We start from the raw sequence: 144,179 nt of genomic DNA, 5'->3' as shown, positions 1-144,179 counted from the left end.
TTTTAACAATTTCCAACATGTATTTTATTTTTTAACTGTGCATATATGATATCTATGTTTGTGTGTGTCTATGTGAATGTGGGGTGTGTGTGTGTGTGTGTGTGTGTGTGTGTGTGTGTGTGTGTGTGTGTGTGTGTGTGTGATGCCTGTGTGCCATGGAGGCCAGAAGACAAATTCTGGTGGGAGTCTTTGTCTTCTGCTGCTGCAGGCTGGACCTCTTCTGTTGCTGCAGGCTGGACCTCTTCTGTTGCTCGCTGCTGTATACGTCAGATTAACTAGCTCATGAGCTTCCAGAGTCCCTGGTCTCTGCTTCCCATCTCCCTGGAGGGGCACTGGGGTTACAGACGTTTGCTCCTGTGACTGGCTTTCTAAGTGCCTTCTGAAGATTTGAACTCAGGCGTGTGCAGCAAGTCCTTTACCCCGTGAGTCGGTCACCCTGCCAGTTCCCAGCATGCATTTTAAACTTAGGTATACTCGATCTTCAGACACAGAGAAAGGTCTGCATTTGGACTGCGGGGTTAAAAATCTTCTCATTTCCTGGGGGACACTGAACACACCTACAGTAACTGGTGGAAACACTGAGGCTATGTGTCATCAGCAGTGCCTCACGGCTCTTATTAACTGACCTCTGTTATTACTGAAAGTCAGAACCTGAATCCATGCCAAGACCCCAGGCTGACTTGGCTGAGAACGTGAAAAACACTAAAACCCGCAGAACTCGATTCTATCTAAACAATATTGCCTAGAGGAGGCAAGGCAAAGAGAAGGCATGGGAGCGCCATGTGGATGCTTTCTTTCGTGGACAGTTTCCCCTAATGAGCCTTTGAGATAAATCTGTGTGTGTGTGTGGGGGTGTGAGTGTGTGCGCGAGCGTGCGTGCGAGACTGTGTGCACATGTGTGTTCATGTCTGTGCACACCACTATGTGCGGAGGTCAGGACAACTCAGGGTGTTGGTCTTCCACCTTGTTTAAGGCGGGGTCTCTTGTTGCTAACTGCTGCAGAGCACGGGCAGGCAGCCTGTGAACTTCCGGGGGTTCTTTCTCCTGTCCTGTCTCACTTCTTGTCCCAGAGCACTGGGGTTACAGACATACAACTGTCCTTGGCTTTGATGTGCGTTCTGGGGATTCAAACTCAGGTCCTAACATTTGGGTGGCTGGTGCTTTACCCACAAAACCATCCCCCCCACATCCCGTCCCTTAATGCACTTTTTTTTTTTTTTTTTTTTTGGCTTTACACTCAGCTCTCAATTTCAAAAGAGACTTGAAGTGTTTACAAAGCTATTTTTTGTTGTCATTACGGATTCCCAAAAAGGCAAAAAGCAAATAATTTAGCAAATAACGAAAGCAATTCTAAGCAGAATTCTAAGCCTGACAGGGCAGGCACAAGAGTACCACCGGGCAGGAGATCTGAGCGCTCAACTTCAACAATTCACCAACACTGTGATGGCTGACCCTGTTCCCTCGAAGGAAAATGCACACTCACACCCTTGGCGTTGTCTCTGCATTTTCACCTAAGCGGTCAGGCTCACCCCCCTGTGTCTAGCTGTGCCATGGGAAAACATGGAACTAACCAATCACTTTTCTATTGTGGACTTCGATGGTCCTCAGAAACGCTGTAGATTTGGGTGGCCTTTTAAGGCAGTTTTTGCAAAACAGCAACGAGGCCGGTGAAGGCCCCCTGTTAAGATGGAATGCAGCTTGGAGGGACTGCACATACCTTCGAAGTTATGCACCATGTACGTCACCTTCTGAGATCCATCTTTTGGTGTGTAGGTTATCTCTACTTTTCCAGGCCCGGGGACAACAAAATCAGTTGCTCTGTACTGTGTGAAGAGGGAAAAACACATATTAGGAAAAGCGCCCCATCAGGAATTGTTAAGGAGTTGGAAAAATAGATTAGATAGCCCAACACAGCAGTGTAACTCGACGCTCTTTGGTTTCAAGAGATAGGGTTACCAGGGGTCCAGGGAGTCCCACTAGTTAGTGATAGTGCATGTCGAAGGGCAGCGAATCTTCACCGGAGCCCACCACATACACGGTGATTTTACAAGCATCAATTCAGAGAGGCCAGAGACTAATGTAAAGTTCTGTCTTAGCTTTGCGCCTGTTGCTGTGATCAAATACCCCGATAAAAGCAATTTAGGGAGAAAGGGTTTATTTCAGCTCAGTCCCAGGGTCTAGTCCCCCACAGTAGGGAAGTCACACAACAGAAGCTGGCCATATCACACATAATCTGGAAGGGAGGGTAATGAATGCATGCATGCTTATACTTAGCCTGCTCTCTCATTCAGTTCAAGGCCCAGTGTGGGAAAATGGTGCCACCCACATTCAGGGAGGACCTTCCCACTTAAACTAACTGGGTTAAGCCAGGCGGTGGTGGCACATGCCTTTAATCCCAGCACTCAGGAGGCAGGCGGATTTCTGTGAGTTCGAGGCCAGTCTGGGCTACCAAGTGAGTTCCAGGAAGGGCGCAAAGCTACACAGAGAAACCCTGTCTCAAAAAAACAAAAAAACAAAAAAACAAAAAAAACAGAAAACAAAAAAAAACCTATCTGGGTTAAAAAAAAAAATCCCTCACTGACAAGCTCAATGGAATCTAGACATTTCCTTATTGCAACTCCTTTCTCAGGCGATTCTAGACTGTGTTAAACTGACTATTACACTATCCCTCACAGACATTTTCGTTCACGGAGCTCACAGCCACGTAAAGACAAATACAGGAGAGAGCTACTGAAGACGTTTTGAGCGTCAGAAGTGGGGGAAAATGAGACCATGGAGAAAGATGATCTTGGCCATGGTCTGGAGGGAAGGCTGGAGGGGGGAGACACCAACACCACCAGCTCTGGTGCTGGTGATGTCAGCAGAGTCTGTGCTGTGTCCTGATTCTAAGCTAGAAGTCCAGTGCTGAGCAAATCTCATTCTGACAACGGTTTTTCAAGAAGGGACTGGGGAAAGAGAACACCAGGTCAAATGGCCCGGCAGGTGACCCGCTGTCAGATTTTCAGGGCTTTGTCGCTCTCTGCGGTGATCATTATTACTAACAGAGCTACAGCCACAAAAAGTATTCATTCTGGAAGCAGCCATGGCAGAATGATGGCCCCAGGTTAAGGCTGTTCAAAGGCCAGGTACTTCCCAGACGGGTACCCAGCATATACCAGGCACCCACAAGTCATTGCTGCGTGGGGTCTTTTTCAGTGATCTGTTTTATCCGGTGACTACCATCCGGCACCAGCGGGTGCCAGCCACACCTGTTGCTTTACAGTAATCTTAGTCACAGTGTGTAAAGAGCAGTCAGATAACAGAAAAGATTAAACACTTCTGTCGTAGAAAGTACTTTACTACGGTAATTGAGGCATTGATGTGCCCTAAAATACTTTGTTCAGATCTATAAACATTTAACAGTGAGTCAGCACGCTGTTTCCAAAAAGAAAAAAAGATAATCTATTCTTCAAAATAACCGGATACCACAAATATTAAGCAAACAAAAGACCAAACAAAAGAAAAATACTGACTAGGCAGTATGCTAAACAAGGGAATCTGTACTTCTGCCATTTAGATTCCCTCGCTCAGGCCTCTGGGAGACATCTGTGAAGGGCTGGCCAGAATGAAGAAATATCAGGAGCCACAGTGTGAAACAAAAGCCACATGACTCGTCAAGGACCAAGCTGGTGACCCTGTCCCAGGAGCACAGGGACAGCTGTGGCCACACTATTTTCAGGATTGACTCCATGGAAACCTCTAGATGCCGGCATTACAGATTTCCATTTGTTAAGGTACATTTCGATAAATATTTCTATTCAAACCCAAAACTTCAATTTCAGCAGACTTTGGAATTGGTGTCATTGCCAACTTTTCTGCTTAATTCCCCAATAAAACTATTTATACAAGTACAGAAATGACATCTGTTTTCCAAGCAGTCCAGAACACCCTGACAAGACTGATTTCAACTATTGGGTGATTTTCCCTTTATCCACAAGTGATCAGTTTTAATGTTTGGTAGTTCTTTTTTTTTTTTTTTTTTTTTTTAAACCTTTGGTTTTCCAAGACAGGGTTTCTCTGTGGTAGCCCTGGCTATCCTGGAACTCACTATGTAGACCAGGCTGGCCTCGAACATGGAGCTCTGCCTGCCTCTGCCTCCCAAATGCTGTATTAGAGGTGCTGGACATCACTACCCAGCACTGTTTGGTAGTTCTTAATGTGGCTGCTCATTAGGGTCAGCTGGGTTTTTTTTTTTAAAAAAACCCTGATCTTCACAAAATCCAGATTTCAACTGCTCTAGGATGGGACTCAGATACTGGAAGTGAAATAAAACAAAAAAACCCAAAAAAACAAAACAAAGAAGCAATGAAATAAAACCATCGGCGCCACCACCATCAACAGCAAAATCTCATGGAGGGATCCCACTGTGCAGCCAGCATTGAAAAGCACTGGTCTGAGCGCATGGTATTACCAATGCAAAAAACAAAAAAACAAAAAACAAAAAAACAAAACCAAAAAACCAATAGTGTCATATGGAATAACATAACAAAAGGATAAAGATATGTTTGGGGAAAAAAAGTGTTAAGATGAGTGCTTATTTGAAAGTTTATCTGTATTTTTACCCTTTCCTAAGCATATGTAAATATACAGCTTATGCATAATGTATATTCGACCCCTCCTCAGGGCAGAGAAACCCAAAGAACAAAGCAAGAGAAATCGGAGCTCCAGATCCACAAAAAATAAACATGAAAAGAAAAAACATCCGGGGCTGGAGAGATGGCTCAGAGGTTAAGAGCACTGATTGCTCTTCCAGAGGTCCTGAGTTCAATTCCCAGCAACCACATGGTGGCTCACAACCATCTATAACGAGATCTGGTGCCCTCTTCTGGCCTGCAGTCATACATGCTGTATACATAATAAATAAATAAATCTTTAAAAAAAAAAAGAAAGAAAGAAAGAAAAAGAAAAAACATCCAACTGTGCTCAAACGACTTACTTGGTCTCCATAAGCATGACGACCGATGATGATGGGTTTTACCCAGCCTGTCACCAGCCGGGGGATGTTTTTGCAGATAATGGCTTCCCTGAAGACAGTGCCTCCAAGAATGTTCCGGATAGTGCCGTTCGGCGATTTCCACATTTGTTTCAACTTGAACTCCTCAACCCTCTTCTCATCAGGGGTGATGGTGGCACACTTGACACCAACATTGTACTTCTTGATGGCTTCTGCAGCATCCTTGGTGACCTGGTCATTGGTGGCGTCACGATTCTCTATGCCTAGGTCATAGCTTGGAGAAGGAGAGATGTCAGCTTAGCTTCGGAGGCAAACTGATAGGCTGTAACCTGCCCGCAGAGCTCGCTGGGCCAAAGTGAAGACACACCCCCCTGCCCCCAAACACATCTACATAGGTCAAGTTTTAGCATCAATACAGCCTAAACAAAAGATGGGTGCCTGTATAAAAAAAAGGGGGTGAAGACACACGAAGAGGCTGGGCCCTGCTTCCCGGAACTGCAGTGGGAAGTTGTCTGTCAGGAAAGCAACAAACTCTGCCTCCTGCTTTTCACCATATAAGGGCAGCAACAGCACACAGGCAACCCTTGGCCTGGTTTCTCTCCATACAATTATTATACAAGCTAAACCCAAGTACAACCTTATTTTCCCATAGTAAGCTTTATACTTTATCAATAAAGAGGTGGCGAGGTAAAAGGATTTTTGTTGTTGTTGTATTTTTGGCATCAAAGTGGTGGGAAGGTTAGCTCTGTCGATCAGTGCCAAAAGAGCTGAGAACTCTTTTTGTTGAAGCCAGTTAATCATAGGTGAACCTTCCCCTACTTCTTGAGAAAGTCTCTTTGTTCTGGAAACAAGCCTGTGGTTTATTGGATAAGCAATGGAATCCACCAACCAGCTTGTCTACACTGTATTTAGTACTAGCTCCCACAGTGCAGACCATTCACAGAGGAATGAATGCTGCCTGTCCACGGGGCACAGAAAATAATCATAAAGCTTAAGTATGTAATGGTTTGTTGGAAGTAACACAAGCTGGGTAGTGGTGGCGCATGTCTTTAATCCCAGCACTCGGGAAGCAGAGTTGGGGGATCTCTGGGTTTGAGGACAGCCTGGTCTACAAAATCAGCTCCAGAATCAGCTCCAGGCTGTTACATGGAGAAAGCCTGTCTTGAAAAAGCCAAAAAACAAAACAAAACAAAACAAAACAAAACAAAACAAAACAAAAGTAAATAAACAAAATCATTAAGTGATTTATTTTGTTCTCTATGGCCTTACAGAAAAAGTTTCATTTCTGAAAACCAGCTAGTAAGCAAGCTGCTTTTCTCTTATCCATGCTTGTATTTTCCTTTCTCGAGCTAGTCCAACTGCTGGTGCAAACACAGATAGTTACTTGATATGCTTCCAAACAAAAATATTTTCTGCTTAGGCCTTAGCCAGTTCATATACACATAACCCAACCATGCACTTTCTTATCTTTTTTTTTTTTTTTCCCTAGGAAATGCTGAATATCGACAAATACCCAACCCCAAATCACAGAAAATGTGGACAATATTTTTCACATTATAGGAGCCATTTCTCAGGAGAATCTATCCACAAAGGGGTAGGTTTTTTTCCTTTTTCTGCCTTGTTTTAATATTTCCAGGAGAAAAGAAATAAATGATCTAGACCACTGTGTTGTCTCTATTAAAAAATGAAAAACAACAATAAAGCCCTAATTACCCCATACCCCTTACCCACCATCATTACCAGTTGATCATAATAACTGGGGAACTATTTAAAATCTGTTGGAGTCTTTAAGAGCCTGTAGTCATGGACTCCTTTCTTTCTAGGCACAAGTGCCCTGCTCCCCCACTACTTTTCTTGAGACAAGCTCTCACACTGTAGTCTAGGCTACCTTGGAACTCACAGCAGCCCTTTGGCGTCAGCCTTCCAGGAGCTGGGATTACAGGCATGCGCCACAAGGACTCCTCTTGAACATGCCGGATGCAGGCTGGGGAGAGTTCAGTCACTAAAGTGCTTGTCTTGCAAGCATGAGGACCCAGGTTCAATCCCTGGAACCCACCTTCAAAGACAAAAAAGGGATAGGCATGAAAAAAGCCAAGACTCGAGCATGCATGTGTAATCTCAGAGCAAGGGGTATCCCTGGGGCTTGCTGGCTGCTCAGCCCAGTTTACATGGTGGGTTCCAAGCCAGTAAAAGGCTTGCCTCAAAAAAAAAAAAAAAAAAAAAATATATATATATATATATATATATATATATATATATATATACACACACACACACACACACACACACATACACACACACACACACACACCCAAGGTTATCCTTTGGCCTATATGCACAGCTATGTGCATATGTGTGTGCATGTATACACACACACACACAGAAAGAGAGACAGAGACAGAGATGTATAAGTAAATTTTGCCCCAGACTAAGTTTCTAAGCATTTAGCTGGGTGTGTTGACTCATGGGCTCCAGGTCAGCTTGGTCTACATAGTAATTTCTAGGCTAACCAGGGTTACATAGTGAGACTCTGTCTCAAAACAACAATAACTAGCAAAACAAAACAAAAACAAACAGAGGGTCTGGGGAGATGGCTCAACAGTTAAGAGTACTTGCTGCTCTTCCAGAGGACCTGAGTGGGTTTGGTGTCAGAACCCAGGACTCCAGTTCAGGCGAGCTGATGCCTTCTGGCCTCTGCAGGCACCAGGCATGCACATGGTACACATACACACATGCAGGCCAAATAGTCATATACCTAAAATTTGAAAACAACAACAACAACCCCCCACTCACACAAACAAACAAACAAAAAGCCCATAAGTTTACCTATTGCCATGCAAAGTTCTGAATGGGAAAGTTTCTAAATTTTTCTTTTAAATTATTTGGAAGCTCTCTCTCTCTCTCTCTGTGTGTGTGTGTGTGTGTGTGTGTGTGTGTGCGCGCACACGCGCGCGCGCATCCTTTTCTATACATTTGGGGACCTTCAACAACTGCAATGCTGATCTTATTTTGGTTGCAATATAGACAGTACCAGCAGCTTTGGCTTACACAATCAAAAGGTAGCTAATGACATAATGTGAACTAAACATCTGCACCCAACTAAGCAACAGGACATGTACTGAGTAATTCTGGGTCAAGGCAAAGACAGACACCAATGGTTTGCTTTGGATGTATTGCTCAATATTATACCACGCCAGCCTTTGACCATTTCACCCTTTTAAAAAATTGTCTCTATGTAGTTCAAATGTACAAAAGGGCAAAGAGCAAGTGGAGCAGGAGTTGGTAGAGCACGCCTTTAATCCCAGTGCTCTGAGGCAGAGGCAGGTGGATCTCTGAGATTGAAGCCAGCCTGGTCTACAGAGCGAGATCCAGGACAGCCAGGGCTACATGGAGAAACCCTGTCTCAACAAAAACAAACACCAACCAACCAACAAGTGGGAGAGAGAAAACACCAGGAAAAAAGAAGAGAATAAATAACATGCCTCCTAATTTCCAAATCTATCTGTCTCTCAACACAACACACACAGGGCGGACGGTCACCGAGACTTAGGGACGCTCTGGAAGCGGGGTGGGCACTATGGTGAGTACCTGCATGGAGAAGACAGAAGAAGCAAACGGGAAGAAAGTCCCAGCCACTGACTCAGTAGACTCAGTAGACTGACGGAAGACCCAGCTGGAAAGGACAAAAGTGAGTTCTCTACATTTAGCTCACTCTTTCTTATTGTCCTCTTTTTTTTTTCTTTCCACAAATAATATTTGTGCTACTCTAAACTGCCGATTTAATAAGACGTTCAACAGGGAAAAGAGTTAGAAATGCCTCAAAACTCACCACTTTTCCTTTACCATTCTTAACTGTGAACTCATGGCAAGCCCACTTTTTCTAATGGCATGTTGAAACAGAGGATTCCCTGAGGGCTGGCGAGAGCCGGCTCATTGGTAAAGGTTCTCGCTTCTAAGTCTGACAATCTGAGTTTGATACTTGGGAGTGCACAAGGTAGTAGAGAATCCACTCTGTCCTGGCCTCCACATGCACGCTGTGTGCACATGCATGCTGTAACACATGCATGCTGTGACACGCACACACGCACACACAAAATTGTAAACAAAGATCCCTCAAAGTAAGATTCACTTGTATATATTTAAGCTAAAATGTAAGCATGGGCGAGGTATTGTGGTATATGACTTTTTCCTTAGCATTTGGCAAACAGAGGCAGGAGGACTGCTGTGGAGTTCAATCTGGGCTCTGTAGCAAGTCTCTATGTCTTAAAGAAAACCAAAACATCCAAACCAACAACAACAACAAAAATCTTAAAAGCTTTAATCACGAAGCACAGCTATTATGCATGTAAAAAAAAATGTCAGGTACACTCTCAAAGAATTGTGTTTCTGAGTTTGCTAGCTACACAGATGAGCAATTCATTTACCTGTGCAGGTCCAGTTCCACGTAGGGAAGAATGAGTTTCTCTTTAATCAACTCCCAAATGATCCGCGTCATTTCATCTCCTTGCATCTCCACCACAGAACCGCCATGGATTTTTTTGGACATTTTTATTTCAATAACTCTTTAAAAAAAAGATATGTGCCTTGTCACGTCATAAAGTAGAAATGAAGTATCAATGATTTGGTGACTATTTAAAAAGAACAATTTATAATAGCACCATTCTACAGCTAAGTTACATTTAGCAGTGGTAGAACTGAGAGCTTCTCTGTGTAGGACACCACGCTACAATGCTTATGTGTGGCTTCTGACTCCGCACTGTAAGACAACACCGTTAAGAAATTATTTTCTAACTTGAGGGACAAATAGCTTTGCCAAGGCCATCTGGCTAGAGTGTGGGAGAACCTGACCCTGAAATATGCTCTTAATAATGTAATCATTATTCTCAACCATTGGTTGTCCCACAAGAGCAGATCTGTTATTGTACAGATGATCCAACTGGTTCTTAGGGCCCATATTCAGGAGGAACTCCAATAGTGAATAATGAAGAATTCTTTGTAGAACTAGGCTTTCCTATAGATACTGCAGATATTGGCAATGTGGGGCTATATTACAAAAGTGATTTCTCATATAGAAACATCAGGATACAGAAAGGTCCCTGCCTAGAACTCAGGCTTATCTGAGTCATGTTCCTTGGTATCTCAAATCCTGTACTGCTCCTCAGGGACAAGAGCAGCTGTCTGTAGGATGGGACACCATATTGCTCTTAGAAGACATATCACTTCAAAAAGTATCTGATTCCAATAAAGGGCAAAAGTAGACTGTTTGGAAAAAAGAGAAACTTCGAGGCTTTCGAGAACACTGCTCTTGCTGCTCAGGAGGCAAAGGGGTCCAGAGCCCTCTGAAAGTATCTGTTCCTTCTAAAGACACTGTTGTGTAACAGTTTCCTCTCAGATTGAAACATTCCATCCTACACCAAGCTCTTTAAACAGGCAGGTAAACAACTCAAACTAGCTCCGAGATGTCCCTGAAACTGACAAGACTCACTACGGCCCTCTCCATCAGGGTAAACAGTAAAAGATGAGACTCTCAAACAAGGGAAGCCAGGCTTTAAAGAAGACTCTCGACCAGAACAGTTTCCTGGGAAGAGGTTTAGATCAACTGAGCCACTTGGAAAGGGTATTCTCCAACCAGTTGAGCTGCCTGCAGGCTGTGCAGTGTGCTCCAGGTTCCCAGCTTTTGTGACCTGTCACCAATGCTGAGGTGGGCTTTGGTGATACAGCTGTCCTTGGGTCATTTCTGGTCCTGTATGTAACCCCTCAGACATATTCCTATAACCCCACTGGTTCACCAAGCTGGGCTTTGGGGTATCCCTGCTCGGTCTGTCGTGGGGTCTCTATCTGAGGTATGTGGACATGTGTCGCACCTCCCCGGGAAAAAGTTTTGTCACACAACAGACACTATAATGGGGTCTTTCTATCCAGAAATACAATTGTAGATTTCTCTCATTTATAGCTAAGAACCAGGAAAGTCAGAAGACTTTAAAGCAATTGCTAGATAACAACCTAAAACTGTCTTTAAAAGTATAGCTAAACTAATTGGACCCTTAAGATTTAAAAAAAAAAAAAAAGTAATGATTACTAGACAGTGGGTCTCAGCTCCTCACAAGAAGCCAGGAATATTTTCCCAATTCTCCAGTCCCATTTTTACTTCTTAGGTCTGCAATTCTGGAATCTTATTTCTAGTATTGAGATGGCATGCTTAGTCCATTACCAGAGAAGTTTCTGGAAGGCAATTAGAAGCAATCAACAAACTAGTGTGGGAGAACCAATACTACCCATCAGATATAACGTAAAGATTAACTTACAGTAGAGCGCAAAGCCCATAATTAACTCCATTTTCTCCACGATCGTGCTTTAAAGCCAAAGTCAAGATGAGATAGCACACTTATCTCAGTTTTGATACCACCTTTTCATGGCCATGTTCCTAGCACAGCATTACACAACAGTTATGACTGGGCTCTTTTCCCGTGATGGCAAATACAGCTAATAAAAGATCACAATGCCTGGAATGTCTGTAATTTTTGTTTTGGTTTGTTATTTCCTTCTTGGTGAATATGCACTCTGCCATAATCTTCTTGTATCTCAGAAGACACTAATGATATATTTCAGATTTCCCTCGCTTTGTTCATTTTTTGTTGTTGTTGTTGTTGCACCTGTTAACTAAAAAGTGAAGCTGTACCATGCACTTTGGGATTTGCTTTCCATGGGACATGGGCTTGAGGTATCCCTGGATTCCCTGCATCCTTGGGTCTCACATTTTCTGAATCCACACAACCCCAACTTTCGGAGAAGAGTGTGATCCAAAGCCCATCAGCCACCAGCTCATTTACATAGTCTGAAGATAGATGAATTCCAATCTCTTGACATGCTCGTGCAGTCCCCCCCAAAATAAACACAACAACAACAGACTAGTTGAAGCAACAGGAGCCCTTTGCCATACCTAATTTTATTTCCATAAATCTCAAGCGTCTATCTTGAGCCAATTTTTTTTTTCCAGCTGAGTTCAAGTTGCAAAACACGCGAGGACACTCAGGAAGCAGTGGCAGTATACTGTTGGAAAATTCCTGCTTCCCTCTTTCGCAGAACCTACACTTGTACCCACGCCCAGTGAACTGTACAGTGTGGCCACACGGAAGAGAGCGGGATGAACGGCCAAGTTGCTAATTCTCACCTTGATGGTGAATGGACTTCCAGTTTTAACAAGGCCTCTCAATTTTGCTGACTCAAAAGACTGTAGTTTCAATTTATCTCCTAAAACAAAACAAAGTCGGGAATAGAAAGTCTTAACATACAAACACCCCTGCCAGGAGGATTTAGTTGGTTTTAATACCAGCCTGACAGCCCAGTTTATCTGGTTTAAAGTACAGTGCTGAGTGTATCTGGAGGGGCAAAGGGCAGTTTATTTGCACAGGAGCCTTCCAAATAAAGGTCGAAAGACTACAAATATCCGTGCGTGCACACGAAGGAGGGTGAGGCCCAGGGCGAGTGCCTTGCTCTTGGCTTTTTGCGGATCTCTGGTTTGCTGGACCGACCGAGATCTCGGGTGACACTGTGAGCCAGCAGATATCCTTGGGGGCATTGTGCAAGAGGTCTAAAACTGAAATTGACTCTGTTCCTCCTTCCAGATCCCCACGCCTGTCCCATCTCTCAGCGGTGCCAGGACCTTTAATACCAGGTCCACCCAGCTGGCTGCAGAATAACTCCTCCAGAACTCGAATCTAGAAGGAGCAGGCAAGAAGGTGGGAAGGGTCCCTCTCCCAAACCTCACGGCGCCCCCAAGTGGCTCCAGATTGAAGCTGGAGGCCCGCCCACCCCCCTTCACCCCCTCCCTCACCTACCCTCTCGAACTCTCACGACTCCAGCCTCAAGGCAGGTCCCACCCCTCGAACCTTGAAGGAGTGCTCAGTACACGCCTATAGTTCCCGGCTCACACCCTTTCTGCAACCGGTTCCCTGCGGTCGCATATTTTCTTCCTCTTACAACCCAAGGCTCAAGAGTTCTGTGCGTCCTCCCCTCAGCTAGATTTTCCTCCGCGGCTGCAGATCTGCTTTGGCACTTGTCACTGCATGTAACGTCCTCCTCGCCCGCCCAGATCTTACGATCCCACCCTCGGGAGCGCCCCTCTACACTGAACTCCGCTACCCCCACTTCCCTCCCCTAAACCCAAACTCTGGAAGTGCCCCTCGGTGCACCAGGGCCTTTCCACCTGAGTTCATCTCTGCACAGCCAAGATCTGAGTTTTCTTCCTTTTCTTCCCACTCCAAGGCTACTACGGAATAGCCTAACAGTGAGGGGCGGCGGCTGCCGCTCCTAGCCTGGGATCACCAAGCAGGGAGGGGAAGGAGCGCCCGCTGGCAGCCCGGGGCGCCCCAGCTACTCACCGGCTCACACCCCGTGCACACACAGACTGTCCCAACCCAGCCGCTGCTGGCTCAGCATCCGCCACCAATCTTCGGCACCGACGACCGGGAGGGCAGGGTCAAGGCTTTTTAACTCTTCCCGGCTTTGTCTCCTCCCAGGCCCCACCCCCTCAGCCCACCTCCCGCCGCCCCGCCCCCTCTGCCACTCCATTGGCCCCGCGCGCTGCCTTTCTGGGGTGGGCGGGGCCGCAGGGTGAGAGCCCCTGCTAGGATGCAAGCAAGCCTCCCGGGTGTTCCAGGAGAGGGGGGGGATGGGGCTGCCACGCCGCCGGGGTTCCTCGGGAACACCCTGCCGCCGAGGAACGAGAATGCCACCTACTGGCCGCCTCCCCGAGTAGTCCTAGTTCTCACCCCGGGAGGGATCCTTAGACTGGATTTTGGCAGGTTCCCTTCCTGGCGTTTCCGGATGCCTCTTAAAGCTGGAAAAGGACCTTCTGAAGACGATGCGTTTGGGGGTCTCAAAGGTGGGGGGCGACTATAGACGCTGCTAGAATGCAAAGGCTGAACAGGCCGCCATACCACGTCAGCAATTCCCTCCACTACCAAAGATCTGTATTCCCAACTGTTACTACTTACGAATAAGCCCCACTCACCAATTGCCATGGAAGACAATAAAGTTTATTTTCTAGCTGCACCGGAGATACAGGATACAGGATCTTAGAATTCTAAGAGTGGATTAAAAATATTCCTATCTCTTCAGATATTTCTTTTCTGTCTGTGTTCCTTAGTCTTGAAAACAAGAATATTTGTAGACTTGTAGAACAAAAGATCTTTGATTGCTCAAGGTCAACGTTCCCAAATTCACCTTTAAAACGTCCAGCATTGTAAAGTTATGAATACAAGACAGTGAGCAAGATGCATTTTGGACGCTAGAGGGCGCTAGTATCTCTTCAGGTGGAAAAAGAATAAAGTACATGGATTATTTTAATATTCTGTTTGAATGGATTAACCGGATACTAGTGGCCACTTCCATTTATTTTTATGAAATGATTAGAAGGTGTGTTTATTTATACTTTAACCTCTAATCTCATATCCTAAATCACATGAGATTGTAAATGTTACTTCCTACCGCATCAGGATCATATTGGTTATTCTTTTGTTTATTACTAGAAATAAGTATTCATATCCATTATTGTTCTAGAAAGCATTCTAGAATAAATTCAGGAAACATAGAATATAACACAATAAGAAGTATTGATTATATGTGATGGAAAAGGTAAAAAGAATGCATAGGATATCAGAGCGAAGGTGAATTTAAACATAAACATCTTCCATCAAGTTCTAAATATTTGCTAGGCATGGGCTGAGCGTCAGTCTCTAAGACACTGAGATAGGAAATATGACACTTATGAACATGTCACCATCTGAAAGCATGTTTCCAAGGGCTACAGTGCATGAACTGATATATCACTGAAGGAGAATATTTGTAGATGCCTAGAATGGACTTCCAGTAAAGTATTACAAAATAACTAGATTCAGTGGTGCATATTTGTATTCCCTAACTCAGGAAACAGAAACAGGATTGCCACAAGGTCCAGGAAAGTCTTGTCTACCTAATGAGGTCCAAGTCAGTTAGACCCCGTTTCAAAATCAAGAACAAACAATACCGTATCCACAAATAAATATATGGGTAAAACCATATGTTTTCTCATGCTGAAGCTCTTACAGAATCAGAAAATAATAAGCTTATAGGCAAAAATGACTGGAAGAAAATTACAAAACATTTTTAACGATAATTATTTGTGTGTAATTTGTGAGTGTGGGAATGTCCATGCCACGACAGGAATGTGGAAGTCAGAGGACAATGTTTTTGAAAGCTGTAGGTTCTGGAGATGGAACAGTTCAAAAGGCTCACAGGACAAGTGCTCTGACCCTACTGCCTTGCTCTGACATCACAAAACAGGACCTCCCCATTATCAGTAACAATTAGATTTAACAACTGATGTTTGGCTGAAATTACATTACCGCTCAAAATGTGAATATGAAGTTCACTGCTTATATTCACTTAGCTCACTGCATTTCCATTAGCGTGACTTGCTATCATTTATTTTCATTTACTCAATAAAAAAAACTAAATATTTAAATAGTGTCTGGTGCAAAAACACTGCTGTAAACATTAATAGAAACCTGGGTCAACAATGTCTCTTAGCACCTGTTTGGCTATGAGACACTCATCCAGATGATGGGATTCCCATACAATTCCAAGGCTACTGTATTTTCATTTTGGTCATCTGAAAACAAACAAACAAAAACAAGGTAATGGGCTGGCAAGATGCTTCAGAAGGCCTTTCCTTCCAAAGTAGATATTCATACATACATATGCAAAATAAGCAAGTGCAAATAAACAAAATGAAGGGAAGTAAGGTTTGGTTAAGCGGTGTGTCGCTCGTGGCTGGCCTCTGCCCACGGTGGCCATGCCGATGGAGGAGAGTGGTGGATGTATTGGTGACGGAAGAGTCATGAGCCATAGTTACCTTTCTAGAGCTTTATTGGGAGAGAGAGAGAGAGAGAGAGAGAGAGAGGGAGGGAGGGAGGGAGGGAGGGAGGGAGGGAGGGAGGGAGGAGAGAGAGAGAGAGAGAGAGAGAGAGAGAGAGAGAGAGAGAGAGAGAGAGAGACACCACGCGGAGGGGGGAATACGGAAGGAGAGAGTGTGAAAAAGGAGAGACCGACCACACAGAGGGCACGCCAGCTTTTTAGGCTGGGACGCCGTTGCAGGCTGGTGATGTAATTAAGGACATAATCCTTACATCCCAGACTTGCACTTATTATAAAAGAAAGCTGGTAGATGGGAATAGGGGTGTTGTTCCTCTCAAAAACTGCTTCCAGCTGACTTTTGGATGTCGGTTGGCTCTTGGGGGAATGGAGAAGGGGAGTCTTCCGAGGTAGACAGACGTTGTGGAATGCTGTCTGTCATCTGTTTGCTCTGGAGACATGTATCCCTCTTGGCTGTGGCTGGGAACCTTCTGTCTGACAAGATGCTGGTGACACAGAAAAAAGCTTAAAGAGAAAAGAATCATTATTATTTTATGTTGGCATTTATCTCAGGTAGATCTGGCCTGTCCAGATGGATTTTGAAACATGTTAAGTTTTATCAGAGACAGATTATTTTAAAGCACCTGTTTCCTTTACTAGTTCGGCATCCAGGAGACCAGTGATCAATTGTTAAAAGCATCTCACAGTAAAAAAGCATCTCACAGTAATAGATGTTTACATTAAAGTCTTTTTGTAGCACCCAGATGCTTTTGGGTCTGGGGGTGTAAATAACTTTAGCTGTTACAGTTTCTTACTTGATGATCTCTCGACTCTGCTTCTGTGGTGGTCCTGCACCATTAGCTGAACAGTGAGTTAGAACAGGGAACTAGGAAGAGAAAAGCTTGTGGTGCATGAGAACTTATTTATTTTTTTGGAATTAGGGACAAAGCAAAGATCAGGGCCCTGTCTATATGCATGTGAGAAACACAGGCAGTGGATCTGGAGTGAGACAATGAGCTCTTATCTTAGCTAGAAATCTTTTTCATTAAGTAACTCTGAAAGTGCAATTAAATCTGGTGAGGTGGGTAAGGCTGTCCTCTGTACCCTACGATAGAGAAAGGAGAGGTGACACCCCAAAACTCCCAGGACTGAGTCAGTGGTTTTGGTGTTCAGAAAGAAAGAAATGGATCACTTCCCTGCTGTGTTCTGGGTTCCCTGCCATGTCTGTAGCCAAGCCTAGGTCTGTTGGAGGTCTTAGCTTGATGTACCCATGCATCTTGGTGACTGGGGGCAGTCAGTTGACTGGTTGTCTTTGTAGGCGGCACTTTGAACAAGGCTGTTGATGGCCTGGCAGGGCATTCGCTAGCCTGTGGCCTTTTCCTCGCTTAAAACAGGGACCCAACGGCTTTCGGGAGTCAGCGAGTGCCAGCACTTGACAATTTTGTTTTCGGGCTTTTATCTCCTCCCTGGCACACCTTAAATGCCACAGATGACTCTTTTGCCTGTGGGGTCAGGAGCCTTGCTCTCCAGATGCTTAAGTTTTAGTCGGGGAGGTGTGGGGAACAAGAAACAGATTTTACTCCGTGTCCTGAATTTTTTTTTTTTTCCTGATGATTGGTGGCTTAAGGACAGCTTTTGGAAGATCTGCCAGGAGGCAGACTATAAACGGATCCTTTTGGAAGATTGTCTGAGGCTATAAGCTGATTTTTGGCTTAAGAGCCATCCTGACTACTGTAAACGTATTTGTATGGATCTTAGCCGCTACCAGACCTGTCTGTGTCTCTCAAGGCAGTTTGAGAATGAGTGGGTGGAGTTAAGGTGAGTTAGGAAGAGGGGCAGTAGAAGCCGCCCAATCCTGCCCATTTGAGCCCGCCCACTGCGGGTGGAAGTCAGACAGAAAAGGTTGCACGTGGCAGATGCAGAAGTGGGGAGGGAGAAGGGTTTAGAGCTTTAGCAGAAAACTTGGGGATAAAGTAATTCTTTTATTTGCCCGTTAGCTGGCAGAAGTTCCCGAGACGCTGTTATGCGCCCAGATTTATCAGTACCGCGAAGCTGTTATGCGGTCAGATTTACCGGTACCCGCCCCTTTGTTCTATGGCTTTTGCCCATTTGTTGGCAGAAGTTCCCGGGACACTGTTATGTGGCCAGATTTATGGGTACCCGCCTCTATCCGCCAATGTAGGTGGTAAATATATCCGCCCCTTTGTCCCATGGCTGTAGCCGAGAGAAAAATAAAAAATTAAAATAACAAACCAGGATCAGACTCCAATCTCGGGCATCCCCGAGAGTGAAGAAGGATCTATGAATCAGCTCAAGTCACCGATCCTCTTCGTCAAGGGATGGGAAGGGCTGCGGCTGTGCTGCAGTTGGTCCACGGTGGACCTGAGACGGCATTGACCCCCTCGTCAGGAGCGAAAATGTGCCTGCCGTTGCCAGCACAGCCCGAGGACAACCTCTGGGGTGTCTGTCGCAAAGAATGCAGCTCAGACTACAGCCGCGAGAACGACGGACTCACTGTGGGGAAGAATCATGGCGGTAGCAGTAGTGGTAGCTGTGTGGGGGTCCAGCGGAGGTGGAGGCGAGGGATGTGCATGCACAGTCTCACAGTCTCACTGGATGGGGGAGGAGGCGGCAGGCAGCTGCGGTCACAGCAGGTCCTCGGTGGTCTATCGGAGTCTGAACGGCACCTTGGGTTAAGCTGTGGTGCTCATGGCTGGCCACAGCGGTAATGCTGATGGAAGAGAGTGCTGGATGTATCAGTGAGGAAAAGAGTCACGAGCCATAGTTACCTTTCTAGAGCTTTATTGGGGGGGAGAGAGAGACAGAGAGAGAGAAAGAGAGAGAGAGAGAGGGAGAGAGAGATGTGCAGAGGGGGGAATGTAGAAGGAGAGAGTGCAGAAAGAGAACACAGAGAGGGTTTGCCCGCTTTTTAGGCTGGGACACCGTCACAGCCTGGTGACATAATTAAGGACATAATCCTTACAGTAACAGGACTTGATCACTTCTGTCTTAGGGTTTTTACATCTGTGACGAGACCACGGCAACTCTTATAAGGAAAACATTTAATTGGGGTGACTTGCTTAAAGTTTCTGGGGTTCAGTCCATTATCATCATGGCAGGGAGCTTAGCGGTGTGCTGGCTACAACTTAGCTTGCAGGGAACAGGAAACTGATTGACACACTGGGCAGTATCCCCAGCATAGGACATCTCAAAGCCTGCCCCCACCATGACACACTTCCTCCAACAAGGCCACACCCACTCCAACAAAGCCACACCTCCTAATAGTGCCACTCCATATGAGATTATGGGGGACAATGACATCCAAATGACCACAACTACTTATCCATGAAGGTTATGGGCAAGAGAACAGCAAAGGTGACTGTTGCACTTGGGGTTTGGGTGACAGAACACTTCAACAAGGAAGGGATATGGTCATGGATTGGATAGCCAAGAGAATGAGTGAAGCTCCAGGATTATTTAATGTGAAAGGCTGTGGGAGAGGAAAATGGGGATGTGCAGGAGGCAGCTAGCCACATGCCATCTGGAGCTCAGAAGAGACAGCCGGCTGGGCAGGGGATCTGAACCTGTGTTACCAGCACAGAAGACAGTGTATGAGCTCATCCAGCAGTTCAGTCAGAAGGAAAGCCTCCAAAGAACCCTGAGGCATACTTAAATCTTTAAGGGTCAGGTGGAAGATAAGAGCCTCCCACCACAAAGAGGAAGAGGAACTAAGGTAGGAGAATCTCAGAGTCTAATATGATGGTAGCCAATAGCCCAGAAAGTTTTCAAAAAAGGAGAAGTACTAAGAAAGATAAGAAAAAGATAGAGCCTGGAAATAACTTGACAACTAGGAGGACCTCATGGATACAGTTTTAGTAGGATGACTCCAAATTGATTATGTTAGGAGCCATGATGCAGGAGACTGAATTATGAACGAGAGATATTGGAAGGGAGACAAGAAAGATGATTGTGAAGAAAACACTTTTAATAAAGATCGTCTCATGTAGTCCAGGCTAACATTGAATTTGCTATGTAGCTGAGGCTGGCCTAGAACTCCTGACCTTCTTGTCTCCACACCCCAAGTGTTGGGGTACAGGTGTGACCTACTATACCTGGCTAGAACACACTTTTCGTGACTCCACACTTTTCCATCATTTGGCACACTTGCAGGTCATTTGTCCCAAGCAGAGTGGATGATTCTGTTACTTTGGAGTCATTCATGTGGGTTGTTTCTGTTTAATTTCCTTATTGTATCAATAACAGTGTAAAGCACATCTTTATCTTGCTTGTTAAAAATGCTTGTATCATTTCTTTATGCTAGATTAGTGGAACTGGAAGTATTGGATCAAGGGATATAAACATTTTTAAGGTGTTTATTAGATCCATCAAAGCATTTTGTTGGAAGCATATACCTATTTATATTTTCACATACAGTATCAAAGAGTGGTAATTTCATTATATTCTATCTAGAAGTGAGTCTTACAATAAGACAAAAACAAAAACAAACAAACAAAACCAAAAGTCCAAATAGTCTTTGCATTATCTACCAAAGGGAAGTAGAACTTCTTAGATAATTGATTGGTTATAGGTGTTATGATTTATTACGTAGGGGGTGGAGGGGGGGGGCCCTGGGGGTATCCTGAGTGTGCCGGGAAACCAGGCTAGCATGCTGGGCAGATGCAGCGACGGGCTGGTGGGCGACGCACTTTCATGTGGGCATGGTGCCAGGGCAGCGGGTGGACATTCACAACCCAGACACCACATCCACGTGGAGAGTTTATTATAATAGTGAAAGATAGGAAAAGACAGGAGAGGGAGAGAGAGAAAGAGAGAGAGGGGGTTCGAGGGTTCACACCTCGTGGGAGGGAAACGGAAGAGGAGAGAGAGAGAGAGAGAGAGAGAGAGAGAGAGAGAGAGAGAGAGAGAGAGAGAGAGAAAGGGAGAGAGAGAGGGCAGAATTTTTCCTTTTGTCAGGACACAGGGTGGCGCCAAGGGGTGGGATCAGAATATTAACATAGGCACTGGACAGGTAATGTTGGAAATGAGTCCGCTGAACTAGAAAATAAATGTGTGTCTTCAACATGTCAAGAAGGACTGTACCCCACAGGTCAGTGGCTAACATCACAGTTAACTGTGGAAATTGAAAGCCTTGTGCACAATCAGACAAGGATGGCTACTCTTGTCCCTTCTCAACACACTTAGAGTACAGCAATCAGGAAAGGCATAAGCAAGCATAAGCTGAGGGAGGGAGAAATCAAAATGTCCTGTTGGTAGGTGATATTATTTTAGATATGGAAAATCTTAAAGATGGAATCAAAAGCTTGTTAGAAGCAGTGAAATTCAGTAGCCTTGGATGCCTACAAACAACCACAAAAGTCAATAGCATTTTTATTCACCAATGATAAACTCCTCAAAAGAGATCAAGAGAACAATCTTATTTGTAATAGCTAAGTTAACATGCTAGCCGGGTGTGGTGGCACACACCTTTAGCTCAGCATTTAGAGGCAAAGGCAGGAGGATCTATCTACATGAGTTCAAGTCCAGCCTGGTCTACAAATCAAGTTCCAGGACAGCGAAGACTACACAGAGAAACCCTGTCTCAAAAAAACAAAATGAAAAAAAAATTTAAATGCTTAGATACAAATTAACTTTACAAAGGTGATACTGTAAATTATAAAACAGATTTAAAAAAACTGAAGAAATAAACAGAGACAGTGTTTGACTTCATCTAGAAGGGCATTCTCTGTGTGTGCATTGGAAAAGGTGATGCAGTAAATATATATTATGTAAAACAACCAGCAGATCCAACGCTGTCTCTTGAAAAATTCTTGCTGGGTGGTGGTGGCACACACCTTTAATCCCAATGCTCCGGAAGCAGAGTCAGGAGGATCTCTGTCAGTTCCAGGGCAACCTGGGCTACAGAGTGAGTTCCAGAACAGGCAAGGCTACACAGTGAAACTCTGTCTCAAAACAACAACAACAACAACAAACCCCCAAAACTAAAAACAAACAAACAAACAAACAAACAATAAATAAAATACAAAACCCATAAGACCTTAAATTGCCAAAGTAATCTTGAATAAAAAGAAGCTGTACACATCACACACCACTGACTTCAAAACATAGTACAAAGCTATGGTAATCAAAACAGCATGGTCTCGGCATTTAAAACAGACATGTAGACCAATGGAACAAGGAGAGTAGAAATAAATCCACTTGTGATAAACTTATTATTTGGAAAACCCTAGGGAAAGGATAGTCTGTTCTATGAATCTTATGGGAAAAACTGAATGCCCACTTGCACAAGAATGAATCCATATTTCACACTGTATTAAAAATCAACTGCATTAAATATTTGTGGTAGTTTTAAAGAAAATGGCCCCCAAAGAGAGTGGCACTATTGGAGGTGTGGCTTTGTTGAAGTAGGGATGGCCTTTTTGGAGGAAGTGTGTTACTGTGGAGGCAGGCTTTGAAGTATTTTGCTTAAGCTTGGCTCAGTGTTGCCTGCAAGACATAGGATTCTCAGCTACTACTCCATCACCACCTCCTCCTGCATGTTGCCATGCTCCCCATCATGATGATAATGGACTGAACCTCTGAAACTGCAAGTGAGCCACCCCAACTAGATGTTTTCTTTATAAGAGTTGCTGTGGTTAAGTTTTCCTCACAGCAATAAAAAACAAAACCAAAACCAAAAAAAACCAAACCAAACCAACCAACCAACCAAAAAAAACCCCTAAGACAATATCTAAATGTAAGACCTGAAAATGCAAATTCGTAGAAGAAAACCCAAGCAGAAAGCCTCATGACATTGGTCTGGGCAGTGGTTTTTATTTTTATTGTGTATAACCCAGAAATTTAGGCAAGAAAAGCAAAACAGACAAATAGGATTATATAAAAATAAAATGCTCTCAAAAGCTAGAAAAACAACCCTGAAGGGACATCTATGGAATGGTAGAGAATATTTACAAACCATACATCTGGTAAGCTGCCATTATCCAATGTGTTCAAGAAACTCATAGTGAAAAACCCTAACAAAGTTATAAACTGTAAAAAAGGTAGGAAAAAGCAAGCACTCCCGAGACATTGTGGTGGTTTGAAATAAAATGGCCCCCAAAGGCAGTGGCACTATGAGGAGGCGTGGCCTTGTTGGAGGAAGTGTGTCACTGTGGGGGTGGGCTTTGAGGTCTCCTATGCTTGGAATACTGCTCAGTGAGCCAGTCAACTTCCTGTTGCCTCTGAGTCAAGATTGTCAGACTCTCAGCTCCAGCACCACATCTGCCTGCATGCTGCCATGCTCCCCATCCTGATGATAATAAACTGAACCTCTGAAATGGTAAGCAAGCCACCTCAATTAAATGCTTTTATTTATGAGTTATCGTAGGCATCGTGTCTCTTCACAGCAATAAGAACTGTAACTAAGACAGACATATAAAAAAAGATAAAAATCGCTAGCAATCAGAAAAAAATGTAAATTAAAACCACACAGAGATGTCATAGCCTAACATCTATCTGAGCGGCTATTATCATAACAAGTTTTGACAAGGGAATGGAGAAAAGGCCATTCATGCATATTGTTGGTGAGAATAGACATTGGGGCAGCCATTATGGAAAACAATATTCAAGTTCCTCAAAAAATAGAAACGCCACATGATTCAGTGATTTCACTTTAGTGTATACATACAAAAGAAATGAGATGAGTGTGTTGGAGAGACAGGTACATGTACCCCTATTTTCATTTTAAAATGACCCATGGCAGTCAGGAGGCATAACTAACCCAAGTACTCATCACTGAAAGAATGGGTAAAGAAAAATGTGGCATATTTGCATAACATACTACTATTCATCGAGAGAGAGAGAGAGAGAGAGAGAGAGAGAGAGAGAGAGAGAGAGAGAGAGAGAGAATAGGTTGGAGTGATAGTTTAGGCCCTGAGTTGATTCCCAGAACACACATAAAGAATACAGGTGTGTAGCTGGGCGGTAGTGGCACATGCCTTTAATCTCAGCACTTGGAAGGCAGAGGCAGGTGGATCTCTGTGAGTTTGAGGCCAGCCTGGTCTACAGAGCTAGTTCCAGGACAGGTACCAAAACTACACAGAGAAACCCTGTCTCAAAAAAACCAAACCAAAACCAACCAACCAACCAACCAAACAAACAAACAAACAAACAAACAAAAAGAAACCCCCAAACACAGGTGTGGTAGTGCATGCTCACAGTCCCAGTGCTGGGACATGAAGACAGGCAGGTCCCTGGGGATTTCTAGCCAGCTATCATCATTAACTTGGGGAGCTCCAGGCCACTGGGAGACCCTGTCTCAAAAACAAAGCATATGGGAACTGAGAAACAACATCTGAGACTGAGCTGTGGCTGTGGCCTCCATGAGTACTGGCATACATGTGTGCACCCTGCCCACACGACTTTGAACATACAATAAATATAAATTAAAAAAGAAGGAAATGTCATTTGTGGCAGCATACCTAACCGGGAGGACACTATATTAAGTGAAACACATCAGAAAGAACACCCTCCCCCCCTCCCGCAAGATCTCATGTGTAGAGTTTTAAAAAGGTTAGTCTTAGAAAGAAAAAGAGAGCGGAAAGGTGGTGGCTGGGGGTGGGCAGCCGAGGTAAGAGGGAAAATACAAAATGGAAAGCAAATACTCAGAGTCATGTCAAATACACCCAGGAGTTTTCATGAGGGGCTCCTGCTGTGAGATGGTCTGTATGTCAAATAAAACACTGATTGGCCAGTGGCCAGGCAGGAAGTAGGTGGGACAAGGAGAGAGGAGAATTCTGGGAAACAGAAGGCTGAGGCAGAGAGACACTGCCAGCTGCCGCCATGACCAGCAGCATGTGAAGTCACCGGTAAGCCACCAGCCACATGGCAAGGTATAGATTTATGGAAATGGATTAATTTAAGATAAAAGAACAGTTAGCAAGAAGCCTGCCACGGCCATACAGTTTGTAAGCAAAATAAATCTCTGTGTTTACTTGGTTGGGTCTGAGCGGCTGTGGGACTGGCGGGTGACAAAGATTTGTCCTGACTGTGGGCAAGGCCGGAAAACTCTAGCAACAAATGGCGCCCAACGTGGGGCAAGAGTTTCCACCTAAAACCTGAGAAAAAAGATTCTAAAATGGAGCTAAAAACAGTTCCTAATTGTCTCTCTCAAATGAGCAGCAGCTGCCGGTTTGAGCTACTGGCGGGTTCCTAGCGTGCGAGCTCGACCTGCAGTATGGCGGGAATGAGGCCTCTACAAGTGGCACATTAAGCTGCGTGGTGGATTTAGCCTTTGCTAGTACAAAACAAAAGAAAAGAGGTTTCTGGGCTACATGCTACATTGGTAGAAACATAGACCCACTATTTCTGAGAATTAATGGCTCCCAGAGCTGGCAGAAAACGTACCACCGCCATGTTGGGAAGCTGAAGTGGGCGGAGTCAGCAGGCTTAAAAGGCTGCAGTTTAAAGCAATAGGCTCAAGGTAATATAAAAAATAAGCCATGTAAAGATGGCTACCACACAGAGAATCTGGATTATGTTCTCTTTGATATTCGTAACTGAAGAAAAACATTTGATTACAAAAGCTGTTGAGTTATGCCAAAATGTGTATTTTAAAGGTATCTTGACTTCAAAATTTGGCTATAAGGATATGTTGCTTTGGAAAAGAGGCTCTGCTTTTGTTTCTACAGAAAGCCAGAGCCTATGGATTTGTTCCGGATTAAGATACATCAGGTTTGACCAACCAAGACCACCTAAAGGTCTCTGATGACACCATGGCCCAGATAATCCAACATCCAGAACAGTTTCAAGGCAACTGGCTCAGATGATACAGCCTCATGGACTACTCCATGATCCTAAAATTTTCTTTGTGTCTCCTTAAGATACAGCGCCCCCCTCCAGCAGGAAGTAGTAAGAGAAGCTACGCCCAAATTCCCAAATATACCAAGCTGGCTTTGGAGATGTATAAAAGTTAAAACCTTCCTTTTTAAAAAAAAGAAAAGGGGAAGTGCTGTGGGATGGTCTGTATGTCAAATAAAACACTGATTGGCCAGTGGCCAGGCAGGAAGTAGGTGGGACAAGGAGAGAGGAGAATTCTGGGAAACAGAAGGCTGAGGCAGAGAGACACTACCAGCTGCCGCCATGACCAGCAGCATGTGAAGTCTCCGGTAAGCCACCAGCCATGTGGCAAGGTATAGATTTATGGAAATGGATTAATTTAAGATAAAAGAACAGTTAGCAAGAAGCCTGCCACGGCCATACAGGTTGTAAGCAAAATAAGTCTCTGTGTTTACTTGGTTGGGTCTGAGCGGCTGTGGGACTGGCGGGTGACAAAGATTTGTCCTGACTGTGGGCAAGGCCGGAAAACTCTAGCAACAGGCTCCCACTGGCCAAATCAGGGGCAACTTGATTAAACTGAACAGTGACAGGGCTGAATTAGGGCACTACTGGAAGAAAAAGAAAAGTCAATATCGATAATAATTGATATAAAGATAAGGAAAAGCTAGGAATTTTCAGTAAAGTGTAAGTAATTACAACATATAGAAGCATGTGGATATATATTCCAGCTCAGCAAAAAAAAATTTTTTTATGTCTAGTATGAGGCAAGAACCCAAACTGGTTTCTTTCCCAAAAGAGAAATCAAAATTTCCACAGAAATGAAAGTCCATGCTAATGTAGATAGGGGAGTATAAACTTCTGGGGAACATAGACTGTATTATGGTCACAGCTTTATTCTTGGTGGAGTATCTACCCAGCATATGAATTGCTGGTCCAGTTAATGACTCAGAAAATGTTAGTTTGATGAGCTGGAGAGATGGCTTGATGTTATATCTTGCTATCCTGCCAGCTGGATTATCTATGGTGTTCTCTTGGTCTATTTTATAATTTATTGTAGGTTTGTGAGATATAAGCGTCTGGTGGACTCATTTAAAAAAGTTAAAAAAAATTTTTTTTATTAAAGGAAAATGTGTGAGCATGTTCACGGGCCAAGGAAGAAGTTATTGGAAAAGATTTGGTTGATGAGACACTACAAGGCTGGACAGATTAAGCTGAGAAAGAAAAAGACATGATCTATGAAGCGGGGAGGCAGGCCCAGACAGGTGTGGTTGCAGGTAGATGTGTGGTGGAGTTGATTAGGTTAAGGGATGCACCCATGGTAGCTCATGGTATAGATGAAACTCTCAGGGGAAAACGACAGCCAGGGAGTGGCTAGGCAAAGCTGTAACGAATGTCAAACGCGGCGAGAGGGCGCTGAGGACACGAATCTGGGGCCCAGTGAAGGATAGGGACCCGGAGCTGCAGCAGCCCCTAGCTTCAGGTTTTGGTAGTACTTTCCAGCGCTGAAAAGAACAGCTGGGAAAAGCTGGGTGGGATGTGCCACAATTCTTGAGGAACAGGATCCACAGAATCCAAGTCAAAGGACACCACCCTCCAGAGTCCTTTCAAAGCTCCCCTGCTAATCCCTCACTGAAAACATGAGCAGGTTTTAGCTTGTTTTCTACTTTTAATTGCACAGCCCTTTGGGGGCAGGACAAAAATAACGGGTCATGCTCATACCAAGCTGAGCAAGTCGGGGCTTGATAACTTTATCTGCCACACAAACCCGAATTAACAAAAAACTATAGCGTCAACATGACTTGGGTCAGGCTTTGTGCCGACTGCTTTACATGCACTGTTTTTAACCTAACCTTCAAAAGAACAACAACAACACACAAACAAACAAAAACCATGGAGTGAATGCTGCCTTTAATTTAACCGGCCTTTACCCACCAGAGGTCTGAGGCCTGGAGAAATAAGCAATTTGTCCGAAGTCACAGGGTTGCTTTTAGCGGAGTCCTGAAAAAGCATCCTGAAAGCCATGCATCCATCCCGCTCTTCGCTCTGGGCTGCTGCTCAGATGAGCGCTGGTCCAAGGGAACTCGGGGGAGCGGTCCCTCATTGCGAGTGCTCACAGTGTTGAACACTTACGGTAACGGCGGTCCGGCTGACGTCGGGTGCCCCGCGCGTCACCCTGTGACCCGCACGCGTGATGCTCACGTGCACCGCCGTCCTCGCGCTTCCTTCGGGAAGGCTGAAGCAGCCTTAAGTCCACCGGGGCTGGGGAGGGCGTCTAGGACGATACTCTCCGGGTTGGATTCCTTCTGCCTGAACATCTGATCGGAAGGTCCGGAGGGCGGGGAGGAGTGGGCGGAGCCGGACCTCCGAGCAGGTTTCTGATTGGCTGGGAGGGGGGAATCGGGCGGAGCCTGGCGGCGGTGGGCGGAAGCGAGAAGCCGCAGCTACCGCGTAAAGCCCTTGGCGTCTTGGAGCAACCGCCCGCCGCCCGGGAACGCGGGCGCTGCTCCTGGCGGCGGCTTCGGGCTGAGCGGGGTGAAGCGGAGGCCGGGGTGGCGGGAGGCCGGCGGGGGCCCGGGCGGGAGGCGAAGGTAAGGGAGGCAGCGTGGCGTGGGCCGGCGGGGCCCCCGCAGTGGGAGGAAGGCCGGCGTGGGTCGCCGAGCAGGGCGGGAGGGATGGCGAGGGCCCTAGCGAGGCTCCGCGGCCGAGGCTCGCCCAGGGAGCGCGGGAGACCTGACCGGGAACCGGCTGGCTCCTGAATGCCTGCTGGCCCTGGGTGGTGGGGCAGGGTGGGAGCTGGCCGGGCCACCTCCTGCAGAGGCTTCCTTGGCACACCGGGAGTTCTCTTGCTCCTCTGTTTCCCTAGTGCCCGAACTTGTTTCGGAGGTGGACCGTCATCTTCTTTTCCTTCTGAGCCGGTGAGCTCTCAGTCTCGGGGGGTGCAGCCCCAGGCTGGGAAAAGAAAGTTCTGACCCACAGAAACCATTCCAAACTTGGCGTGTGTCCATCAGCTTGAACGCTCGTTTCTGACCTTTGAGGTTCTTTCGCTTCAACTTTGTGTTTTTTTTGAGGAAGAGACTTGGTTTCCCAGCCCCAGCAGTCGATCCCCCTTTCCCAAGGAAGGATGGAAATGAAACTTTTGATGGATGCACTTAGGAATTTAGGGTCGTCTGTCCTATTCAGGTTCTTAAGACATCCAGGGAAGGTGCAGATTCTGTACAAAGCAGGTTATTGCTGTGTCTCTCGTGTGTTATGTGATGAATGATAAAGGTCGATTCATTCGGTGCATCTTGTGTTGGTACGATATTGACAGAAGAGGTCGGCGCCTAGCAAATCACCCCGTCTTGTTTCCCATTTATTTGAATCTTTCTGCCTCTCCTGTACTTCTACTTTTCCTCTCCTCAGGAAGAGGGAGGGAGGGAAGGAGGGAGGGGCTCAGTTTTTTTTTTTTCCTCTTAGGTTCAGACTTGTGACAAAGACAAAGTTCAGGCCTTTTTTGAAAAACAATTTCCTGGGTCTTTTTTTTTCTCCTCTCTCTCCCTCTTTCTTCCTTTTCTGGAAAAGTTACGGGGATCACGCAGTGGTTTTCCTTTAGTGTTTCTGTTGTGCACGGGTCAAAAATGAACAAAAACCTTTTCTGGATGGGAGCGACCATCATTCGTATTCAGCCGTCCTGCGTTAATGGATAACGTTTGACTAGGCTGACACTTGGATTTTCACCTGAAGCTTTCGTATGAGCTGATGCATCAAGTTATCTCCCACACTTCAATAGTGGATGCGTTTACTGATTTGCTTCGCCAAGATACTGTGTAGCAAGTCTGCATATTCCATGCTCTCCTTGCAGTAAAAAAAAAAGAGGCGAGTAGTGGGTGACACTGAAGAAGTCGTTGGATAAGTAGGTTAATATTTCTAATTATGTATGCTGAAAGAGCCATGCTCTACAGCATATAAAACAGTTATTATGCTGCTAAAAATCAGAGTTGTAATTTTTTTTGGATGCTGGTGGCATGTAATTATTAAGATTAATCCTACGTGATTGTATTTATGTTTTAGAGACGGCACTTGGCCCTGTGCTTTCAGGCTAATTTTTACCTTCATATTTCCAAGGCTTAATGAAAGTCGTGGCTACAGACAACTTTTAGAAGTAATTCTGAGACTCCTTCGGCAGGTTGTTTTTGTTGGTGCTTTAGAGGAATTGGAATAGGCTGTGTTTAGAAACACGAGGGTTTTTAGTGCCATCACATCCTTCTCTCTGGTGGTCTTTAAGACAAAACCAAACCAAACCTTGAGTTTTTATTTGATCAGTCACCATCTTAACCCTTTATGGTGGAGCATCAATTATTATGATAGTTGTATTGGCTGCTCTTATGTCAGCTTGACACTAGCTAGAGTCTTCTGAAAGGAGAGAACCTCAGTTGAGAAAATGTTTCCATAAGATGGACTTTTGGGCATTTTTTAGTGATTGATGGGGAAGGGCCAGCCCATTGTGGGTGGGTGGTGCCATTCCTGGGCTGGTGGTCCTTATTTCTATAAGAAAGCAGCCTGAGCAAGCCTTGGTGCGCTCACAAGTAAACAGTTCTTCCTCATGGCCTCTGCATCAGTTCCTGCCTCCAGGTCTCTGCCCTGCTGACCACCTTTGATGGTGAACAATGGTGTGGAACTTTTCTGCCCCAAGTTACTTTGGTCATGGTGTCATCATAGCAATACTAACCCTAACTAAGACAGTACCTCGTGTCATCTCCCCAGTGGAACATGATATTGGAGGTCCTCCTTCCCTGGCCTCCCTCTTTTCCCTTCCTCTTCTTTTCCCTACTCCATTGAGATTCTCTACTCCTTTCTCCCCCATCCCTTCCAATAAGTGCTTATTGCCACAATCTCAGCCAAACTAGTGGTTTCATTTCTGCTTTAATTTACTAATCAGTAATATTAATAATCTGGGGGAAATCTTGAATGTTAAGAGGACACAGATAGAATTGGAAGTGTGAAGAGCTACAAAAATAATTTTGATCAATAGCAGACTGTTGAGAATTTTGTGGCAGGACTTGGCGTATAGTCACAGGTCTATTACTAACCGTCTGATCCACCCAAAGAAAAATGCTTTAGGTTTGGTGTACCTTAGTTGCTGCAGCTGTTAAACACAGTAATAAGGCTAACTTATGTGACTTCCAGAGTATTGAGAAAATAAAATGAACTGATAGATAGGATTTTGAAGGAGAAAACCTTTTTAGAAGTGTGTGATGTCCGTCTTTGTATGGTATAGATTACAAACTGTAGCATCCCAATGGCTAACACACCAGAGGATACTTGTCTTTAAATTTTCAGTCTAAAAGGGGGGGGGGGCTCAGTGCTTTTCTGTGACTTTCATTTGGTGATTAATCTTAACTGCTTTGGCCAATTATGGTTTTTTGGTTATTTAGAGACAAAAAATACCTTTAAGAAGGTCATTACCTTACTATCTTTGGAGTTTAGGCCTAAAGTGGGGGAGATGTGGGAATCCCAAGTTCATGTGCCTAAGAGGGCAGAACGGACAGCTTTTTGATCGAATACTTGTCACAGGCACTGCCAGAACTAATTGCTCAGATTTCGTAGAGATGTCATAAAATAAGGCTGAGTAGTTTATGTTATATAAAGTCAGTTTCCCCTATAACTTTAAAAGGCTATTATTAAGTATTGTTTTTTCCCCAACAAACCTTATATACACACATACTCACGTATGATATAAATGATGGGAAAATTTTTTGTCTGCTTACATTTATGCCTTACCTGCAAAGTTTTAATTAACTTTAATTGTAAAAATAATTAGAATGGTAATCTTTGAAATTAGGTTGGCCGTATAGCCATAGTTTTAAGTGTGGAGTCCGTTTTCATCTAGACTGCAGTGTTTTTAAGCCTGAGTTTGGATATGTGGAAATAGATTTTATTACTCTTTGGTGTTTGTTGACATGAATTTTAACACCGTTGGGCTGTGTGGATATTCGTTCTTCGGACGGCGTCTAAGGCCCTTCTCTCATGTTTTTCCCTCCTTCGTTCTAGACTCATGAAATGGCCACAGATGACAAGAGGTCCCCGACACTGGACTCTGCTACTGATTTGCCTCGCTCCCCCACTAGTCCTTCTCACCTCACTCACTTTAAACCTTTGACTCCTGACCAGGATGAGCCCCCCTTCAAGTCAGCATATAGTTCTTTTGTAAATCTTTTCCGTTTCAACAAAGGTAAGGTTTAGTTCTGCCCATCAGAAAATGCGGTTGTGATTCTCTGCACTCAGTGTTGTGCTGTGTCGTTAGAAGGAAGTGAAATATTAACAAGGTGGCAGCTTGAACCACAGGTCACTAAGGCTGCAGAAGGAAAAGGTGGCATTTCATTGTCATCTGATTAATTATTTGTGTGAATTGAATTTAAAATGGTGAAGGCTTCTTTTTGGTTTTTTGAGACAGGGTTTCTCTATGTAGCTTTGGAACCTGTCCTAGAACTCTCTCTGTAGATCAGGCTGGCCTCAAACTCACAGAGATCCACCTGCCTCTGCCTCCCAAGTGCTGGGACTAAAGGTATGCGCCACCACCACCTGGCTGAAGGAGGTCCTTTTTAAAGGGAAAACAGTTTTTCCACATTTTTTTTTCTGTTAATATGCTTCAGCTTTATAACTTTACAGAATGAAACTTATTTTGAGGAAGGTGTTAATAACAAAAAGATTTTAATTAAGGCAATACAATTAAGAAGCAGTGCATGGTTTATATGTTTAACAAATTAGAAGCTGTCAGTAGGCCTGTTGAGATTTAACACTCATTGGATTAAGTTGTAAATGATAGCAAATGAACAATTAATTTAAAAATGAGTTCTTGAATAGTATATTATTTATTTTATACCAGGAAGAATAAAAAAAAATAGCCATATATTGCCCTTAATTTGCCCCCATTTTTTTTTTTTTTTCCTGTTGCAACAAGGGTCCAGTTTTTAGCTCATGCTAGCTGAAACTCACTATGTAGCTCTGGCTAGCCTTGGTCCTGAGAGCTAGGATTACAGGCCTGAGTTATCATGCCTGATTCATTTGTCTTTGTTTAAGAGTGTTAAACAGCAGTTCTTAATCTGTGGGTTGCAACCCCTTTTTGGGTTCTAATATCAGATATCCTACATATCAGATATTTATGTTATGATTCATGATATTAGCACAATTACAGTAATGAAGTAGCAACAAAATAATTTTATGATAGGTGGTCACCACAACATGAGGAACTATATTAAGCAGTGAAGGTTGAAGACCACTGTGTTTGAAGACAATCTCCATTTTAAGGAATTTGGTGGGGTTTGATAGTTTCACTCAGTAGATTTTTTTTTTTTTTTTTTTTTTTTGAGATAGGTCTCTAGACCAGGCTGGCCTCAAACTCACAGAGATCTGCCTGCCTCTACTTCCCGAGTGCTAAGAGTAAAGGTATGTGCCACCACACCTGGTCTTCAGTAGAAATTTTAGTAGTACGACCTGAATTTTATTAACAGTTTTATTTAATGGGCTGTAAAATCTTTTAACACATTTTTAAAGATAGTGATGTTTCTATTTTAAAAAGTAAACTTTACTTTTTAGGAATAGGTTTAGATTTATGGAAAAATTGAGAAGATATTTGTATTTCTATATGCCCCTTACTGTTTCTTCTAGTATTGATACTTAACATTAGCATGGTAATTTGTTATAATTAATGAAGCGCTGTTGGTATATTTTGTTAGCTACTGCATGTATTCAGATTTCTTTAGATTCTGTGTAATAGATTCCATCCAAGATAACATTTTACATTTAGTTGTTGTAAGACAATAAATAGTCTTTATTTATTTAGGAAGGTTTAAGAAACAGCTACTAAGCTGGGCACTGTTTGAGCAATACAGAATGATCTCTCCCATAAACTTATCAAAAAGTCCAAGGTTCTGTGTGAGGCTTGTATTCTGTTTCTTTTAGTATGTTCACAAAATATCAAATGTAAAGCAGACCATATAGTTCATGTGTATGAAAGGTATGATTGGAATGTAATTGCATTCTGGTTTTTGACCTTTATTTAACAATTAAAAAGATTTATTTTTATTTTTATGTATATACTTGAGTTTTTTGTATACGTCTGAGCGCCTGAGGAGGTGAGAAGGGAGCTGTGGTTATGAGCTGCCTGACGGGAGTTGAGAACTGAACAAAGGCTTCAAGAGCAGTATGCCCTCAGCTATCTGTCACCTTCTCCTTGTTGAACTCTGAGTCTTAGCTTTTCAAGTAATACCAAATTTCCTTTGTCACAGAGAGAGGAGAAGGGGGCCAAGGAGAGCAGCAGTCTCCGAGTGCAAGTTGGTCCAGCCCTCAGATCCCTTCGAGGACACAGTCTGTGAGGTCGCCCGTCCCTTATAAAAAGCAGCTCAATGAGGAGCTTCAGCGGCGCTCTTCAGTGTTAGGTAAAGCAGCTAGCTGTCTTATCCTCTGTGTGTGTATTTTCATCATGTGTTTCTAGGTCAGATACTGACAGTTTTCCTGTTACTTGGAGTAGTCAAGTATTCTTTAGAATAACTAAAACTTACTTAGGTAATAAAAGAAGTTTGCAACCCAAAACATTCTTCATCATGTCATTAAACTTTGATTATGCAAGCACTGATGTCCTGACTGAATTTTGATTAATTGCTTGCTTGGGTTTCAGCGGAGAACACTTTGCCACATCCCCAGGAGAGCACAGGTTAGTTCCAGCTTTACAGGTGGATTCTGCACCTATTCTTGGGATGTAACGTGCATGCCACTGGCCGCAGAACACTGTCAAACCCCACTGGTGGGCTGCCGATTGCTCTTGGCCTGTCTTTGTTGGGGTGCACACTGTCAGTGTGGATACACTGCTTCTCTTGCCTGCCTGTTTTCCATCTTGTTCCACCATGTAGTCACCTCATTCATTTTCATGCTCTCTGATGGGTGTGGGCTGGGAATCTGTCTCTGTTGGGGCTAGCGGTGGTTTATGCTTTATTTCTGTTAGATTGTTAAGCTCAGTGAAGTAGTTGGCTTAACTGGAGGCGATGGAAGAAGGACAGTGGCAGTGATTCCATGGAGAGGAGAGGCTGTAGTATTGGGAATCAAGTGTCCCTAAGCCCCTGTCTGTCCTGTCGGGCACTGACTTCCATGAGGTGCTTGGGCAAGCAATAGTTGTGTAGTAGTGGTTGGCTGAAGGATGTTTTATTTCCTGTTGAGACCGGAAGGTGGGGGAAGCAGAAGTAGAAGAGGAGCTTTTGCTGAAGGGCTGGAACACAGCTGGCTGTGTCACGTCCACAGGTTTCCTAGGGCAGCCACCGCTGCCCAGCTTACATCATTTTGAAAGGAAAAGTTGGGAGATGGAGGCAGAGGATTTTCTTTTCATTCCAGATCACCCAAGTTTACCCTTAACCTTATTAAAATCCCCTTAAATCTGACCCATGGCTTAGGAGGATGAGGCAGGAGGATTGGAAATTCAAAGCCAGCCAGCCAGCCAGCGCAGGCTCCATGGTGAGACCCTATCTTAGGGGAAGAAGCAGAAACAAGTTACAGCAACAAAACCCGCTGACCCATGGCAACACTGTGCTCTTTTTGAGGACACTTTTCTGATCAGATTCTATGCTGAATTGAAACATTATTGTCTGAAAGCTTTCATTTATTTCCTTCTTGTTGAACTCAGCATTTAGTTTTCACATAATACCAAGCTAAAATGGGCCAAGGAACAGTCTCTGAATTTCTTCACTTGTGAAATTGAGGAGTTGGACTAGAATTCTTGTAGTCTTGCAGGGGTTGTAGAGTTGTAGCTTACCACAATTTGCTTCTGTTATGATAAATTTGAACTGTTTGTCCATAGGCAGAGCTTGGATGGCCTCCTTCACTGTGGTTTTCACATTCCTTAGTGTCCATCAAGTCCACTTGCTTCTTGCAGTTTACCTTGGAGGCCCTTGAACTTCAGAAGCTTGGGACTGCTTAGTCCAATATGCTTTTCCCTCACTCCATGTCTAATTCTACAGTTTGGTAGTTCTCCTGTCTTAGGGAAGTTACTTGATTTGCTAGAATCCATTTTACAGATGCAGCAGCTATTGGTGTTTGTCTAAGGGCAAGGATCTTTTCTTTCTCCGAGGTCAAGCAGGGTCTCTCTGCTTACTCTTTCCCAGATGAGGATATTGATAGTCTTTTCTCTTCCAAGCAGCTAAATGCAAAGGACTTCACACCTCACTGGCTGTGCCAGGGAGCACCACCCTTATGATTCTTACAGCTTTGTGTCTCCTTTTAGAATTTATAACCATGGAGAGGTTTTTAATTGTTGTTTGAGACTCAAAACACATTTAGTTGTTGTAATACATGTTTGTAAACAGTACATCTGAGATCTGTGCTGCAATTAAGGTAGATACAGTTTAGATGAGGTGTTATTTTAGTGATTAAACTGCCTTAAATTCTTGATGCATTTGGATTTATATAGCAACCTCTTGTTCTTTGCAATCCCTATCTCCCTCTCCTACTCCCCCCAAAAAATCTAGTAGAAAACTAGCAAATGATAAGATAGATTCAGGATGGGATATTGTCCATTTTATAGTAATTTACCTTCCCTGTAGGGCATACCTTTTAGATCCCCAAGTAGATGCTTAGGGCCATAGGCACTTTCAAAGCCATAATATATGACTTTTTTTCACTATGCATTGAAACTATAAATTAGACCGAGAGATTAATAATAGTAATGTAAACTAGCACAATTGTAACAATATAGTAAAGTCATTTGAATGTGATCTGTTTCTGCTGAGCTAAGACATGTTAATATTTTCAGACTGTATGATTGAGGGTAACTGAAACCTTGGGAAATAAAACTGAGATAGGGAGGAATTATGTGAGTTGGGGGAAACTCCACAGGTTGTTAGGTTAATGTGCTTAAGCTAATAAGGAAGTTCATCTTTTTTTGTCAAGCCACTTTCATTTTCCCAAGAGTTTGAAACTCTTGTAGAATAGATAGAAACTTCATTTGTGATTTTTTTGTCTAAAAGAAGAAAATAATAGGTGCAGCTATGGTAATTATACTCCATTCTGGTCACAAAGCTAGAATTTGGGCTTCTTGTATTATCAGTAGATTTGGTTTCATATTGTTATTTCACATGTAAGTGATCCCTTGGAGTGTGGAATTTCAAGGTTGAGAAGGTGGTGGGTGCAGATGTTGGTGTGAGTTGGGGGAGAGTTGGGTTGAAACTTTGGCAGTTTTAATTTGCTTGGACATTGGTCATATTTTGTTGTCCTGGTTGTCCTGTAAAGCCTGCTGGGATCTTTGGAGGACTGGTCTATAAAACTTTGTGATGATCTGCTATGGAACAGATCAGTTTGGTCCTATTGCTTACCTATTTGACTTTTAGACCAAGTTAAATTAACTCTCTGGGATTACTTTTCCTTCTGCTCAATGTCTGCCAGGTGTTGTTACATATTTGGTTGGGAAAAAAGTGTGCAAGAAATCATTAATGAATTCTGGGCATGTAAGTGATGCTTCCATTTCAACCTTCAAAACCATTAATCATTTCAGATAGTTCTTAGTACTTAACTACATGTAAAATAGTGGTTTGTGTATAATAAGACATACTTGAAACAACTTATTACTCTCGATAAAGATCAGTTTTAATTCTCAATCAGTGTTATTGGCTGGGACAACACATGCTTGCTAACAATAGGGGATGATTTGTATTATATCACACACAAGCATACACAGATACAATGTTTGCTATGGTTACTAGAAACTTAAAAAAATTATTATTTTTTTAAAAAATATGAATCAGACTCAAGAAGGAAAGCAGAACCAGCCTTTGGAGGTCATGACCCACGTACAGCTGTTCAGCTTCGAAGCCTCAGCACAGTATTGAAGCGCCTCAAAGAAATCATGGAAGGGAAAAGCCAGGTACTGTAGCGGCCTTGGGAGAATTTTATTAAGCACTCATGGAGATCATACCATACTCACTGACAATGGCATCATGTCACTTAAATGAGGGTCATTACTTCTGATTCTGAACACCAGAGTTCTACACATGAATTCTTAATTTTTTTAGTGTCGTCTGTTTCTTCTTTTTTGTCCTTTTTATATTTTCAGTGTTTGCTTTTTAGACCAAGGTTAGTACATATGCTCACCTGTGGTTTTGTCAGCAAGCTTTATTATTTTTGTTCAGAAATAGGGTTCAAGTTTCCTTTTGTCCCCATAGATGTCTGGTTGGACCTAGTACATTGTTTTCAGAAAGCCCTTCCTTCCTTCCTTCAGTGGTTACATTATAACTCACATAATTCATACACTGTGCAAGCATGCCACTCTTTCCTGTACTATGGTTCCATTTTTTTTTTTCATGTCTTGTACTAATACTCTGTCTAGAGTTATTGATATAACTTTAGAATAAGTTCTGATAGCAAGTGATATAAGTACGTCAATTTTTTTCTTCGAGATTGTCTTGGTCATTTTAACCCTTTTGCATTCCATCTGAATTTTAGAACTAGCTTGTCATCTGCAAAAGACACCCTTCTAAGATTTCATTTGTCATTACAACTCCATACTCATTATTTTCAAGAAGCTGTCACACGTTCTTGTTGTAGGACAGTGACCTGAAGCAGTACTGGATGCCAGATAGCCAGTGTAAAGAGTGCTACGATTGCAGTGAGAAGTTTACCACCTTTAGGCGCAGACACCACTGCAGATTGTGTGGGCAGATTTTCTGCAGTCGTTGTTGTAACCAGGAAATCCCGGGCAAGTTTATGGGCTATACAGGTAAGTGCATTTCCTCAGCAGTATCCTAGTTAAAAGTCAAATTATGAAAAGGCCAATGTTAAGCCATTTTTAGTTTTTGGGTTTTATATCTATGGTAGCAGGGTATAGTAGTGAGAAAGAGAGTCAGGGCTTTGATTTTAAGAACTTTATGTTTGAATAGTGGAAGAGGTGAGAGTATTCATAAATAACTAGTAAAAACATAGATACGTAAAAATCTATAGCAGCATTAGAGATTTTTAGATAAGATAAATCGATTTTAAATTTATATTTTTATAGAGTTTTTATTCACAAAGTAAAGGTTGCCCTTGACTTACATCATAGTGTACTTTGGCAGATTGTATTTTAGTCATGTTATTTAATTGGGAATGTAGTGAAATTGTAGTAATGGAGAAAGATCAAGGACATTGAACCCCGATGAGTGGATTTATGTAGTGATTGGGGAGTGGAAGGTAGGACTGTTTGTTTTGTTTTACTAGTCTTAACCTTACAGTCTTCCTTTGCTAGCTGATCAAGTGCTGGGTATACAGAGAAGCATCGCCACCCTGGCAGTTTAAAATTTTGTTTACTGATTTGTTTGTTTGTTTGTTTATGGTGCTGGGTATCAAACCCAGAGTCTTTTGCATGTTAAATAATCACTGTGCTACTGAGTTGTATCCCCAACTCAAAAGAACACTCTTAACATGTTTCTCAGGTTATACTAGTTCCTGTAAAGATCTTCCTTATTTTTCTTATTTTTTTAAAATTTTATATGGATTGGTATTTTGCCTTTATGTATGTCTATGTGAGGATGTTGGATCTCCTGGAACTGGAGTCATGGACAGTTGAGAGCTGCCATGTGGGTGCTAGGAAACAAACCCTGGTCCTCTGGAGGAGCAGTCAGTACTCTTTAACCACTGTCCAGCCCAATCTTCCTTATTTTTTATGTCTGTCTTCATAAGCACTTCTCTTCTCTTAACTCTGTTCTTACTGCCAATTTGTACAGTTCATGAGCTGGGAATTTGAATCCTTAGGCTCACCCCTTTTCCTACTTTGTGTTGTACATTTAGGAGCAATGAATCTTATACTTGTTATTTTAACAGGAGGTTTGTCGAGTATTAACCTGGGCACTGTCAGTATTCAATTAAGAAGATCTAGAGTTACTGTCTTGCAAGTCTTTATTGCTCTAACACTTCCCTCAGTGTTCATTTTAGTATTGGAAATACTCACTAATGTTTTTATTTTTCTTTAATTGTTAAACATTTATTTATTTGCTTATTTATTTATTTATTTATTTATTTATTTATTTATTTATTTATTTATTTGCATGAGTGTTTTGCCTGCAAGTATGATATATGTGCATTATGGGTATGTCTAGTGTTCACAGAAGTCAGAAGTGGGCATTGGATCTCCTGGAACTGGAGTCATAAATGGTGCTGGGAATTGAACCTGGGTCCTCCTCAAGAGCAACAAAAGCTCTTAACCACCAAGTCATCTCTCCAGCCCTATTAATGCTTTTAAATTGAATCTAATTAGAGAACCAATTTCAGAAACTTTAGAGCCAATTCAGAAAACTTATCCCTAAGATCCTGTGTCTATTCTTGCGCTGAATCAGTATAGTTAGGTTTCTCTGGAGAAGTGGAACCAATGGGTGTGGCGACTCAAGGAATTGGCTCAAGTCCTTGTGCAGCTGGTAAGCCTGAAGTTAACTGGGTTAGTCAGCAGGGAGGAAACTAGGATTTCCATCTTTCAGTGCTGAGACAGAATTCCTTTTGCTGTTGGAAACTTCAGTCTTTGTACTTGAAGCCTCAGTTGATTAGGATGAGATTCATACTATACATGGTTGTCTGCTATCAGATTAAAGTCAACTGTAAGTGTCAATAACACCGGAAAAACAACAAAACCACATGAGCTACTAGTGTTTGAACAAAAGTTTTTTTATTCAAATTGAACCTTAAGATTAGTCCTTATAAGTAAAAAATATATGTTGTACACAATTATAGGCTAAGACTCTGAATAAATGTAAAATACCTAGAATATTGATAGAAAAATCAATGAATTGGCCTGGTGGTGGTACATGCCTTTAAGCCCAGCACTCAAGAGGCAGAGATAGGTGGATCTCTCTGAGTTCAAAGCCAACCTGGGGGGGCTGGAGAGATGGCTCAGAGGTTAAGAGCACTGGTTGCTCTTCCAGAGGTCCTGAGTTCAATTCTTAGGAACTACATGGTAGCTCATAACCATCTATAATGAGATCTGATGCCCTCTTCTGGTGGATAGGGATACATGCAGACAGAATACTATATACATAATAAATAAATAAATAAATAAATCAAAGCCAACCTGTCTATACAGTGAGACATTGTCTCAAAAAAATAGAAGGAAAATATTGCACAAATCCTAAATGGTCTTATAATAAAAACATAGAGCTAGATATGAGGATGAAAGCTGAAATATTAGAGGAAACAAGTCTCTAGAGAAACTTCTTACCACTACCGAATCCTTAGGCCAAAAGGGAGGTGAGATTCTATCTCCACAAATCCTCAAATTGAATGCTTCTCAAATACTGGGATTAAAGGTGTGTGCCACCACTGCCTGGTTCTGTTTCTCTCCTAGACTAAATTAATCTCATGTAGCCCAGTGTAGCCTTGAACTCAGAGATCCAGATGGATCTTTGCCTCTGCCTCTGAAGTACTAGGATTAAAGGTGTGTGCCACCACTGCCTGGCTTCTATGTTTCTAGTGGCTGTCTCTGTCCTCTGATCTTCAGGCAAATTTATTTGTTAATGAGTAAAACAAAATATCACCACAGGAAAATCAGTGAATTTTATACAGAATCAGTGAGAATTAAGCTGCAATTATTGGTGGCAATAGCAGTAATACCTGCATTTATCATGCAGTTTTTAAATTACATATATGTCAGTTGTCTTCAGTGAACTGTAATGGCAGGGACATATCTCATCGATCTTTGCCATTAAACAATTCTAGGCATGTGTTCTTCCTTTGCTGATTAATGAACATTCTTCACAGAGTGAAAGCTTTTGTGGTTAGGCTTGAGGCTTGGCTCTGTTCTTGATTTGATAATTTTAGTTTCAATGGTTGACTGGCTAAGGTAGTTTATCATTTATAGTCTAACCTAGTCTTTGCTGTGGTAAAAATGGAAGGTCTTTTTGCAAAGAATAATTTCACTTCCTTAATGCAGTTAAGTTTTGGTCAGTAGTAGTGATTATCATAGCACTCTTATTTATCCTAGACTGAAGTACACTTTATTTTGTTACTGTTTACTGAGTCCTGTTTGAAGTAGGTATATTTGTCTTTATTGAGTTTTATATAAATTTCATCCGCTAAAGTGTAATTTTAGAAATTAGTAAACTAGTGACATTTTATTTTGATTACTATACATACATAATTTAATAAAATAATAATAATAATAATAATTATTATTATTATCTTTTTATTTTTTGAGACAGGGTTTCTCTGTGTAGCTTTGGAGCCTTTCCCGGAACTCAATCTGTAGCCCAGGCTGGCCTCGAACTCACAGGGATCTGTCTGCCTCTGCCTCCCGAGTGCTGTGATTAAAGGCTTGCGCCACCACCACCCGACTGATAAAATAGAATTATAATAGTTATCTTAAAATGAGACAATAAAAGTAGTTTAGTAAACTTGGTAGTGATTTATGGTAAAACATAGTACATTGAACTATTAGAAATATTTTTTGTGTCACTTCAGATTTTTAATATTAATGATAAAATATGATTGAAGTATAATTATTAAATAACATGCTATTTAGTGAACAGCTGTTTGTCTTGCTACTTAGTGGTAGCTAATTTCTGAGAAATGTATCCTTAGGAATTTTTGTTCTTGTGTGAACATCATGGAGTATACTTAGGATTAGCTAGATAGTAAAGTTGCCTCCAGTGAACTATAAATTCTGTAATGGTAGAGAATGGTCTCCTCATTATTGGAACTAAAATTATCAAGTCAAGAAACAGAGCCAAGCTAGACCACAAATGACTTCATTCACTAAAGAATGTCCACCAGATGTGCCCCTTCCTTCTGGTTTTGGATCCCCAGTACCATAGAGCCCTGGTAGTTCTGAAAGCCTTATCCTCTTGTCTCCACCTACCAGAAGGCCTTATTACCCTGCCTCTGGACACAAGGTTTGTGCCACTCTGTGCAGCTTTCCTTTTGGTTAAGATGGTGCCACCGTGTTGCCAGGCTGTGTTTGTGTAGTCCTCCCAACTTAGTCTTCCCAACACCAACATGGCTCCCCAAAACACAGTAAACTCTTACTTTGGTAAGTAGAAAAAAATGATCAAAAATATAACATAGTAAAGATAGAAACCACTATTGATATTTGTGTTTATAATCGCTCCATAACTGTCTGGGAGATAGGGGTGGAAGGCAGCGTGCAGAGAGCTATGCTGGTGGGAGGAACCCAATGAATGAAGCATTTGCTCTGTAAAGGAAAGACTTGGACCACCAATGTCACAGACACTCAGAGTGCGTCAGCACGCCCCAAGATATGACCATTTCTCTACAATGACTGCTGAAAGTAGAGACTCTTAGCCTCCTACAATGCTAATCCTGGTGACTGTCTAGTTGTTCAAAGAAGATGATGAGGAGCTACTGAGAGTGATAAGGTCCCGGATAGAGGCTGGACCACGCTTCCACTTGGCAGCCATTGAAAGGCACCTTGCTGGGCCATTGGGAGCCACTGGATGCAAAAAAAAAAAAAAAAAAAAAAAAAAAAAAAAAAATGAGATTTGCAATTTTGCATTGATAGCCAGTTAATGTAGGAGGGAAAGGTCCCCTTTGCCACTTCTGAAGCAAACAAATATTGCATGTAGCGACTCGGCAGCTCCATTAGTTGATGCGTATTTCATGTGTCAGAGAGCTGAATCCCAGAGAATGGAGCCAGCCTCCCAGAAAATGGTTTCTTTATATAGTTCCATCCATTTATTGTTTGATTGGACTTTCTGTATATTAAATTCAAGCTGTTCTGCCACTCGTGGGTATTATGATGCGTTGGCTTGGTGGGAAATAATGAAGGTGATGGGATTTTACAGCATCACATTACAAAGGAGGCGTCCCCAGCCTCATCCATCTCTCCATCAACTAGCTTGAGTGTGAGGTGGCACTTATATTAAAACGATTTTTCTGATTTAGTTTAAAAAAAAAAAAAGATAAAAACTAGTGACCTGGTTGTTTATCATTAAGTGCTATTTAGATTATGTGCTTTAGAGTATCATGACTTACAGATCAGTAAGTTTATTTAAATCAGCCTCAGCAAAAATGTGAATAATATGCTACCCTATAACATTATAATCACTGTTGGACCAGGCAGTCTTACAAAACCACTGTTGTATGATGTGGTCTGTTGTTAACTGAAATATCATGTGGTACTTGGTGTATTTTGCCTCTTAGTACACCAAATTGTTATGGGATCACACCAAACAGTGTTTTATATAAACAGAAGAAATGAAGTATTTTGGGACAGGACTATATCCTAAAAAGGTTTAAAAGTATTAAGAAATGCTCTTTGTCCTCCTTGGAACTATTTCTATAGTGCTATGGATTGAACTCGGTCTCATGCATTCTAGGCAAGCACTCTTATCACCAAACCATACTCTTAGCTAGAACATTTCAGTTCTGTCTCACTATGAATATTTCTTCTAGTTTTTATCCTAAATATCACATTGTATGTAAGACCATTTTCCATTAGTTTTAAAAAGTGTGCACTAGTAGATGGAGGAAATCTTCCAAGTTCCTCTGCCTAGATGAAGAGCTACATGGCTGCTGAGAGGGACAATCAGTCTTCTCGGGGACTGGCCCCTGATAGGTTATCCAGCCCCAAGCAGTCAACCCTTAACACATACCAATACATCAGGCTGTATTTTTGTGTGTGCGGGTGTGTGCTTGCATGCTTGTGTGTATAACAATAATTACAGAAGAGCTCATGAATTGGAGAAGGGGTTGGGGAAAATAGGATGAGCTGAAGGGAAGAGAGGGAAGAGTGGAAATGATATAAATACAGTACTCACCTATGAGATTCTCAGGAGTTTTTTTTAGTTATAAAGGTGTGCTCTATTGTGGAGACTAGTCTTCAGGGCTTCATGATAGGGACCTTAATGTTATTTCCTCCTTACTTGTTGCCTAGAGACAATAAGTTGTTTCTGTTGTGCTTGTTATTTACTATATTGAAATCTTTTCTCTTTGAAAGTCCTACCTCTGATAGATTCCTCATTGCATGAATACAATTTTGAAAAAAATATTCTAATAGCCATGATTTTCTGTTATTATTATTGGGTCAAATTTTCTTACCTGTTATAGATACTTGAAGTAATTGGGATGCTTGGATAAATTTACTGTAATAATAAATATAACATGTACAGCAGACCCAGCCAAGTGTTTCACTTATTTGAAATGTCTTTTTGGTAGTCTTTACTTGAAGACACTTCCTTTTATTAAAGTACCTATTAACACAAAGATTTAAAATATTTTATCAAGTAAAATATTACCTTTCCTTATTACTTTTCCTCCTAGGCGACCTCCGAGCATGCACATACTGTAGAAAAATAGCCTTAAGTTATGCTCATTCTACAGACAGTAATTCCATTGGGGAAGACTTGAATGCTCTTTCAGATTCAACTTGCTCTGTGTCTATACTCGATCCAAGTGAACCTCGGACACCTGTTGGGAGTAGAAAAGCCAGTCGTAACATATTTTTAGAGGATGATTTAGCCTGGCAAAGGTACTGTCACTTGAATATAATTTGATTTAAACTTGAGAAAAGCTTAGTCCTTTGTATTTCTCATTAACATTTATTTCTTTTTGTTATCTGCAAATTTGCTATTTTTTCCAGTTCAGGTACAGAAAGATCATAGATGTTTACTTATGGATAGTGATTATATTAACATTCAAATATAAGTGCACGAGAGGAGAATTTTTATACCTGGTCATATTTACTGTTTTACTATTAAAACCAAGAACAGAACGCATGACATGTGCATGATCTTTGCAATATTTGTTGATTAGGCAACATAAGTCATTGATACTAATAATTCCTAATGTAGTCTTCTTAGAGAAAGGAGAGCACTCCTAAGATCTGAATTTGTTTTCAAATTCAGCTAGTTTTTTTTTTCCTCTTCTGAAGGAATATTTGCCATGTTTATATCTGAAGATGCTTTGTTGGCTGATTGTAGATAAACAAACTTCCTCAGAAGTTACCTAGAATTATTCACACTGGAATCCAAGGTTCATCACTTACTTTCTTTAGGAGAATAATCTTTTTACACATGAGTCCCAGTTTTTCCATGTCAACGAGCTTAGAGTTTTAACTAACTTTTTTCTTTTTTTGTTTTGTTCTGGTTTTTGAGACTAAGACAGGGTTTCTCTGTAGCCCTGGCTGTCCTGTAACTCCCTCTCTAGACTAGGCTGGCCTCCAACTCAGAGATCCACACCTGCCTCTGTCTCCCAAGTGCTGGGATTAAAGGCGTGTGCCACCACACCCAGTTTAACTAACATTGTTCTGATGAGTAATTTTCTTAGTTACTTCTTAACAAAGAGAAGAATTAGTCTATTGCATATTTAAAAAGAAATGAATTACAACTACATTCAGCATATGTGAGCCCAGGGACATAGTAGAAAAGAAAGTCACAAATCATATAAGCACTAACATTCTAATTATATATTGTTCAGAAATACATAAATGAAGATAAGTGTCCAGGATACAAATGCTGTAATTATTAGTTACTTGTCTCATGACTGTAACAAAATCCCTAACAGAAGCAACTTCTAGAAGAAAGGGCTTATTTTGGCTTACAGTTTCAGGGAATACAGTCCACCACGGCAGAGGAGGTATGGCAGCAAGAGGGGAAGGTGGCTAGTCACCTCGTGTCCACAGTCAAGAGACAGCTGTGAATGCCTGTGCTCAGTTCCATTTCCCGTTATTCAGAATGGGACCCCAGTGTAGTGGGTCTTTCCACCTCAATTAACCGAGTCTAGATAATCCTTCACAGACATGTCTGGGGAGCATTTCAGTGGTGACAGTTAAGACTAATCATAACAGTGATAATCATATAATTTTTAATAATGGTTTCACTAGGATTAGGGAAAGGTGGGTACTGGGTAGGGGAACACAGACTCTTCAAAATAGCGGTAATTGAGTCTTCTCTGTAAGTTGTTTGATGGGTCATACTATATCTTAATATACATTTTATAAACTTAATTGATTATATTTATTAAAACAATAAAAAAGCTATGTATTCTTTATATTATTTATGGTTAGCAATACTTATTATTTGTGTGTGGTCCAGTTATGTGATCTCAGAATTGGCAAGTATGATTTTGTAACACATCGTGAGAGACAGAAGTTGGACCTCAGAAATGGAGTACTACTTGAGTTTTCGGCTCTGTGTTAACAATTTCGTGCTCCATTCTCCTTTTGTCATCACATCATAGGAAAGACTTTCTTTTTTTGACGGATGTGGGTGCTGAAGTTCCGAAAGGTTGAGTAGTGAATCTGAGCCCACACACCTAGTTAAGATGGGCCCTGTACTTGGACCTTGGCTCGTCTGACTCTTTGCTGCTCTTCTTAGGAGTTGTGGGGACTGAGAATAGAATTTTGGAACACAGATTTTTTTACACAAATCACTTTCATCTTCTACGTGTGGTGTGTAAATGAGTTTTATAAATCCCCTGTTCAACCAGATTTGGGGTTTTATTGACATTCAGTACATTTAAAACATTATCAATTTTTGATACTAGAGGTGAAACTGTGTACTTTTGTTTGTTTGTTTTTTGAGACAGGACTTCTCTGTGTAGCCCTGGCTTTCCTGGAACTCGCTCTGTAGACCAGAACGGCCTCCTCTGCATCCTGAGTGCTGGGTTAATGGTGTGTGCCACCACTGTCCAGCAAAACTGCACTTTTTTTTTTTTCCTCAAATAAAGTAAGGACAAAAATGAACTGTATATAATCTCATTGTTGTAGGGAAAAATACTTAATTTGCTTTAAAATTTTGAAGCACCTGATTGCAGCCCCAAATGATCCCAGTATTTTCATTTTCTTTATAGTTTGATTCATCCAGACTCCTCAAATAGTGCTCTTTCAACGAGACTTGTATCTGTTCAAGAGGATGCAGGGAAGTCTCCTGCTCGAAACAGGTAAATCACCAATAAAAGCTACTCTGGTTTCTGTTTCTGTCCCTAGTAATGAGAACAAATGTAAAGATGGCATCAGAGCTCTGTTAGGCAACCCTTTCTTTGCTTGGTAGTTCCTCTTTCAGCTATTCTCTGGTGAGTTCAGATAGTGGAACCTGTTTTCTGTCTTCTCGTTTACTGTGATGGCCTGAAGGATGAGAAAGTGAGACATGTAGACCTTCAGTGCAAGGGTGCACCACGAAAGCGGAGTGACAGATGCTCAAGAGGGAGCAGAGCTGGTAGGAGTGTAGGAGGCTGTGTGCTGCAGTAGAGTGTGTTAGGACGAATGATTGGCCAGGGCCTTTTGATCTAGTCTCAGATGAGGGGCTGTGGGAATTAAAACAATTTTTAATTGCTTTGTAAAATTTGAAAATTGTAAAAGACTTTCAAGAATAGGGAAACAAATGTCCATAAGACATTAAAATGTCCATTAAGACATACTTACATTTTATTTATTTTGATACATTTTATATAATACATACTTTTAAAGAAACCAAGAGTAATTGCTGGGAGTCATGTGACTTTTTTGGGGGATAAGGCCTGAGAATAGCATGGACAAATTCTCTTTGTGGCAAGGCCCTGGAGAATCTGATCCATATTGGCAAGACTGATGGATAGTTCGCTGCATAATTCTGAGCATGACCCCAGGAACATATGTGCTACCTGCTCTCCTTGCTTTCTTTATACAAATCATATTGATGGCTGTTTCTAGTTTCACTTTCTCAGAGCTATGGATAAAATAGCTATTACAAAAGGAAAACTTCCCCCTGATGACTCTTCTCTGGGTGAGCCAGAGGCGATGTTGTTAAAAATAAATAGAGGGTTTGATTCAGCCTGTAAAGCCTTTGATGTTTCAAGTATGACCCTAATTCAGGCTTTTTAGAACAGGATGTTGCCTTTCCAATGCACCCTGTTGTAGTTGGAAGGTTTCTCTGGTCCCTCCCGGCCCTGCAGTCCTACAGCCCTGCAGCTGCTTATAAAATATTCACTCAGAGGCTTAATATTATTTACAAACTGTATGAGCTATGGCAGGCCTTTTGCTAGCCAGCTCTTCTATCTTAAATGAATCCATTTCTATTAATCTATGTTTTGTCATGTGTTCTGTGGCTTCCTGGTCTGCTGGCATGTTGTTCCTTGGCAGCAGGCTGGCATCTCTCTTGCCTCTCTTTTCTTCTTCCTGTCTCTCTCTTGGATTTCCTGCCTGGCTACAACCTGATTCGCCATAGGTTAGAGCAGCTTCTTTTTGTTTTTGTTTTTGTTTTTCGAGACAGGGTTTCTCTGTGTAGCTTTGCGCCTTTCCTGGAACTCACTTGGTAGCCCAGGCTGGCCTCGAACTCACAGAGATCCGCCTGGCTCTGCCTCCTGAGTGCTGGAATTAAAGGCGTGTGCCACCACCACCCGGCGAGAGCAGCTTCTTTATTAACCAATCATAGCAACGCATATTCACAGCATACATAAAGACATCCCTCAGCACCCTGTGACTAGCCTGAAAGAGTTAAAGTAGTTTAAGATAGTGTTACAAATTTGCATAACTGTTCTGGAGAGAATGATTTTAATAGAAGAGTCTAGGAGAAATGCTAATAAATAGATACTATCAGGAATTAATGGGAACAGTCTAGGAGCAGGGAGTGAAGCAGTATCATAGAAATCCAGTGCCCTCACTTCTAATAGCTGTGCCAGTACTGTAGGGAATTGACAGGAAAAGAAGATGAGAAAAGGAGATAAGCAGTGCCAACTACTAAGGGTAAGCTTTTAAGTTGCACGGTTTACAGGATAATAGGAGAACACCTGGTATATCCCCCATAGGGGATAGAGTAGCACAGAATGAAGAATGAATTGATTCAGCCTTGACTGATCAGTTCATTGTGAGAACGTAGATTTAAATATTAACCGCTAGAGGCAAAGCTCTCTTTCACTCTGCATGACACTGTAGCCGCAAAAGCTTCCAACTGGGCACATTGTTTACCTGTAGGTGTGCCTAATTAGAAAACTTCCTTTGGTGCTTGCAACGTTGCTTATGTTTCTCACATTAGGGCTATGAATCAAGTAGTTTTGAAACAGGTGGTCCTGGTTTGCTTCACTGTGCTGACTTCACACATCCACCCCAGGTCACTGAACCCGTCTGGAATTAGACTTCCAGGAGGTAGTCCATCATTTTCTAATTTTTCAGTTAATAGGTTTGAAAAATGTTTTCTATGTTTGAGACAGGATCTTGCTGGCCTCAGACTCACTGTGTAGCCCAGGCTGGTTCCTAATCACAGTCCTAGGTCAGCTCTCTGAGTGCTGGGATTGTAGGCATGAACTGCTTATACCCAGCTGAGAATTCTTTTTTGTTTTTTTAATAGCAGTTCTAGCTTCATAGCAAAATTGAGCAGAAACTTGGAATCATACATCATGTATATATACAAATAATGATTTCTTTCAGTTAGTAATGTGTACTTATATAGTCGAAAGTTTTTTCCTGTCCCGCCTAGCCCCACAGTCCCGCTACGCTGCTTATAAAATATTCATTCAGAGGCTCAATATTATTTACAAACTGTATGGCCTGTGGCAGGCCTCTTGCTAGCTAGCTCTTACATCTTAAATTAACCTATTCCTATTAATCTGTGTTTTGCCATGTGTTCCGTGGCTTTACCAGTCTGCTGGCATGTTGCTCCTTGGGCGGCAGGTTGGCATCTCTCCAGACTCTGCCTTTCTCTTTCCTGTCTCTCTCCTTGAATTTCCTGCCTGCCTCTGAGCTGCCTTGCCATAGGCCAAAGCAGCTTATTTATTAACTAGTGGGAACAATTTATATTCACAGTATACAGGAAGACATCCCCCAGCACACATATAAGTTTCCTCAATAACTTTTTATGGCTTACTACATAGTTTTCTTTGTTGCTAAGCAATATTACAGTTTCTAGCTAGATGTGCTGTAGTTTATATGACTATACCTTCTGAAAGATATATTGGTGGATTCCATGTTTTGGCAGTTATATAGAAGGCTGTGAACATCTGTGTGCAATATTTATTCATTCATTCATTCATTCATTTATCTATTTATTTATTTATTTATTTATGAAATGAGCCTCATTATGTTTCTCTGTCTATCCTGGGACTTACAGATTTCCACCTGTTCATGCATACTGAGCGCTGAGATTAAAGTTGTACACCACCGTACTCAGCTCTATGTAGTTTTAAGTTGATTTGGGTAAATACCAAGAAGCATGATTGTGGGATCATATAGAAAGAAGATGATTAATTTTGTAAGGGATCACCAAATTGTCTTCCAAAACTGGTACTGCCATTTTGCATTTCCCCAGACAGTGCACGAGAGTTCCTCTTGTTCCACACCATTTTCAGCATTGATGTTGCCAGTGTTTTGTAATAGGTGTGTAGTGGTGTCTCATTGTTTAAAGTTGCCATTTCCTGATATGAATTGAACATCTTTTCATTTGCTTACTTACCATGCATGTATCTTCTTTGTAGAGGAGTCCATTTCATGATCACATTGGTCATTTCTTTCACTGTTGAGTTTATATGTATAGAATTTTATATATATATAAAGAAGTTTATATATATATATATATAATTAATATTATATATATTTTGAATCAGAATTCTTTATTAGTTAGGTGGTGGTGGTGGTGCATGCTTTTAATACCAGTACCAGGCAGAGGCAGGCAGGTTTCTGTGAGTTCCAGGCCAGCCTGGTCTACAGAGTGAGTTCTAGGACAGCCAGACATAGAGAAACCCTGTCTCAAAAAACAAAAACAAACAAACTCTTTATAAAATGTGTCATTTGCAAATATTCTTTCATGGTGGCTTCTCTTTTCATTTTTTTGACGCTGTTACGGAGCATAGGTACTTAATTTTAACTCTAGTGTGCCTTTGGTGTTATATCTAAGTAGCCATCACTGTATCCCAGGCCTACTAGCTTTGTTCCTGTATTATCTTCTATATGTTTTGTAGTCTTGCATTTTACATTTCGGTTTGTGATCCATTTTATTTATTTATTCATTCATTCATTCATTTATTCATTTATTTATTTATTTATTTATTTTTTAAATTTATTTATTATTATGTATACAGCATGTATGCCTGAAGGCCAGAAGAGGGCACCAGATCTCACTACAGATGGTTGTGAGCCACCATGTGGTTGCTAGGAATTGAACTCAGGACCTCTGGAAAAGCAGTCAGTGCTCTTAACCTCTGAGCCATGTCTCCAGCCCTCATTTATTTATTTGTGACTGGCATAATGTTGTTTATATTTCTTTTTGTATGTGTTTATCCATATGATCAGTATCTTCTATTGAAAAAAATCATCTTTGCTTTTTTTTTTTGCCTTTGTTCCTTTGTGAGAGGTCATTTGACTATATATATTTTGAGGGTCTGTTCTTGAACTCTGTTGTGTTTTATTGATGTGTTTGTCTTTTTGTTTACCAGTGTCTTACGATCTTGATGAATGTAGTTTTATAGTAAGAGGCCTTGAGCTCAGGTAGTGTCAGTTCTCCACTTTTTGTTTTCTTTAATATAACAGTGTATTCACTGCTATTTTTTTTTAAATTGTTTTGCTGTCCTTTACAATCTTTAGAGTTAGCATCTGCAATATAACTTGCTTTGCTCTTGATCAAGATTGCACAGACTCTGGATGTGTTTTAAAGAACTCTCTCTTTTTTTTGTTTTCTTTTCTTTTCTTTTCTTTTTTTTTTTTTTTTTTTTTTTTTTTTATAAATTTATTTATTATGTACATAGTGTTCTGCCTACATGCATGCCAGAAGAGGGCGCCAGATCTCATTACAGATGGTTGTGAGCCACCATGTGGTTGCTGGGAATTGAACTCAGGACCTCTGGAAGAGCAGCCAGTGCTCTTAACCTCTGAGCCATCTCTCCAGCCCAAGAACTCTCTTTTTAAAAAGATGAATAAAAAGATTTATTCATTATAGGTTTTATTTTGAATTAACTTTTGGTTGTTGCACATTCAGAAATCTTTCATGTTTGCCAGATTTTTCAGGACCCCAACATTCAGTTACATGATCCTATATGAGATCATGATATAATTAAAGAAGATGGGAGCTAGTCTAGATTCATTCATTACTTTTAATTGTCATTTCTTTTGGTCTGCTTTACTATGTAATAATTCCTTTATTTTCCTGATACTAGATTTGTAAAGAGAAAGCCAATTGTTTAGTAGAATGTTCATTGACCTGTACTTGCCAAATGCTTCTTGGGTTGGATTTAGGGTGTAATTTTTATCCTTCCTCCCTTCCTCCCTCTCTCCTTCCCTCCCTTTCTCCCTTCCTTCATTCCTTGATAGGAATCCTATAAAGCTTTGTGTCCTTTCATTCTGTCCTACTAGAATGAATGGATATGGTTTCATTTATCTCATTGGTTGCAGTGACTTATGTTTTTGCTAAGATTCTGTCTTTAGTTACTGGTTTTCCTTTGTCATTTAGAAGAGATCCGTGGGGATACCTTGAGGTTGTATCGTTTCAGTCAGTAGTTTTAGCTTTCTGACTATTGCTCTAAGGTTATAAAATGGTGGTATTTTTTTCCTAATTCAATCACTCTTTCTATAATTATTAGGTGACATTTTACTCTATAAAATTTTTCTCTTGTTAGTGTTCTGATGTATTATGTTTTAAAAGGAGTCTGGCCTCTCTAGTGAGTCCATTGGGGGGCATAAGAGTAGAAGCTGGTACAGTATCAGCGGTCCAAGCTGGAGAAGTGGGGCGAGGGGACATGAGCAGTGAGAGAAGGACAAACTCTAGGTGTGTTTTGTGGTCTGTATAATAGGAGTTTTTAGTCAGTAGAATGTAGTAGGCTAAACCAGAAAGGACATCAAAGATGACTAAAGTTTTTTTACCTGAGCAGTTTAAGTGTAGTATTGCCATTTATTGAAATTCAGTGGAGGGTGGGAGCATGTTAACAGTTTGATTTTAGACCTGTTTAATTTTATATGCCATCTAGATATAGCCATCCAAAGAGATGTCAAATAGACAGAAGGGTTTAGAGGAGAAGTGCTGGCTAGAGATAGAAATCTTAGTGTTGTCATCGTGTGAATGGTTTAAAGCAATGACATAGCTCATCAGGACAGCGAGAGGAGGGGAAATGGAACCAAGTCCTGAGATTGTTGAAGTGAAGAGGAACTGGAAGAGAGACTGAGATGGAGAGGCTAGTGAGGTGAGAGACAAGCCAGCAAGTGAAAAAAAGGTGTTGAGCAAGGGAGAAGCTACCGCAGGTGTGTTAGGTAGGATGTGTTAAAGTTGAGCATCAGACTGAGAACAACCCTGGGGACCAGAATAGACCATCACAGTGGGTTGTTTGTCATCAGAGAGAGAAAAGGAAGAACTGGGGATGGGAAACGCAGCTGAGGGATGTAGAGTGGAGGCAGGTTTTAAAGGTAAGATATGTTGCTATCCTCGTCAGCAGTGCAGTCACAGCATTGCTGGTCTGTGTGTCTCCCTGGGCTCTGGGTGGATGCGAACATTGATGAAGGTCTTCAGGACAGGTAGAGTTGAGTCTGTATATGCTGTCACAATAAAGTTAGTCAGCATCTTTGCCACAGCATATTTACTAGTGCTTTTGACAGCAAAAACAACTAAGTTTCTTTTGTTCTTGATGCCACTATATTAGAGTGCATTCAGGAATTATTGCAACGTTAGAGAATCAGGCAGCATGATGAATGCACACACTGAGGAGTAGACTTAAATAACTGAATAAGATATAGTGACAGTTTTCCTGAAAGAAAATGTCAAGAAGTGAGTAATTGATAATTATTAACTGACTCGCTGCTAAATCTGTGAATGATTTCTTATTTTAAAATATTTTTGTGTTTATACTGCACAGAGGATGAATTTTCTTTTGAGACCTATGATTTGAATGTCACCTCTTAGTATTAGTGGACTTTAGATAAGTTTCTTTATACCTCATTCTTGAATTAAAGATTGCTTTACATTTAGCTGGGCAGTGGTGGTGCATACCTTTAATTCTAGCACTGGGGAGGCAGATCTGAGTTTGAGACCAGTCTGATTTACAAAGCAAGTTCCAGGACAGCTAGGGCAAACAGAGAAACTCTGTCTTGAAAAACTCAAACAACCTCCCCCCACCCCAAATGTTACCATGTATATATTTATTATTTTGTGTGTGTGTGTGTGTGCGTGCGCACGCGCGCGCACCAGTTTGTGCACCTGCCACAGGATGCACAGAGATTCTCATTCTACCCGGCGGCCAGGTTCCACCGCTTGAATTTGGGTCATCAGGTTTGGTGGCAAAAACCCTTACCTACTGATCCATCCCGCTAGCTCCTGGTTCTTGAATTTTTTTCTTCCTAACCTGTAAAATGAAGCTAGTAGTACCCACTTCAAAAATGTGTGAGGGATAAGTGAGGAAATGTCTAGATTACCCCAGAAATGAGTTATGTAGTGTCAAGTCAAGTTTCTTTTCATCCTTTCTGTGGAAGCTGAAGTTAGAGTTCATTTTCTTTCTTGTAGATGATAACTAAACTTTGAATTAAATTAAAAATAAATAAAAGCTTGGTGTTATTGATAGTCTACTTATAAGTCATATGATGGCCGGGCGGTGGTGGCGCACGCCTTTAATCCCAGCACTCGGGAGGCAGAGCCAGGCGGATCTCTGTGAGTTCGAGGCCAGCCTGGGCTACCAAGTGAGTTCCAGGAAAGGCGCAAAGCTACACAGAGAAACCCTGTCTCGAAAAACCAAAAAAAAAAAAAAAAAAAAAAAAAAAAAAGTCATATGATAACTGCACAGAGGCAAAGTTAAAGATATATATGAGAATACTTACATAACAAGAGGAAACACATTTCCTATTACTTTTTTTCTGAAGAAATAGCTGTATAAATCTATGTATTTTGGTTTTCAGGACAAGATTTCTCTGAGAAGCCCTTGCTGTCATGGAACACACTTTGTAGACCAGGCTGACCTTGAAGTCAGAGATCCTCCTGCTTCTGCCTCCCAAGTGCTGGGGTTAAAGGCATGCACCACCATTACTTGGCTCATATAATACTAATTGAACACAGTATTTTAAATACAGGCCTACTAATGAGAAGTAAAATAATTCTTTCTTGAGACATACCATTCAAGTTCATGATTAGTGTTCCTATCATCAGATTCATTGCAGGATGTTCAACTATAAAACCGATTCTTCTAATTCCTGGGCTAGATAAAAGCAGGGGTGGGCTGGATTTGGCATGCAGGCCATAGTTATTTTAACCCAGATATGCAAAGTTATTGTGTATAGTTGTTATTTCTTATTTTTCTTAGTTAGAAAAATGAATTTGTAGTATTTTTTATAAGCAGAGTTTGTATGTGTTTCCTTTGAAATACTAATATGCAAGATGTATAATTGTTTTTCTATAGTATTTAAAAACCGTTCAAAATGTTTTATTCAAACAGTAGTTTTTGGTGTCCTTTCCTACTTTTCTTCAGTGATAGTCTGCATAGCTGTTGTAACTACTTTTATTGTGTCTCTAGGAACAGCACCTAAACATGTAAGTATGAACTACACTTAACTCTGTTTGCAGGTGAACTTAAAATTGTGACTTCACTTTTTGTTTTATTTCTAGATCAGCCAGCATTACTAATCTGTCACTGGATCGATCTGGTTCTCCTATGGTTCCTTCATATGAGACATCTGTCAGTCCCCAGGCTAACCGAACCTATGTTAGGACGGAGACGGCTGAGGATGAACGTAAAATTCTTCTGGTACTAGTCCAGTATCTAACCTGTTGTTTGCTAGTTTTGAGCATAAAGACTGATGACTTTTTATCTCTTAAAGAAACACATACAGTCAGCTGGGCTTGGAATGCATGCCTGTAAACCTGTATTGGGAAGGCAAGGCAGGAGGATCTTGAATTTGAGGCAAACTTGAGCTAAGTGGGATGTTCTTTTTTAAAAAAAAAAAAAAGGTATGTAGCTAGAGTTTTCCTGCCTTGCCCACAGTCAGGACAAATCTTTGTCACCTGCCAATCCCACAGCCGCTCAGACCCAACCAAGTAAACTTGCCACATGGCTCGTGGCTTACCGGCATCTTCACATGCTGCTTGTCCTGGCGGTGGCTGGCAGTGACTCTTTCTGCCTTCCTGTTCTTTCTTTTCTCCTCTCTGTTAGTCCCGCCTATACTTCCTGCCTAGCCTCTGGCCAATCAGTGTTCTGACATCTGCCTCTTTTTAATTTTGAATAGTAGGATATTTAGAATGGTTCTGATTTGAGGTGTTGTAGATAAATCTAGCATGTGTGTAATACTCTGCCACCAAGAACAGGGATCCAAGCTATGTCCAGTACTATTGGTTACATTATTATATTGATCAGAAAAATCTAGAGAATAGCTTGAAAAGAGACCCATATAATTAGTAGTTCTGGGTCTTTGTAGAACATAAGTTCTTATTTGCCCTTTAATAGGAATGCAAATATTATGATGTCCTATGCAAATAGGAAGTGATTTAAATCCCAAAGAAAAGTTAAATGCAATCATGTCTTCAGTTGAATGAAGGAGTCTATGATGGTCCCAAGGTCCAAGAATAAGCATGGAGTCATTAGTAAAGATAACAGGAGCTGAATCTATCTAATCCCTCTGGATCCATCAACTTCATCTATGAGTTGTGGCAAAGGAGGATGAGGAACGTAATGTGTTCAGAGACACTCACTGCAGATGCACACAGGTCAAAGCAGAAACCTTCACCAGAAGGAGACTGTCAAGTGACATAGGGCTCTGTGTTCTTCTCCCATGATGCTTAGGGCTTTAATTTGGACCCACATGGGCAGACTTGACCTCTGATATGGTCGAGATCTTCTTTTGCCTGTTAGCTGCAAGTCTGCTGTATCTTTCTGGTGACTTCCACTGGCTCCTTGCCTTCCACTGGCATCCTTGATGACCCGGTAGAGGAACTGGAGAGGAATCCATGAAGTTTCAGTGTATCCGTCTGCAATGACAGATGTATACCCCTTCCCAGTTTTCTTCTTGAGAAGTAGAAATAGGGCAGGTTAATGCATCAGCTGCCCATTTCCTTCTGCAGCAAGAGCATGGAGGTTAGAATGTGCGTATGAGAAATGAACAATGAATGTATATAGGTATTAACCAGAAGTTGAAGTTCTTATTGAAATGGAAGCATAACAGAATGTGAACACAAAGTTAAAGCAGTTTCTTTTTTCTTTTTCTTTTTTTTTTTTGGTTTTTCGAGACAGGGTTTCTCTGTGTAGCTTTGCGCCTTTCCTGGAACTCACTTTGGAGACCAGGCTGGCCTCGAACTCACAGAGATCCACCTGCCTCTGCCTCCCGAGTGCTGGGATTAAAGGTGTGTGCCACCACCACCTGGCTAAAGCAGTTTCTATTGCTGGAAATAATCCTACAACAAAAACGGAATCTGTAGATGTAACCAACCGTCTTATTAAATAAGAAACACAGAACCAATGTAAAAGAGAAAGCCGAGAGGTCAGAGCTCAGAGCTAAAATCTTACCCTTCCTCCTGTGAGCTCCTAGCTTCCCGAAAGAGAGCTATTTACTGTGTGTAAGTCTTTTCATAGTCTTTTGTTCTGCCTTCTCATTGGTTGTAAACCCAAACATGTGACTGCCTCGTCACTGTCTGTATGTACAGCCCCCCAGGTCTTAAAGGCATATGTCTCCAATGCTGGCTGTATCCCTGAACACACAGAGATCTATGGGATTAAAGGCGTGTGCCACCACCACCACCACCACCACCACCACACTCTGTCTATGGCTCTAATAGCTCTGACCCCTGGGCAACTTTATTTATTAACATACAATTAAAATCACATTTCAGTACAATTAGAATACCACCACATTTCCCCTTTTCTTTTTTTAAAATGGCAGGCTTCTTGCTAACTGTTCTTATAGCTTAAATTAATCCATTTCCATAAATCTATACCTTGCCATGTGGCTGGTGGCTTACCGGTGTCTTCACATGCTGCTGGTCATGGTGGTGGCTGGCAGTGTCTCTCTGCCTCAGCCTCCCGCTTCTCAGAATTCTCCTCTCTCCTTGTCCCACCTACTTCCTGCCTGGCCACTGACCAATCAGTGTTTTATTTATTGACCAATCAGAGCAGTTTGACATACAGACCATCCCCCAGCAGGAACCTGAAATGATATTTAAGGTTTATGAATTAACTGTGCTAGTGAATCAGAGCAGTCAGTTCCACCTGTTGGGCTGAAGTCAAAGAAGTAGAAAAGTATTAATAGATCAATGACTATCTGTACCATGAATCGCTCCTATACCTTTAGATCAGCCATCAATAAAATAAGTATCTGCTTCTGGACTGGGAGAATGTTGGGCATATTTTGTAACCACATTTAGTTTGTATAAGAAAATCCCATAGCTTACCATCTGGATAATGATGTCCTATCCTCCATAGTAATCTGCAAGTGAAAGTTGAAAATCCATGGAGTTCTGTAATGCTCTTAAAAACTGATTGTTAGTTAAGGGTAATATAATACAGCAAGGGTCAAATCCATGTACTTGCTGACATTGGGTTCTCCCCTGACTTATTATTGAAAGGAAGAAGAGTAAGGTAAGCAGTTAGTATTTTATGACTCTTATGGTATATATAAATCCATTCCAAAGGTTTAGCCTCTTGTGCTATAATGCCTGTAGGAGATAATTTAGTGGGGAAAATGAGTAAGTTTAAAGAAGGCGAAGGATCTGCATGATGCACAAATGGTTTTTCGTCTGGATTCAAATAGCTGCAGTTCTTTTCTTGCCTCTCGAGATCATATTTACCTCCCTCTGTGAGGGTCTCTGCCCTCTTACCTCATAGTCAAGTTCAGGTCCCTGTTCCCAGTGCCACCTCTTTACCTCTCAAGTTGGCGGTGGACCTGGGAGGATGGAGCTGATAATGAGGCAGACTGAAGTCTCATGTAATAGCCAACTTTTTCCAGAGCATCAGACAATTTATACTCTGAGGGTTAAGAGGAGTCACATGAGTAAAAGTGTACAATCACAAATGTAAGCCACAGCCGGGCGGTGGTGGCGCACACCTTTAATCCCAGCACTTGGGAGGCAGAGGCAGGTGGATCTCTGTGAGTTCGAGGCCAGCCTGGGCTACAGAGTGAGTTCCAGGAAAGGCGCAAAGCTACACAGCGAAACCCTGTCTCGAAAAAAACCAATAAATAAATAAATAAACAAACAAATGTAAGCCACATGTGAAGGACAAGCCACATGTGGAGGACAAGCCTCATGTGGAGGACAAGCCTCATGTGGAGGACAAGCCTCATGTGGCAAAAATAGGGTTTTCCATAGAGGAATATAAATAAATAACAACAGCCAGTTGTAATGAATAGTCTGAAGTAAACTCACTTCTATCTCCTACACCTGGGAGAAGCATGAAAGCACATTCCAAGAACAATTCTGTGTTTTAAGAAAACTAAGGTCCCAAGACTTGTTTTCTTGGCATTTTCCCACAAGCACTCAGAATTCTCACCTGATTCCATTTTTAGACCTTGTTCCAACATCTGTCCTTTCAAGTTTAGCTTTGAACTTGCAGCTGATGAACTTCGTTCAAAGTTTTCTTGTGTAGGAAATTATTCAACAAAGACTTCTTGAGAAGCATTTACTGTGCAGTTGAGAATAGTGGGAGGCTTCCTAGAATCTATAGAGTGGAGGTTAGTGTAATTGAGTAGCATCTTTGTCTATCTTGACTTGTCTCCAAAGAAGAATGTATTTGCACTTAACTAAGAGACGTGCAATATGTGCCACTGAGTGAAAAAGAAGGAGCACTTGGGATGTTTCATTTTGAAGAGAAAAAAATTATTCTTGGAATTAATGAGTCAAATTCAAGCTGTTTCCATGTATGTGCCATTTATGTTGAGTAACTTATCACACTTAGCTACTGTGAAGAAATCCAAACTGAGATTCCTTTTGAGATTTCAGAACCATAGGAAAGCATCTGAATGGTCATCCTGCATCCCTTTTAGGGGATAACTAATTGCTTTTGATGTGATTCCAGGACAGTGTTCAGTTAAAGGATCTGTGGAAAAAAATCTGCCATCACAGCAGCGGGATGGAATTTCAGGATCACCGTTATTGGTTGAGAACACATCCCAACTGCATCGTAGGAAAGGAGTTAGTCAACTGGCTAATCAGAAATGGACACATCGCTACGAGGTATTATAATTTTAAAATGTTTTGAAATTATTCATTAGTTTATTTTTATTAATGATTAGGATGCATATTTGAAGATGTAAGGGTATCGTTTTGTGAGTTAGGGTGTTGTTTTAGGGATCTGATGGTTTGAGGAACAAGCTCTTCAACTTCCTGCATCTGATGAGAGTGTTTGCAGGCAACCTGACTGGGGTCACGATTTACCATACTAAAAACAAGGACTGGCAGCTGGTGAGATGAATCTTTGGGTAAAGGCACTTGTTCCCAAGTCTGAAGACCTGAGTTGGACTTCCCGAACATGCACGCTATAAAAGGAGGACTAACATGGTGAAAAGCCCCATGGGAAAAACTGGGTGCAGCAGTGCACTGGGGGAGGCAGAGGCCAGAGGTTCAGCTGGTGAGCTGGTCTAAGTGGAATTGATGAAGTCCAAGTTCAGTGAGAGACCCGTCTCAAAAGATAGGTGATCAGTTGAGACAGAGACTCCATGCTGGTCTCTGTCTTCTAAGTACTCCCTTCACCACGTGAGCACCCCTGTGCACACAAATGCACAGAACCAAACACCCTGAGCATGCAGTAACTCTTCAAGTGGATTCCTAGCAATGCAGATGGGAAAATGTAGCTAGAGTCTGTTCTGTAATCTAGACATTGCAACCTGGGTTGAGAATTGAGCCCACAACTTATGTCTGGAGGGACCTAATATGTCTCACAGATCACATATAAAACAAATGGCAGACAGGATCTGCTGCTTTTTTCTGTGTTAGCTACCTTTCTGTTGCTGTGATATGATACTAGTCCAAGGAAATTTACAGAAGAAAGTATTTATTTTGGCTTAAAGTTACAGAGGGTCTGTGGGGGCCATACCTATTCAAATCACCACAGGAACATTCTCATTCAAACCACTACACCTTTCAAGTGAAGCTATCTCTTAGTGTTTGATACTTGCTCAGATAAGTCTCCTCTCACTGAGAAGGAACAAGAAAGAAGTAGCTGTAAACAGGGATCCTCTGTTTCCTAATTTGGCTGTAACTCTTATGTCTTTAGTCAAAATTTTCAGTCTCTTTGAGACTTGGACCTCTTAATTCCAATGCAGGGGAATGATTTAGTGTTGTATATAAGCTGTGGGTATTGACAAAATAGAGTTGGCTAAGTGCTTTATAAGTGTCCAATGTCATATACTGTAATGTGTTGTGTCCATTTCATTCATATATTTCATACCTATGATATTTGTGTTGTCTTTTCATAGAGACTGTAAGCTGATTGAGTGTAGGAACCATGTCATTCTCAGTCTTTTTTACTTTGTTAAGGATAGGTGTGAGTGCATTGTGTACTCAGTACATGCTTAAGCTTGTTTCTAGGGCTACCTTACCCCTAGGCTCTCCTTTGCTTTGGTACCTAGAGGAATTTCATTTGTCTCAAGTAGTTCTTTCTTACCCCTTATCTACAGACCATTTGACAGTTTCTCTTTGATTAGAAATGAAAATGAAGAAAAAGAGAGAGAGAGAGAGATGCTTTATCATGTGCCCAACATGCATTACTCTGTATGACCTTTTAAAATTTCAGTTTTCTTGGTCTCGATTTAGGGCACAAGCTATAGCAATTGGACAAGCAATGGTTGATGGACGTTGGTTGGATTGTGTCAGTCATCATGACCAGCTTTTCAGGGATGAGTATGCGCTGTATAGACCACTGCAGGTAATTTGGTAGTGCTACTGCTGATAAGAATGTAGTAGCTTGTTTTGAAGTTGTGTTTTTATCAGTAGGAATAAAAAGTTGAATCGCCTAAAGACTCTGTTACTAATACTTGTCAGACTCAGTGCTAGGGAGCTGCTTCCCACTGAGCAGCCACCTTCCAGGATCAGGCACTGTCAGTGTGCTGTGGCTTCGCTCAGGCTTGGCTTCTGCGACCTAGTTACTTGTCATCTAATTTTAATGTTTTTCAGTTTTACTCTCTATTTTTAGAACTAAGAGGGAATGAAATATATATAATAATATGATTTGAAAATTTGATATCAAAGGTTTTGACTTTTTTTGTTTGTTTTTTGAGACAGGGTTTCTCTGTGTAGCTTTGCGCCTTTCCTAGAACTCACTTGGTAGCCCAGGCTGGCCTTGAACTCACAGAGATCCGCCTGCCTCTGCCTCCCGAGTGCTGGGATTAAAGGCTTGCTCCACCACCGCCCGGCTTGACTCTTTGTGTACAAATTGTACACTAATGACCAAATGCTAAAATTTATTTTATAAGAATGAAAATTATTTATAGATAATTTTTTTGTTTGGTTGCTTTGTTTGTTTATTGAGACAGGCTACTGTGTAGCCCTGGCTTTCTTGGAACTCACTGTAGACCAGGCAGGCCTCGAACTCAGAGATTTGCCTGCCTCTACCTCTTGAGTGCTAGGACCAGAGGCCTGTGCCACCACCATCTGGCTATAGAAAACTTTTAAAAAAAAGATATAATTCTTTAATTTTTGGTTTGTGTAAAAGAATACATACATACACACACACACACACACACACACACACACACACACAAACATACATATACTTAGACACACACACAAGCATATGTCCATGTGATGAAACTCTAAGAAGCTTTCGGACTAAGATTTGTAAGCTGAAACCAGAAGCCCCATAGTTAGAAATGACAAATAGCACCATAGAGTGGTGTGGTATAATTTGTTAAAATTGGGTTGTTTTTTTAGGGGGTTCTTGAGTTGCCAGGGTTAGACTAAATTATGCTATCTTCACTCAGAACTAAAGGATGAAGTGAAACCCTGCCAAGTACACATCAATGAAATATTCATTTGTAAAATGCTACTTAAGCTTTGCAGTTAGTGAAAATTATCATTTAAGAGTGTGATGATCAATATGATACTGCTTTGCACCTCTTTGTTGTTACTTAGCTGTTTTTATGTGAACTTATTGAATTGTTAAAGTTATAGAAATATAAACCCCAACCTCTCTGCCATATGCTGGTAGTGTCACTCAGGGTCAGTTGCTCGGTTTGCTTTGGTCCTTTCAGAGTACGGAATTTTCTGAAACACCTTCTCCAGACAGCGACTCGGTGAACTCTGTGGAAGGACACTCTGAACCGTCCTGGTTTAAAGACATCAAGTTTGATGACAGTGACACAGAACAGATTGCTGAAGAAGGGGACGACAATTTGGCTAGTAAGTCTGGCTTTCTAATGTTGCAGTCGTTATGGCTCATTGCCATGCTGGCATGATGAAATGACTGTCCTGTTTATGATGTATGGTGCCCACTGGATGTCAACATTTGATAGTAGTGATCCTCGCTTAGATACAGTATTTTCGTAAGCCAGTCTGTGAGTCAGCTGACATTTCTGGATGTTGCTCTGGTCTCTAGTTGCAGCAGCTTTAAAATAACTCTTGAGCTAATATCGCAGCAGGCAGCTTTCTTGTCTCTTCACTGTGGTATCAGACTTTCTCTGTGCAGAACCTCCAATATATTTCCTCTTTTAAAAATTCATTTGAAATTTAACATGCTTCAATTTTATGAAGTCTACCCACAAGTACATGAAAATACTGTATCCATTTTGGTATTGCACATTGGGCTTGTGTATTAAAAGTTTTTTCCTTTCCTCCAATGCCCTGATAAAACCCATTTTTACTCCCCTCTCCCTATATTTCTTTCCCCTTCCCAACACTAAAAGATTCTGCCAGCCCTAGCAAGCGCACCTCAGTCAGCAGTTTCCAGTCCACAGTGGACAGTGACTCAGCCGCTTCCATCAGCCTGAACGTGGAGCTGGACAACGTGAACTTCCATATCAAGAAGCCCTCCAAGTACCCACATGTGCCCCCTCACCCTGCTGACCAAAAAGGTAGGAGGTAGTCACCACCTGGATTCCAAGCAGGTCAAAGAGCTGGGCCCTAGGGTCTCCTTACAGCCTGTCCTCTGCCTTCCTCTGTCCCCCAGGACTGAGGGGATCTGGAGTGGGCTTTGTTCCACTGTTGCTGATCTCCCACCCTCCCACTCCCCACCCCATACCCCTCCCCACACCTTTTTTGGTTGATTCTTTTTATTTCTTATTTTCTCCCTTTGCACTACCATGCCCAGTTTAAAGTGTGTAGTCTTTAAAAGGAACTATATCTGACTGTTCTTCCCGTAATGTGCAACTTCCAAGGTGGCAATTCTTTGCATTGATAACACGGACGTTCTGCCCTAGTCTTTTGTCTTTTCTTCATTTAACATCACCGAGCCTCTTTGCTTGTGCTATTCTACAGCCTCGGTTTCTTAAGACTGTTCAGATGCCCGAGCGTAGATGGGGGAAGTTATTCATTCATTTCTATTACATTTATTTTAAAGTTTCTTCTCTAGTAAAAAATGAATTCCTTTGTAGTTTTAGCTGTCTTACTTGATGCTTTAGTTTGTGAACTCAAAGATACTAATGGCCACATTATAAAAAATCCAAAAAACAAAAGCATGGTGTTAAAGGAAAGATGCAGTGAACCATTTCTAATAACATCGCAGCATGGATGGATTGCTCCTTTAAATGGAGGGTGAGCTGTATATTATTAGATGCAACTAGAAGCTTATTTCAAGTATAAGACTAATGGACCATTATTTTTCAAAGAAAATAAAATAAGTAATTATGGGAGTTCATTATACTAATAACCAAAACATCTTTATTATAAATAAAGCATTTAATTCCATGGTTTTACCCAGTGTTTGAATTTTGAACATTTAACTCTCTAATACTGAATTGCTTCTGAAATGCTTGCCTAATTCTTTGCTACTCCTTTACTTTGAACCTAAAAATAACATAAGGAATATATAGAATCTAAAGGTTTATTTCACAATTTGAAACATTTACATTTCCTCAACAAATTTCTCCATAATTGTCAATGTAAAGATGTGATAAAATGTCAATTAAGGTAACTATGATAATAAAAAGTGATTCTTATTTAAAAAATAAGGTACTGAGAGAGAGTGAGAGGAAGGAGATTTGACCGTAGGTGAATATAAAGTCCACATGGTGATGGGGATCCTCAGTGTAGAAGTTTCAAACATGATGGAGAACATTTGGATGAGTGTGAAGGGCAGGGTGACAGATCTGACCCTTGTGAGAATCCAGTGTACACTGAAGTTACACGAGATTAGTCTTTTAATAGAGATGTGGGTCAGCAGTAGACTGTGTCATGACGGGACATTTGCCCTCTGAACATGCATGTTAGCTGTTCCGTTTTGCTGAAAGCAGAGTGTAAGGTAAAGTACACTTTCTGTTTGCTGGTGAGTTTAAGGATGTCTTGAAAATTTTGGAAAAGGTAACCTCTCATCATAGGATTCCTACTGGCAAAGGGTGTACTGCTGAGCCAGCACACATTTACTTAGGAAATCTAACTCCGCATATGGGGTGAGGAACAGAATTAGAGGCTTCAAAAGTGACATTTTTGCCAACCTCAGTGTAACTCTGGAGAATAAAAAGAGAAACACCTGCAGTTGAAAAAACTGCCTGGTTTTAAATCATTTAAAAACTTGTAAAAGTTGTGAGCAGCAGCTGTTGTGGTGATAAATCTGAAAGAAGGTTACGTACTTGTTAAGAAAACTGACAGAATTGCAAAAATCCACATTGTACCAAAAGTTGGAGGAAAGGTCAAGGATATCTGAGAACAGAGTCCAGTTGTCATAGAAAGAAAAAAATAAGCCAAGTTGTTAGAGAAGTAGTTGTATTTCTCTGTCAAAATTAATATTATTAGGAATGATGCATAGATAAGGGAGGAAAGAAACTGAGCATGCATGGTTAGTCCTGGCCAGATGTCGGCAGACTGCCCACTTAGTAACAGTTTAGTTGTTCATGGTCATGGAGCTAGAGTCTACTGTCTTTCAAGACTCCTACAGAGTAAGTGTCTAGCTGACTGTATTGCTAGATGGCATGACTTTTTTTTTTTTTAATGGTTTCTTGATATGACTTTGGAAGATACCAAATTGTAAGATGTTTAGTAAGTAAAGTATACTGTGGTATTAGAAAAGGATTTGTGTTGACTCGGTACCTGCCCTGGATAGCTATCTTCACCTTAATGGTGATAAGAAGTTGGTAGGTTAGAGGAGTATCGTATGTTTTCTTTGATGTTGATAAAGCATTTGATTGACCTAGACAACCATGAAATATGTAAAAGAGGTAGTTGAAGTCAATGGTCATATGTATTTGTTAAAAGCATAGGCTGTGCTGTGGTGATCTGGGAGATGGCTCAGCAGTTAAAGGTTCTTGTCATCAAGCCTGATGACCTGGGTTCCATCCCTGGCACCCACATGATGGAAAACAAGAACCAATTCACGGAAGTTGCCTTCTGGCTTCCACATGTTTGTTATGGCGTAGGCATGTGTCCCTCCCTGCCCCCCCCCCCCAATTTAGGACAACTCAGGCTATGGAGTCCGGATTAGCTTTATAACAGTCTGTTGCTTGTTTAAAATGCTAAAATGACTATTATCAATTTGACACCAGTAGAAGAGGATATCCTAAGTTATCCTATAGGGCTTTGCTTACTCATAGTCAAGATTGTTCAGCACTCACTAGTGCAGATTACTAGTATAGAATAGTAGGTTTCATTGTGATTTTTCACATATTCATAAATTATATTTGTATTAGTTAGATGGTACAAAGTGATGCAATGATATATGTATATGAAGGAATGAGTCAATAAAACCAGTTAACATCTGGCATCTCAGTAACCAACCATTTTTTTTAATGACAAGGACCTTCAAAATTTACTTTCTTAATAATTTTGAAACATCTACTATACATTATTAAATTGCAGGCATCTTGCTATAAAGTAGATTTCAGTTCCCCTACCTAACTGAAACTTCCTACCCTAGACCAATACTTCCCCATTCTCTACTCCGTGGCCTCTGACGCCTACTGTTCTGCCCACTGTGACCTTTATTTTTGTATGGAAACACGCAAAGCATAGTGTGTTTGGTAAGTGTAGGAGTTCAGTAGTGCTCTTATTAATACTGACATATAGTTGTGTAGCTTGCTTGAATGATTGCACAAAATATTGAAATGATCATTGTCAATTTGATACCAGCAGGAAGAAGATGCTCCCAGGTTTTGTTATAGGGCTTGTCATGTCCATAGTCAGTTTGTTCAGCACTTGGTGTGTGAGGGCTTGGGGCATATGTTTATATGAGGTCTTGTATGTATGTGTATGTGTGGGGGAGGCCAGATGCCAGCATTGGGTGTCTTCCTCAGTATTGCTCTTCAGCTTAGTTTCTGAGACAAGGTGAACCTGGAACTCACTGATTTGGTTCGACTGCCTGGCCGATAGGCCCTAGGGATCCTCTTGCCTCTACTTCCTCAGTGCTGGCATTACAGGTATGTGCTGCTGCATTCAAACTTTTACACGAGCGCTTGGGATCCAGACCCAGCTTGGTCACACTCTCATGCTTGTGTGGCTAGCACTTTGCAGACTGAGTTATCTCTTCAGTTTCTGTTCAATACTTTATAAACGTTTTTCATTTTCATTTTTTTGTATATTGGTGTTTTGCCTGCATGTGTGTATGTGCACCATGTGTGTGCCTGGTGCCCGCAGAAGCCAGAGGAAGCTAGTGGATTTCCTGGAATTAGAGTTAGAGATGTTTGTGAACTACCATGTGGGTGCTGAGAATTGAACCCAGGTTCTTTGAAAGAGCAGCCAGTGCTCTTAACCACTGAGCCAACTCTTCAGCTTCTGTTCAGTAGTTTTTATAACTGTGTAGTAACTGTCTAGAATAATGAGTTTCATTGTGATATTTTCATATATGCATATAACATATTTTGATTGTATTTTCTAAAAATAGTTCTAAGAAAGTGTTGGTTATGGGCCAGTGAACTAGCTCAGTGAGGGAAGGCATTTCCTGCCACGCCTGAGGACTCAAGTTCAGTCTCTGGGCCCCACATGGTGCATGGAGACAATCGGTTTCCTCAAATTGTCCTCTGATCTCGAGATATGCACTGTGACAGGTACACACACACACACACACACACACACACACACACAAATGTAAAAGTATTGAATTATTCATCATATTGGGGCAGAGTGTGATCAACTTTTTGGGGTCTACATTTTTTGTGTATTTCAAACCCACATTTATTTTTTTGTTTTGTTTTGTTTTTCGAGACAGGGTTTCTCTGTGTAGCTTTGTGCCTTTCCTGGATCTCACTCTGTAGCTTAGGCTAGCCTTGAACTCACAGAGATCCACCTGCCTCTGCCACCTGAGAAAATAAACATTTTTTTAAATATAGAAGGCATGAAGCCAGATGGGAGTGGTATGTACCTTTAATCCCAGCACTTGGGAGGCAGAAGCAGTTGGATCTCAGTGAGTTCGAGGCCAGCCTGGTCTACAAAGCGAGTTCCAAGACAGCCAGGACTGTTACATAGAGAAACTCTGTCTTGAAGAAACAAACAAACAAACAAACAAACAAACAAATCTAGAGGCATGGCTGACACTAAATGGCAGAGTTGGAATTGTAGAGTTTTGTGAAGCGGCAGACTGACCTTAAGATGAAATGCGGTGTATTCCAAATAAAACAGTGTAGTCACACATAACATGTTTACTGTGAATGCTCTGGAGAACGCCACTTTAGTGATTCATGTGATCAGGACCAAGGTTTTATACAGTGTACATCAAATGGCCAGGATTGGTTTATTCAGGAAATGGGCATGAGAAGAGATGATTATACACTTGAATTATCTGAAGATTCATTCATGTAGCAAAAGTCCTCTCCCTTCCTGTCCTAATGCAATGTATTTCATTAGCAGCACTGAAACGACTGGCGGTGTGGTCCAGTGTAAGTTCTGGGATCTGTCCTGATGGATGAATAGAGCTGGCTTGGCAGGGTTGAAATCTTTGTTGTGTTAAGACCAAGGGGAGTTGAACTATTTAAAATGGAGAAATGAAGGCTTAATGCCATTGTCCCTAATGTATCTGAAGAGTATATGAGAGGAAAGATGAGAATTTTGTATGTGGAAGAGTCAGGTTCAATAGTCAGGAGTAGTTAGCTTCTGCCACTTGGCTTTGGAGGTGTTCAAGTTGGGTCTGAATGTCCACCTGTCAGAGTTAGACAGATACTGACATCTGGTGAGAGATTAGGTAGATTTAATGTCCTTCAGGCTTTCTTTTAGCTCCAAATCTGAAATGTAAGTGTAGCTATAGAATTTTAAAGTTGTAAGAGTTATCCTTTAGCTCATTCAGTGAGACTGTTAAAGAAGAGGGTCTACCACCAGAAAGAGGATAATTATTAGGTGGATCTGATTGGTTGTTTGCAACCTTGGTAGTCTTAGTTTGCAATTTGAGGACTTAAGAGCTTCTAATACCTGTACTTGCTTTCACAGTTCCCTCTCTCTAGCCTTTATTGTGCTAGTGAGAATTCCTGTTTGTCTTACAAAGCTGAAATATGAGGAAACATTTTGCTCTGTGGTACTTAAGTTGAACACTGATTGCTAACAAGTAAAGATTGCCCGAGTAACTTAGAGGTTTGTGAATGAACTGTTCTTCTGCATATGTGGGCAGGGATGGCTGGCTTTATCTTTTCATGAGGTGGAAGCCAGTCCTTACTAGTTCTTTTCTTGTGGATTAACCTTTATTTCATTCATTCATTCATGTATGTATTTATGTATTTTATGCATATGAATGCTTTATCTGCATGTATGTCCACAAGCCAGAAGAGGGCATCAGATCCCATTTTAGATGATTATGACCCAATGTATGGTTGGGGGATTTGAACTCAAGACCTCAGGAAGAATAGCCAGTGAGTGCTCTTAACCACTGAGCCATCTCTCCAGCCTAGCCCTTTATTTCTTATGGCTGAAGAAACTTGGATTTTTAAAACTACTGAAATATCCATACTTAAAAACATTGCTCTTGAATTTTATATCATGTAAGAAAGCCTCAAAATCTTCAACAGTTAGTGTCCTTTCTGGTTTAGTAATTTTTCATTTTTTTGAAGATTTGTATTATTGAAATATATCTTATTTTGTGTTGCAAGCAGGATTCTGAACTGTTCTTAGAAAATTAGTAACTAGAGCTTGACACAGGTAAAAGCTATGGCTTTGTAAGCCCTTTGAGTGGACTTCCCATGCATAGAAAACATGGGATTGAGGAGCAAGTGAAACATACCACATAGAAACACAGGATCAGATCTAGAATGTGGGACATCATATAGGACATTTGCCTGGTTCTTTCAAAATTTATTCTCATCGTGCAAAGAAGGTAGGAGATGTCTTCTAGATAAGAAGAGAAGGAGGAGGCATGGCAGGCAGATTCCATGTGTGAACTTGATAGGATCCAGTTTCCAAGGGTATGTCTATGAAAGACACTGTGCGAATAGGTGAATTTGAGTATGGGTCAGTTCTGTGATTGTTACAGTATTGTATGTTTTCATAAGTATGTAAATGATGGGGTGGCTATAGAGAAGAGAGCCCTTGTTTAAAGAGAGACATATTGATATGCTATTTGAAAAGTGTTGTGTGCTACTTGAACTAACTGGGATAACTTACATTTAAAATTTTCTGTTTACATGTATGTGTGAGTGGGGGTGTAGTGTGCTGTGAAACTGGAATTACAGACAGTTGTGAGCCGTCATGTCGGTGCTGGGGATCGAACCCAGGTTCTCTGGAAAAACAGCAGATGTTCTTAACCCCTGAGCCATTTCTCTGGCCCCAGGGTAACTTTAAAGCATGTGCAGATATATAGAGAAAACAGATAGGACAAGTCTTAAAAATGTCTGAATCTAGGTGGACAGTATACAGGACTTTTTATGGATTTAAAAATTTCCACAATGTGAGGAATAAACCATGATTTCTGGAATTTGATATCTGAAGTTTTAGTATGAGAAGTAGGGCTTTTAAAGAACAATGCATTAGTTGAACTGACAGGATTTGGCATTGGTTATTTCTGACAGGAATAAAGTATAGAAATAAATCATATCTACATACCTGATTGTATTGCATGATGCACTTCAGTTTTCTTTCTTTTTTAAAAATTATTTCTTTATTTATTTATTTGGTTTTTCGAGACAGGGTTTCTCTGTGTAGCTTTGCGCCTTTCCTGGATCTCGCTCTGTAGACCAGGCTGGCCTTACAAAGATCCGCCTGGCCCTGCCTCCCGAGTGCTGGGATTAAAGGCGTGTGCCACCACCGCCCAGCCTTTTTTAAAAATTATTTATTTTTATTTTATGTACATTAATGTTTTTCCTGCATGTATGTCAGCAGGAAACTGGAAGTTACTGAGAGTTGTGAGCCACCATGTGGGTGCTGGGGATAGAACCCGGGTTCTCTGGAAGAACAGCTAGTGCTCTTAACCGATGAGCCATCTTTCCAACCCCTGCACTTCAGTTTCTAAATAAAATATTTTCTCTGCCTCCTGTCTGAAAGGGTGAATGTATTAGCATGGAAATGAACTCAGAACACATTTTGTGGAGAATATTCACATTAAAGTAGTTAAGCATTGTGGTTTAATTTGCATAGTGGAAAGAACTCTGAGTGTGTTTAAAGGACAGTTCACTTGCAGAGTTTCACTTGTAAAGTGTCTAGAATTATAATGCTTTGAAAGCATTCAGAGTGTATTCATCAGTTATCTCCTGGCAAACATTTGGTAGTAAGCTAGAAATTAAAAAAAAAAACAAACCTGATTTTAAAATGCAACAACAAAAATTCCTTGAATGATGTCTTTATTCTCTGCCATATGAATTTATTTTGTTGCATATATCCTGAAGTTTAAAAAGTTTGTACTGTTTTCTTCAGTGGCTTCTTCTTATAAAGTATTCTGTATATAGATCATCATTATTTGTTAAATAATGCAGTAATACATGAGGAAAGTGGTAAAATATTTTAAGGCTTATGCTAATCACTAAGTCTTTGCTTTTTTATTTTTGTTTTCTAAAGGAAGGAGAGTTCATTCTGGAGCTCTTTGGAGTGACCGTGACTCAGGAATGCAGATTTAGGCTATCCCAATTTACAAGTTTCAGCAAGGAAGCAGTTTTCTAAATTAGTTCTGTTTTGGCAACTAAACATCATTTGGAAAAAATCTGTTAAAATGTCTGACGTTTGAACCAAGGCAAATGGTTTAATGGTTCTGTTGTTAATTTAAGTTACTGAAAATAGTTTACTATAAAATATATAGAACATGTGTAAAGAGGCATTTTAGTGAAAATATTTCTTATGTTTGCTGGGCAGTGATGAGTTTTGTAGGAGTAATTTACACTTCTGTGTGGGTGTTTTGCTGCATAATTATGCTAGCATATTGAAGTCATATGTTCCTTCCTCTTCTCTCTTCTCTTCCTGGTTTGCAGAGTATTTGGTTTCTGACACTGGAGGACAACAGCTCTCAATAAGTGATGCCTTCATCAAAGGTAATTTTACAAACAACTGTTTGTTATAATTTTACAAATAATGTCTGTTTCATGATGATGTGCTTGAGGATTTAGGACATTGATTAACAGAAAGTGCTGAAAATATATTTAATTACTATCATAGGAACATGATTTTAAATGTGTAGAATGACTTTTGAGTACGTTAGAAGTCAAGAATATAAATTTGGTCTTGGTTTGAGAAGGGGACCTTTAATATAAAAATGATTGTTTAGTTTTTTTTTTTTTTTAAAGGAAGGGAAGCATCCAAACTCTTTTTTTTTTTTTTTTTTTTTTTTTTTAATTTTATGTACATTGGTGTTTTGCCTGCAGGTATGTCTGTATGAGGGCATCAGATCCCCTGGAACAGGAGTTATGACAGTTGTGAGTTGCCATATGGGTGCTGGGAATTGAACCTGGGTCCTCTGGAAGAGCAGTCAGTGTTCTTAACCACTGAGCCATCTCTCTAGCCCGATTGTTTAAATTTTTGAATAGAGTTTGCATTTCATATTTTTGAAGGCATTATCTTAATAGTAAATATTGATATACATATTGTCAAGGATTGCCTCTTTGCCAAAGAGCTCACAAGTGAGCTTATCACTTGAATTTGATGTTGCCCTGTGGAGTTGGGAAGAGAAGTAGGCAAACAGAATAAAGCACTAAATCTTTTGATCAGTTTCATTGGGACTAAAGAAGAGTAGATGAATACAAACCTCTCCTACCTTTACCTTAAACTCCCGTGGGGAAAAGACAAAGGGAGAAAAGGATCCTTCTCTGGTCTTGTCTTCTCAGTTCCTGGGGTTTTAGAAAAAGAGAGAAGTGGGGCAAGAAAAGGATCCTTCTCTGGTCTTGGTCTTCTTAGTTCCTGGGCTTTTAGAAAAAGAGAGAAGTCGGGCTAGTTGGAACAAGGGAGGCTGGTGGCAGCTGATCGGGCTTGACAGTCTGTCTAAATGCACCTCCTCACATCTGGTTCAACTAGAAGTTTATAGACTGGCTCTTCATGTAAGTGAAAAGTGCCAGCCTTGTGCCTCATGTTCCATGACACATGCTTTATAGAAGTTGGTTTGCTTTAAAAGAGAAAGCATTAGAATTTCCTGTCTTTCTATTTGTTCAGTCATACTATTCAATGGTTATTTAATGAACGCATGTTTTGTACAACATTTTTTAAAACTTTTTGTAATCCATTTTGTCGTTTTAAAAGTTACTATTTTTATTTTTTTAAGTCATGTAACCAAAAAAAAAAAAAAAGTTCCTGAAAAGATGGGTGGTGGTGGCTCACGCCTTTAATCCCAGCACTTGGGAGGCAGAGCCAGGTGAATCTCTGTAAGTTCGAGAGGCCAGCCTGGTCTACAGAGCAAGATCCAGGACAGGCACCAAAACTACACAGAGAAACCCTGTCTCGCAAAACCAAAAAAAAAAAAAAAAAAAAAAAAGTCACATATAAGTGTGTGTGTCTACATGTGTTTATGTGCATGTGAGTGCAGGCACCTGCGGAAATGTGGGGTGTTAGAACCCCGAGAGCTGGAGTTACAGATGGTTGTGAGCTGCCTAATGTGGATTCAGGGAACTGAACTCTAGTCTTCTGGAAGAGCAGCAAATGCTCTTAACTTAGGAACCATCTTCCCAGCCCCCAAAGCAATGTAGACGAAGCTGGCCTCAAGATCATAGAGATCTGCCCTTGTTTGCTTTCTGAGTTTTGGCATTAAAGTTGTGTACCATCATCCCCAATCATTTCACTCTTTAAAAATTCAAAGACTTTTCAAAGTCTTATGTAAATTATTTACTATGTTTTATTTAGTATAATTTCTTCATGATGTATTTTTTAAGTTAATTTTGTTTTAAAGCCTGTATTGTAAAGTACAGTGGAGGATATTGTCATCTGGGGTGGGGGGGGGTCCATGAGAGTTTTTCCTCTGTCATTGTCACCTTCAGATTTCAGTTGAATGTGGTTTTCAGGTTATGATTTTATGTGCAAAATCTGCATTCTTATTGACTCTCTAAAACAAACAGGATGGAAAAACACCATTCTGTTTGTCTTTCAGAATTTATGTTGATACTCTTGGCTGAGAGTCCTTGTTCCTTCAAGTTGCTTCTCATAGCTGTGCTCAGATTTTGGTTGATGCCAGTTGTGTCTGGGTTCTGCTCACCAAGCAGGGTCTTGTATGTGCTAGAGAAGTGCTGTACTTCAAGCCTTGTTTCTGCATTTTAGTGTTTTGATGTATGATTGCATATTTTATTAATATTTTAAGTGTGTGTTGATTACAGGTCTTTGCCATTTTATAGCAATAATTTATATTGGCCAACTTAAGATACTTTTATTTTCTAAGTGTATGGGTTGATGATGTAAAACATGACAGTGAAGTACTAACTTCTTATTTTGTGTTTAGAATCCTTATTTAATCGACGAGTAGAGGAAAAATCCAAAGAGTTGCCTTTCACCCCTTTGGGCTGGCATCATAACAACCTGGAGCTCTTGCGGGAGGAGAATGAGGAGAAGCAAGCCATGGAAAGGCTGCTGTAAGGCACTATATTTTTATTTTTCATTCCTCTTCCTTATAAAGTGGAAAATACTAATATAAAGTGTATTCTGACTTCTGAGGAAGTAGCTTATAAAACAGTCCTAAACTGATTGTTTCCATTTTAATTTATGTGTTAAAATTTTAATTCAGTTGTTTGAAGGTGCTTTGTTAGTTGGAAGATTCACAGATTTCATTTGTGTACAGAATCATTATGGTGAAGATAAGTTGAAAGAAATTGACATGGAAGATCTTACCTGTGAGCCATAATTGGAATGTCTATGTCTTTGTAGTGCTTCTTGTGTCTTTATTACTAACTGTGAAACTTGTTTTTGTAACGTTTTGTAGTTCAGCTAATCATAACCACATGATGGCACTACTCCAGCAGTTGCTTCATAACGAGTCATTGTCATCATCTTGGAGGGACATCATTGTGTCACTGGTTTGCCAGGTTGTTCAGACAGTCCGACCTGATGTCAAGCACCAGGACGATGACATGGATATCCGCCAGTTTGTCCACATCAAGAAGGTACGCTCTGCTAATGTTTGCTGATGCTAGGAACTGATGGCATAGGCCTAATAGTCATTTATCTCTCTTTTTTTTTTTAAAGATTTATTATTTATTATGTATATAACGTTCTGCCTGTATGTACGCCTGCAGGCCAGAAGAGGGCACCAGATCTCATTCTAGATGATTGTGAGCCACCATGTGGTTGCTGGGAATTGAACTCAGGACCTCTGGAAGAACAGCTAGTGCTCTTAACCTCTGAGCCATCTCTCCAGCCCAGTCATTTATCTCTTAATGGTGATCTGAAAGGAGCCGTTACCATGAGGCTGTCTGCTCTGTTAACAATTCAAATAGAGCTCTTGGTAGCCACTCCCAGGAAGTGAGAGGTGCATGGAAAGAGAGAGTTGGGTGTGTGGTGAGGATCAAAGTCAATATACTTTCTTCCTTTCTTTTTTTTTTTTTTTTTTTTTTTTTGGTTTTTCGAGACAGGGTTTCTCTGTGTAGCTTTGCGCCTTTCCTGGGACTCACTTGGTAGCCCAGGCTGGCCTCGAACTCACAGAGATCCGCCTGGCTCTGCCTCCCGAGTGCTGGGATTAAAGGCGTGCGCCACCACCGCCCGGCACTTTCTTCCTTTCTTAATGCTTCTTCGTGGAAAGTCATTTCTGAGAAAGTCTGCTCTCATAGACTACTGTCACTGTCATGAGGAAAAGCAGTGGGTAATTGCTTTAGTTAGATAATACTAAGTTCTGAACATATGTTTAACTTATAATATTTAATGTTAAACTAGTGCCGTAGACACCAGCTTATTTAGTCAGTAAGTACTTTAGAGTAGCATCTATGATGTTCGAGAGTAGAGGGTGGGAAAACAAACAGTCAGGATGAGCTAGCTAATCATGCGATGAACTATATTCTGCACCTTTTTGCCCATACTTAATTATGTTCATTATGTTAACAGTTCAGTGATGTAAAGACATAATAAATAATAGTCATCCGATCAAGTCTGAGGGCACACCACTGGTTTTTATTGTTTTCTTGTTTTATTAGATCCCTGGTGGAAAGAAATTTGATTCTGTGGTTGTCAATGGCTTTGTTTGTACCAAGAACATTGCACATAAAAAGGTAATGAACTTCAGTTCAACAGTGAAACTCAGCAGACCATGGCTATGTGTTAAGCTCATATGTCGGAATTTCTTAATTATGGAAGTCAAGGAGATGTTGAAGGGGTCCTAAGCCACATGTTTCATAGAGGGGAAAGTTTGGAGGTTTCAGGAAGCTCTCCCAGAGCTGATGAGTTGGAATCTGAATATGGGAATTCACAAGACAGAAGGCTGTAGAGGGAAAGTCAGGTTCCAGACCAACAGAGGGCAGGATACTGGTATCATGTCTTCCTAGACCCTGCCTCCAGGCAGGGTTTTTCTGAAAGACTGCATTCCTTCAAATGGTTTAGTTTTCTACAACTGGTCTTCCTGCAGAATTATCATTATTATTTTCTTATGCTTTTCACCCATTATACCTCTACCCTCAGCTCCAAAGCATCTTTTGAGCACTAGCACTAGATAGGAGGTTAGGTTGGCTATTGAATATTTGGGAATCTCTGGATGCAAGAGTGTAAAATGCTGCAATGTCAGACAATACTGAAGGAAGCAGGCAGGGTCTGTGTGTTCCACCAAGGTTTGAGCTTCTGAGGTTTTTGATTCTCAAAGTACAGTGTCTATCAGGATTTTCTGGGCTCCCCACTATGTGGATCCTTAAACTTTCTCACTCAGTCTGTTTAAGGGAGTTGGAAAGGGTAGATGAGTGAGGGGAAGGATAGTCTTGCATTGCAAGTGGGCATTATGGATATTTCAGTGTCATCTGTTGGTCGTCACATTAAAGCATGTTTTTACTGATTTATTTTCTGTGTGTGTTTTGCTCTCATGTATGCCTGTGCACCATGTGTGTACCTGAATTACAGATGGTTGTGAGCTGCCATGGGTGCTGGGAATTGTACACCAAGTGCTCTTAACTGCTGATCCATATCTTCACTGCTCTGGTCTTTACAATTTGAGGAACTATAGCAGCATTCTCAGATCTTGCTCTGCTTCATGGTCATCAAGGAAACATTCTAAAACTAGGCTACCTTGGCCTCATCAGAGGAGACATTGAGTACTTCTGGAAGCATTGAGACGACCGTCTAGGCTGAGAACGTCGATGGCTGAACTGCAGTCCAGCGTTTACTCTTTTCTAAGGACAGATTAATGCACTGTCTCTGAGTTGTTGCAGGGTGTTGGTGCAGGCTCTCAAGGGAATGCTGAAATCTGGGGTGCTTGAGCTCTTTATATAAGCTATTGAATACTTTCCTATAGACTTCAAATCATCTCTAGATGACTTACAATGGCTACTACAGTGTAAATGTTGTGTAAATAGTTGTTCTGCTGTAGTGTTTAGGCCCTAATAAATTATAATGATAGAAAAAGATACTTTGTGTATGCTTAGGGCACACAGTCAGCTTCCCCCCCACCCCAGTCTTGCAGATATTTTCTATCCATAGTAGGTCAAATCCAGGATGTGGAAATTATTGGTATGGAGTGCTGACTAGAAGACATTTAGTCTTTAGAAAATTGTTAATGATCACTTATAAATAATATGGTGATATTCAATATTATTTCTTAGACATGGTCCAAAAATCATTGGTGTTTACATATATAATCTTATAAATCAGTATATTACTCTTTCAAGACCGAATGTCAAACCAAAATTAGTGATGTTTATTGAGTTAAGAGTAAGCATGTTAGCTGGGTGGTGGTGGCACATGCCTTTAATCCCAACAGTCAGGAGGCAAGGGTAGATGGATCTCTTGAGTTTGAGGCCAGCCTGATCTACAGAGCGAGTTGCAAAACTGTCAAAACTACACAGAGAAACCCTGTCTTGAAAAACCAAAAGGGGGGAAAGAAAAGACTAAATATGTGATGTCTTTCAGGAGTTGAAGACAATCATGTAGGAGAGGTAGGAATATATCCATGAATTATTGGTTTGCCTCACCGATCACATTCAGACAGTCTTTAATTTTAGAGCCTGGCTCTATTTGCCCAGTTAGTTACTGTCCTCAGAACCGTTTGCCAGTGTGGCCTGTGGAGTTTGGTTAGACTGAAAGCTTGACGGCAGGACCCAGGCTGTTCTGCTTGTGGTTTTAGTTGCATGGTTGGAGTGGTGGCATGAATTTCTGCTTTGAAAATAATCTAATGTTTTCTTTTTTAACTTCACATTATCCAGGTCAGCTTGCCAATTTAAGATTGCTGAGGAATTTATTAGAATAATGTTCAAGTGCCATTAAATTCTTTTTTTCCTATTCTACTTTTGAAGTTTAGAAAGACTGAAATACACTTTCAAAGCTGCTGATCTAGAGTGTGCAAAATAGTCTGTTTATAATACCCATTACCACCTAGGGCATGTTATTTCTTCTTACAGCATGAGAAATTAAAAAACAAAAACATGATATTAAATGTTTTAGTGTATAGTAAACAAAAAAGTAAAGAGGAATAGGTAAGAACAAGTTGATTTTGAAGAACTTGCTTTGAAAAAATTATGCGAATAACCCAAAAGTAATTAATTAGAGTTTGATAATGCTAATTAGTAGGACTTATGAGCAATATGAATTTAAAATTATGATTAAGTCTATAAAGTGCAAACCTTTAACAAACTTTTTTTTTTAGATGAATTCTTGTATTAAAAACCCCAAAATCCTTCTGTTGAAGTGTTCCATTGAGTATCTCTATAGAGAAGAAACTAAGTTTACTTGCATTGATCCTATTGTGCTTCAGGTAAGAATTTCTGGAAGAAATCATTTGATGGGATGGATGTTTACCTTTTGTGTTTCTTGCCACCCCTTAATTTGAAAAAACTTGTTACATTTCAAAAGTTAGTTGTACACAGCAGGTTTTTATTAGACTTTAGGAAGTAGCTCACCCAAATCTCCTTCACTCATTTCCAAAGTTCCAGAGTGTTAAAGGAGCACATGCTGTACTATCTCCCTGGGGTGTCTAAGCCTCTGTTAAGAAACCAATTTTTTTTCCTTTTAATGAAAATAAATTATTTTGTCATACAATATATCCTGATTATATACCTCTGCTCTTCCCAGTTCCTCTCTACCTCCCTTTCAGATCTGCTCTCTTTCTGTCTCTCATTAGAAAGAAACAGTCTTCTAAGAGATATCAACCAAACATGAATATAATACAAAAAATAAAATATAATAAAATGAAGCAAAACCTATTATATTGAAGTTGGACATGGCAACCTAACAAGAGGAAAAGAGTCCCAAGAGCAGGCACAAGAGTTAGAGACCTATTTGTTCTCACACTCAGGCATCCCATAAAAATACTAAGCTAATAGCTGTAATAGATACTCAGAGGACCTGGTGCAGACCTGTGCAGGCCCTGTGTTTGCTGCTTCAGTCTCTGTGAATTCATCATATGAGCCTTGCTTGGTTGATTCAGAGGGCCTTGTTCTCCTGGTGTCCTCCATCCCCTCTGGCTTTTACAGTCTTTCTGCTTCTTCCGAGGGGTTCCCTGAGTTCTGAGGGGAGGGATTTGATGGAGACCTCCCATTTAGACTCTCTCCAAATTATGTCTAGCTGTGGGTCTCTGCATCTGTTCCCATTGGCTGCTGGAGGAGCCTCTCTAATGATGACTGGATATGGCACTTACCTATGAGTATAGCAGAATATCATTAGGATCCCCCCCCCTCCGCCCCATGTCTCCTAGCTGTCTCCCTTTACTCTCTCCTCTCATCCCCACCCTCCCCAGTCCCCCTGTGAGATAACCCAGACCCCAAAAGATAAATATGGTATATATTGACTTTTAAACTTATAAGTGGATATTGGCCATTAAGTAGATGATAACTTAAGGCCCATTCCACGAGGGGGAACCCAGCCTGACACTGACCTCTCTGGGTCTGTGGATTGACATTGCTTGCCAATCCCACAAGTTTGGTGCCACCATTGCCCTAGCATATTTTGCAGGTAGGACAGATTAGAGGTCAGAGGTTTTGTGGCTGGGTTGGTCTCCATGTTTCTCTTTCAGTAGCCTACAGAGTACCTTCTCACATCAGAGACTAGAATATAGGGGTGAAGGCTCCATGTAGGTACCAGCTCGACCTCTTCATGTTCAATGAGTTGTGTGGATGTTATCCTTAGCAATGGGGCCCTGTTGTCAGTTTGAGGAGAGCAACCCTTTGAATTAGCAGCAGCCTGGGTGGTTTGGATTTTGTTAACTTGGATATTCTCTCTCCTTCTTTTAGTTAGTTTGAATAACTATCTTACTGATTTTTCTCAAAGAAGCAACTCTTTGTTTCTCTTTTATTGATTTCAGCTCTCAGTTTGATTATTTCTTGCCATCTATTCCTCTTGGGTGTGGTGATTACTTCTTTTTGTTCTAGAGCTTTCAGGTGTGCTGTTAAGTTGCTAGTATGAGATTTTTCCAAATTTTTTATATAGGCACTTAATGCTATCGATTTTATTGGAGTTTTACAAACAAAATTATTTCAAATGTTCTTGAATTAAATTTTAGTAAGCATAGCCGGGTGGTGGTGGCGCACACCTTTAATCCCAGTACTCAGGAGGCAGAGGCAGGCGGATCTTTTTGAGTTGGAGGCCAGCCTGGGCTACCGAGTGAGTTCCAGGAAAGGCGCAAACCTTGTCTTGAAAAAACAAACAAACAAAAACCAAAAACCAAAAAACAAACCCAAAAATTTTAGTAAGCAGATTGGGAATTAATGTATTTCAGAAAATAAACATTTTACTAATAAAGGAAGAATTTGAGAATGTACAATTGTAGTATCTTTGTTTGTTTGTTTTGAAATAGTCTTTCTGCATATCCTAGGGTCATCTCAAACTCTAGAGTCTGGAGTTCTAGGCTTAAGGTGTATGCCAGCATGCTAAGCAAAAATGTATACTTTCTATAAGTAGAACAGAGAAAGAGAAGAAATGCCCCTCATAACAGCGGAGTTTATTTTGATAGAAATCTCATATGCTGAGGTGCCTGGGAATGGTTACACAGATTGCTGAAGAAATGCTTTGGGCACATGGAGTAGAAGTGGAAACATGCTCACTTTCAGTTGTCTCCTATGTGGGGACCAGAAGCTTAGGAAACACTTAAGGATTTGTAATATTACCTCCGACTATTTGTTTTGAAATGACACTTTTATTATGGTGAAATTTCTTTTTCTTTTTTGGTTTTTCAGACAGGGTTTCTCGGTGTAACAGTCCTTGCTGCCTCAGACTCAGAGATCCACCTGCCTCTGCCTCCCCAGTGCTGGGATTAAAGGTGTGCGCCACCTCACCCAGCTATTGTGGTGGTGTTATATTAAGCATTATGTTTTAGAACTTGAGTTGTACTTGTTTGAAGTAGACTATGATATTAGGAAATAGGTGAAGTAGCATTTGTCTGAGGGTTATTAGTTCTGACATCTAGAAAAGAGATGTTTGCTTGTTACAGACTGAAGAAGAAAGTCCATAATCATATCAACTTAGAAATTGCTTTTATCATGACAGGTATAGCAATATGCTTTTTGCTGCTTAAAAGTCTAGTTTAAAATCTTTGGAGATTTATCTTACTGGGTTCTTAGTGCTTATTATTCACACAATACACATATGCTTTACATGTTGCTAGGGTTGGACCCCAGGACCCTGAGTGTGTTAGGCATGTACTCTCCCACAGAGCTACATTTTCAGCAAATTATAGATTATCAAAATTTATTTCAAAATAAAATTTATTGGAGGATGTAACTTGTCCTAAAACTTTTAAGTATAATGAATAGTTTAGAATTATGACTAAAATTCTTTGTTGTATTTGAACTTGTTACACACTTATTTGTGAATCAGAAATTATAGATTGGAAATTGATATCAACAGTCAGATTATCATGATATTTTAGTATGTCTAAATCTTGAATTGTACTAGGTTTTGTATTTCTGTTTTATCCACTTAGGAAAGAGAATTCTTGAAGAATTATGTTCAACGGATAGTTGATGTTCGACCCACATTGGTTCTAGTTGAGAAAACAGTGTCTCGGATCGCTCAGGACATGTTACTGGAACATGGCATTACTCTGGTCATTAATGTCAAGTCAGTGAGTGTTTTCCATATTTATTCACTCAAAAAAATCATGGCTTTTAAGTTAATATGCATGTATGGTAGGTATATAGCAATCCTTTTATTTGATGTACTACTTACATTGAAAGTGGGATGCAGGTGTGGTAGCTCCTTCATTATTGAGATTGTGGACTCAGACTGGAAGAAAGTGACCCTGTAACTGATCTCTTTGGTCTTTATGAGACCAAAGGTGGAATGGACGTTTAGCCCATCAGCAAGTGCTTATTGGTGCTTCACTTCCCTCTGCAAAATGGAGGCCATTTTTATGGAAGCTGATTTTTGTATTTGCTTGTTTGCCCATAGACTCTTGTACTAAGACATGGCTGTCCAAATGCTCTTTTAAAAAAAGATAATAAAATTAAGAATAAAAAAGAAGGTAAGGTCTCAGGCTGTACCTCTAGCAGGTCTGGAACTCAGTAATTAAATCAGAATGACCTCAAATGTGCACTGGGCCTCCTGCCTCTGCCTCCCAAGTGCTGGGTTATACAAGTGTACCACCATGCCATGCTTGTCTTTTGGTGATATTACCATGAGCATGGTTTGTTTTTGATTATTTAGCAAGTAAATTTGGCCTAATGTAGAATAAAAAAATTGTCATGTAATTGTCAAAATTAAGGAAATTGATTGTCAGTATTCTTTTGTTTTAATACTTCATGTACTTTTTAAGGTTAAATTTATTAAGATTTTTTACTCATAGCTAATTCTGTAATACAATGTTTTTCTGTGTTGTAGCAAGTTTTAGAACGAATCAGTCGAATGACCCAAGGTGATTTAGTGGTGTCCATGGACCAGCTGCTCACTAAACCACACCTGGGCACTTGCCACAAATTTTATATGCAGATATTTCAGTTACCTAATGGTGAGTCATCTTAAGCATACATTCACTTGGGGATCTCAAGAAATGAATCAACTCCTAGTTAAATATAGTGTTGTTCACTCAGCAAGTGTTAAAACTGTTAACACTGGTTAAGGGAGAGTAGTCCAATGTGGTCTTAATTCCTGTAAGGATTTTCTTTTTTTGTTGGTCGTAAATTTTGTCTGGTCCTCTAGACTGTCATCTAAGTCTCTGAATTTTCTTTGTTTATTTGTAGAACAAACCAAAACACTGATGTTTTTTGAAGGCTGCCCACAGCACCTAGGGTGTACAATCAAGCTCAGAGGAGGCTCCGATTATGAGCTGGCTCGAGTTAAGGAGATCCTGATATTTATGATCTGTGTAGCTTATCATTCTCAACTGGAGATCTCCTTTCTCATGGATGAATTTGCTATGCCTCCAACATTAATGCAAAGCCCTTCATTCCATTCTCTGACTGAGGGACGTGGGGATGAGGGAGGGCCTCAGGAGCAGTTCGGTGGCAGCTCTCTGCCCCAGGACCCAGAGTGCCCTCCTGACTCTCTGTCTTCTGATGATAGCACTTTGTTGGAATCAAGGACTGTGCTTGAAAAGGGTGAGCCGGACAGTAAAAGTGTTACCCAGGCGGTTGCCTCTTTGAAGCATCAAGATTATACGACACCCACGTGCCCAGCAGGTATTCCGTGTGCTCTCTTTGCATTGGTACCTGAATCGTTGTTGCCTCTTCATATGGATCAACAGGATGCTGTAGGAAATGAAGAGCCAGAGCCATTGCAGCAAACAGAGGAGCAGCAGGATCCCAAGAGCCAGATGAGAGCCTTCAGAGACCCTCTACAGGACGACACTGGAATGTACGTTACTGAGGAAGTCACCTCCTCGGAAGATACACGAAAGACTTACTCTCTCACATTTAAACAGGAATTAAAAGATGTGATCCTCTGCATCTCTCCAGTTATTACGTTCCGGGAACCCTTCCTTTTAACTGAAAAGGGGATGAGGTGCTCAACTCGGGATTATTTTCCAGAGCAGATTTACTGGTCTCCTCTCCTCAATAAAGAGGTGAAGGAAATGGAGATGAGGAGGAAGAAACAGCTGCTCAGAGATCTCTCTGGACTTCAGGGCATGAATGGCAGTGTTCAGGCCAAGTCTATTCAAGTTTTACCCTCACATGAGCTAGTGAGCACCCGGATTGCTGAACATCTGGGTGACAGCCAGAGCTTGGGTAGAATGCTGGCTGATTATCGAGCTAGAGGAGGAAGAATTCAGTCAAAACATTTGGACCCTTTCGTCCATTCAAAAGATGCATCGTGTACTTTAAGTGGCAAATCGGGAAACAAAACGGAATGTGATGAAGAGAGGGGGTTGATTCCAAGTGATGCCTTATGGTCAACGAAGGTAAGATGTCACTCTGGAGTGTTTGTGTAAGTTTAGAATTTTTTATGTGTTGAAAAATTACTGAAGCAAGATTTGAAAAATCAGTATAATAAATTGCATATGTTTATTAAGTATTTACTCTTTTTTTTTTTCTTCTTGAGTCTGATGACATTTATGTACGAAGTACAAAAGTGGATTCATAAGGTAATAAGACTAGGATTTTTGATTTCAATATGCACTTGTAGTAGAGTAGGAAGGGCCTGAGTTAAGGGAAAGTAGGCAGTTCTATCTGTATTGCTTATGTGTGATGCAGCTCTTGACTTTTTTCAGCGTTCTAAGATAGGTCTTTAGTTTCATTTTTTGTTGTTGCTGTGATCAAATACCTGAAAAAAAAAGGCAACTTACGGAAGAGTTTATTTAGCTTGTAATTCCAGGTTACAGCCCATAAGTAAGGTGAAGTCAAGGCAGCAGGGACTTGAAGCAACTTCTGATAGCACAACCACAGTCAAGAACAAAGAGAAGAAATGCATATATGCTGCTTGCTTGTTGTGCTCAGTTCTATTACTCCATTCTTAACAGTTTAGGACCTTTTACTAGGAAATGGTGCCACCCACAGTGGACTGGGTCTTCCCACATTTTAACTTAGGACAATCACTCAGATGTGCCCTCATTCCAACCCAGTGTATATAATCCTTCCTTGAGACTCTTCTTCCTAGTTGATTGTAAATTGTGTCAAGGTGGCAGCTAAAGCTGATATTCGCAGGTCTCGTTATGTGGTCCTGGCTGACTCTGAGTTCACAGCCCTCTCGCCTGTACCTCTGTAGTGCTATGATTATAGATACCTCTGTACCACCACAGCTAGCTCTGTTGTTTTGATTGATAGTCATTGTGAGAGATGGAAATTTATTATTGAAAATAGACCTGTTTTAAGAAAGTGTGTGTGTGTGTGTGTATTGTGTATTTAACAGTAAAAATTTTATATTGTCATTTAACTATGCTCTTTTTTGTTTAATTAGAAATTAAAGCTGTTTAAAGAAGATTTACTTGTGGATAGATACATTACTAACAGTGAAACTAGTGAAGAAATCTATCATTAGATATAATGCAATTCTGTAATAAAAAGATATCTAGTTTCACTGATAGTCAAGGAAGTGCTAAGTGGTGGTGCTAAACAATTGTTTTTGAGACCCACAAAAAGAACCATGGCTAATGAGATTCAAGAACTTTTGAATGCTTTGTCTAAATGTATAGAAAGTGATAAGGAGGTCTCTCCTACTTTAAATGCATGTTTGTCACCCTTGACTCAGGATTCCAACTTCTCTATTCCTGCAGAATGAATTAAGTACGTCTGTGTGAGGTTGCTTGCTTGTTGTAATATATGTAAATATATCCATTTTTTTTTTTGTAGTTAAAAGGATTACATTATGTTTTGCAGATATGACAAATACCTGGCACTAAACAGTTTGAGGGGGTTTATTTTAGCTTGTGATTTCATAGGTTTTGGTCCATACTCTTGACTCTTTTATTCATATCACTAGAGTACATGGCAGAGGTTATTCACTTCACAACAGACGGGAAGCAGAGAGAAATAGAAGGACCTGGGATGATACACAGCCTTCAAGGACACACCTCCAGTGACCTATTTCCTCCATGGAGGACCTACCTTCTAGTTTCTAGCATGTCCAACATAGCTTTCCACTTGAGGAACAAACCTTAAATACAGGATACTTGGCCAGGGGCATCATTCATATTCAACCCTTATCAAAGGATGGGTTTTGAACAAATGATTTTTTTTTTTAATGCAACTTTAAACTTTTGCTGTATTAGAATAAAGCACTATGGTTATATTTTAGCATATCCTCAAAGAAAAGCAAGTTATATTAATATATTTTTATAACATATCTCATTTTAATGAAAACAAATCACTGTGTATTTATGTGTGTGTATGTACATGTGTGATTTGCATGTATGTAAATGTGAACAAACCCCAGATCCAGTTGAGGAAGATGTTAAACTTCTGATCTCTTGACTCTGCCTCCCAAGTGCTGGGATTGCCATGTGCCACCATGGTCTAAGTGACTGTTTAGTTTTACAGACTACCTAGTTTGTTGGTAGGTGGCATCTAAGAAGGAGGAACTATACTTATGAGCCTCTACTCCTTGAATTTTAACAGAGAACAGGTCGGTATTTAAAGACAGGAAAAAGCAGAGGTAAAAACATACCTTAGGATTTTGAGTTCTAGGCACCCTTGATTGAGGCCATATCCATCTGTCAGGTCATATTGTTCCATAGAAATATATTTTAGTGAATTTGTTCTTCTAAAATATAATACAATTTCAAAAAAACTGCAGCGTTTAGGTTAAGAAACAAGCTTTTTAGTCCTCTTCCTCTTTCAAACATAGTGTTGGTATTGATCGAGGCCTCACTGATGTTACAGTTCCAGCCCAGCCCAGTTATTTTATGCTTTCACGTTTACCATAGAGTTTTGAAATTGTCTTTGGTCAAAACCCAGCTGTTGTTATATTTAGTCTTTTGTAGTTTTAAATCCTCACAGTCACCCAGTATTGATGACAGGAGGCTTTACTAACAGTGGGACGTGTTCTGTGTCAGTGAACGGGCAGGCGCTGTGTTCCACTCATGTGCTCCTCTGTTCCTCGTCCTGCAGGTGGACTGTCTGAACCCTGCGAACCACCAGAGGCTCTGTGTGCTCTTCAGCAGCTCCTCTGCCCAGTCCAGCAACGCCCCCAGTGCCTGTGTCAGCCCCTGGTAGGACGCGGCTCCCTCCCTGTTGCACCGGGAACCCGGCTCCCACAGCGTAAAAACAATGCCTGCTTTTAGATACATGGCGCCTTGACACTCACATACGAATCAATAGAATGTTTAAACCTAAGAAGTAACTGAAATTTCTTTGTTCATGTTAAGTCAGAGTGAAAAAAGTCTGAGAGAGAAAAAGAGGAATTTTTATATTACAAAAGTTAAAAAGTTGACCCACAAAAACTGGTTTATAAAAACGAAAAGCTGCATTTTGATTATACCATGTGCAATTTAGGCGAGTTTTCTTTTTGCATAAATTTCATAAAAACAGTCAGCCTTTTATCTTACTGTTTGTGGTTTTGTTACTGAGCTATACTGCATACCAGCCTTTTGTCTCTTTAGTACACTCTTTTTGGAAGTAAATTTATAGAGACAAATACATTTTATAATGTTGTAATGTTTCCAGATAGTCACAAAAACTTTACGTACTTGGTTGTTTTTTTTTTTTTTTTTTTTTTTTGTTGTTGTTGTTGTTGTTTCTGTGTTAAAAAATTCTCTGTTAAAAGCAACTTAAGGAGAAAGGGTTTATTTGGCGCACAGTGTAAGGCTACTGACCTGCATGGCAGAGAAAGACAGAGCAGCTGCAGCTTGAAGTGACTGATCGCATTAAGTCAGGAGAAGAGAGCAGAGAAGGCTGAGAAGTGTTAGTGCTCTGCTTCACTGCCTTTCTCATGCAATGTGGGCAGGGAATGGTGCCACACAGTGGAGGGTCTTCCCAAAGCAGCGGACATGGTCACAGGCACCCCAGAAGCCTGTCCTCCACTCCTCTGTATGTGCACATCGACAGCTTTTTTGCTTTTGATAGCTTTGCTTTCATGATAAAACTTATTTCCAATGGAAAGATTTTTCTAGAAACTTGTATAATTCCAGGACAGCTTTAAGCCTGACTTTTTGAAAGCCCATAGGACTTTTTTTCTCAGAATTTAATGGACTCCTTAGGTAATTCTGGAATGGGATACTGGTTTCAACAAGCATACATGCAAAGTCTAATTTTGGGCAGTTGTGAGTTAGGAGTTGGCTTCTTGTCAAGAATGAGAGCTGTTCTTCTCCATATCCGGTGAAGATAGGAACTAGAGGGCAGATGGACACTGTCATCCCCCTCATGTTGACGGGGATTATGACTGAAAGGTGATTTTGCCTTCCTAATGCAAATCAGTTTTATTCAGTTGATTTTTACAGTTTATGCATTCTCATGAAATGACTGCTTAAGATACTAATGGATTGGGAGTGGGAAAGATGCTATAGTGGGGCTTGTCTATACTTGTTTGACAAGTTGAAAAGTAAAACCTGTTCTATAGCAACAACATGTGTGATTTGCCTTGTTACTTCATTATGAGCATATTTAATAATTAGAATATGGTCTTGGTGGTAATGTTGACATATTTCTTCTAAGAAATGATCTCTTCTTTTAGGATTGTAACAATGGAATTTTATGGAAAGAATGATCTCACACTGGGAATATTTTTAGAAAGATACTGTTTCAGGTAAAAGCTTATTTATTCCTTATGATTTATTATGCTTTGATTTGCTTGTTTGTTTAATTGAGACAAGGTCTCTATAGTCCTGGTTGTCCTGGAACTCACTATGTAGACTAGGCTGTCCTGAAACCTTGAGATCTGCCTGCCTCTGTCTCCCAAGTGCTGGGATTAATTATTACTCATTTTTGAAGCCCATAATTTTAAACTAAAACGTGTGAGTTGAAATCAAGTGTTGTTGATGGTTCTCACTTTTACACCACATGCCAGAGCATATCTTACAGTGACTCAGCTGGGAGCTCTTGTCTCAGGTAGTTTTTGTATCTTTGCCTGTCCAGCTCCTGTGCCACGCCAAGACTTTTTTAGTATGTGTACTTCTACAGTGAGTCTAGTGAAAAGCAGGGAAGGCTTGGGACCAGCTCAACATCAGTTTGAGTTTTGTTGCTATTACTAGTTAAGGTACACAGCACTGCTCAAGTAATTTAATGTTACCAGCCTCACCCACCGGGAGTATAGTCCTTAGAAATGTCTGGATTTGACTGTTGTTAGAAATTGGACATTAGAAGGTGTTTGACAAATAGAAACTGTACTATGCTTCAGTCTAAGACATAATGTTCAGCTCCAGGTCAGAGCTCCATGTGTCCTGTTCAGATTGTCCACTGTTGATCATTACTTAGAGGTGGTGTGTCACTTCCTTGGTCAAGGCTCTGATTATTCAGTGCTTGCTATGTGTGGCCCTCTGTTTCCTGCTTAGTATGTGAAGGATTCTCTCATTTATCGCAGGTCGTCTTACCAGTGTCCTAGCATGTTCTGTGATACCCCCATGGTGCATCACATTCGACGCTTTGTTCATGGCCAAGGCTGTGTGCAGATAATCCTGAAGGAGCTGGATTCTCCAGTGCCTGGATATCAACATACAATTCTCACATATTCCTGGTGCAGAATCTGCAAACAAGTATGGAATATTTCATGTGACACTTCCATTTGTATAGTGCTTTGGGGGATATATAATTAATAGTATTTTGAACTTTGTTATCTGTCATTGCAATCTTATTTATATCCCTTCTTATGCTGTATGTTTAACCTAATAGTTTATAAAACTTCACTTAAAGTATGTATGTCATTAGCCAGGTAGTAGTGGCACACACCTTTAATCCCAGCACTTTGGGGACAGAAGCAGGTGGATCTTTGAGTTCAAGGCCAGCCTGGTACACAGAGCTAGTTCCAGGATAGCCAGGGCTATACAGAGAACCCTGTCTCGGAAAAACAAAAAACAAACAAACAAACACCTCCCAAACAAAAACAAACAGAAAAAGAAGAATATATATGTAATTAAATAATGATATATGTATGCCTTTCCAGTAATTATATTTTGATAATTTTCAGTTATGTTTGTTAATTCTGCATATACTTAATTCCATCTGTGTTCTAGATACTGCTGCACCTTAGGAATAGCAAGAGAATAAAGTATGACTTGTAGAGAAGGAGACAGACTTACAAAGCAGTAACTGCAGTGTATTAGGCTATTTCCCTAGCAAATCTGAGCCTATATTAACAACTCTTCTAAAAAAATTTAGATGAGGCTTTGTTGACAATGGCCTATACTGGCTTTATGTATATATTTAATTTCTTTGAACCGTCTTTTCAAACTCTGGGGGAATTATTTGATGTCAGTATTGTGATTTTTTTTTTTGCTTGTTTTTTTATTAAATGGATTCAATCCATTTTGGAGAAGCGGCATAGGTTTAGGTTTAAGATTTATTTTTAATTTTATGTGTGTATGTGTGTGCACAACTTGATGTATGTGCACTGTGTGTGCAACCGGACTAGGCTAAATGAGAGCTTCAGATCCCCCAGAAGTGGACTTACAGATGGTTGTTAGCCACCTAATGTGCTAATGTGGGAGTTGAACCTGGGTCCTCTCCAAGAGCTGCAAGTGTTCTCTCCAGCCCCAGTTGTAATTGTGTGTGTATGTTGGTTGTTTTAATTTACTTTTATTTTATATGCATCCGTGTTTGTCTATCATATATGTGCATAGTTCCCAAGAAGATCGGAAAATGTAGTTACAATGGTTGTGAGACACTGTGTGGGATCAAACCTGGATTCCCTGGAAGAGCAGCCAGTCCTCTTAACTGCTGAGCCATCTCTGCAGGCCCTATAACATTTTAAATATATACTATTCATTGAAATTGTAGCAAATATATATCCAAATTGCCTTCATTATTAGCTTGATGTATTTTGGAGTGTGCTTAGAAAACATTTATGAGAACTGTAGGTAAAATAGTAGTTGTCTGTTAGTATAGCACTTGAGAATGGTGACATTAGTTTACTTTATGAGCTGGGAGCCTACGGCCTGCAGTGATTCCGCAGTAATGATCAAGTCTTCCATACTTTCTTGCATCTGTTAGTGGAGATCAGGCTATACATGCTAGGCAAGTGCTTTACCATTAAGCTAGGTCCCAGCCTCATCCTCAAATCCATAGACCTTTAGATCCTGGTCTAAAATGCTGGTAGATTCGTGGTTCTTAACCTTCCTAATGCTGCAACCCTCTAATACAGTTCCTCATGTTGTGGTGACTTCCATCCATAAAATTACTTTTGCTGCTACTTCATAACAGTTTGCTACTGTTATGAATTGTAATATAACTATCTGTATTTTCTGGTGATTTTAGGCAACCCTTGTAAAATGCATCTAAGTTTTTGTTGTTGTGGTGGTTTTTTTTTTTTTTTTTTTTTAGTTTTATGGGGTTATGCTAGAAAGGAAAAGAGTTTTTATTAATATACACACAGAAGAAAAGCTTCTAGTATAGGAAAAATTTAATGTTACATTTTGTAAGCCACAGTAATAGAAAAAGTGGGCAAAGAGCATGACAAAGCAATTTAATACAAATAGCCAGTAAATATGCAAATAAATTTTATTCATTAACTTAGTTGAAGCATAAATGAAGCCAAATATAAATGAAATAAGTAAAATGCCTTCTTAAACAAAAAGAAATGACATTTCAAAGATGAATAATTTGTAGGATTGGTAGGAAAGTGAGATAATTGGTATTCTCAGTACTGTTGTTCAAAGTGTGTAAATGAATATACCTGATTTGGAAGGAAGTTTGGCAAAAAGACCATTGTCCTTTGATCCGTCATTGCCCACCTTTACTGATTTATTCTAAAGGAATAATTATGTCTATTTCTGAGTGTGTTTATAAGGATGTTCAGCAGAGCATCATGCAAATAAGGAAGACCTATCTATCTCAAATGTCTGTCAGTGGGGCTAGTTAAGTATGTGGCCATACCCCGTGGCCATTGAGGGATTATTAGAGCTATCCTCCCAGCTCAAATTATTTTGAATATTTTGTCGTGTTGTCACGCCACCCCCCATTTAGAATATGTTGTTTGTCTTGGAAAATAGAAAATATATCTTTCAAAAATGAGATTTTCAGTATGTAATTTATTATTATTATTAATTATATAATAATATTTTTTTCTGAACAGGTAACACCAGTTGTTGCTCTTTCAAATGAATCCTGGTCTATGTCATTTGCAAAGTACCTTGAACTTCGGTTTTATGGGCACCAGTACACACGCAGAGCCAATGCTGAGCCGTGTGGTCACTCTATCCACCATGATTATCACCAGTATTTCTCTTATAACCAGATGGTGGCATCTTTCAGGTGAGAAGGCAGAGGGATCTTTACATTATCACATTCCTTATAGATGGAACAGTTCCACTATTGGGTTAAATTTGGCCTTGTCTCTAACCCTGCAAATGGAAAGGGCTGTACTCTAAGAGCAAGGATAATAATCTTGTATATTTTACCTATAGAGCTGACAAATGGTGGGAATCACAGTTTAAACACTGCTTGATATTCTGTTTCCTGATTCACTCTTGACTATTGTTTTGGCATCTGAAAGTCTGAGAATTTTTACCAGGATATTATTTACCATGAAGATCCTAAGATACTTCTGACCAAACTAAAATTCCAGCAAAGCTAAAGTTCAAGGAGTAAACCATTGCAGTATCAAATGTGAGAATGCCTTTAGGCTCTGCTGTCAGAACTTTCTACGACCTTGAACGCTTTGCCACCCTCAGCACTGCCACTGTGGCTAAGCCTCTTTTGTTTTAGCAGAAGTTATTGCAGTGGTGCTGGGCAGATTCCCTCAGTCTTGTTCCTGTAGCCTGCTCCCAGCTCAGGGCAGCAGTCCGAAGTGATCCTATTAAAGGAAAATCAGCTGGTCACGGCTCTGCTCTAACATTGCACATGGCGTGCTTTGCCGAGTAGAAGGCAGGATCCATTGGTGGCCCAGAGCAAGTGTTCTCCGCTCCTGCTGCTCCCAGTCGCTCTGCTGAGGTCTCACTGGCTCAGGGCTGTCCTCTGCTCTGTCACGTAGATGCCTGCCTGGGAGCCTTGTCCTTACCCTTCCTTCTCTCAGCTTGTGTTCCTCAGACACTCCCCTGTGTTTCCTTACTTCCCGTAGCTCTCTAGTCACATTGACCTGCCTAGTACTCCCTCCTTCATTCTTATAGATTATTTTTTTCTGTAGTGCTCTGAGAAAAACATCTTACATATTTATATTTTGTTTGTTACCCACATCTCATTATTCTAGAGTTAAGAGGGCAAGAATTTCGGTGCTATTTTCTTGGCACTTATAACAGCATCTCGGACACAATATATTCATGAAATATTTATTAATTAGAATTTACTTCCTTTTTAAAGCAAGGGCTTTGAATCATAAACACAGGGTATAGGTTGGGAGTAGCATTTACTAGTCACTGCCTTGGGTAGAAAGGAAGTGAAGACTCATGAGGAACCCTAAGAGCTGGAAGGTGATAAACCTTGAGTAAGTCTCTTCAGAGCTACAGAGAAAGTTCCCGTTAAAGTCATTGCTGGTTTTAGAGCAGAAGGCCTAGCAGAGGGGAGAAATAATGACGTTATAGTGCAAGGATAGAACAAAATCCTCTCGATATTGGGAAGAGATTTCTGGTGGTTGAAAGTTATTATTACTATTTTTTGTCTTTATGAAACTTGGTTTTATAGAAAACTTTATTTTTCTCTTATGCTCATTAGAATTTAATTGATGATGTGAATATTTATGTATATGCTCTGTATAAATGACTAAAATATTTTTCATTTTCTCCTGTTACTGTTTTTTTCCCTCAGCTACTCTCCTATTCGACTTCTTGAGGTATGTGTTCCACTACCAAAAATATTCATCAAGCGTCAAGCCCCATTGAAAGTGTCCCTTCTCCAGGACCTCAAGGACTTTTTTCAGAAGTAGGTTCAGCGTCTTTGGTCATCCATGTTTGCTTACTGTCATGTTTGTAACCCAGTGCTGATTTAGTTATCAGGTTTACTCATTTAACTCTCTTTTGAAATATGAGTAACTTTGCTTTTCTAATTATATATAGTGTGTGCTCAGTGTGAGAAGGAAAAGTTCAAATAATACAGGAAAATATCTCCAAAACATAACTAACAACTTAAAATTTTGAAGTAAATTCTTTGAGGCCTTGTTTTACTTTGCAAATTTCCATGTGATTTTTGATAAGATATCTCGTTTTAGCTATAGTTTTATATAAAATACCCTTTCCACTCATTTCTGTGAGGTGGTTTGATTTCAGGGCCTCTGACATGTGATACTCTCCCCATTTTTAGAGTTTCACAGGTATACCTAGCTGTTGATGAAAGACTTGCATCCTTGAAAACGGATACATTTAGCAAAACAAGAGAAGAAAAAATGGAAGATATCTTTGCACAAAAAGAGGTAATTTGTTTCTGTTATAGAAACTCAGAAGTTGCTGACTCCTTAGAAATCCCTTTGTCTCTGTGGTGTCTCAGCTTACTGAACTTGGACCTGCTGCCTTCCAGATGGAGGAGGGTGAGTTCAAGAACTGGACTGAGAAGATGCAAGCCAGACTCCTGTCCTCCTCTGTGGATACCCCTCAGCAACTGCAGTCCGTCTTTGAGTCGCTCATTGCCAAGAAGCAAAGTCTCTGTGAGGTGCTGCAAGCGTGGAACAGCAGGTGTGTCTGCGGCGGGTCTCCTCGGCACTGCTGCCGAGTGTGTCTGTGGAGTTCTCAGACTTTGCTTCCTGGCTCTGGCCTTACCGCTCTGCTAAATTCCCAGTCACAGTAGTTTAAATCTAAAGATCTTTATTAATTATAGATGTTTATTTTCTTAGTTATAAAGACTTTTTTGGCTTTTGTTCTCTTCATCCTTTAAAACATATTGTACACTTTACATAGTTTGTTAAGATAAAAATAAACAAACAAAAAACTAAAGAGGAAACAGCCCCGTTTGCTGTTTCAAATGTGTGTGCTGCTGAGTGAGATTGAATTGGATCATTGTGCCATGAAACATGATTGGCTATCATAAGAATTCAGTAATGGCTACATACAGCTTTACAGTCTATTACAAGAAAAAGTGTGTAAGTATAATTTAAGGTACTGGAAACAAATCTGTGTCCTTTTTGCCTATGACCGTAGGTTGCAGGACCTTTTCCAGCAGGAAAAAGGTAGAAAGAGGCCTTCGGTTCCTCCCAGTCCTGGGAGACTGAGACAAGGAGAGGAAAGCAAGGTAATCAAGTGTAGCACTGTCTGTACTGTCTCACTGATAAAGCTATGGTTAGCTCCATTTCTAACACGAGGAGAGGGAGTTTAATGCATAACGTTTTCAGGGGAAAGGATCTGGATTACTTTTATATTCTAACCTCAATTAAAATCATGTGTTAGGATTAATTTGTTTGAAGTATTTGTCAAAAGGCGACTGCCCCGATATACCATTGAGAATATTACAGAGGAAACCTGTAGGTTCTCAGAGTGTATAACAGAGTTCTCATTTTCCTTCCTTTAAAAAAAAATATTTGTTTACTTTTACTTTATGTGCCTGAGTATTTTGCCTGCATGTATGTGTATGCACCTCATGTGTGCCTAGAGCCCACAGAGCAAGAAGAGGGCATCGGATCCCCTGGAATTGGAGTTATAGATGGTTGTGAGCTGCCATGTGGGTGCTGCTAAGCAAACTTCAGTCTTGTGGAAGAGCAGCAGTTGCCCTTAACTGCTGAGCCCTCTCTCAGGCCCCATTTTTCTTACTGTGTAGTTTTGGGTGTTTGATCTCTGTGCTTGAAGGAGAAGCTCTTTTTTTTTGGTTTTTCGAGACAGGGTTTGTCTGTGTAGCTTTGAGCCTTTCCTGGAACTCACTTTGGAGACCAGGCTGGCCTCGAACTCAGAGATCCGCCTGGCTCTGCCTCCCGAGTGCTGGGATTAAAGGCGTGCGCCACCACCGCCCGGTTGAGAAGCTCCTCTTAAGGTGTCTGCCCTGGATGACTCTGTTCCCAACTGATTGCTTTTTTTTTTTTTTTTTTTTTCTGAAAACCAAGTACCACAGACTTAGTGTTCAAAAATGTGGACTTACTATTTTATAGTGGCATGTATGATTGGGTTCTTTATTCAGAACCCCACAGAGCTAAAATCAAGGGCCTGGCCAGAGTTTTTCTTGTTTTTGAGGACCAGCATCTTCTTCCAAGCTCCTTCAGGTTGTTGACAGGACCCAGTTCCTAGAGTGACTGACTGACCTTCTGTTGGTGGCTGTTGATGCTTGCATTCTCTGCCCTGCGGTCTGCTCCATCTTCAGAGCCTTCAACACTGGCCCAGTTCCACTTGTGCTTCAGATCACTTCCTTTATCTCTGACTTACAGCTTTAAGATTTATGTACTTAATGGACTTAAATCTGGGTTTCTCTTCATTTGTGATCACCCGACTTGGCACTGTTACATTGGCAAAATCCCTTCACAGCAGTACTCAGATTTTTGTGTGTTGGAGTAATTGGGATAAGGGTGTATGTACCAGGGCTGAACATTTCTGGGCCCTTTAGAATTCTGCCTGTCATGTTGCTCAGATATCGCACGAAATGATGCTAGTGTAATGGCCTTGTTTCCTGACATCACAGGGTCTTAGGGGTGGGGGTGGGAGTCCCTTTTCATATCATGCAGACTGTTGTAGAGGAGTGTTGTCATGGAATGATGGATCCACGTGATTTAAGTCATTTTAGAAAATAGAACGGCTATTTCTTTTTGCCTGTTAAACAGTTGTTTAGGAATTGTATTTCCTCTTAATATTTAGATAAGAATAATGGCTAGAGATATGGCTCAATGGTTAAGAACACTAACTGCTCTTCCAGAGGACCCAAGTTCAATTCCCAGCACCCACATGGCAGCTCACAGCTGTCTGTAACTCTGGTTCAAGAGGATCTGACATCCTCACACCAACATACATGAAGGCAAAAACACCAATGCACATAAAAATCTTAAGGAGCCGGGGCGGTGGTGTCGCACGCCTTTAATCCCAGCACTTGGGAGTCAGAGACAGGCGAATCTCAGTGAGTTCGAGGCCAGCCTGGTCTACAGAGCGAGTTCCAGGACAGCCGGAACTGTTATACAGAGAAAGCCTTTCTTGAAAAACAAAATAAAACAAACAAACAACAACAAAAATCTTAAAAAGAAAGAAAGAAATTCACTACTACTCAGGAGGTAATCAGCTTTTGGAAAGTTGGAAATTGACTTGAAATTCTGTTGTACTGCCCTTTGATAAATAGTTTTGAGTACTTATTTTTGTTTAGATGTTTTTCTAGGTTGTATGGCATTCACATGTGAACAAAGGCCATAGTTACTATCTTATGAAACATTTGCCTGATTAAAAAGAGACTGATAGAAAACACATGAACCCCTAAGGATTTAGTTATAGAAAACCCTAAGGAAAATAGAGTTTGGTGATGGAGTAGTTAGTAGTGGTGGGTTATTTTATGTAAATTACACAGAAAGATCTCTCTGATATGGTAGTCATAACTGATATATGAAATGACTTTTAGCTAAATTCCCTGTGGGGCTTGTAGTCCTACTAAATGTTGTCCATGGGTAATAGGACATAAGAAGATTCAGTGGATGGATAGTAAGAAATGAGTAGGCTTACTAGAGAAACCTAAGCATTCCTAGATGTGTCCATGCTAAGGTGTGAGCTACTATTTAGAGCAATATTCTCAAAGTAATGGGTCCATGCCTGCAGGTTTTCCCTTTATAAACCACAAATCTGTGTAAAGCCGGGACTGGCGTTGTATCAATACATCTCAGTATAGCAAATACAGAATCTAGCTGTCTTCTTGTTAGTCATACATCTAAGATATTTCTGAAAATGTAAAGCAGCGATACTCTTCATTAGTGTTTTTTTTTTTAATTTTGGAAAATAGCTTTATTCTTCAATGAGTTTTTATATTTATGTTTATATATAATAGTGTCCTTTCTTTCTCTCTCTCTCTCTTTCTTTCTTTCTTTCTTTTTTTTTTTTTTTTTTTTTGGTTTTTCCAGACAGGGTTTCTCTTTGTAGTATTTGGTGCCTGTCCTGGATCTCACTATGTAGACCAGGCTGGCCTTGAACTCACAGAGATCCGACTGGCTCTGCCTCCTGAGTGCTGGGATTAAAGGCGTGTGCCACCACCGCCCCGTTGTCACAGTGTTATTTCTAAGTGAACCAATAAATGCACATTTAGGAATATATTCAGGCTTGCTTAATTAAAATGGCAAGAGCTACTTTAAATTCTCAAGAGGTAATATTTTAGTGGAAACATATTATGAGTTCAAAATTTTCAATATTCACTGGGCTCAACTACTTTTAAAGTGTAATTTTTTTTTTAATGCACCCTTAAGAGTAGCATATTTTTTTCTCTTTAGATAAGTGCAATGGACACATCTCCAAGGAATATTTCTCCAGGACTTCACAATGGAGAAAAAGGTTGGTCTTCAGTGTGGTGACCTCTTGCTCTTGCATTTAAAGAGATTTTACTCTGTAAGTTGCTTTTAACTGCTGATGTGAGCATTATTTTCTAATACACGTGTCCATAGTCATTTTCCTCCTCCTTATAGAACATGTATAATTCTTAGTGGTCTGAGTGTCATACAGTGTGTTATATACATAAATTAGGTTGTAGAAATGTATGCAATGTAGTGAGGGCTGCCAGTAGAAGAAAAAGAATGAAGTCTGACATTGATTTCTCTTATGCTTATGTTGCTCAGCCTCCTTATTCTAGTACAAGCATTCTCTTAGCATGATTAACCTATATATTATGTCCTTAAGTTGTTTTCTAAATTTTTCTTTCTTCAGTGACGTAGTGTCATCTTGCACTGAGGGGAATTTACATAGGCTGTCTGTTGAATAGAACTTACTGTTTTTTACCTTTTTCTATAATAATTATAACAGTGTTTTTTTTCTCTCTCTCAGAATAGCATGTAATTTTCCCCACAGCGTTCTAATTCCATTTTCTGTTAAGCAAGTAATATGTAAGTAGATAATGTAGCATAAAGGAAAGGATATTGTATCAGATAGAGGTCAGAATTCATTGATACAGTTTTGTCACCAAGATTTGATTGTGGTCAAATCATATCTTTCTGGATTTTTATGTCAATTTTTATGACATGAATTACATGACCCAGATAATTTTTGAAAAGGTGAAATTCCATGTTTTAAGAAGTAGAAATATGATTTGGCATTTAAAAAGTATTATTAAGTTGAGTATTAGGTGAAATGGACTTCTTATTTTAAATAACTCATTGAAAATTCTGTGTTTCTTTAGAGGATCGCTTCTTGACAACCCTGTCCAGCCAGAGCTCCACAAGCTCTACCCATCTCCAGTTGCCCACTCCTCCTGAGGCCCTGGCCGAGCAGTCGATGGGAGGGCCCTCTGACCTCGATACAGCCAGTGGCTCTGAAGGTAAGGTTCGGGCCACTTTTTACCCTACTTCATTGAACCTAAGACTGAGATGCTTTCCTGCTTTTATGTGTTTCTGAAAGAGAAAAGGCTAATTCTTTGATATAAAGCTTTCCTATCCTTTAGAATTTTTTATTTTGTGTATGTTTAAAGTTCTTTTTTAAGGAGCTGGAGAGATGGCTCAGTGATTAAGAGTACCTGCTGCTCTTCCAGAGGACCCCGGGTTCAATTCCTAGCACCCACATGGCAGCTCACAACTGTTTGTAATTTCAGTTTCAGGGAATTTGACACCCTCTTCTGACACCTCCTTGGACACCAGTCAAACATATGGTGCACATATACACATGCAGGCAAAACACTCATGCACATAAAAATAATACATTATTTTAAAGTACCTTTTTAAATACAGCCTATCATCATGCCCTTCCTTCCATTAGCTGCACTTCTTGACACGCATCCCTTTGTGTCACCTGGTGTTTGTAAATGTCCTCGTAAAACAGTATTACTCATGGTTACCTACCTTTGGGGGGCCTCTTTCTTGAGGTGTATAAATACTGCTTTGAAAGGTGAAGGATATTCTTGCCATTTTTTTTCAGCAGATATTTACATTATAACAAAACCCATGCCTTGCATCTCTCTTTTCTTGTTTTTTGTTAAGCAGTATTTGCTTAATTTTAAACTTTGGCTCACCTTTACCATTGCTACTAAGCTCAGGTGTAGTAGCCAGAGTGGGTATTCCTGAGTTGGAGTAACAGCACTGGGACAGCTCATGCATGGCCAGACAGTACGTAGTTCCCTTATGGGTCCTGTGGCAGTAAGAGAGCACTGATACAGACAGGATGATCTCAGTTTCAAATGTAAGGAACCAAACATGTCCCTTGGAGTCATGCTGAGTACATTTCACTGTTGCCATTTCATTTTCTAAGAGCCACTTTCTTAAGCCAGAAAATGAAAACCATAGTTTATATCTGTGATGCTCAGTATGTCTGTCGATATTCTCAAGAGAAAAAGAAATAAAACAGACACTTCTACTTTTTATTCATCCAGAATGTTAATGTATAAGTAGAATATTTTTCATCCTAGATGTATTTGATGGGCATTTGCTGGGATCCACAGACAGCCAGGTGAAGGAAAAGTCAACCATGAAAGCCATCTTTGCTAATTTGCTTCCAGGAAACAGCTATAATCCCATTCCATTTCCTTTGTAAGTATTTCAAAACCAACGGGCTCTCTCTACTTATTCCCTATGTATTTAGGTCAGTTTATCTGCAAATGTGTTTCTTAATTCTAAATTTTACATCATCCTAGTAAAAGAGATGGCTTTTGGCATGTAATTTTCATAATGTTTTATCATTATACAGTAGACAGTGGAAGAAGAAATGTTAACTAATGTTGCTTAGTGTGTAAAGGCACTAGTTATAAAAATGGACACACAGCATATATACATTTATGTAAAGATATACTGCTACATCTATTGATCTTTTTAAGAATTTATTTTAAATTTTCGCTTATGTGTGTATGTGTGCAGTATGTGAGGTGTGTGTGTGTGTGTGTGTGTGTGTGTGTGTTTGTGTGTGTGTGTATGCAAGTAAATACCTGTGTGTGTATACAGGGTCTTTCACTGAAGCCAGCACTAGCTGATGGCCAGCCACCTCTAGTGATCCTCTTGTCTCTGTCTCCCTTAGCAGTAGAGGTCACAAGCATGTGTGGTCATATCTGGCTTTTTAACAGGATACTGATAAGCAAAATGAGCATGTATGTTTTCTTTTCTTTCTTTTCAATGCTGTACTTACTTAGACTGCAAAGGAATGCATGATGGCTGTAAAAGCTTGTTTTTCTATTGGTTGATCTGTATGGCCATCAAATGCCACTTTGATATGCTGGTACAAGTTCATTCAAATAGGAGCATTTACTTGGCTTTTATTCAGTAGTAACTGAATTTTTATTTGGTGCCTGTTCCCTTGCCCCCAGGTGGAGAGCATTGCTCTTAGGAGCTCATGGTCTTGGGGAAGAGACAAGTAGAGAGGCTCAGACAGTGTAGGATTCATCACATGATCGTCTTGTATAAAAGGCTAATTTTGTTGTCACCTTGAGGCCTGAATGTCTGTTTCTTCAGTGCCATTTGGAACAATAGTCTATGCCTCTTACAGCCTTTGAGTTCTCCCCCTCTTTCTCAGTTGGGAAGTCCCGTTCTTTTCTGGAGACAGTTTTACTGGATGCCCCTTCTGTGCCCTAGTACTAACCAAATGAGGCCTCTGTGTGTCAGGATTCTTGGCTTCATGTAGCCGTCTGTAATGCATTGCCATATCTTGGTGTGCTTAGAAATAATACAAATGTATTTCTTACAGTTCTGGAGGCTAGGGGATCGAACTTGTGTTACAGGGTAGATTCTGATGAGGGTTTCTTGTCCAGGCCTCCCTCTCATGGTGGAGAGAGCTCACTTGTCCCTCTTGTCAAGGACACTAACCATGTGTATGGTGTCTTCACTCCTGATCTAAAGGCACTTTCTCCTAATACCACTACCCTGGGGCTAGAATTTCAACCTAGGATTTGGGGAACAGGAGCTAAACATTCCTCATAACAGTTCTCTTACTGCACTTACCACAGAGAGTGATTGTATGTGTTTGCAGGATTGTTTCTTTACCCGCCCCCACTACAAACGTGCATGCCCGCTTTGTTCTCACAGTGTATTGTTAATCCTGCACACACACAGAAAACACTTAAAGGGAAGTTTTTCTCACTATTGTTTTCTACTACGTTGGATAGTTGGTAAATGGCATCTAAGTAAAGTCAGTCACTCTACCTAATGGTTCCCAGTGGAGTTAGAGCAGAAGTTAGGGGAGCAGAATTTGGGTTGAAGTAGAGTTAACACTTGGTTTCCATGTGGTAACAGTAGAGTGATTTTGTTACATTGTTGCTGTGGAACTAAAAGCACTATTTCTACATAACTCTTAGGAGGCTTCTCTGAGGGGTAGACTAGAACACTGTATTTAGATTATTTATTGCATATTCTTTTTTAGACTAGTATGACCAAGATCTCAGCAGTAGGTAAAGCTTTGGAGTAACTATTCTAGAACCCTATTTGAAACCTATTTATTTTTTTTTTTATGTGTATGGGTGTTTTGCCTGCATGTATGTCTGTGCATCATGTGTGTGCCTGGTGCCTGGAGAGGCCAGAAAGGGCATTGGATTCCCTCTGGAAGACTGGAGGAACAGACAGTTGGAAAGCTGCCATGCTGGTGCCAGGACTCAAGCCCTGGTCCTAGTGCTCTTAACTGCTGCGTCGTCTCTCCAGCCCCAAACCTAGTTCTGACAGCTTTCCAGTTGGTTTATATACTAATTCTTTGTATTGCTGTTGTTTAGTTGATTCAGTTTCTCAGCATTTCCATGCATTTTGGCTTTCTGAATTATGTTTATATTGCTCAATCTATAGTTACCTTAAAATTGTCCTGAGATTTGGTTGTACTGTGTTAATTGATTTTATATTTGACTTGTAATTATATTCTACCCTATTGAGCAGTGATCCAGATAAACACTATTTAATGTATGAACACGAACGGGTGCCCATTGCTGTCTGTGAGAAAGAGCCCAGCTCCATCATTGCTTTTGCACTCAGGTATTATAAGCTTTTCCTGTAGTTACAGCTCTGTGTTTTTAAGTCTTGTCTATTAATTACCCTATTTAGGGGCTCTTTCTAATAGAATAAAGAAAGATGATTAAATACAAGCAAAAATATATGTTCTTTAGTCATGATGGGGTTTTCTTGTATTTGAAAACCTTTAATCAAATAATGGGATATGGCATGGCTTCTAAGCAAGTACTTAGTAACTAATGTGACTTGGCATGGTATTTACTAACCCTTGAATATTCTGACCACGCTGTCTAATTTATACCCCTGGTAACTCTTACTGTGGTTTAGTTGTTAACATAACAGTGAAACATACCCATTTTCCAATATCTGAATATTATTCCCATCCTACTCCACACACATACTGGCTGAAATCTCTCTGCCTAGAGAATGCTATTCCTGCTCCTTGTTCCAAAGACATGTTTGAATGTGTAACTTATAGAGTTACTATTTATCTTAAAGAAGCATTGCACCTTTAAAATACTTATATCTAATATCTAAAAACCTCAGAATCTCATTCATAAAATTATATTGGCAGTGAGTAAATTTAATTTAAATAGCATCTGAGGTGCTTAACTAAAATTTTCCTTTTAAAGTATAAAAATAAAAAAAAATCTTTTTGTATATTGATTACAAAGTGTCCCATTTATTGAAAAATATTTGGTTATAAACAAAATGTGGTATACAGATATTGGATATATCAGAGTAAACAGTATAGTTGTATGTGCTTCTACCTTCATGGAATTTAGAGTTTACTTTCAATAATCAGCATTTTTTTCACTTTATACGAGTCTATATAATGATTTTTTTCTTTGTGCTTTAGCATTATGAAGATAATACTTGCTTCTTACCTTATTGATTAATCACAGGTTATCACTAGATATCAAAGGCACAAAAATATAACCATTCTTCATAGTATTAGGAAGCAAGTATTCTATCTGAGTTCATTTTTTAATCTTTTAGAACAGTAATGCATACCATGCTACTAATCCAAGAATCAGGTTTTTAAACTTTTGGAATGTTGTTTAAAAAAAAGTGTAGCTCCTTTAGATAGAAAGTCACTTCACATTTTGTTATTCTCTGTTGTACTAAGTCTGAGTGTTTCTTCTTTTAACTTCTGTTCATTTGATCCAGATAGTTGTAGCTAGGCTTTTTTGGGGGAGGTTGTGTGGGGATTGCTGATGGCCATTGAACCCAGGGCCTTTAGAGCAAGAGCTCCCCCGCTGTGCTACATCCTAGCCCTTAACAATGCTTTGGGTCATTGTTAAGATTAGTGGATAGAGTTGATGAGTTGGTGAGTTAATTCTTTGTGAAGACATTAATCTTCTTCATAAGGCTTGATCACTTTTGTTATTCCTAGTGTATTTGTTTAGTTATGGACACTTACCATGATTATGCTTTTCTAATGCAAAACTTATTTGAAAACTTAGGATTTATTGTTAAAGAAGAGCTTAATATTTAACATTTTTCAACCTATTTCTGCCCCAAGTTGTAAAGAATACCGAAATGCCTTAGAGGAATTGTCCAAAGCAACTCTGTGGAGCAGTGCTGAAGAAGGGCTTCCAACAAATAGGTGACTAATGATCGAGTACAATCTTTTTAAATGGAGCTGTGTCATCCTTTTCTATGTCCTTGGACTTTGGTTCTATGATAGCAGATGTTAGCACAGACTCTTCTAGGATTTACATAATTCATTTCAGCTAACCTTGGAGCAACAGAATTCAAGTCTTGTAAAGACCTTACTTAGCCTGTAGGATATAGTTTCTGACATTTGCTGTGATGTGTCATTGTGTGCTACAGATTAAAACTTGCCATTGTTTTAATGATAGAAAGAAACAGCTGTTTTATTTAAAAACAAAACAAAACCAGTAACCTGTAAAGTTAGTTGTGCTACTGCTTGGCTTTATAATTTTAAGTGTTTGTAAAGTTTCCATAGTACTAAAGAACCTAATATTTAGAAAATAAATACTCAAATCAATCCACTTAGCATGTTCTGTGTTTTAGACGGAGATTGGCATAGGCTTATCCTTACTGAAATAAATTCTCCTGTTTTACTGACTTAATAAAATTTAGTTTGAATTATCTTTGTGACTAAAGTAAGAAAAATGAGATGGATGTTTTTCTGTAATTGATTTATAGTCCTAACAGTGTTTCGGAAAATTTTATAAAAGTCTATTGTTTTGCACATTTTTGTATACTTTTCTAGTTCTAGTATTTAATTTTTTTTAAATCTAGTAGATATTTCAAGAGTTTTTGTAACTTGTGTTTATCAAAATTATAAATCAGATTTCTGGTATTGTGGGTGGTGTTAGATAAGAAATATATTAATTTAGGAATTAGGATACTTGCTCTTTTTCTAGCTGAATATCTTCAAATATTTTTCTTCTTTGTTTTCATGGTAGTGCTTTAGATAACAGACCGAAGAGTAGCAGCCCAATTAGATTACCTGAAATCAGTGGAGGACAGACAAACCGTACAGTAGACGGAGAACCTCAGCCAAGTAAGACTTAAGTTTTCATTATAGTTATTATTATTATGATTATTATTGTGTGTGTGTTAGCATGAGTGTGGGAACCAGAGGACAATTTATGAGAGTCAGTCTGATCCTTCCACTATGTGAGTTTCAGCAATCCTACTCAGGTTCTTGGGCCATTACCACTGAGCCATCTCGCCAGCCGCCAATGCAGACATTTCTAGAATTGTTCTATATATGATTTGTGGAAGAAAACAAAATTGATAAGAAATGCTATCTAATAAGAACTGGTCTTTGAGAAATAAACATTTTTAAGAATATCCTCTTTTTTTTTTTGGTTTTTCGAGACAGGGTTTCTCTGTGTAGCTTTGCGCCTTTCCTGGGACTCACTTGGTAGCCCAGGCTGGCCTCGAACTCACAGAGATCCGCCTGGCTCTGCCTCCCGAGTGCTGGGATTAAAGGCGTGCGCCACCACCGCCCGGCCAGAATATCCTCTTTTATAGATGTTTTGCTTCTTCTTTGAGTCTTACTTGAAATGCAGATTCAATTTACTGAATTTAAAAGTTGTAGAAGCCCTTTGTGCAGAAGGATCTGTCTTTCTTAAGCTTTCAGCTTAAAATATACAACCTACGAAATAATAGCAACATTTTTAAATTTTATGTTACTATTGGCATACTGACAGCTTTTTTGGTATTGTCTCCTTTAAACTTAACCATGCTCCCATAAGAATTATCTGGTGCATCCATATTTTTAGGAAGGAAGCTGTGGTTTAAACTAATTCACTTGCTCAGGGCTAGATGGAAGTAGAGCTGGGACTTGGCTGTGGCTCATGTTCAGTGTCTGCTGATGCTTTGGGTTGGTAGAACTGGAAAACTCAACTGACCGTGAAGGCTTAACCAATGACTGACATTCCTGGAAGCAGACAGCTGCTGATGTTGATCTGCTCAGTGTTATTTTGGCAGTAGAGGAATTTTTTATGTTTTTCATTTTCTTTCTTTCTTTCTTTTTTTTTTTTCTGGAGCTGAGGACCGAACCCAGAGCTTTACGCTTGCTAGGCAAGCACTCAACCACTGAGCTAAATCCCCAACTCTCGTTTTCTTTGTTGAGGCAGAGAGAAGAGTGATGTAGGGCGTATCTGTTCTCTTTATTACAAGTGTGTCTGTGCCCTTCAGTCTTACTCCTCAGGACCCAGTCTTAGTTCCAGCACCTCTAACTCTACAGAAGACGGAAGAAGTAAGAGCAGCAGTGTCCTGGTGTGTTTATACAAGTCATCATCCATTTTTGGCTCTCTATACATGGCTATCCTCACAAAAATTGCTGTTCTGTTAGCAAAGACATGCACCAGTGGATATTAAGAACTTTTATGTAGCACGAATCCTAATTGGTCTTATCATAAAAACCCAGAGCCAGATATCAGGGTAAATGCTGAAAGATCAGAGGAAACAAGCCACAGGCACTTCTTACCTCACCAACTCCTCAGCTGAAAGAGGAAGATCCTGTCTCCATAGATCCTCAGAATGAAAGCCCCTGAGTCCTGTCTCCACCAGCCTTATATTCCTTTCTCTGCTCAGCCATATCATGTCCTGTCTCAACCTCCCTAGTGCTGGGACTAAAGGCATGTGACTCCCAATACTGGGTTAAAGATGTGAGCCATTACTGCCTGGCTCTGTTTCTCTTTTAGACTGGATTAATCCAGTGTGTAATTCAGTATAATCCAGGGTGGCCTTGAACTCACAGAGATCCATCTGCCTCTGCCTCCTGAGTGCTAGGATTAAAGGTGTGTGCCACCACTGCCTAACCTCTATGGCTAACTCTGTGGCTGGCTCTGCCCTCTGATCTCCAGACAAACTTTATTTGTTAGAGCACATACAAAATATCACCACACTTTTATGATTCATACTCTATGGATTTTGTAAGTGATAGATTATTAGAATTATACATATTAATATGATGAATGAAACTCAAAGCTATAAACAAAAAAGCAAGAGTATACTTTTTAAAAAATTTATGTATGTTAGTTTTCTTAAGATTTTATTTTTCGGGGCTGGAGGAATGGCTTTGTGGTTGAGAGCACTGATTGTTCTTCCAGAGGATGCTCTTCCAGTGGACCTGGGTTCAGTTCTCAGCCCCCACATGGCAGCTTAAAACTGTCTGTTATTCCCCTTCGAGGGAACCTGATAAAACACCAATGCAGATAAAATAAAATTAAAAAAAAAAATTTTATTTCTGTCTTTTTTTTTTTTTTTTCTTGCACATGTCTGTGTATCTGTATGCAGTGTGTGTCTCCTTGGAGGACAGAAGAGGTTGTCAGATCTCTGGAGCTGGAGTTAGTTATAGGCAGCTTATAGCTGCCCGACATGGGTGCTGAGGACCAAACACAAGCCTACTAGAAGAGCCATGTGTGCTTTTAAGTGCTGAGTCATCTCTCCGCACCTGCTTTCTTTTAAATTGTGTGTGTGTGTGTGTGTGTGTGTGTGTGTGTGTGTGTGTGTGTGTGTGTGTGTATAGCAGTGTGTGCATTTGAGTGGAGGTGGCCACTGAGTCAGAAGAAGGGGTCAGACCTGTAGCTGTGGTTACAGGCAGTTAGAGCTATCTGATGTGGATGTCGGGGACAGACCTGAGGTCTTCCACTAGAGCAGTAGGAGGCTCTTAGCTGCTTTGCTGTCTTTCCAATCCCCTGTGGTATATGGTACTTTTTTTCTCTGAGAGATGCTGTGAACAAAATGGTGAAGATCAGAGTACAGGGACTGGGCAGCTGGCCCAGGGTTGAGTGCTGGCTGATCTTCCAGAGAACCTGGGTTTGATTTCCAGCACCTACATAATGGTTAATGACCTTCTGTTGCTCCATTTCCAGGGGATTCTGGCTTCTACAGGCATTCATGCACTTGGTTGGGGAAATGCCCATATGTATAAAACATGAATAAATAAATCTTAAAACAATATAGAACACAAAAGATACAAAAGTGTTACCTTTAACTCTAAATTCTTTTAGCTTATGAAATTGTTTTAAGTTTTTTAACTCTACTGCAATATTTTAAGAATGCTGTGGTAATTCATTCTACTGCTTAAAATATGACTGCTTTTAAAAGTTTTGCACATCTTTCTGGAGAATTTCTCACATTTGACCTTCAGCTAGCTGGAAGTTTGTCTTATTTCTGATGAGGGTGCTCATTGACTTACAAACAGCAGCAGCACGTAGAATTAAAATCTGTACATGAGAGTATCTGCATAACTCAGACCATTAGCTTCATACAATGATTACTGCCAACCAAAGGTTGGAAACTTGTTTTCCAGGTTTAGTGATCTGCACCTAAATTAATATGTTACCTTTTGTTTTTAAGCTAAAAAGGCTTCAGGAATGTTGTCCTTCTTCAGAGGAACGTCAGGGAAGAGCCCTGATCTCTCTTCTCAGAAGAGGGAGACCTTACGTGGGGCCGACAGTGCTTACTACCAGGTCGGGCAGACCGGGAAAGAGGGGACGGAGGGCCAAGGCCTGGAACCTCAAGGTATGTTAAGTGGACCACATGTGCTTATTTTAAGCTTTAATTTACTTTCTTCAGTTTTGTATGTTTTTTAATAGGTTTAAGTAAACAATTCTTTGCTGAAACCAGGGCATTCTTTCTTTTTTAACTCTTTAGTGTAATAGACCAGAAACAGCATGATACTTAAAGAGTCCATCTGGCTTCAGATGTCTGCAATGTTTTTTCTTATGTATTAGAAGCAGAAAGCCTTAGTGTCCATACCAATGAAGAAGCAAAAGCAGTCTTTTAAGGGCTCAATGGCAATACACATGTAAACATAATTCATAATATGTACTCAGCTTTTCATTACCCTATTACCCCCTCCAGATGTTTGCTTCTTTCCAAGTTCCTGTTAGATTGTGGCTATTTGTGTGCACCTTTATTTTGATAGTTAAAAACTCTCTTACCTAATTATGTTTGAATATGGCAAATTTGATGGACTCAGCTACCTGCTTAAAAGTAACATTTTATTGGAACAGGGCACATGCATCTGCTTCCTGTTGTCTCATTGCTTCACATTTAATCGGGAGTTGAATAGTTGTAACTTAGTGAAGTATTTATTGTTTGGATCTTTAGAGAAACTGTCTGGTGACTTGTAAGTTCCTTAATACAGGGATTCTTCTCTGGTTTGAAAAGTCCTACTCCTAATCAAGAAACTGCTAGTAGTTGATTCCTGCTGGGGAAGGAAAGTCAGTTCTTGCCAATGGAGTGTCACTGGGTTTATCAGCCACACTGCAGGTCAGGCCACATGCCCAGGAGCAATTGACCAGCACAAAGCAGATTACAGATTTTGTTTTGTTTTGTTTTTGTATATGTGCATGTTCTGTTTTAGTACTTTTTGTCTTACTAGATTTTTGTTTTGACTTTCAGTTTTTGTTTTTTGTCCTTTTTTTTTTTTCTTTTTGAAAAAGAGGGGAAGAACATGAGGGCATGAAGTTGGGTGGGAAGGGAAGAGTGGAGAATCTTGGAGGAATTGGGAGGGGGAAGACTGTGATCAACATATATTGTATATAAAAAAAGAAAAACAATCAGAACTGCAGATTGGTTTGGTGGAGAGGAGGCTAAGGCAAGAGAATTGTGAGTTCATGGCCAGTTTCGGTCATCCTACTTCAAAACTAAGCAAAACAAAACAAAAAAATAGCAACTAATAAAATTTTTTTGCTGTTTAATCGTCTATAAAAAAAATCTGTTTAATATTCTGTATGTTACTGCTGGACTGTAGATGTCTATAATGTGTTCCTTGGAAGGCTATGAAGGGATATGATGCCTAACAAATGGTTTTGAAATGTGAAACTCAGGGGATGGTTTGTTCTTCTAGATATTAGGATATGTTCCTCATCTATAGTGAACCCAATGGAGCTGGCCAGAAAGATGAGTCAGATGCCAAAAGAAAAAAAACAACAAAAAAACAAAAACATAACTCTACTAGGACTTTAATATATTGAAGGAGCATTTTTTATAGACGCACCTAGAGAAAATGTATCATAAGCATGGATAGAAAAGCCATGGGAATTCTCTTCTTACTGTATTGCTGTCACAGAAGTCACTTACATGTAAGAAAAGTGATCTGACCTGAAATATTGAAATCCCAGAAAAGAGCATGCATTTTTTTTTGTGGTCATTTACATGATTTCTCTGTCTAATGCATGCTTTATAGTGATTTGATTAGGATATTTGTATTATTAATTTGCTAACTTTAGTTGCTGTATTGGGAAAAATGACAAAATGAACTAACTAATGCTTTGCTTTTACTAATGATATTAAACCTTTTAGATGAGGTAGATGGAGGAGATACTCAGAAGAAACAACTCACAAATCCTCATGTGGAACTTCGTAAGTATGCAATAACATTTTCTCTAAGTTACATAAGATGTGTAACTTCATTTTAGATAAAAGTGCTGTTTTTTTTTTAATGAGCGTTAGGTATTGGCATGAGTTTTATTTAACCTACAATTCAATTATAAAATCTGTACTATTTATTTTCTGATTTAGTTAAATTATAATGTATTTATAAATTATTCTTTAATTTTTAAAATTTAAATATTTCCTTACTATGTAATTGAGAGGCACAGAGCTTGACAAACATTAAGGTGTTTATTTGGGGCTGGGGATGACATGCTCGCCCAGCATGGTTTTGGCCCTGACTTCAGTCCTCAGTGCCAGATGGCCATATGCTCATAACAGATGATAGTTAAAATTGCTTTAGAAGTTCAGTGAAGAAAACACAGCAGCCAGTGTAAAAGTAGAGCAGTCTTATGTTTGAGTTATTCGAAGATAAGTAAGAGTGGTCACAGGGTGTTCCCTGATACTGGGAAGCTCACCATAGCACAAGTGTGATTGACCACATTTTTACTTGATTATGAAAGATTCCATCATGGAGAAACCTAAATTGTTGCATTTGGTACTTGGAGAGGGAAGAGATTTTTCGCTTATATACCATTTCCCCCCCGCCCCTTTTCAACTTCCCGTTGTAGAATTTTCAGATGCAAATGCCAAGTTTTACTGTCGCCTGTACTACGCGGGAGAGTTCCATAAGATGCGTGAAGTGGTTCTGGGCAGCAGTGAAGAAGATTTCATCCGCTCGCTCTCGCACTCGTCACCCTGGCAGGCCCGGGGAGGCAAGTCAGGAGCTGCTTTCTACGCCACAGAAGGTAATTCTTTTTACTTACTGGTGCAGAACGCTTGCTGTTCTTTCCCTTGAGAAGTTCATGGAGCACTTGACGTGGGCACTATGCTTAGCTGTTGGCAAACAAAGTGCTCTAGTTTCTTTCTGCTCCTGAGAAGAGTAATAAAATCTTACTATTTTTCCATTTATTTATTTATTTATTTATTTATTTATTTAGTTTTTCAAGACAGGGTTTCTCTGTGTAGCTTTGGAGCTATCCTGGAACTCACTTTGTAGACCAGGCTGGCCTTGATTTCAGAGAGCCATCTGCCTCTGCCTCCTGAGTGCTGGGATTAAAGGTGTGGACTACCACGCCTGGCTTTTTATTTCTTCTTTTTCCTTTTATTATTTGACAAATTTTTTAATTCATTTTACATCCCAATCACAGATCGTCCTCTTATCCCTCCTCCTGCTCTCCCCCCATCCCCTCCTCCAGAAGAATAAGGCCTCCCATGGGGAGTCAGCAAAGCCTGGTCCATTCAGGTGAGGCAGGACCAGGCCCCTCTCTGCTGCATCAAGAATGAGCAAGGCGTCTCACCATAGGGAATGGGCTCCCAAAAGCCAGTTCATGCACCAGGGATAGTTCCTGATCCCACTGTCAGGGGCCCCTCAAACAGACCAAGCCTCACAACTCTCTCCCATATGCAGAGGGCCTAGTCTGGTCCCATGTAGGCTCCTTGGCTGTTGGTCTGAAGTTCGTGAGTTCATATGAGCTTTGTTCAAAAAAAGAAAATAAAATCTTTAAAGACTATATAGGCTTAGACATGGGTCAAATGCTTACTGAACTCTTTTTAGTTCTGAGTTTTCCAAATGTATATAGAAATTATATTAGTTACTTTTATATCTCCGGGATCAAAATACCTGACAGAAACAGCTTAATAGATTTATTTCGGCTCATGTTTCAGCTTCTGAGTGGTTGGCAGTTGGGAGCATGTGGTGGCCCGTAGCCATTCACATCATCACAGACAGGAAGCAGAAAGTGAGGCTGGCGTGGAGTGAAACTCGTCCTTCTCTCTTACCTGCTAGGACCCACTTCCTGAATGTGTCACACCTCCCATAGTAGTGTCACCACCAGACTGAACAAGCTTGAAAACACGGGCCTGAAGGGGGAGTATTTCAGATTCAAACCACAGCAGAACAACTGCCGGAAACTCAATTGGGTGCTGCAGAACTGAGGATAGAAAAGTAACAGGAGAAATGTTTGCCTGGAATATACAAAGTGCTTTCCTACACAGGCTTACCTAATAGCATAATACCCACTGAGCATGAAATCATTTCAGAAAGTGTGCATTTGTGGCTTGATAAAAACTTCAGTAACTTGCAAGAGTTAGTGAAGTAGCAGTGGAGTTAATAACAATTTCTTTCAGAGCTCTGAAAAGAAAATGAATAAATTTATGCTATGAATTTAAATTTGAGAAATAGGTGTTCTCGTCCAGATAATCCTTAGGTCTCCTAACATTTTAATTACTTGAGAATTGCTTTCTGATCAAAATTTTCATGGTGGTTAAAAAAAATGCCTTGAAACAGAAAATAACAGTTGATTTGGGTTCTCTGAAATGATTTGACTTTCTTTTTATAGCAGACAATATGTATTGTGATGAATAAATGTGGAATTTCTTCCTTGTAGATGATAGATTCATTTTGAAGCAAATGCCTCGTCTGGAAGTCCAGTCTTTCCTTGACTTTGCACCACACTACTTCAATTATATCACAAATGCTGTTCAACAGAAGGTAGAGATCCTAAGTCTTGGTTTGTAGTCACAGGTCATTGGGCTTTTTATATCCTCAGCTGGTGTATACGTACCTACATACATATATAAGTTAGTGTAAAATAGAGACTATTAGGTGTCCATTTAATAACATTTTTGTTGAGACAAAAATAACAATTGTGTTGAAGTGAGGAAGTGCTTCCCTTAGCTAGCAAGGAAACCAGGGGCTCATGTTTGCCCACTTGTCATTGAGCAGTGATTGTGAATGTTTTATGAAGGAATTGCAGAGGGTTTTTTTGGTAGTTGTTGTCAAGTAATAATTGATTGCAGATTATTAGGGGGAACTAATATCCATATGATGCTGAAGCTTTTGAATTTCAGCAGCTGTGATGGGCTATGTATGCTGTTGGACAATTTAAGGATCTACGTTTGTTACTGGCATGTGTTATATTCAACTGCAGCTCTGACATTGAAGAATTTCAAGTACCTATTCCTGGTATAGCAGTAGAAAGTCATCCTTGGCGATAGACAGATTAGATATTCTATGACTTAGAAGTAATCTTATTTTGGTAATAGTTTATTTTGATCTCTTTTTGATTAGAGGCCCACTGCTTTGGCCAAAATTCTTGGAGTTTACAGAATTGGTTATAAGAACTCTCAAAACAACACTGAGAAGAAGTTAGATCTCCTTGTCATGGAAAATCTTTTCTATGGGAGAAAAATGGCGCAGGTGAGGACACTGGACTGTGTGAAGCTTTCCACTCGGACAACCCTTTGTACTTTGGTTCTTGAATATAGAAAATCTGAGTAACATGTTAGTCAGTAGTGCACATTTAACTTATTTTTTGAAGAAAGAAAAATTGGTATGTAACTTATCCTAAAATTTAATATATCTGATATTTTAGAATCAGGTAGCTGGTGGACTAAGAAAGCAAATGTTCTCTTACCTCTTAACTTTAAAATCAAATTAGCTGAGTCCTAGAGAGGTTGAGCACCTGTCAGTCTCTTGGCTGCTTTTAGACTTCCTGTTGGTCTAGATGTTGTGAGAATGGTATTGCTACGTGCTGCAGCTAACCAGGCACTAGACTTCCTTCCCAGTGCTTTCTGAAGTGCGGCTCCTTGACCTGTTTCTAGTGTGAAGACACAAACCTCGTGTTTACATGTAATTCAGTGTAATAATTTCTCACCGAGAATGTCTTTGTATGAGAACAGAGGCTGAGCTGCACTGTATGCTTAATGCCTTTACATTCTGGCACTAGCTATAACATCTTCATGAGTCAGGACTGACTGGCTAGCACTGGTCTGTGGAACACAGTCTAGGATGGACCGGTTCCATTCATCGAGTTCTTTGACATTCCCACCATTCATCGAGTTCTTTGACATTCCTACCCTCCAGATAGTCTGAAATTTATGCTCTCACTTGTACATTGCCTTAAATGATTGTATAAAGTTTTAATGTTTCACAAGTTTCCTAAGACGGCTTGTGTCTTCTTTCATACTGTTGGACGATCTGAAACTTGTTAATATATTTTAAAATTGGTTAAATTGACATATTTCTGAACTGTCTTAATAATTGCGTACTAGTGTATTGTTTTATCTGATGTAATTGTATCATCATAAATTTAATATATCATATACCATGCACTTTTTGTATTACATAATTACATTACTGTATATTTATGATTTATGTTAGAAAAGTTAAATTTTGAATAAAATTTAGAAGTGTATATTATGATAGTAACTACAAGGAATCTTTTTGCCTTTTAGTTGCACTAATTAACCATTTTTTTGCACATAAATAATAAAGAATTTTTGTTTTGCTAGGTTTTTGATTTAAAAGGTTCACTTAGGAATCGAAATGTAAAAACTGACACTGGAAAAGAGAGTTGTGATGTAGTTCTGCTGGATGAAAACCTCCTAAAGATGGTTCGTGACAACCCTCTGTATATTCGTTCCCATTCCAAATCTGTGCTGAGAACCTCCATCCATAGTGACGCCCATTTCCTTTCGAGCCACCTCATTATAGACTATTCTTTGCTGGTTGGTCGAGATGACACTAGCAATGAGCTGGTAGTTGGAATCATAGGTAAGTCAATAATTGTACCCCGTTTATAGATCACGATTAAGATTAGAGTAAAATTTCAGAGAGTCTGAACTGGTTTAGTAGTATAATTACTGAATACTTTTGGAAGCTTTTATTTATGATTTCAAAGTTAACAAACAAGTTTTCATTCTAGTCTATTCTATTCAGTTTCTTCATTTCTAAAAATATATAAATTAAGAGGTAATAAGAATCTCTTTCAAAGGAGGCACTGTGTCATGGCTGTAAGAATTAACCGGAGCCATGTGGAGACAGTCCTTTGAACAGCTCTTGGAAAGGAGTCAGAGAGACAGTAGCAGGCGTTGCTGCTGTTCCGGCTTTCCTGCTCACGTTGCCCTCTTCCCACCCCTAGATTATATTCGAACATTTACTTGGGACAAAAAGCTCGAGATGGTTGTGAAGTCAACAGGAATTTTAGGAGGACAAGGTGAGACAAATGTCGCTTTGTTTGCTTTTTAAACTGTTCTCATACATCCTTGGATATTTAAGACGCTAAAGCATGGCAGCCAGGCATCATGGCGTAGAAATAGAAATATTCTAGTTTTTAGGAGTCTGAGGTAGGAGCATCATGAGTTCAAGGCTAGCTTTGGGTACACAAGACCCCCCACTCTCTACACACAGAACAAAATAAAAAACAATGTGGTTGTCTCTAATTTTTGAAAATGACTTTAATATGAATAAGTATATAAGTAGAGAAATAGGTTTATGCCAGAGTTTTTCAAAGTAAGTTTTTAAAAAGCCAGTGATTCTGAATAAAAGATTGTCTTTAATTTTTAACATTTTCTATCTTCTAGATTCTCTAGTTCATTCCTGAGTTTAGATATCTCTTACCTCAAGAGAAGAATTCATGTCTCAAAAAGACTCCACCCATGGCAGATATCATAACATATGCCCTGCCTCTACCCTCAGAGTGCTTTGGCATATAGCAGTTTATGGCTGGTTAAGTCAGTTGTCCAATTGATTTTCTTTTATATGCATACACACTTAAACAGCTTTATTTCTCCTTTTTGTCTTTCATTGTCTCAGGTAAAATGCCAACTGTGGTCTCTCCAGAGTTGTATAGGACTAGATTTTGTGAAGCAATGGACAAGTATTTCCTGATGGTGCCAGACCACTGGACAGGGTTGGATCTGAATTGCTGAAATCATGCATATGATTTGAAATAGACCATGAAGGAAAGCATATCTGAGGAAGAGACCCAAACTATATGTTGATATACCACTGAACACAAAAGCCTTTCAGTTCTGTGACTATCTATAACTGCAGGGTAAAAGCTCCATGGATTGTGCATTGCTTCTGTTACTTGAAATTAGCTGCCTGTAAGCCAGGAAATTGTACAAGTTAAATACAGCTTCTTTCCAAGGGACTGTGGTTAGAGATGAGTATATAGGATAAGAAATTGAGTTGTCATATTTACTAACTCAGTTGCTTGAAGAGTAAAGCTCTGTCTGCTAGACTATGACTGTTTGGTAGACTGTGACTGACTGGTGAATTTGGCTGTCTGGTAGACTGTGACTGTCTGGTAGATTATGGCTGTCTGGTAGACTGTGACTGTCTGGTAGATTGTGGCTGTCTGGTAGACTGTGACTGTCTGGTAGATGGTGGCTGTCTGGTAGACTGTGGCTGTCTGGTAGATGGTGGCTGTCTGGTAGATTGTGACTGTCTGGCAGATTGTGGCTGTCTGGTAGATTGTGACTATCTAATAGATTGTGACTGTCTGGTAGATTGTGACTGTCTAATGGATTGTGACTAATAGATTGTGACTGTCAGGTAGACTGTGACTAGTAGACTGACTGACTGTCTGGTAAATTGTGACTAATAGATTGATAGATTGTGGCTGTCTGATAGATTGTGGCTGTCTGATAGATTGTGGCTGTCTGGTAGACTGTGACTGCCTGACATCACATTTGACACTTTTTCCCTGAGAAGGCACCTACAGACTTGCTTAGTTCATTTTATGTTTCCTGTGTAGTAACTTTATGTTTGTTCGTATAATTTCTGAAACATTTAGGAAAATTCTGATTTATTCTGTTAATTGCCAGTTAAACAGATTAGTGCTTGCTTTATTAGGAATTTGACTTAAACTGGGAATCCTGTCATACTCTGTATTCTCCAGCTTACCTTACAGTTTTTAACTGTGTTTGAGACTTTACCATTCTCTCTTCTGCGGGTGATTGGAGCCGACAACCATTAGCTTTCAAGCCTTCCTTAGAACATTTTAAGGAGCTTGTTTAAAACTTCCGTGTAATGAGCCAAGCAGCACTTAACTTACATGTGCGTTTGTATTCTGGATTTTCCTCTTATTTTGGTGAAACAAAATGAGCAGTAAATGAATTGGTAGTCACCGAATCCCTAAGTGAATAATTAATAATGAAGGATTTTTTAACAGTAAAAGATAGATTAGACCCAATCCAAGAAACTGAGTGAGAAGGAACAATTGTTTTCTGTTTTTTATAGTGGTAAAGTATCTCTCAACACTACTAGCAGGTTAATGGGATCTGTAAAGTCAGTGTGGATATTCCTATTTCTAAGTTTCTACCACACTGACCAGTGCTGCTGAGAAATGCTGAGAGGTAAAGTTATTTCCCCCTAAGGACTTTGTTTACTAGTCAGCAATCTCGTCTAAAAAGTGGCCAGAGGTCCTGAACTGGAGGAGATGCTTTTACCCCAGGATCTCTGAACATTTCCTCTTGGCTTTTGTGTAACAAGGATATTTGGATGTTTATACAGTTGTAATGATTCCATTTTTTCCAGACTTCCTCTAATAGCACATCAATATTCACAGAAAAAAAGAGGCTGGATATGTTCTGCTACGTGGCATAGTCTGCACCCGAACTAGGCACAAGTTTGGCATGTGTGCCATGGAGAATGAGGTAGTAGTTAGCTGTCTGTTGCTTAGTGAGAGGTAACTAGTTTTGAACTCATTGCCAGTTGACCAAGGGCTTAGGTCTGCCTGATGTTGAGCCTCAGCCTCCTCATCAGCCTTGCATCTGTGCCTTGTGAAGGAGCAAATGCTGAAGAGTCCAGTTGTGACGTGAAAGGTGCAGACGGGAAGATTGCATGAACACTTAACGTTCTGTGCATCCAGAAACAAAAGCTTTCAAGTCAGCTTGGGAATGCCAGCTGTTTTGTGTTTGTTCATTCTTTCTGGCCGGTTAGCTAGGGCTGTATGTCCTCCTCACTTCCCGTGGGACTAGAGTGATGCCTTTCCCTGCTGTGTATGGGTTGTTTCTGTTTTCCTTGTTGGTTTCAGAACAGTGCTCATAGCTGAGCTCCAGGGCAGTAACCCCTGACGGTAACATGGTGTGGCCATTCTCTCTTGCCCCTGTCTTGAAAAGCAATTTTGCTTTTTAAAGTATTGTTGCCTCTGGTATTTTAGTAACTAAACTTTCTGAAACAAGAGTTATTGCTTTGAAATCTCAACTTGTCCTTTTAAAATTAATGTCAAGCTGGTGTTAATGAAGGGGAAATGCACAAGTGAACTGTTTACAAGATCCAAGTGTGACTCCTGGCTGCTTGCATTTAGCCACTACCATGTATATGTTTGTATATATAGTATTTCTAATGCTTTGAATTGAATGGCTCTTGTCCTCTTAAACTTCCTTTCATGGCCTAAAGAATATTAATGTTGAAAAATTGTGAATAAGGAAGAAGTCTCATGCTCAGAATATGAATTCCAAAGTAACTGATAGTAACATGAGAGAATTATGTCAACATGTTGCTTTGTATATGAATCTTATTTATAAATATGAAGCTTTCTGATGACATAAAATTTTGTTTAAAAAAACCAGAAGACTTAATTTTCCTATCTGCCTGAGGGGAGAAAGGAGAGCTCAGCCATGGTGAGCCCTTTTGTAGTCTCCTGAGTACTTGCTCTTCTCAAGCTTTCCTACAGAGTGTCTGGGCAGTGGATTTCTAGCTTTGGCCTCTGTCTAAATAATAGGGTCATTCATACCGGCATCGGTGTGGGCGACAGCTTTATGGCTGGGGTTTCCTGGCACATTAGCCATTAGCAGTGGGCTTCTTGGAAATGCCAGGGAGAGTTACCAGCCTGCAGAAAGTTAGCCGAGTTTCCGGTGTGAAAACGTTGCCAGTGAGCCTGGGGAAGCCTGACCAGGACATTCATGCTCTCAATGTGACTTCTGCAGTATTCAAAACATCTAGTGCAATGCCTTTGGGTTTTTTTTTTTTTTTTTTTTTTTTTTGGATTGTTTTTGTAATGGGTGCAGTGTATTATAGAAAAAAATGAAAATTATAAGCACGAGCAGTTTTGTTAATGCTGCTTTGTCAGTTTTGTAAAAAAATGTACATAATGTCTTTCAACAGGTTTTAAACTAGAAGAAATAACATTGTAAATCACAGTAGCCTCCTGATTTAATATGAAAAACTCAATATTAAAAGTACTTAATGTATTGAAATGTATATATTTCTCTAACTTTGTTCCAGCTGTTTTATATGATTGACATGTTATTTAAAGATAACTACCCTAGCCTTTTAGAGACTTGTACTGTAAATAAAGAGGACCTACAATAAACTGGAATTTACTTACTCTACTGCGTTTTGGTTCTGTCCGAAGAAGCTAACGAAGTGAGATGAAATCCTCGCCTGCCTGTCTTACTACTTTTCCTCTTTCTCTTTATTCTCTTCCCGTTCTATTTCCAATGGGAGAATTTCAGTTTTGCACTTCGATCACTAATGGGCATGGCCGTATGTGCCTTCCTATTCTTCCTTTTTCACTTTTCTTGATAGAGCACTCAATGAAGGGAATCCCTTTTCTATACAGGATCTGACACTGTGTGGGTAGGTGGGGCTCTATCATTCATTACCTTCTCCCATGAACTTGAAGGCAAATACTGTACTGACTGGAGCTGAACCCATCAGTGCTGCTCACAGTTGGGGTCCCAAGGCCATGAGGCCCAATCTCAGTGCTGCTCACAGTTGGGGTCCCAGATTTCTCCATCCATTTCTTCTCTCTGCCTGCCAGCCCCTCCTATCCTTTCTCCTGCCTCGCTATTAGCCATTCAAGCACTTTATTAGACCATCAGGTGCTTTAGACAGGCACAGTAACACAGCTTCACAGTAACATGGTGTGGCCATTCTCTCTTGCCCCTGACTTGAAAAGCAATTTTGCTTTTTAAAGTATTGTTGCCTCTGGTATTTTAGTAACTAAACTTTCTGAAACAAGAGTTATTGCTTTGAAATCTCAACTTGTCCTTTTAAAATTAATGTCAAGCTGGTGTTAATGAAGGGGAAACGCACAAGTGAACTGTTTACAAGGTCCAAGTGTGACTCCTGGCTGCTTGCATTTAGCCACTACCGTGTATATGTTTGTATATATAGTATTTCTAATGCTTTGAATTGAATGGCTCTTGTCCTCTTAAACTTCCTTTCATGGCCTAAAGAATATTAATGTTGAAAAATTGTGAATAAGGAAGAAGTCTCATGCTCAGAATATGAAATTAAACAAATATGAAGTTAAACAAATGCAACATAAACAAAAGTAACACACCTTAAAATAATATTCCCCAACAAATATGACCTCACAGGCCTTGGCAGCATGGCAGTTGCAAGTTAGGCTAACCTCTCATGTACTTCAGAATTGTGTTCTAGAAATGCTGACTGCTTACTGTAATGAGGAGGGGCTTGTGCAGTTCCTGAATACAATGCTGCTGCTGTGTAAACCACATAGGGCACATGGTGTCCATTTCCTATCCTACATCAGAGAAATGAGACACAGTCGTGTACTGTACCGATGGAGGCCAGGACTGGAGGACTTGCTCAAGGGATTATGGGACAGTGTGTTTAGGCTTTGCTTGTCTATATGTGCTGAATGTTCTTTTTTTGTGTAAATTTCTTCTTTCCATAGTAAGCTCTGTGAAGAGCTTCATGTGATATTTGGAATAGAAGAGGCCACCAGGAAGTCATGAAATGGTTTTAAACTGAAAACGTTTGACAGTCATTTGCCTTGCCTGACTCAAAGCAGAGCTGTGGACATTCTGCTCTCAGACCCTTTGGAGATTTCCAGACAGGGAAATGACTGACATTTAAAATTGTTAGCTTCAAAAGAGTTTGCAAATGAACCTGATCAGAAATGTCCTTGCTTGCCTTCTGAGGCCTTAGCTGGTATGTTAACACCCCCCACACAGGCTCTTCAAGGAGCCTTTCTCTCCTTCCCAGGCAGTGAGCTTCTGTCTGATGCCAATTCACAAATCCCAGAGCATTCAAACCCAAGTTTGTAGAGGAAAAGTAACTGGACCAGGTTGATAGTCAATCTGGGAAAAACTGTAAAGCATTTTCTGTAGAAGTGGCGAATATAACATTGTATTTATGTATAAACTTGTACTAGCTTGCAGGCAATATGTTTCATTTTTCAGGGGACTTGAATCTAGTGACTTCCTGACCTGTCTCTGCTTGCAAAGTTTAGGTTTCTTCCCCTCACTCAGTTCAGTTGTCCTCCTGGTATGGGAACAGCCTGGGGCTTGGCTTCCATATTCTCCCTGCTTGTTTTCTCTTCGACTTACCTCTTAGGTTGCAGAATCACGAGAGGGAGATCATGGTTTATAGTCCCGACGGCTGTAAAACATGCTCATTTAAAAGATAAGGCAAATTGTATAGAATGGACATGTATGTGCATACTGGAGCATATGAATATTTATCTTCAGAATACTTTGTAATCATATTCTTTAAATCCAATCAGGTTTGTAGCGAACAATTAAGATGTTCAAATTTTTATAAATGTCAATTTCTTGGACTGATGAGATGGTTGATCCTGGGACTTACATGGTGGAAGGAAGGAGGGAACGGACTTGTTTTCTCACTTCCACATGTGCACTGTGACGCACACATACACAGACACACATGTGCGTGCGTGCACATGCATACCCCCATACATGAACCAGTACAACAACAAGAAATGTTAAGTATTGTGGTTTGAATGATTCATCAAAACTCACTTTGGATTTAGTCCCCACTGTGAGATATTAAGAAATGAGATGGAAGAGGATTTAAGAGGTCATTAGGTCTCAGAGGCACATTAGGTCTCATGAATGGGTCGATCCGTTTATAGATTAATGGAGTATCCTGGAATAACTCTTAATAAATGCCAGTGTGGGTTTGCCCTTTTTATGCTCTCCTCCACCACGTGGTATCCTGTGCCACCTCGGAACTCTGCAGAGTTCTAAACAGCATGAAGTCCTTCACCAGAGGCGGCCCCCTGTCTGAATCTCCTAGTCCTAGGAACTGTGAGGTGAGTAAACCTTTATTCTTTATAAAATGCTCAGTCTGTATTATTCAAGTTATAGCAACAGAAAATGGTCTATGACTTTAAATAATGTATTGCTTGAAAAACAATACAAATAGAAAAAATGGTTATATTAGCTAGGGTCTATTACCTAAAAACAAAAATAAAACAAGTGAAATTCAGGGAGAACTGACCCTTTCGTCACCAATTACTGTGATCATTGTACATTCACAAAAGAAAGGCTCAGACACAGGCTTATACACAGAAGAGAAGGTTCTTTGCTGGTGCCTTAGGCTAAAATGGAAGCTGCATGGTGAGATGGGGACCCAAGTGAAAGGAACTGACAAGCCGCAGACCACAGCATGCCAAATGTTAGTTCATGCTAACAGTTACTTCCCAGGAACTGTCTTCAGAGTTGTCACCTACTGAAAGACTCCCCACCTTTCCCTATGTATGTAAATCAATATTCTTGACTTGTTAGTCTGTAAATAAAAACATGACAGTAATGTTGCTGTGGTGTCTTGTCTTCCTGATTGCCTTTGGCTGCTTTCCAACATAATGGTGGAAAATTCAACTTGATAGTACTCACCTTTAGAGCTTTGTCTGCAAAGTTGAGTTGCTATAAAAGCTGTTCCTGCTCAGAGAATTGGAGGACGAGGGAATTTGCAACAAAATGAGGTTGCAGGGGTGGGCAGTGGCCACGAGAGGGCACTAAAGCACTTGATTCTGGGATCTGCACATTGGAGTTTCAGAGCAAAGGAAACCATAGCAGACCATGGGGCAAAAAGAGACCGTTCCCCAGTCCCCCATTGCTGTGGGATGGTCTGTATGTCAAATTGCTCTGATTGGTCAATAAATAAAACACTGATCGGCCAGTGGCTAGGCAGGAAGTATAGGTGGGACTAACAGGAGAAAAGAAAGAACAGGAAGGCGGAAGGAGTCACTGCCAGCCAGCACCATGACAAGCAGCATGTGAAGATGCCGGTAAGCCACGACCTACGTGGCAAATTATAGATTTATGGAAATGGATTAATTTAAGCTATAAGAACAATTAACAAGAAGCCTGCCATGGCCATACAGTTTGTAAGCAATATAAGTCTCTGTGTTTATTTGGTTGGGTCTGAGCGGCTGTGGGACTGGCGGGTGACAAAGATTTGTCCTGACTGTGGGCAAGGCAGGAAACCTCTAGCTACATTTCCCCATATCTACTCGGGCCCAGTCCTTACTCTTTAACGTTTTATTCTCACAAATTTCCGTGTTCATGTTGAGGTGTAAACTCCAGGTGCTAGTTTAACTGTTGTTTTTAAAAAAATGTAGCCTTTTTCAAGAAAGTTGTCCTGAAGTTTTTTTTTAAAGCTCTAAAGTACTACATAATTTATGTATTTGCTGTCTCTATAGCATTGAAAAAGAAGCTCCAGAGCTGTGAAAAGGAGGGATTGTGTTGTGATGGGAGTAGCCCCACTACCTTCAAGGTGTTGATTTGTGGGCAGCAGGATCATTTATTGCCCTTTATTGCTGTTACCATACTAAAATGCTCTCTCCCCTTCTCCAGTTCATAGAACTGACTGGTATGAAGCCAGAATAAGGCCTGTGCATTTAAGGAGCATCTACAGTTGTCCCTTGGTGACTTCTGAGGTTGTTTCCAAGACCTCTACTCCCAACAGGTAGCAGCATCTTGCTCACTGGGAGAGGACTAATGCTACCTGAGGCAAAGTGACTGCTGTGTAAATGGTTGTTTCCTTGTAGTAAGCAGTGGTAGGAAAAAAAAACTGTGTATTTAGTGCAAATACATTTTAATATGTGTGATCTGTAATGAATTGAACACTCAAATGTGGAATCTGCAGACATGAAGCACCTGCTGCCATTTCAGATTTTTTAAAATCTGCCTTCGACTAGTTTCTTCAGTCCTGTGATTTGAATATAGATCGACCTATAGGTTCATGTGTTGAATGATGGGTCTCTTGCTGGTGGTACTGCTTTGGGAGGTGGTGGGAACTTTGGAGGTGGAGGGCCTGGCTGGAGGAAGGAGTTCCCGGGGGCATGCCTCTGAAGGGTCTCTTGTCCCTGTGCCCTTCCTCTGTTGCATTCTGCTTCCTGGCCAGCATGACCTGGGAAGCATTTGCCACACTCTTGCTGCCATGAGGGTCTGTCTTGTTGTCTAAGACCCAAAGCAATAGAGCTAGCGGATCTTGGGAAGCAGTGACCCCTGGTCAACTGTTATGTCTTTAAACAGGCTGGGGATGTGACTGGCTGGCAGAACGCTTGCCTACCTACCGTGTGCAAAGCCTGGGTTTGTGGGTTTGGTTCCTGGCACTGAAAAAAGTGAGGACAAGAGTACAGAGGCAATCTAGAGAATGAGGAAATGTTGGCAGATCTCAGATGCATAAAACCCTGCCTCTTTCGACATCATTTTCTCAGATAATTGTCACAGCGATCTAAAGCTGGGCACTTCTTAGATGATCTGAGCTATGAATAGCCAAGTCAGATGCCGAGCCGACCTCTGGCCATCTCTCTAGGTCTCTCTCCTGTGAACTTGAGCTGTCTGATTGCCCAGCTCTGTCTCTGTGCCCAGGAAGTACAAAGAATTCCTATGTAATGCTTTTCCTCTCTGAAGTGTAGCTGGGGACACACGACTGCACTTCCCACCTTCCAAGGATCCTGTCCTTTCCTGGGTGACAGTCACTGTCATCTAAGCTCACTCCTGTGGTTTGCCGGGGCCTCCTGTTGTTTTGAGGTGGAAGGATCAGTCTGGTTCCTAATACTCTGTCTTGAGCAGAAGCAAATGCCCATTTGGAGATGGGATTTTATAAAGATTATATCTAAATGTTGTGTTGAATATTTGATTTTTTTCCTCTGGTGAGGTGATAGCTCTTTATTTGTGACTATTTAAAATCAATTTTTAAAGAATCCAGTTTCTTCTAATTGAAGTGCCATTTTCTGCAACAAGTCAGAATTGACAACAACATAATTAGAGAAAATGTGCTATTGAATTTGCGTTTCCAAGAATGTCCACACACAATCAGGTGGCCTTTAGCTGATGGGCAGCAAGGCTTGGCAGGTCTGTTTAGAGTTTTTCCTCACAGAACTTGATCAGTTTCTCTGCTATGGACTTGCCACTTTGTCTCAGGGAAATCACCTGGCAGTTCCAGTCCCACAGAATCTCATGGTTGTCACCTCCTCAGGAATACCATTTAGATGTGATGCTCCCTGGGAAGGCATCACCAGGTGCAGAAGAGAAAGCTCCCCCATACTCCATAAATGCTTCTTCCACTAGCATTGCTCTGCATGGGTCACGTTAACATTTAGGAGCTCAGATGTGCCTTTTCCATGCTTCATCTCCAAGCACCGTATGTGGGAACTTCAAGCGTTAGCCACATTTCAGAGACTGCTCTTTGTCCCTTGGATGCAAGAGCAGTTGCAAGGGACACTGAAGAAGCTGGGTGAGATGCTGCTGAGAAATCCAAGCTCGATGGCAAAATGTAACCCAGGCATGGCAGCTTCTGGGTGACACATTCTTTTTTTTTTTTCCTCCTTTTTTTTTCTTTTACAATACTATTCAGTTCTACATAATAGCAACAGATTCCCTTGTTCTCTTTCTTCCTGCCCCCTTCCCTTCCCCCAAGCCCACTCCTCATTCCCACCTCCTCCAGATCAAGGTCTCTCCCGAGGACTGGGATCGACCTGACAGACACAGTCCAGGCAGGTCCTCCTCCCAGATTGAGCCAAGCGTCCCTGCATAAGTCCCAGGTTTCAAACAGCTAACTCATGCAATGAGCCCAGGACCTGGTACCACTGCCTAGATGCCTCCCAAACAGATCAAGCCAATAGACTGTCTCACCTATTCAGAGGGCCTGATCCAGTTGGGGGCCCCTCAGCCTTTGGTTCATAGTTCATGTGTTTCCATTTGTTTGGTTATTTGTCCCTGTGCTTTATCCAACCTTCGTTTCAACAATTCTCGCTCATATAAACCCTCCTCTTTCTCACTAATTAGACTCCCAGCGCTCCACCCGGGGCCTAGCCGTGGATGACACATTCTTGTCTGTGCCACAGGACATGGTTTGTCTGCCACTTTCCATCAACATGGCTTGTATTCTACATGGTGCTGTGTGAACAGCTCTTTCCTGTCCGGCAGTATCAGAAAAGCTATGTTACTACATAGAACTTCCCCTTTGAACAAAATAACCGGTGAAGATTTTACTCCATGCCACTTTAGTTTCAAGTTGTTGTTCCTTTCCATTTTGGGTGGGTTTCCACAATTTTCCATGTTTGATGTTCGCAGGGGTAGACAAATTCACTGGGGAAGACATCCACAAAGCTGTGATTCTAAGATAACATTATCTGGGGCTGTGTTTTGCATCTATACAAGTTGAGTGAACCACAGAACACCTAAATTGCATACCATAGAACTGGTTATGGTCAAGACTATATTAATTTATGTAGTGATATGAATAAGTTGATGATTTTGAAAATTCTATGCCTGTCTTTATACATCAGATTTCTAAGTTTTAATTCTGATCATTATATTTGCTACATTCATTACTTTTAGATATACAGGTTGAGAATTGACAGTTATTGTTATAGAAAGACATGTGCATATAGATGAACAAAGAGCTTTGTTATTTTCAGGGCAGAGACAAAAATACCATGTTTGGTAAAACTTTGTGTCTCCTCAGAGTAGCATCACAGTACACGTTGTTTACATCTGTGAAGTATTTGAATACACAAGACTTTATTGTATGAACTGGATCAATTTATCTGTCACTGTTAATCCCTCTCTGTGAACTTTAAGCAGAGAAAGGTTAACCTTGGATGCTTAATTCCAAGGGTCTCCCAATGGCACTTGTGTGTCTCCCGAGAAGGAAGGTCACCAACTAAGGTAGAAGGACAAGTCCCTGGGGAAGACACCTCATTGTAATTCCACCCAAGGCTCCTTATTAATAGCTTGATCCTGTCTGCTCTATGTTAGGTCTCAAGTCAGGGATAAATGGCCAACTCAGGTACCCATTTAACATATCAAAGTGGACTTGGCAGTCAGGTTTTCTCAGCATCCCTCAGTCCCTACCTGTTACTGGGGATGGCTGGCATACCCCAGCTGCTGCCCTAAACTTCTCCAGCCCAGAAGATGGGCTGCCCTTTCCCCAGCTACCCTTCCCTATGTAATCCAGCCTTTTTGGTTACCTGGCTCTTCTCTTTCCCCTCCTCCTTTTCACTTGGCTCAGGGTCATGTTTACTCTAGACCCTCCCAGATGTTTCTGCCTCTGGCTTGTCCTCTCCCTTTTGTCTTAAGTAAACCTTCCCCTCCATCATCCCTAGGAGCAGTCATATCCTTCATTTTTATTTATTTTTTTTCCATGCATTCTATTAATCAGGAGCCTTACCTGACTCAGTTTTGTATGTACTAACATTTCTTTTTACCTCATGTTGAACTGGATACAAAGCCATGAACCTCTAGGCTCTCAATGTACTTGCTTTCGTTTTCAAATAAAATGCCAGCCAACCATTTTTCTCTTATAACCTCCATGTTGTTTGGTCAAGTCTCCTTAATGTCATGACCATTACTGATGCACACATTTCTGCTTTATGACCAAAGTAAACTTGTTTGAGGACTGTCCAATAAAAAGGTTTCATACTAGATGGTGTCTGTCTTATGGTTTTTATTGCTGTGGAGAGATACCATGACAACTCTTACAAAGAAAACATTTAATTGGGGTGGCTCACTTAGTTTCAGAAGTTCAGTCCATTATCATCATGGTGGAACATGGCGGTATGCAGGCAGATATGGTGCTGGCTACATGTTGCAGGCCACAGGAAGTCAGCTGTGACACTGGCCGGAGAATAGGAAACCTCAAAGTCCACTCCCCGCAGTGACACACTTCCTCCAACAAGGCCACACCCATTCCAACAAAGCCACACCTCCTAGTAGTGCCACTTCCTGTGAGATTATGGGGGTCAGTTACTCAAACCAACACAGTGTAAATGAATCTAGTCAACTTCTTGGTTGTTGTGATTTTCATAGACAGAAACAGGAGGCAGTGTGCATGTGAGCTGAGACCTTAGACTAGAGAGAAAAACTGAGAGGGAGCATTGATCAGTACTATAAAGTGCTGGCTTGATAAAGAAGGGAGAGAGAGCCCCCTCTTCTGAGTGGTGGCTAGGTGCTCATGTGCCTGCCTGGTACTTCTATGGTATACCTGATGACATGTTCTCATGAGTGAATTGAGTTTCATTCTCCAGTCCAGAGAAGCTTCAGGCCCTCCCTGCCTCCAAATAATAAATGCCCATTATGTATCTGAGGCATAGTCTGCTCCATAGTGTGTAAAATGCGTTAGTCATTAATGACTAAATAGTTATTAAACTGATTAGTCATTAATAATCCTGAAAGGAATAAACTTCATGGGTAATTCCGCACTGCATGGGGGGAATGTCACAGCATGGCACTTCAGCATCCCATTACAACTTAGCCTTTGTTTTAGTGTTTTTCAGGCAGTAATGGTTGAGTTTGTCAAGATAATATAGTGTTAAATAATATTGGCTGAAATTCTTTATTTTATGTATAAGGTGTTTGCCTGCCTCTGAGACCAGAAGAATTAATTGGATCCCCTGAAACTTGTGTTTCAGACAGGTATGAGCCACCATGTGGGTGCTGGGAATTGAACCCAGGTCTTTTGGAAGAGCAGCCAACACTCTAACTGATAAGTAATTGACCCCCATCTCTCCACCTATCCTAGGAATTTTTTAAAAGATGTAAACCATAAAGATATAAAACTTTACAGGAGTTAAGAGCACTGGCTGCTCTTCCAGAGGTCCTGAGTTCAATTCCCAGCAACCACAAGGTAGCTCACACCATCCGTAATGAGATCTGGTGCCCTCTTCTGGCCTGCAGGCACACATGCAGGCAGAACACTATACATAATAAATAAATCTTTAAAAAAAAAAGATAAAAAACTTTCAAAAGTACTACAAAGGGAACCAAACAAGCAACACTGAGAGAAAATTTTATTGTCCATATTAATTTAGAATCGTGCTCAATTTAAATGGAAATGCCTGCATTCTATTTTAATGTGTTTTGTACATATAAATAAAATGTGGTCTAGTAAATGTGTGCTTTTTATCAGATAGCCCCCCCTTTTTTAAAGCTATAGTGAGCAAAAGTTGATTGATTTAGTTTCTCTGTGTATTTTTTGTGTATGTGCCTGTGTGAGAGTAGAGGAGTCCCGAGGCTCATAGCAGGTGCTTTCTCAATCAGTCTTCATCCCTCACTGAACCTGGAGCTCCCCAGTTCAGCTAAATTCTCTAGCCCACAAGCCCCAGGGGTTCTCCTGTCTGCCTCCTCAGCGCTGGGATTGCAGGCATGTTCTTCCTGTGCCTGGCTTTTCACATGGCTGCTAGGGATGTGAGCTCAGGACCTCGTGCTTGCATAGGAAGCACTTGACCAACGGAAGCAGCTCTCCATTTTAGAAACCCTGTCCTTGGAAATACCCCACTACCCCACGGATTGATCAACAGAAATGCATTTGAAAGACCTAAGTTGATTTCCAAGAGAATGCACAGTTTTAGCTCTTATTTTTAGACTTCCTCCAAAACCCACAAAGGCAATTAAGTAATAAAAGAAGAAAAACAATCCCAGTGCATCATTTTATTTCTTGACCTCATAATAATGAACACATGTTTCTGGCATCTTCCTCTTTGGCATTAATTCTCAACCTGTGGGTGTTGACCCTTTTGTATTAAATGACCCTTTCAAAGGAGTTGCCTAAAATCGTTGAAAACACATATTTTTATTTATAACAGCAGCAAAATTACAGTTATGAAATAGCAACGAAAATATTTATTATGGCTGGGGGTCACCACAGCATGAATTAAAGGGTCACAGCATTAGGACAGTTGAGAATCACTGTTCTATGGGCTCTATTTGCCACATCAGTTTTGTCTCTCTTCCAGTTTCTTTTGTCATGTGCTCTCTCTCCTATCCCATTAGTGAAATGCTCTTTCAAGACCACAGAAGGACCGACAGTTACTGCCTTCAGCAGAAGCCTCCACCCAGTGCCAAATCCTTATGTCCAAGTCTTCACCCTTGGCATGATGGTGGCATTTAGGAAGAAAGTCCTTCAGAAGGTAACTAAGTCATAAGAGAGTACTCATGAATGCCATTAGTGTCTTTATGAAAGGGATCCCAGAGAGGATACTGTGAGCCAGGAAGCGGACCTCACCAGATACTAGGTCTACCTACAATTTGATCTTGTACTTCCCAGCCCTCTAGAATTGGGAAAAATAAAATTATTCTAGCCATCTAGTTTTTTTTTTTTTGATAGCAGTTTCAGTAGACTAAGATGGTAGGGAGCAGGAGACCTTGTACCTGGCTTGCATCTTAGGCAAGTTGCTTTCTTCACAGAGCCTCAGTGTACTTGTGTTAGGTGTGGGAATAAGAAAAGCTGCCTTCCAAGGTGGTTGTGAGAACTGGGGACATTATACATTCATTGACCAGCCTAGTGCCTGGTGTATCAGAATGCATGGTAACTGAAGAGGTAGTGAGGTGCCAAAGATGACCAGTGATGTGTGTGTTCTTTGTACACCAGTTTCCCAAGCACGACTCCGCAGTTTGTGCCACCATTGCTAAGCCCCTAGCAGATTGCCGTGTTTGACATCAGGATGGACACTTAAACGTTTTATTTCAAGGAAAGTAAACCTATGTTACTAATGTTCCATGCTGAAATGTATATTGGGGCAAAAAAATTGAATCAGAGCTATGTATATTTACACTATTGGCGGCAAGAGGTTTAGATTTTTACTTTACATTTTGCGTATATGTGTGTTTATGTGAGTACACGTGTATTCAGGTATGTATGGAAGCACCAGGACAACCTTGATTGTCACTGACCTGGAACTTTCCAAGTAGGCTAGACTAGCTGGTCAGTGAGTCACAGGGATCTACATGTTTTTCTTCCTCAGCACTGGGATTGTAAGTGCATGCTAACATGCTGGTATGTATGTGTGTGTGCTTGACATATATGTAATTATGTATACGTTAGTATATATGAGTGCAGATGCATGTGTGCCAAAGAATGTCAGAGACTAGCATTTAATGTTTGTCTTCTGCTTCCACCTTGTTTGAGGCAAGGTCTTTTTTACTATTTCTTCATGTGCTACATACACCAGCTGACCTGTGAACTTCTGGGCATTCTCCTGTCCCTGTTTCCTATCTTGCTGTAGGAACACTCGGATTTGAGATGCATGCTGCCATGCCAGACTTTATGTGTGTTCTGAGGATCCAAACTTTGATACCCATTCTTACCCAGATTCACCCACTGTCCTAAGGCCATGTCTTATAACCATGCATGACTTTTTTCTACATGGGTTCTGGAGACTGAACTTAGGTCCTATTGCTTATATGGCGAGATATTTCTCAAATGAGCTATCTCCTCAGTCCAGGGCCAGAGCTTTACAGTTTTTTTTTTTTTGTTTTTTGTTTTTTTTTAAAGACTATTGGAGTAAGTTGTAGGCAGAAGTTTCTCTGTCTCAGCAGCTGCTTCCAAATGACAACACAGAAGCTTATATAAATTGTAAATGCTCAACCAATAGGTCTGACTTGTTGCTAACTATCTCTTACATTTTAAGTTAACCCCTATTCCTTATTTATGCACTGCCACACAGTGGTACCTTTATTAGCATGGCATGTTCATCTCCTCCCTCTGCATCTGGCTGGCAACTCCAGACTCTGCCTTTCTTCCTCTCAGCAGTTTCCTAGTCTGCTCTCCTGCCTGACTTTATCCTGTTGAGCTATTGGCCAGTCAGGTTCTTCTTCTTCTTCTTCTTCTTCTTCTTCTTCTTCTTCTTCTTCTTCTTCTTCTTCTTCTTCTTCTTCTTCTTCTTCTTCTTCTTCTTTTTTTTTTTCCAAGACAGGGTTTCTCTGTGCAGCTTTGTGCCCTTCCTGGAACTCACTCTGTAGCCCAGGCTAGCCTTGAACTCACAGAGATCCGCCTGCCTCTGCCTCCCAAGTGCTGGGATTAAAGGCGTGTGCTACCACTGCCTGGCTCAGGTTCTTTTTTTTTTTAGTTATTTTATTTTATTTTATTTTATTTTATTTTATTTTACAATACCATTCAGTTCTACATATCAGCCACGGATTCCCCTATTCTCCCCCCTCCCACCCTCTCCCCTTACCCCTAGCCTACCCCCCATTCCCATCTCCTCCAGGGCAAATCCCCTGAGGACCGCTATCAACCTGGTAGACTCAGTCCAGGCAGGTCCAGTCCCTTCCTCCCAGACTGAGCCAAGTGTCCCTGCATAAACTCCAGGTTTCAAACAGCTAACTCATGCAATGAGCACAGGACTTGGTCCCACTGCCTAGTTGCCTCCCAAACTGATCAAGGCAATCAACTGTCTCACCTATTCAGAGGACCTGATCCAGCTGGGGGCCCCTCAGCCTTTGGTTCATAGTTCATGTGTTTCCATTCATTTGGCTATTTTTTTTCAATAATTGAGTAAAACTGAAATTTATTATAAGCCACAGTCGTCCTAGGGACCTCCATGCTATATATATAGCCTTCATGGTTCTATGGGTTGTGGTCTGATTGTTCTTTATTTTATATCTAGAATCCACTTATGAGTGAGTACATACCATGACTGTCTTTCTGGGTTTGGGTTACCTCACTCAGGATGATTTTTTCTAGTTCCATCCATTTGCCTGCAAAATTTCATGCTTTCATTGTTTTTCTCTGCTGAGTAGTACTCCATTGTGTATATGTACCACATTTTTTCCATCCATTCTTCCATTGATGGGCATCTAGGTTGTTTCCAGGTTCTGGCTATTACAAATAGTGCTTCTATGAACATAGCTGAGCATGTATCTTTATGGTATGAATCAGCATTCCTTGGGTATATGCCCAAGAGTGGGATGGCTGGGTCTTGAGGTAGTTCGATTCCTAATTTTCTGTGAAACCGCCATACTGATTTCCACAGTGGTTGTACAAGTTTACATTCCCACCAACAGTGGAGGAGTGTTCCCTTTGCTCCACATCCTCTCCAACATTGGCTGTCATTGGTGTTTTTGATCGTAGCCATTCTGACAGGTGTAAGGTGGTATCTCAGAGTCGTTTTGATTTTCATTTCTCTGATGATTAAGGATGTTGAGCATTTTTTAAACGTCTTTCAGCCATTTGTAGTTCTTGTTTTGTGAATTCTCTGTTTAGCTCTTTAGCCCATTTTTTAATTGGACTGTTCAGTATTTTGATGTCTAGTTTCTTGAGTTCTTTATATATTGTGGAGATCAATCCTCTGTCAGATGTGGGGTTGGTGAAGATCTTTTCCCATTCTGTTGGCTGTCTTTTTGTCTTATTGACTGTGTCTTTTGCCCTGCAAAAACTTCTCAGTTTCGAGTGGTCCCATTTATTAATTGTTGTGCTCAGGGTCTGTGCTGTTGGTGTTTTATTTAGGAAATGGTCTCCGGTGCCAATGTGTTCAAGAGTGCTTCCTACTTTCCTTTCTATTAAGTTTAGTGTAACTGGATTTATGTTCAGGTCTTTGATCCACTTGGACTTGAGTTTTGTGCATGGTGACAGATATGGATCTATTTGTAATCTTTTACATATTGACATCCAGTTATGCCAGCACCATTTGTTGAAGATACTTTCTTTTTTCCATTGTATAGTTTTGGCTCCTTTGTCAAAAACCAGGTGTTCATATGTGCATGGATTAATGGTCAGGGTCTTCAATTCGATTCTATTAGTCCGTATGTCAGTTTTTATACCAGTACCAAGCTGTTTTTATTACTATAGCTCTATAGTAGAGTTTGAGGTCAGGGATGGTGATGCCTCCAAAGGTTGCTTTATCGTATAGGATTCTTTTAGCTATCCTGGGTCTTTTGTTTTTCCATATGAAGTTGAGTATTTTTCTTTCTAATTCTGTGAAGAATTGTGTTGGGATTTTGATGGGGATTGCATTGAATCTGTAGATTGCTTTTGGTAAGATTGCCATTTTTACTATGTTAATCCTACCTATCCATGAGCATGGGAGCTCCTTCCATTTTCTGATATCTTCTTCAATTTCTTTCTTTAGAGATTTAAAGTTCTTATCAAAAAGGTCCTTCACTTGTCTAGTTAGTGTTATCCCAAGGTATTTTATATTATTTGTGGCTATTGTAAAGGGTGATGTTTCTCTGACTTCTTTCTCAGCCCTTTTATCATTTGTGTATAGGAGGGCTACTGATTTTTTTGAGTTGATCTTGTATCCTGGCACTTTACTGAAGGAGTTTTATCAGCTGTAGGAGTTTCCTGGTAGAGTTTTTGGGGTCACTTTTGTATACTATCATATCATCGCAAATAGTGAAAGTTTGACTTCTTCCTTGCCAATTTGTATCCCTTTGATCTCCTTTTGTTGTCTTATTGCTCTAGCTAGAACTTCTAGTACTATATTGAATAAATATGGGGAGAGTGGACTGCTGTGGATATTACTCTATATAAATAAAACACTGATGGCCAGTGACCAGGCAGGAAGTATAGGCGGGACAAAGAGAGAGGAGAATTGGGGAAACAGGAAGAAGGGAGGAGAGACACTGCAGCCACTGCCAGGAGAAGCAGCATGTAAAGACGCCGGTAAGCCACCAGCCATGTGGCAAGGTATAGATTTATAGAAATGGGTTAATTTAAGATATAAGAACAGTTAGCAAGAAGCCTACCATGGCCATACAGTTTATAAGTGATATAAGCGTTTGAGTGATTATTTTATAAGTGGATTGTGGGACTGCGGAGCTTGGGGAACCTGGAGAGAAGCCCTCCAGCAACAGTGGACAGCCTTGTCTTGTTCCTGAATTTAGTGGTATCGCTTTGAGTTTCTCTCCATTTAATTTGATGTTTGCTGTTGGCTTGCTATAAATTGCTTTTATTATGTTTAGAAATGTTCCTTGTATTCCTGATCTTTCTAAGACCTTTATCATGAAGGGGTGTCAGATTTTGTCAAAGGCTTTTTCAGCATCTAAGGAGATGATCATGTGGTTTTTTTTCTTTCAGTTTGTTTATATGGTGTATTACATTGACTGATTTTCGTATGTTGAACCATCCTTGCATCCCTGGGATGAATCCTACTTGGTCATGATGGATGATTGTTTTGATGTATTCTTGGATTCGGTTTGCCAATATTTTGTTGAGTATTTTTGCATCAATGTTCATGAGGGAGATTGGTCTGTAGTTCTCTTTCTTTGTTGCATCTTTGTGTGGTTTGGGTATCAGGGTAATTGTAGCCTCATAAAAAGAGTTTGGTAGTGTTCCTTCTGTTTCTATTGTGTGGAACACTTTGAAGAGTATTGGTATTAGTTCTTCTTTGAAAGTCTGGTAGAATTCTACACTGAAACCATCTGGTCCTGGGCTTTTTTTGGTTGGGAGACTTTTGATGATTGTTTCTATTTCTTTAGGGGTTATTGGTCTATTTAAATGGTTTATCTGGTCTTGATTTAATTTTGGTATGTGGTATTTATCCAGAAAATTGTCCATTTCTTCCTGGTTTTCCATTTTTGTGGAGTACAGGTTTTTGAAGTATGATCTGGGCCTGGAGAGATGGCTCAGAGGCTAAGAGCACTGGCTGCTCTTCCAGAGGTCCTGAGTTCAATTCCCAGCAACCACATGGTGGCTCACAACCATCCATAAGGAGATCTGGTGCCCTCTTCTGACCTGCAGGTGTATATGCAGACAGAACACTGTATATATAATAAATAAATAAATCTTTAAAAAAAAAAAAGAAAGCAAGGGCTAGAAAGATGGCTCAGCGGTTAAGAGCACTGACTGCTCTTCCAGAGGTCCTGAGTTCAATTCCCAGCAACCATGTGGTGGCTCACAACCATCTGTAATGAGATCTGGTGCCCTCTTCTGGCATGCTGTCATACATGCTGTATACATAATAAATAAAATCTTAAAAAAAAAAAAAGAAGTATGATCTGATGATTCTCTGGATTTCCTTGTTGTCTGTTGTTATGTCTCCCTTTTCATTTCTGATTTTGTGAATTTGGGTGCTCTCTCTTTGCCTTTTGGTTAATTTGGCTAGGGGTTTGTCTATCTTGTTGATTTTTTCAAAGAACCAACTCTTTGTTTCATTGATTTTTTGTATTGTTCTCTTGTTTCCTATTTTGTTGATTTCAGCCCTCAATTTGATTATTTCCTGGCGTCTATTTCTCCTGGGTGAGTTTGTTTCTTTTTGTTCTAGAGCTTTCAGTTGTGCTGTTAATTCATTGGTATGGGATTGCTCCATCTTCTTTATGTGTGCATTTAGAGCTATGAATTTTCCTCTTAGCACTGCTTTCATAGTGTCCCATAAGTTTGGGTATGTTGTACTTTCATTTTCATTGAATTCTAGGTAGAACGCTTCACAAATTTGCGTGTCATCCTTGCACAGGGGCCATGCTAATCTTCTCTGTATCGTTCCAATTTTAGTATATGTGCTGCCGAAGCGAGCACCTCAGGTTCTTTATTAAACCAATCACAGTGACATATCTTCACAGTGTACAAAACGATTTTCCCACAGCATTAAGTAGAGTATTTAACAGTTAATTCACCCTTTGTTCTTTTGTAGACAATAAATGCAACTATAAAAATAGAATTTCTTTTTGCTTTTTAGAAAGGCATTTGCTACATTGACTATTGTCCAAGTAGTAAATCAATGAAGTTGAACACATTTATGTTTTAGTAATAAAAAACTGGACCTTAAATTTCACTCAAAGAGATCCATTATGTCTTAGTTAAAGTTTTTATTGCTGTGAAAAGTCACCATGATCACGGCAACTCTTACACAGAAAACATTCAATTGAGGGGGCTTGCTTACAGTTTCAGAGGTTCAGTCCATTATCATCATGGCAGGGAGCATGGCAGCATGCAGGCAGGTGTGGTGCTGGGGTTGAGTCCTACATTTTGCAGGCAACAGGAAGTTGACTGACACACTGGGTGGTATCCTGAGCATAGGAATCCTCAAAGCCTGCCCCCGCAGTGACACACTTCCTCCAACAAAGCCACACCCACTCCAACAAAGCCACACCTTCTAATGGTGCCTCTCCCTGCGAGATTATGGGGGCCAATTACATTCAAACTACCACACATGGAAGGAGTATTTTATACAAAGCCTACTAGAGCCACAGTTTCCAATGTTTGAAGAAATCATCCCAATCCAATTTCCTGGCACCATTGAAATTTTCTAGTTCTGTTTTATACTGATGTGTGAGCATGTGTAAATTATGTGACCAGAGAATATCTTATTCTTTACAGGACGGCCATGATGGCTCAATGAGTTTGTGTGTAGAGTTCTCTGGAAGTATAGAATAACTTCCTGGTAAATGTTGTTTTCCTTAACAAGTTCTCATTAAGCGTGAAAATGTATGGTTTGAAGGAGGTCTCAGGGAGATAAATAGCAGCAGATGTGATCCATGATGATGTAAGCTTTCCATTCCTAAGATGCTTGCATGTCAGTGGTGGCAGTGCTATTCAATGTTTAGGCATGCCGTGTTCTTATCTTGGACTTTATAAAATCCCTAACAGTAGGTCAGGCAATTATTCTCATGATATTGGAGGGCAATATTTCATATGTTATTGGGAAATAAGCTCAATAGATTCTCCAGGCTTCATACATACACAGTCTTATCTGAATTATCTTTGTCTTTTCTATTTGGACAAATAAACACCGTATACACCCTAGCCTCTTGATCTCATGCTCTCAGCCCTTTGTTGTCTTTAGAACTGTAGTGAGTTACTGGATTGGTAGGTACAGCCATAAATCATGGTTCTTAAGTGGTGGGGCTCTCTGATGGAAGCACACGGGTGTACTTGTCTTCTGTTCTTTTTACGTGGTGCTGGGATCATCTATAGAGCCAGATTTCCCATGTGAGGTCTGACCCAGTGACTAAACTCACCCAGTGGGGACCGTTGACTGGTATACCTAAGCTCCTCTCTCCAGTATTGACTATCACCAATACAGGTTCCGACCTTTGTCTGATGAACATGTCTTTATTGGTTTTGCATTTTGGGGGAAAAAAACAACATTGTTCTTTTTGTTGTTGAGTTGTAGCACAACTCAGGAAAACCAAGGTAGGAAATCACTCATGTTCATGTACTTAGGAAACCCAAATCTTCAGACACAGCCTGTGTTCTCTGTAGTATATCAAATAATCTATTTACCATGCTTTCCATTCACATATACTATTTTAAAACTTTTGTTACTACATACCAGCTCTGTGGTGTCAGGTCTCATCATCTGTACTGTACAGTTAATAGTGTCTACCACCCAAGATTACTGAGAACATTAAAGTCTATTTGAACCTTGCAAGTATTGCTACATGGTCATTATCTCCCATTTTAAACATTTGCTAGAAACTGAGATCTCTTTTTATAATTGTTAGCAGCAAAATATATACTTTTATTGATCTAAAATTTTTTATAATAAAAATATTCTGCGCTTAAATTTTGAATAAATCACATTCATGAATCAATATACTACCACATCCACAAGCACAGTATAGGGATGGAAGCCTTTTTAAGAATGGTTTGTGGGGGCTAGAGAGATGGCTCAGAAGTTAAGAGCACTGGCTGCTCTTCCGGAGGACCCAGGTTCAATTTTCAGCACCCACATGGCAGTTCACAACTGTCTGTAGCTCCAGTTCCAGTGGATCTGACACTCTCACACAGACATACATGCAGGCAAAATACCAATGCACATAAAATAAAATAAAAAATTAAAAAAAGAATGTTTTGTGAAGGTAGAGTTCTAAGATGACTCCCAAAGGCTCATATCCCTTTTCAGTTAGTACCCTCCCTTTGAGTGATTTTTCCTAATCAGTTGACTGATATAATCAAAGGGAAATCGTCCTGGTTACAACTAATTGAATTTTGGCTGGGTATAATTGTGCATGCCTTTAATCCCAGCATTTGGGAGGCAGGGGCAGGCAAATCTTTGAGTCTGAGGCCAGCCAGCCTACTCTACAGAGTGAGTTCCAGTACAGCCAGGAGCTACACAGAGAAACCCTGTCTCAGGAAAACAAAATCCAACAAACAACCTCTCGCCCAAACCCAACTAATTGAATCTTTTTTTTTATTTGTTTTATTCATCTATTTATTTTATATCCCAGTCATAGCCTCTCCTCCCATCCTCCCCTCCCAGTCCCTCTTCTCCATTTCCCCTTCCCCCCAAATCCCCTCCTCTTCCATTTCCATCCAGGAAAGGGCAGGTCTCCTATGAGTACCAATAAAACATGGCATATCAAGTTTCAGTAAGACTAAGCACCTCCCCATGTAGTAAGGCTGGGCAGTATGAGAAGCAGGGTTCCAAAAACCAGTAAAATAGTCAGAGATAGCCCCTCTTCAGGTCATCTAGCAACTGATGGAGGTAGAAGCAGAGACCCACAGCCAAACATTAGGCGGAGTTTGGGAATGCTGTGAAGGAGGAGGAGAAAGGAGTGTGGAGGTCAAGGACTCACAGAAAGCCTACAGAATCAACTAACTTGGGCTCATAGGGGCTCACAGAGACTGAACCAACAACCAGGGAGCCTGCATGAGACTAACCTAGGCACTCTGCGTTTATGTTACAGTTGTGTAACTAATTGAATCTTAAGAAAGCCAGGACTCCATTTACCATGGTCTCCTATTCCTTGTTTTCCCTCTCTGTTCTTGATCCAGCTGGGATCTCCCGCTCTTTTTCCCTCAACCCTCGCCCTTCATTGCTCCCACTCATGTCCAGGTTGTTCATGTAGATCTCAGCCATTTCTCCGTCATTGGGCAATCCTCGTGTCTTTCTTGGGGTCCTGTTTTCTATGTAGCGGAAGACCACATGAGAAAAGGAAGAAACAAAGTGCTAAAGAGGCCCACAGAAATCCACAAAGATACCCCCACAAAAGACTGCTGGCAATGGTCAAGGACAGCCGGGACTGACCTACTCTGGTGATGGGATGGCCAAACACCCTAATAGTTGTGCCAGAAACCCCATCCAAAGACTGAGGAATCTGGATGCAGACATGCACGGCTATGCCCCGGGTGGAGTCTAATTAGCGAGAAAGAGGAGGGTTTATATGAGCGAGAATTGTTGAAACCAAGGTTGGATAAAGCACAGGGACAAATAGCCAAACGAATGGAAACACATGAACTATGAACCAAAGGCTGAGGGGCCCCCAACTGGAGCAGGCCCTCTGAATAGGTGACACAGTTGATTGGCTTGATCTTTTTGGGAGGCAACTAGGCAGTGGTACCAGGTCCTGGGCTCATTGCATGAGTTAGCTGTTTGAAACCTGGGACTTATGCAGGGACGCTTGGCTCAATCTGGGAGGAGGAGACTGGACCTGCCTGGACTGAGTCTATCAGGTCCATCTCAGTCCTCGGGGGAGGCTTTGCTCTGAAGGAGGTGGGAATGGAGGGTGTGCTGGGGGGAAAGAGAGGGGGGCAGGAAGGGGGAGAACAAGGGAATCTGTGGCTGTTATGTAGAACTGAATAGTATTGTAAAATAAAATAAATAAATAAAAAAAAGAAAAAAAAAAAAGAAAACCAGGACTCAAGTTGTATAACCAAAATGTGGTAGCAATGGAGTTTTATCCATAGAGCACATATCAGTTGACTCTTAGATCTTAGGTAGGAATTTGTTAAAGAGTAGAAATGTGAAACAAAGGTATGTCCAATATCTCTGTCTCATGACTAAGACAGAGAGTGAGATTCAGGGGAGAGGCACACAGCCAAGGAGATAGGGTCTCACTCTGTAGCCCAAGCTGTCCTTGAACTTGCAATCCTTCTGCTTCAGTCTCCCAAATGCTGCGATTATAGAGTGAACCACCAATCCCAGCAGATTTGATTTCTTTTAATTAGCATTTCATCTGAGTTGCTGTGTGCATATGCAGGTTTGTTTTGCTTTTTGTTGCATTATATTGAATCTACCCTGTGTGCTTATTCATATGGACTCACAGATACACACTTTGCTATCTTTTAGCTGTCCTGCATACACTTCCTGTAAAACATGCATGTACATCTCCGTGAAGACACAGATTTTCATTTCTCCTGGGGAAACGAATAGAAATGGAATGGCTAGGGAATATAGGTAGGCCTAGCTGCAGCATAATAGAAACTGTCAATGTGTTTTCCAAAATGGATCTTTCAGGCTTCCTTTTTAAAAACAAACAAACAAACAAACAAACAAACAAACACCCCAAACTATTTTGATGCTATGTATTTACTCTCTAAGAGAATCTAATAATAGTTCCTCAGAATGTTGGTGGGGGACTGGTAGGTGAAACATGGAAGGTCTGGATGAGGCAGGCACACTGGGAACTTCTGCTTTAGTTTCTCCATCCCATCCTGTTTCAGAGTCTGGTCTCTTGTTTTATTTGGAGCTAGACTGATTACCTCTGCTTCTGTGGGTCCCTTTTCTTACTTAGTGATGGATCTGTAGAGACAGGAAGAATTTCAACTATTCCAGAACTCTTTGGTATTACTCTGTACCCCCGGATCCCTGGACAGCAGTGTGTGTCACCTCAGCTGCCAGCTCAATTTGGGGGTTCTCAGCCCAGCACTGACCAGCACACCGCACTGTTTTCCAAGGTTGACTTCATGCTGTTACTGTGCCCTACTTCATAAAGCCAGGTCTTCTGCACTGATTTGACTCTGGATCCCACGCTTGGCCTCCCCTGCTGATTCCTTAGGACTTAGTGTTTTCTTAATTAATCTCTTCTAATAACTGTGCTCTTCCTTTGTTACCCTGGTGGTCAGTTTTCTACCCATCCATCCTCTCAATTTCCTTTTATTTTTTTTAATAAAAAGTTAACATATAAAATATTCGGTTTCCTTATGTGAATACCATGAGCTCTGTTCCTATTCACCCTCTTTCCCATCTTCCTTCCTCCCCCTCTATTTCATTTCCTTTTTCTTCCCCAGTAGTCTTCTTTCTACCCATTCGTGTGTGTGTGTGTGTGTGTGTGTGTGTGTGTGTGTGTGTGTGTGTGTGTGTGTGTGTGTCTACACCATGGCTTGAGTGTAGAGGTCAGAAGACAACTTTGTGGAGTCATTCTATCCTTCCATCTTTTACCATCTCTGGCCATGAAACTCAGGTCATCGGGCTTATGAAGTAAGTTCCTTCATCCACTGAGCCATCTTACCAATCTTGAGATAGGTTTTTAAAGAGAATTATGTATATGAGGGACTATGCAATATTTATTTTATTTTCAGTCTGACTTAATTTGCGTAGCACAATGATCTCCAGTTCCAGTCATCTTTCTGAAAAACATGTAATTTTCTTTCCTTTTTATGGCCAGATAAAACTCTATTGTATATATTGTACTATATTTTCACCATCTGTTTATCTGTTTGTGAGTAACTAGACCTATTCCATATCTTGGTTAATATT

At 40.6% G+C, this 144,179-nt stretch overlaps 2 protein-coding genes and 1 non-coding gene across 8 annotated transcripts in view; 1 reads left to right on the top strand and 2 right to left on the bottom strand.

Moving 5' to 3' along the window:
• Idh1 (isocitrate dehydrogenase (NADP(+)) 1) overlaps positions 1 to 13,525 on the bottom strand; it is a 21,987-nt gene extending 8,462 nt beyond the window's left edge. The window contains exons 1-5 of one of the 2 annotated variants that reach the window (XM_006974980.4): positions 13,375 to 13,521; positions 12,165 to 12,244; positions 9,418 to 9,555; positions 4,976 to 5,267; positions 1,718 to 1,823 (exon numbers count right to left, since the gene is read on the bottom strand). In XM_006974980.4, coding sequence (XP_006975042.1) covers positions 1,718 to 1,823; positions 4,976 to 5,267; positions 9,418 to 9,539 — 520 coding nt within the window. In that variant the 5' untranslated portion in view covers positions 9,540 to 9,555; positions 12,165 to 12,244; positions 13,375 to 13,521. Of the gene's footprint in view, positions 1 to 1,717; positions 1,824 to 4,975; positions 5,268 to 9,417; positions 9,556 to 12,164; positions 12,245 to 13,374 lie in introns of both variants that reach the window. The other variant, XM_006974979.3, reaches the window with a different exon arrangement.
• A 14,653-nt stretch (positions 13,526 to 28,178) lies between these two features.
• On the top strand, positions 28,179 to 121,142 carry Pikfyve (phosphoinositide kinase, FYVE-type zinc finger containing). 5 transcript variants are annotated; one of them, XM_015993878.3, is made up of 43 exons: positions 28,179 to 28,308; positions 31,751 to 31,931; positions 33,988 to 34,137; positions 34,377 to 34,412; positions 37,486 to 37,604; positions 38,285 to 38,456; positions 44,975 to 45,182; positions 47,504 to 47,593; positions 56,194 to 56,332; positions 60,587 to 60,744; positions 62,323 to 62,434; positions 63,759 to 63,906; positions 64,410 to 64,577; positions 73,026 to 73,085; positions 75,470 to 75,599; positions 75,947 to 76,127; positions 77,151 to 77,225; positions 79,799 to 79,906; positions 83,069 to 83,209; positions 83,965 to 84,091; positions 84,324 to 85,480; positions 88,125 to 88,225; positions 89,686 to 89,757; positions 90,532 to 90,703; positions 93,238 to 93,416; positions 94,905 to 95,018; positions 95,397 to 95,505; positions 95,610 to 95,764; positions 96,227 to 96,317; positions 99,463 to 99,523; positions 100,362 to 100,499; positions 101,580 to 101,700; positions 104,017 to 104,112; positions 105,614 to 105,697; positions 106,527 to 106,624; positions 109,939 to 110,103; positions 111,892 to 111,951; positions 112,593 to 112,769; positions 114,411 to 114,514; positions 115,094 to 115,222; positions 116,317 to 116,578; positions 116,946 to 117,020; positions 117,620 to 121,142. In XM_015993878.3, the coding sequence occupies exons 2-43, from the start codon at positions 31,760 to 31,762 to the stop codon at positions 117,733 to 117,735; spliced, it is 6,330 nt and encodes a 2,109-aa protein (XP_015849364.1). In that variant the 5' UTR covers positions 28,179 to 28,308; positions 31,751 to 31,759; the 3' UTR covers positions 117,736 to 121,142. The 5 variants fall into 5 exon arrangements, with proteins under 5 accessions (XP_015849364.1, XP_006975039.1, XP_006975040.1 ...); XM_006974977.4 differs by lacking the exon at positions 34,377 to 34,412; XM_006974978.4 differs by lacking the exon at positions 64,410 to 64,577.
• A 17,025-nt stretch (positions 121,143 to 138,167) lies between these two features.
• Positions 138,168 to 138,274, bottom strand: LOC121822179 (U6 spliceosomal RNA). Its single transcript, XR_006063193.1, has one exon. It is a non-coding gene; the product is annotated as a U6 spliceosomal RNA (small nuclear RNA).
• Between the last annotated feature and the right edge of the window lie 5,905 nt (positions 138,275 to 144,179).

This window comes from Peromyscus maniculatus, chromosome 13 (assembly GCF_049852395.1).
Source record: "Peromyscus maniculatus bairdii isolate BWxNUB_F1_BW_parent chromosome 13, HU_Pman_BW_mat_3.1, whole genome shotgun sequence".
Classification (NCBI taxonomy): Eukaryota; Metazoa; Chordata; class Mammalia; order Rodentia; family Cricetidae; genus Peromyscus; species Peromyscus maniculatus.
This window is presented reverse-complemented; position numbering and strand designations above follow the sequence as displayed.

Bases quoted from the DNA above. Each gene is read 5' to 3' on its own strand.
- Pikfyve (XM_015993878.3), top strand. From the start codon at position 31,760: ATGGCCACAGATGACAAGAGGTCCCCGACACTGGACTCTGCTACTGAT. The intron at 106,625-109,938 runs GTAAGACTTAAG...TTTGTTTTTAAG, and splicing joins AGACGGAGAACCTCAGCCAA to CTAAAAAGGCTTCAGGAATG. The intron at 115,223-116,316 runs GTGAGGACACTG...TTGTTTTGCTAG, and splicing joins ATGGGAGAAAAATGGCGCAG to GTTTTTGATTTAAAAGGTTC.